At 42.6% G+C, this 115,875-nt stretch overlaps 3 protein-coding genes across 9 annotated transcripts; all 3 read left to right on the plus strand.

Annotated features, from left to right (window-relative positions):
- Positions 1–14,290: 14,290 nt before the first annotated feature.
- On the plus strand, positions 14,291–69,896 carry LOC139376780 (SH3-containing GRB2-like protein 3-interacting protein 1). Its single transcript, XM_071119707.1, has 26 exons — positions 14,291–14,757; positions 24,454–24,517; positions 25,297–25,318; positions 26,821–26,877; positions 28,460–28,517; positions 30,308–30,480; positions 31,174–31,185; positions 45,269–45,280; positions 45,643–45,667; positions 45,929–45,992; positions 46,214–46,314; positions 52,628–52,691; positions 52,906–53,006; positions 53,159–53,262; positions 56,132–56,195; positions 60,177–60,245; positions 60,443–61,186; positions 61,443–61,564; positions 62,296–62,437; positions 63,829–63,940; positions 64,404–64,559; positions 65,266–65,398; positions 67,907–68,112; positions 68,252–68,316; positions 68,986–69,150; positions 69,414–69,896. Exons 1-26 carry the CDS (start codon positions 14,748–14,750, stop codon positions 69,434–69,436), a joined length of 2,868 nt encoding a protein of 955 aa, XP_070975808.1. The 5' UTR covers positions 14,291–14,747; the 3' UTR covers positions 69,437–69,896.
- A 2,231-nt stretch (positions 69,897–72,127) lies between these two features.
- LOC139377245 (dynein light chain Tctex-type family member 5) lies at positions 72,128–76,382 on the plus strand. Its single transcript, XM_071120251.1, has 5 exons — positions 72,128–72,226; positions 73,345–73,476; positions 73,814–73,905; positions 74,236–74,360; positions 75,066–76,382. The coding sequence occupies exons 2-5, from the start codon at positions 73,364–73,366 to the stop codon at positions 75,267–75,269; spliced, it is 534 nt and encodes a 177-aa protein (XP_070976352.1). The 5' UTR covers positions 72,128–72,226; positions 73,345–73,363; the 3' UTR covers positions 75,270–76,382.
- Positions 76,383–78,163: 1,781 nt separating this feature from the next.
- Positions 78,164–111,813, plus strand: LOC139375855 (mesoderm induction early response protein 1-like). 7 transcript variants are annotated; one of them, XM_071117781.1, is made up of 13 exons: positions 78,164–78,197; positions 79,076–79,100; positions 79,289–79,428; positions 85,381–85,578; positions 89,150–89,282; positions 92,384–92,448; positions 98,867–98,939; positions 99,082–99,233; positions 102,462–102,543; positions 102,793–102,887; positions 106,907–107,034; positions 107,890–108,020; positions 108,269–111,813. In XM_071117781.1, exons 1-13 carry the CDS (start codon positions 78,189–78,191, stop codon positions 109,096–109,098), a joined length of 2,061 nt encoding a protein of 686 aa, XP_070973882.1. In that variant the 5' UTR covers positions 78,164–78,188; the 3' UTR covers positions 109,099–111,813. The 7 variants fall into 7 exon arrangements, with proteins under 7 accessions (XP_070973882.1, XP_070973886.1, XP_070973883.1 ...); XM_071117785.1 differs by having other exon boundaries at positions 78,173–78,197; positions 106,988–107,034; XM_071117782.1 differs by having other exon boundaries at positions 78,173–78,197; positions 102,796–102,887.
- Positions 111,814–115,875: the final 4,062 nt, after the last annotated feature.

Below are 115,875 nucleotides of genomic sequence, written 5' to 3' on the forward strand. Positions count from 1 at the left end.
TTCCCAATACAACTTCCTTCACATCTTTTTTTATGTCTTTTTTTTTTTGGAAAACAAAAGTTGAATGAAAACACACATACACCTACACATTAACACACAGACACAGTAAACCCTACATATAGTTCATATAATAGACCTAAAGGTACTGTAGAGCTCTTCTTACTTGCACACAATATAGCTGGGTTGCCCCATCCTGTCTCTAGGGGTCCACAGCCCTGTATCGCCCCAACCCAACACACCCCACTCAGCTTTAGTATCTTAGAGAAACATTCATTATTGGTTTCAGGTGTGTTAGGTTAAGTCCAGAGTAACAACAGTACAGCAGACCCCCAGGGCCAGGCCTTAGCAAGCCCAGCGGCTAGGGTTTGCCAAATAGGTATCTCCCCTGACGTGGGCTTGTTTTCAATACTGACTCCTTTTATCGTACAGTATTCCATATAAGGCATCCAAACCTTATGAAAGTTGCACAGTATACCCTTAATCTTAAAACAAATCTAGTGATGCTGTACATACACTACCGTTCAAAAGTGTGGGGTCACTTAGAAATGTCCTTGTTTTTGAAAGAAAAGCTAATTTTTTGTCAGTTAAAATAACATCTAATTGATCAGAAATACAGTGTAGATATTGGTCATGTTGTAAATGACTATTGTAGCTGGAAACGGCAGATTTCTAATGGAATATCTACATAGGTGTACAGAGGCCCATTATCAGCAACCATCACTCCAGTGTTCCAATGGCACGTTGTGTTTGCTAATCCAAGTTTATCATTTTAAAAGGCTAATTGATCATTAGAAAACACTTTTGCAATCATGTTAGCACAGCTGAAAACTATTGTTCTGATTAAAGAAGTAATGAAACTGGCCTTCTTTAGACTAGTTGAGTATCTGGAGTCACAACAAGACCACAACATAATGCAAATACATCTCCTTTTGTGTTTTACACCTCCAGCAGAATAATACCATTTCTGAGTGAATTATATTCAGTTTCACAGGCATATAGTACATTCTATGGGTGGTCTTAAACTACAGTAATTTATGCCTGAGATTATATGAACCTGGCTGGGCATTCTAACATATCTGTATCCATTCATCATCATCAATAGCGTTTCCCAGGTCTTCCTCACATTTTTGTTTTCATGTTTTGTGTCATTGGGAAAAGCCTCTATCAACCCTTGATACAGTTTGGAAATCAACTTTGGAGGTTTGTCAGACTGCCTTAAAATAAATAAAATCAAATCAAATCAAATTTATTTATATAGCCCTTCGTACATCAGCTGATATCTCAAAGTGCTGTACAGAAACCCAGCCTAAAACCCCAAACAGCAAGCAATGCAGGTGTAGAAGCACGGTGGCTAGGAAAAACTCCCTAGAAAGGCCAAAACCTAGGAAGAAACCTAGAGAGGAACCAGGCTATGTGGGGTGGCCAGTCCTCTTCTGGCTGTGCCGGGTGGAGATTATAACAGAACATGGTCAAGATGTTCAAATGTTCATAAATGACCAGCATGGTCAAATAATAATAAGGCAGAACAGTTGAAACTGGAGCAGCAGCACAGTCAGGTGGACTGGGGACAGCAAGGAGTCATCATGTCAGGTATTCCTGGGGCATGGTCCTAGGGCTCAGGTCCTCCGAGAGAGAGAAAGAAAGAGAGAATTAGAGAGAGCATATGTGGGATGGCCAGTCCTCTTCTGGCTGTGCCGGGTGGAGATTATAACAGAACATGGCCAAGATGTTCAAATGTTCATAAATGACCAGCATGGTCGAATAATAATAAGGCAGAACAGTTGAAAGAAACTGGAGCAGCAGCACGGCCAGGTGGACTGGTGACAGCAAGGAGTCATCATGTCAGGTAGTCCTGGGGCATGGTCCTAGGGCTCAGGTCCTCCGAGAGAGAGAAAGAGAGAATTAGAGAACGCACACTTAAATTCACACAGGACACCGAATAGGACAGGAGAAGTACTCCAGATATAACAAACTGACCCTAGCCCCCCGACACATAAACTACTGCAGCATAAATACTGGAGGCTGAGACAGGAGGGGTCAGGAGACACTGTGGCCCCATCCGAGGACACCCCCGGACAGGGCCAAACAGGAAGGATATAACCCCACCCACTTTGCCAAAGCACAGCCCCCACACCACTAGAGGGATATCTTCAACCACCAACTTACCATCCTGAGACAAGGCTGAGTATAGCCCACAAAGACTTCCGCCACGGCACAACCCAAGGGGGGGGGGGGGGGGGGGCCAACCCAGACAGGATGACCACATCAGTGAATCAGCCCACTCAGGTGACGCACCCCCTCCAGGGACAGCATGAGAGAGCCCCAGTAAGCCAGTGACTCAGCCCCTGTAATAGGGTTAGAGGCAGAGAATCCCAGTGGAAAGAGGGGAACCGGCCAGGCAGAGACAGCAAGGGCGGTTCGTTGCTCCAGAGCCTTTCCGTTCACCTTCCCACTCCTGGGCCAGACTACACTCAATCATATGACCCACTGAAGAGATGAGTCTTCAGTAGAGACTTAAAGGTTGAGACCGAGTTTGCGTCTCTGACATGGGTAGGCAGACAGTTCCAGAAAAATGGAGCTCTATAGGAGAAAGCCCTGCCTCCAGCTGTTTGCTTAGAAATTCTGGGGACAATTAGGAGGCCTGCGTCTTGTGACCGTAGCGTACGTGTAGGTACAGTGCCTTGCGAAAGTATTCGGCCCCCTTGAACTTTGCGACCTTTTGCCACATTTCAGGCTTCAAACATAAAGATATAAAACTGTATTTTTTTGTGAAGAATCAACAACAAGTGGGACACAATCATGAAGTGGAACAACATTTATTGGATATTTCAAACTTTTTTAACAAATCAAAAACTGAAAAATTGTGCGTGCAAAATTATTCAGCCCCCTTAAGTTAATACTTTGTAGCGCCACCTTTTGCTGCGATTACAGCTGTAAGTCGCTTGGGGTATGTCTCTATCAGTTTTGCACATCGAGAGACTGACATTTTTTCCCATTCCTCCTTGCAAAACAGCTCGAGCTCAGTGAGGTTGGATGGAGAGCATTTGTGAACAGCACAGAACTTGGCCATTCTAACACCTGAATATGTTTATTTTTGAACCATTCCATTGTAGATTTTGCTTTATGTTTTGGATCATTGTCTTGTTGGAAGACAAATCTCCATCCCAGTCTCAGGTCTTTTGCAGACTCCATCAGGTTTTCTTCCAGAATGGTCCTGTATTTGGCTCCATCCATCTTCCCATCAATTTTAACCATCTTTCCTGTCCCTGCTGAAGAAAAGCAGGCCCAAACCATGATGCTGCCACCACCATGTTTGACAGTGGGGATGGTGTGTTCAGCTGTATTGCTTTTACGCCAAACATAACGTTTTGCATTTTTGCCAAAAAGTTCGATTTTGGTTTCATCTGACCAGAGCACCTTCTTCCACATGTTTGGTGTGTCTCCCAGGTGGCTTGTGGCAAACTTTAAACAACACTTTTTATGGATATCTTTAAGAAATGGCTTTCTTCTTGCCACTCTTCCATAAAGGCCAGATTTGTGCAATATACGACTGATTGTTGCCCTATGGACAGAGTCTCCCACCTCAGCTGTAGATCTCTGCAGTACATCCAGAGTGATCATGGGCCTCTTGGCTGCATCTCTGATCAGTCTTCTCCTTGTATGAGCTGAAAGATTAGAGGGATGGCCAGGTCTTGGTAGATTTGCAGTGGTCTGATACTCCTTCCATTTCAATATTATTGCTTGCACAGTGCTCCTTGGGATGTTTAAAGCTTGGTAAATATTTTTGTATCCAAATCCGGGATAAACTTCTTCACAACAGTATCTCGGACCTGCCTGGTGTGTTCCTTGTTCTTCATGATGCTCTCTGCGCTTTTAACGGACCTCTGAGACTATCACAGTGCAGGTGCATTTATACGGAGACTTGATTACACACAGGTGGATTGTATTTATCATCATTAGTAATTTAGGTCAACATTGGATCATTCAGAGATCCTCACTGAACTTCTGGAGAGAGTTTGCTGCACTGAAAGTAAAGGGGCTGAATAATTTTGCACGCCCAATTTTTCAGTTTTTGATTTGTTAAAAAAGTTTGAAATATTCAATAAATGTCGTTCCACTTCATGATTGTGTCCCACTTGTTGTTGATTCTTCACAAAAAAATACAGTTTTATATCTTTATGTTTGAAGCCTGAAATGTGGCAAAAGGTCGCAAAGTTCAAGGGGGCCGAATACTTTCGCAAGGCACTGTATGTACGGCAGGACCAAATCAGAGAGATAGGTAAGAGCAAGCCCATGTAATGCTTTGTAGGTTAGCAGTAAAACCTTGAAATCAGCCCTTGCTTTGACAGGAAGCCAGTGTAGAGAGGCTAGCACTGGAGTAATATGATCAAATTTTTTGGTTCTAGTCAGGATTCTAGCAGCCGTATTTAGCACTAACTGAAGTTTATTTAGTGCTTTATCCGGGTAGCCGGAAAGTAGAGCATTGCAGTAGTCTAACCTAGAAGTGACAAAAGCATGGATTAATTTTTCTGCATCATTTTTTAGCATCTGTCTTGTCCAGTGTTTGTTGCACAGAGAGATTAAAGTGTTGTATCTACAAAAATTCACCTCACCTCTGTCACAGACTGGTCTTCCCTGGCTGTCTGACACTGCTGAGACCCCAGTCACCATCAGACCCTCCAAAAATGAGGCATGACAAATAATTATCTTGGTGTACATTGATACATATATTATAATATTATATTATGATATATTATATCATAATATTATTAAAGAATATAATAAATGGTTCCATAATTGAAATGACCATTATTCCCAGATCCCAGACTGCAAATGACCATTATTCCCAGATCCCAGACTGCAAATGACCATTATTCCCAGATCCCAGACTGCAAATGACCATTATTCCCAGATCCCAGACTGCAAATGACCATTATTCCCAGATCCCAGACTGCAAATGACCATTATTCCCAGATCCCAGACTGCAAATGACCATTATTCCCAGATCCCAGACTGCAAATGACCATTATTCCCAGATCCCAGACTGAAAATGACCATTATTCCCAGATCCCAGACTGCAAATGACCATTATTCCCAGATCCCAGACTGCAAATGACCATTATTCCCAGATCCCAGACTGCAAATGACCATTATTCCCAGATCCCAGACTGCAAATGACCATTATTCCCAGATCCCAGACTGCAAATGACCATTATTCCCAGATCCCAGACTGACACTTTAAGCTTAAGCTGCTGTCTTGTAGCTACTGTAGGTCTAGCCATCAACTCAAGATCATTGTGTCATTCACTGAATCTACTGCAAAATTCACCTGAGCTCCGTAGACTGGTCTTCCCTGGCTGTCTGGCCCTGCTGGAAATGTTCCCACTCCTAAAAGGTAAACAATGCCATTTTATATGTTTACATACCCTACATTACTCATCTCATATGTATATACTGTACTCTATACCATCTACTGCATCTTGCCTATGCCGTTCTGTACCATCACTCATTCATATATCTTTATGTACATATTCTTCATCCCTTTACACTTGTGTGTGTATAAGGTAGTTGTTGTGAAATTGTTAGGTTAGATTAATCGTTGGTTATTACTGCATTGTCAGAACTAGAAGCACAAGCATTTCGCTACACTCGCATTAACATCTGCTAACCATGTGTGTGACAAATAAAATTGTATTTTATTTTATTTGTTGCTCTAGGACCCCTATAGCCTGCTAATCCTAGCAGATACGACCTATGACCCCAACTTGGACTCATGGATAGACGTAACATAGTAAACTTAAATCCGGGACACTCCAATTAGTATGATATGTTATGTTTTGTATGGTATGTAATTCATTTGTGGATGTCCATCCTCCATTTTGTAAGATGTTACGAATTTGCTAAACGTGTGATACGTTACAAATTCCAATTTGTTGTGGCTAATGTCAGCTAGGTGGCTAGGTGGCTAACGCTAACATTAACTAGGTGGCTAACATTAGCTAGGGGTTAAGGTTAAGGTTAGGGGTTGGGTTAGCTAGCATGATATGTAGTTAAAAAGTACGAAGTAGTTGGTAATTAACTGAAACGTTAAAGTTGGCCTTTAGGAGATTCGAACGCACAACCTTTACTACTAGGCTACTAGACGTTAAAACCTGTTATACACCTCCCCATCCACCCTGACCAACGACCCAACTTTCCTTTTTGCCTTTAGTAACCTTCTGTCTTATGTAACCATACCAAACGTAACATATCATACTAATTTGAGTCTATGAGCCCAGGCTGGTGACCCAAGGATAGTCTGAGATTATAGCCTGGTCTTCCTTATGTAACCAGGTGGTTATTAACAGAGCAGAACCAGTGGCTCGTTGCCAGTCTGTGATGTCGTACGGCAAATTGAATAATCCCTTTAACATGTTACTGAGAGGCTCAGCTATATCATTGTTTATGACCTGGCGGTGGTTGAGAGGTGAGTGCTGGGTTATATTATTTATTAAGGCACACTGTTTTAAAATGTTTCTTAATGGAAAGTGAAAACAATCTGTTCATATTGGACAGGTCCAGGTAGTCACTTCCTGCTTCAGGTCATTTTCTTCAATTTGGTGCCTAATGAATACCATCTTGGTGATAGTGAGAGAGAGAGAAATGAGAAATGTCCAGTCCCATCCCAGCAGTTTCTCCCCTAGGGTTCCTCATGGGGTCATCCCGCTGAGGGGTGGGATAGAGTCTCCTGCGCGGGAGGTGGGGTGAGGAGGAAGGTCCGCGGATGGGGTCCTCCTATGGCATACATCTATACAAGTGGAGGCTCCACCTCAGAGTAAAGGGAGTGCATTTCCTCAGTGAAGTGAATTTCATAAAAGTTAAAATAGTGAAACATTAAAAACTACATTTACTCACTTCACCAAATAATTGATTAAAATACAAATAAAATTGCAATGAATGTCTACAGTAGTCACAACAGCACGCCTGGGGTAGAACCGTGGTGTAGCCAGAGGACAACTAGTTTCTGTCCTCCTCTGAGTACATTGACTTCAATACAAAACCTAGGAGGCTCCTGGTTCTCATCCCCTTCCATAGACTTACACAGTAATTATGCGAATGCAGCAAGCTAGTTTAGCCTACTCAAACACCCAGCTCAAACAGAGAGGGATGCTATGTTAGCTAGCTGGCTAAGGCTATCCAAACCTGGAACCCTTCCAAGTCAAGGTATTCATTTATTGCCACCAGGGCCCATCGGTGTAACTGTTAAACACCTTGCTGTACACTGTACTGCATGATTGTAGTGGGGTTTGCTAACTAGTAGCTATGTTGATTATGACATTAGCTAATATGGTGAAAACGATGTAGACTGTGTGTAGTAGTTAGCGGTTATTATAATTTGTATGTTTTTATTTTACCTTTATTTAACTAGGCGAGTCAGTTAAGAACAAATTATTATTTACAATGACGGCCTAGGAACAGTGGGTTAACTGCCTTGTTCAGGGGCAGAACGACAGATGGTAGGTTTTGGTTTGGTGATGGCTTGGTTATGATTTGGTTATGGTGGGGTTTGGCTTGGTTATGGCTTGGTTATGGTGGGGTTTGGCTTGGTTATGGCTTGGTTATGATTTGGTTATGGTGGGGTTTGGCTTGGTTATGATTTGGTTATGGTGGGGTTTGGCTTGGTTATGGCTTGGTTATGATTTGGTTATAGTGGGGTTTGGCTTGGTTATGGCTTGGTTATGGCTTGGTTATGGCTTGGTTATGGCTTGGTTATGGTGGGGTTTGGCTTGGAAAGGTTTATTCGCCTGGTCACAGACAGCTGTTGTGTTCACAAGTGAAGTTCACAAGTGAAGGGAAAAGGTGAGAGGAGGAGAGCGCAAGGAGAGCGCGTAGATGCGAGACGGAATCATGCAATGAGGCAGAGGGAGAAAGAAATAGGGTCAGTGAGGGAGTGACTGGCAGAGGGAGAAAGAAAGATTAAAATGCAAGGTGGACCTGTTAGAAGGAAAACTGTTCTGTTTGTCAGTCATTGAATACCCCTTGACCTATGACCTCTCTACTCCAGATACCCAACCCCCCAGATGACCTCCTCCATCTGTCTCCTTAACACCGCAGAACAATAAGGGTCCCCCCACTCCCCACTCCGCACCTGTCATATAGTAGTTGTCTGCTAGGACCCAGTCAACTGAAGATTAGTAAGGTGGGTCTTGGTTAGTAGGGCAGGTCTTGGTTAGTAGGGCGGGTCTTCGTTAATAGGGCGGGGCTCTTGGTTAGTAGGACAGGTCTTGGTTAATAGGGCAGGTCTTGGTTAGTAGGACAGGTATTGGTTAATAGGGCAGGTCTTGGTTAGTAGGACAGGTCTTGGTTAGTAGGGCAGGTCTTGGTTAGTAGGGCAGGTATTGGTTAATAGGGCAGGTCTTGGTTAGTAGGGTGGGTCTTGGTTAGTAGGGCAGGTCTTGGTTAATAGGGCAGGTCTTGGTTAGTAGGGTGGGTCTTGGTTAGTAGGGCAGTTCTTGGTTAGTAGGGCAGGTCTTGGTTAATAGGGAGGATCTTGCTTAATAGGGCAGGTCTTGGTTGGTAGGGAGGGTCTTGGTTGGTAGGGAGGGTCTTGGTTGGTAGGGAGGGTCTTGGTTAATAGGGCGGGTCTTGGTTAATAGGGTGGGTCTTGGTTAGTAGGGTGGGTCTTGGTTAGTAGGGCAGGTCTTGGTTAATAGGGAGGATCTTGCTTAATAGGGCAGGTCTTGGTTGGTAGGGAGGGTCTTGGTTGGTAGGGAGGGTCTTGGTTGGTAGGGAGGGTCTTGGTTAATAGGGCGGGTCTTGGTTAATAGGGTGGGTCTTGGTTAGTAGGGTGGGTCTTGGTTAGTAGGGCAGGTCTTGGTTAGTAGGGCAGGTCTTGGTTAGTAGGGCGGGTCTTGGGTAATAGGGCAGGTCTTGGTTAGTAGGGCGGGTCTTGGTTAATAGGGCGGGGCTCTTGGTTAGTAGGACAGGTCTTGGTTAATAGGGCAGGTCTTGGTTAGTAGGGCAGGTCTTGGTTAATAGGGCAGGTCTTGGTTAGTAGGGCAGGTCTTGGTTAGTAGGGTGGGTCTTGGTTAGTAGGGCAGGTCTTGGTTAGTAGGGTGGGTCTTGGTTAGTAGGGCAGGTCTTGGTTAGTAGGGTGGGTCTTGGTTAGTAGGGCAGGTCTTGGTTAGTAGGGTGGGTCTTGGTTAGTAGGGCAGTTATTGGTTAGTAGGGCAGGTCTTGGTTAGTAGGGCGGGTCTTGGTTAATAGGGCGGGGCTCTTGGTTAGTAGGACAGGTCTTGGTTAATAGGGCAGGTCTTGGTTAGTAGGGCAGGTCTTGGTTAGTAGGGCGGGTCTTGGTTAATAGGGAGGATCTTGGTTAATAGGGCGGGTCTTGGTTGGTAGCGAGGGTCTTGGTTAGTAGGGCAGGTCTTGGTTAGTGGGGCGGGGCTCTTGGTTAGTAGGGCAGGGCTTTTGGTTAGTAGGGCGGGGCTCTTGGTTAGTAGGGCGGGGCTCTTGGTTAGTAGGGAGGGTCTTGTTTAGTAACATCATTCTTTGGGGCTGTTTTTCTGCAAAGGGACCAGGACGACTGATCCGTGTAAAGGAAAGAATGAATGGGGCCATGTATCGTGAGATTTTGAGTGAAAACCTCCTTCCATCAGCAAGGGCATTGAAGATGAAACATGGCTGGGTCTTTCAGCATGACAATGATCCCAAACACACCGCCCGGGCAACGAAGGAGTGGCTTCGTAAGTAGCATTTCAAGGTCCTGGAGTGGCCTAGCCAGTCTCCAGATCTCAACCCCATAGAAAATCTTTGGAGGGAGTTGAAAGTCCGTGTTGCCCAGCAACAGCCCCAAAGCATTACTGCTCTAGAGGAGATCTGCATGGAGGAATGGGCCAAAATACCAGCAACAATGTGTGAAAACCTTGTGAAGACTTACAGAAAACGTTTGACCTCTGTCATTGCCAACAAAGGATATATAACAAAGTATTGAGATAAACTTTTGTTATTGACCAAATACTTATTTTCCACCATAATTTGCACTTGAATTCATTAAAAATCCTACGATGTGATTTTATGGATTTTTTTTCCTCATTTTGTCTGTCATAGTTGAAGTGTACCTATGATGAAAATGACAGGCCTCTCTCATCTTTTTAAGTGGGAGAACTTGCACAATTGGTGCAAGTTCTCCCACTTACCCCATCTTTCTGGTAAAAAGAGGGGCGGGGGCGTATGCCTTATGACTAACGTGACATGGTGCGATGAAAGAAACATACAGGAACTCAAATCCTTCTGTTCACCTGATTTAGAATTCCTCACAATCAAATGTAGACCGCATTATCTACCAAGAGAATTCTCTTCGATTATAATCACAGCCGTATATATCCCCCCCCAAGCAGACACATCGATGGCTCTGAACGAACTTTATTTAACTCTCTGCAAACTGGAAACAATTTATCCGGAGGCTGCATTCATTGTAGCTGGGGATTTTAACAAGGCTAATCTGAAAACAAGACTCCCCAAATTTTATCAGCATATCGATTGCGCAACCAGGGGAGGAAAGACCTTGGACCATTGTTACTCTAACTTCCGTGACGCATATAAGGCCCTGCCCCGCCCCCCTTTCGGAAAAGCTGACCACGACTCCATTTTGTTGATCCCTGCCTACAGACAGAAACTAAAACAAGAGGCTCCCACGCTGAGGTCTGTCCAACGCTGGTCCGACCAAGCTGACTCCACACTCCAAGACTGCTTCCATCACGTGGACTGGGAGATGTTTCGTATTGCGTCAGATAACAACATTGACGAATACGCTGATTCGGTGTGCGAGTTCATTAGAACGTGCGTTGAAGATGTCGTTCCCATAGCAACGATTAAAACATTCCCTAACCAGAAACCGTGGATTGATGGCAGCATTCGTGTGAAACTGAAAGCGCGAACCACTGCTTTTAATCAGGGCAAGGTGTCTGGTAACATGACCGAATACAAACAGTGCAGCTATTCCCTCCGCAAGGCTATCAAACAAGCTAAGCGCCAGTACAGAGACAAAGTAGAATCTCAATTCAACGGCTCAGACACAAGAGGCATGTGGCAGGGTCTACAGTCAATCACGGACTACAGGAAGAAACCCAGCCCAGTCACGGACCAGGATGTCTTGCTCCCAGGCAGACTAAATAACTTTTTTGCCCGCTTTGAGGACAATACAGTGCCACTGACACGGCCTGCAACGAAAACATGCGGTCTCTCCTTCACTGCAGCCGAGGTGAGTAAGACATTTAAACGTGTTAACCCTCGCAAGGCTGCAGGCCCAGATGGCATCCCCAGCCGCGCCCTCAGAGCATGCGCAGACCAGCTGGCCGGTGTGTTTACGGACATATTCAATCAATCCCTATACCAGTCTGCTGTTCCCACATGCTTCAAGAGGGCCACCATTGTTCCTGTTCCCAAGAAAGCTAAGGTAACTGAGCTAAATGACTACCGCCCCGTAGCACTCACATCCGTCATCATGAAGTGCTTTGAGAGACTAGTCAAGGACCATATCACCTCCACCCTACCTGACACCCTAGACCCACTCCAATTTGCTTACCGCCCAAATAGGTCCACAGACGATGCAATCTCAACCACACTGCACACTGCCCTAACCCATCTGGACAAGAGGAATACCTATGTGAGAATGCTGTTCATCGACTACAGCTCGGCATTCAACACCATAGTACCCTCCAAGCTCGTCATCAAGCTCGAGACCCTGGGTCTCGACCCCGCCCTGTGCAACTGGGTACTGGACTTCCTGACGGGCCGCCCCCAGGTGGTGAGGGTAGGCAACAACATCTCCTCCCCGCTGATCCTCAACACTGGGGCCCCACAAGGTTGCGTTCTGAGCCCTCTCCTGTACTCCCTGTTCACCCACGACTGCGTGGCCACGCACGCCTCCAACTCAATCATCAAGTTTGCGGACGACACAACAGTGGTAGGCTTGATTACCAACAACGATGAGACGGCCTACAGGGAGGAGGTGAGGGCCCTCGGAGTGTGGTGTCAGGAAAACAACCTCACACTCAACGTCAACAAAACTAAGGAGATGATTGTGGACTTCAGGAAACAGCAGAGGGAACACCCCCCTATCCACATCGATGGAACAGTAGTGGAGAGGGTAGCAAGTTTTAAGTTCCTCGGCATACACATCACAGACAAACTGAATTGGTCCACTCACACAGACAGCATCGTGAAGAAGGCGCAGCAGCGCCTCTTCAACCTCAGGAGGCTGAAGAAATTCGGCTTGTCACCAAAAGCACTCACAAACTTCTACAGATGCACAATCGAGAGCATCCTGGCGGGCTGTATCACCGCCTGGTATGGCAACTGCACCGCCCTCAACCGTAAGGCTCTCCAGAGGGTAGTGAGGTCTGCACAACGCATCACCGGGGGCAAACTACCTGCCCTCCAGGACACCTACACCACCCGATGTCACAGGAAGGCCATAAAGATCATCAAGGACATCAACCACCCGAGCCACTGCCTGTTCACCCCGCTATCATCCAGAAGGCGAGGTCAGTACAGGTGCATCAAAGCTGGGACCGAGAGACTGAAAAACAGCTTCTATCTCAAGGCCATCAGACTGTTAAACAGCCACCACTAACACTGAGTGGCTGCTGCCAACACACTGACACTGACTCAACTCCAGCCACTTTAATAATGGGAATTGATGGGAAATGATGTAAATATATCACTAGCCACTTTAAACAATGCTACCTTATATAAATGTTACTTACCCTACATTATTCATCTCATATGCATACGTATATACTGTACTCTATATCATCGACGGTATCCTTATGTAATACATGTATCACTAGCCACTTTATACTATACTATGCCACTTTGTTTACATACTCATCTCATTTGTACATACTGTACCCGATACCATCTACTGTATCTTGCCTATGCTGCTCTGTACCATCACTCATTCATATATCCTTATGTACATATTCTTTATCCCCTTACACTGTGTACAAGACAGTAGTTTTGGAATTGTTAGTTAGATTACTTGTTATTACTGCATTGTCGGAACTAGAAGCACAAGCATTTCGCTACACTCGCATTAACATCTGCTAACCATGTGTATGTGACAAATAAAATTTGATTTGATTTGATTTGATTTGATTTGACTAAATGCTTTTTTGCCCCACTGTATCGAATCCCCGAGCTGACAAGGTAAAAATGTGTCATTTTGCCCCTGAACAAGGCAGTTAACCCACTATCCCCCAGTAGGCCGTCATTGTAAATAAAAATGTGTTCTTAACTGACTTGCCTGGTTAAATAAAATAACAAATTCTTATTTACAACAGCGGCCTACACTGGCCAAATCCGGACGATGTGCCCCGCCCTTGGTAAACTGGTTGGTAAACTGGTTGGTAAACTGGTTCCCAACGTAATTATGTTTTGTTATACCCGTGGCATACGGTCTGATATACCATGGCTTTCAGCCAATCAGCATTTAGGGCTCAAACCACCCAGTTTATAATTAAGCAATAAGGTCCGAGGAGGTGTCGTTTATGGCCATTATACCACAGTATATTGGCCATATATCGCAAACCCCTGAGGTGCCTAATTGCTATTATAAACGTAATTAGAGACGTAAAAATAAATGGTTTGTCATACCCGTGGTCTGATATACCACGGCTGTCAGCCAATCAGCATTCAGGGCTCGAACCACCCAGTTTATAATTGTGTGTTTAGTACAGTGTGTCTGCTAACGGACCAATCTGTGTGCACAGAGTTTCTAAACCCAGATGCGCAACTTCACGAAACTTCCGGGAACCCGTGCGAAACGGACCAGGCCAGGTTTTGACAAGTCAATGGGAGAACAATTATTCCTTAGTTGTTCATTTTCTTGAAATCTAGATGCACGACCTAGATTCGAACCAATGTCTTATGTTGTGGAACACGTTATTACTCCAACCTCGTGAAAGTGACAAACTGACAAGGTTTTCAATTTAATATCGAAGGAGTGCCTTTCTGCACATGCGCAGGTCGGCGCCAGACGACTGTTAGACCCGATGACGTATTTATAAGCATGAGCTTAGCAAGCCAAAGTCGCCATGACATCGCCAGAAGTGTGATCGGGGATTTCTATTGGAGAAGCAGTTTTAGCCTACCTTCATACTGTACTTTATTTGGTAAGACTAAGGCATCAGGGTACAGAAGCGATAGGACAAAGCAGATGATTACTGGAGTGCCGGGATTGGCTCTGCTCAGGTGTGACATCAGCAAGCTTCCGACTCCCTCCTCCCTTGCGCGCTCTCTCTCTCTCTCCCTCTCTCTCTCTATTCAACGGGCTGTATTGGCATGGAAAACATATGTTTACATTGCCAAAGCAAGTCTGCCTCTCTCTCTCGCTCTCAGTTTTTTTCTCCTTTGCCTTTCCTTCTCAGCATCCACTTCTGATGCCGTGTGTCTGTGCTGTTGGGGCGACCGGAGCCTAACGCGCAGGGCCCTTCACCCGATTAACTGCACCTTCCCTGGGTTTCTGTCTCTTCCACTTCCCCCTGCCTGTCAGCCTGCTTGGATACCTCCCCCACCCCCTGTAGGGAGAAACGACAGTCTGCTTCACTGGGGAGCCGTTCGGGAATTAGCAATGCCCAATCCCAGCATCCTTTAGCCACTTGGAATATCTCGGATTTCTACATCCGTCCGTCTGTCTCGCTATCCATCTGTCGCCGGTCTCCCTCCATCCTTGGTGGGGGACAGAGGAATGAACATCTGCAGCTATGATACAAGGTAATTATTTGTACCCTCACCCCATCCCCTCCTCTTATCCTCCTTTTTATCCTCTACATCCTCCCTCTCTTCTCCTACCCTCTTATGTCCTTCTGAAAGGCAGTATGTTGGGTGCTAGTGCTTGGTAATACGCTTTTGTGGGTATCAAGGCGGTATGTTGGGTGCTAGTGCTTTGTAATAAGCTATCTGGCACATCTGTGTGTTTGTTGCTTAGGCTAGCATGTGGGGTGGTTATCATGTGTGTGTGTGTGTGGGGGGGGGGGGGGGTATTTGTAAGGGGAGGATAGATGTTCACTTCACAGCTGTCCGTCTTGGCAGGGTTTCTTTTGTGTGTGTGTTGTGTGTCTGGTGATGGTTGTGTGTGTACTCAATAGTCGTGTCTCAAGGTTATGCCCATTGTTGTGTCTCAATACTAAATGTTCTGGAATTCTGTGAGCTCTAGTGTATTCTGTTCTAGTCTAATGTGTTGGCTGAAATAATGCATTCTGTGAGCTCTAGTGTTTTCTGTTCTATTCTAATGTGTTGGCTGAAATAATGCATTCTGTGAGCTCTAGTGTTTTCTGTTCTATTCTAATGTGTTGGCTGAAATAATGCATTCTGTGAGCTCTAGTGTATTTCAGAATGTGTGAATCAGTTACCCATTCACCGATGATCCTACCCATCATATCAAGAGGACATTATCAAACCATTTTTATTTATTCATTTATTCTCCCGAAATTCATGGTATTGAATTGGTAGTTACAGTCTTGTCTCATCGCTGCAACTCCAGTACGAACTCGGGAGAGCCGCACTGCTTCTTGACACAATGCCCTCTTAACCAATGGCTGGCTTCCGGGTTAAAAAACAACGTACAACTGGCGACCGTGTCAGCATGCACTGCGCCCGGCCCACCACAGGAGTCACCAGAGCGTGATGGGACAAGGACATCCCTGCTGGCCAAACCCTCCCCTTACCCGGACGACGCTGGGTCAATTGTGCACCGCCCCATGGGTTTCCCGGTCGCAGCCGGCTGCAACAGAGCCTGGACTCGAACCAGGATCTCTAGTGGCACAGCTAGCAACTGCGATGCAGTGCCTTAGACCACTGCACCACTTGGGAAGCCCCTAAACCATTTTAATTAGTGTTTTCATTGTGACATTGGTTGGTCTATTCTCCATTTGTTAAATTTCTATAACCCAAACCATCATGGTAATAATAATAAATCATAGATATTGAACAATAGAGTTGCATTCATTCACCATCAACTAATACTAATACATCCCTTTCAGATCAGATATAATGTCAACATGGTAGGCTTGCTAACAAAACACATACATGGTCTAACATGGCTTACGTGCAGGTTGCTTAGGCCTGCTGAATGAATGGCCAAGGAGTGTAAAAGGCTTAATTGACAAAGATTATTTGTGAAGCATACCATCGATAACATGACATGTCAGTGACGACTGAACCATTTGTAGACTTGCATGTCAAGCTGGCAGCTCCTAGGCTCTAATACAATTTAGATTTCAGGCTTTCTCGCCATTCATCAATGAGAGCTATGGTAGCGTAAGCCTCGGTGCCCATGTGCAAGGTGCAGGTCTTAGGCACAATGGACAGAAATAGAGATGGCTGTGAGATACTACCCCTAGTAGACAGAGGGAGGGCTCATGGCTGTGAGATACTACCCCTAGTAGACAGAGGGAGGGCTCATATGGCTGTGAGATACTACCCCTAGTAGACAGAGGGAGGGCTCATATGGCTGAGATACTACCCCTAGTAGACAGAGGGAGGGCTCATGGCTGTGAGATACTACCCCTAGTAGACAGAGGGAGGGCTCATGGCTGAGATACTACCCCTAGTAGACTGAGGGAGGGCTCATGGCTGTGAGATACTACCCCTAGTAGGCTCATGGCTGTGAGATACTACCCCTAGTAGACTGAGGGAGGGCTCATGGCTGTGAGATACTACCCCTAGTAGACTGAGGGAGGGCTCATGGCTGTGAGATACTACCCCTAGTAGACAGAGGGGGCTCATGGCTGTGAGATACTACCCCTAGTAGACTGAGGGAGGGCTCATGGCTGTGAGATACTACCCCTAGTAGACAGAGGGAGGGCTCATGGCTGTGAGATACTACCCCTAGTAGACTGGCTGTGAGATACTATCCCTAGTAGACTGAGGGAGGGCTCATGGCTGTGAGATACTACCCCTAGTAGACTGAGACAGAGGGAGGGCTCATGGCTGTGAGATACTACCCCTAGTAGACAGAGGGAGGGCTCATGGCTGTGAGATACTACCCCTAGCTCATGGCTGTGAGATACTACCCCTAGTAGACAGAGGGAGGGCTCATGGCTGTGAGATACTACCCCTAGTAGACTGAGGGAGGGCTCATGGCTGTGAGATACTACTCATGGCTGTGAGATACCCCCTAGTGTGAGATACTAGAGATACTACCCCTAGAGGGAGGGCTCATGGCTGTGAGATACTACCCCCTAGTAGACAGAGGGAGGGCTCATGGCTGTGAGATACTACCCCTAGTCATGGCTGTGAGATACTACCCCTAGTAGATACTACCCCTAGTAGACAGAGGGAGGACTCATGGCTGTGAGATACTACCCCTAGTAGACAGAGAGAGGGCTCATGGCTGTGAGGTAGAGGGCTCATGGCTGTGAGATACTACCCCTAGTAGACAGAGGGAGGGCTCATGGCTGTGAGATACTACCCCTAGTAGACAGAGGGAGGACTCATGGCTGTGAGATACTACCCCTAGTAGACAGAGGGAGGGCTCATGGCTGTGAGATACTACCCCTAGTAGACAGAGGGAGGACTCATGGCTGTGAGATACTACCCCTAGTAGACAGAGGGAGGGCTGTGAGATACTACCCCTAGTAGACTCATGGCTGTGAGATACTACCCCTAGTAGACAGAGGGAGGGCTCATGGCTGTGAGATACTACCCCTAGTAGACAGAGGGAGGACTCATGGCTGTGAGATACTACCCCTAGTAGACAGAGGGAGGACTCATGGCTGTGAGATACTACCCCTAGTAGACTGAGGGAGGACTCATGGCTGTGAGATACTACCCCTAGTAGACTGGGGGGTAAGTCGTCCATTAAAGAGTGGATTGGAGAGGGAAAGTGAAAAACTGGGTGCATCTCAATAGTCTAAAGTAGGTTCATCCCCAATAAGTTCCCTCTGCATTTGTCACTGTCCAGCTGTTTCACATCAGTGCAAATGAAGGAAAAGAGACAAAGCCATGGGAGGCTATTGAGATAAAATTCACCCCAAGAGGTTCCCCAGTAAACATCCGGGGCTGCAGCGCACCATTATTACTACATAGCTAGTTAGTTGGCTAGCTAGCACAAAACATGACAAGTTCCTATTTCTTGATCCAACCAAAGAAACGTAACAAACAAGTTACATACACACATTGCCTTGTTGCTACCAGATCCACAAAACAAAATCATCAGACAACGTTTATTTCCTGTTTATTATCCATTTGCTCTGGTTGTGTTGCTACATTTGGCTAGCACATCAAATAACCACAGAGCTAGCGTGATGTGAAGGTGGAGAAATATCAGCTTACCTTGTTCACCAGCTAGATAGATACATTTTTATCACAACAACCAACCATATAACTAAACGAACTGCCATACGAATCCAGTGTTTGACGGTCACATTGTTTACATGAAAAGTTAGCAGCAGTAATTACCCTGCCATTAACCTTTCTCCTCCCTCACCAATCTGTCTCTCCTAGCTCTTCTACTGTTTCCTCCAAAAGGCAATTATATTTTACCCAGGTGTATTGCCCACTTAGTTTCAATGAAGAAACATACTGTCGTTTTAATGAACCTCCAGCTTGTGCTAGGAATGCATTATGAACCTCACAGTACAAGATCTAGCTAGTGGTTTGTTTATATCTAGTAAAGCTATAATACAAATGCTAGCGTTGACATGTTGAAATGCATATTAATTACAGCAGGATGATACACTGACATTTTTGTCATTTAGCAGACGCTCTAATTCAGAGTGCTTTTTTACCTTTCATACTGGTCGGGAATCGAACCCACAACCCTGGCGTTGCACGTACCGCGCTCTACCAACTGAGCCACACGGGCCAATTCAGAACTTTCAAGCAACATGTATTTTAGAAATGAAATCAAAATAACTGCTACGGTTTTCTTTCGGTGAAGGAGAGTCGGACCAAAATGCAGCGTGGTTATTTAGATACATCTTTAATGAAGATGAAACACGATCAATACAAAAACAATAAACATACCGTGAAAACCGAAACAGCCTAAACTGGTGCAAACTAACACAGAGACAGTAACAATCACCCACGAAACACTCAAAGAATATGGCTGCCTAAATATGGTTCACAATCAGAGACAATGATAAACACCTGCCTCTGATTGAGAACCACTCCAGACAGCCATAGACTATGCTAGAAAACCCCACTAAGCCACAATCCCAAAACCTACGAAAAACCCCAAAACAAAACACACCACATAATAAACCCATGTCACACCCTGGCCTGACCAAATTAATAAAGAAAACACAAAATACTAAGACCAGGGCGTGACAATAACCATAAACTCCTTTCTGCACAGCCTCATGATAGTGATATTTGCTAATGCTATCTGTCTCCTGGGCGTGTCATCCTTAATAAGGCCTACCTTCATTACAAGGGGTAGGGCTAACGAACCAAACTCCACTCCACTCCATGGTGAAGGAAGGTTATGATGAAAGTGGAGTTTAGTCTGCTACGGTAGAGCTTGTACTAATACATTTCATGATGGCATGTAAAGTACTGTAGTGTATCTGTAGAAGGACATCTGGTATCCTTCAACATGTTTAGTGTCATTAATTGTCTAATGAAAAGATAAAAACCCTCACACTGATCCAGTATCAGCTTGTTGTTTTCTTTCAAGTTATTAGCAAATGATTCCCACACACACAAGTTATCCCAGACGTATTAGTGATTTTCCTATTTCTAATAGTGTCATTTCAAATGGAGAAAACATCTCAACCAAATGTAAACAATGTGGGAGGATTTGCTAATCCTGTTTTAGTAGAGAAATGACAGGCCACATGTACAAGTGCATTGAACATGCCCACGAGGCCAATACTAATCCCATCACATGTCTGCATTGGGCATGCATGCCATAAATAGTCTCACATCCACTGTAATCAAGAGGGTAGAGCATGGACACTGGAGGCAAGAGAAAAATATCCTGGAGAGTGACCACAGTGAAAGGTCTCTTTCACAGTATTACTGGGCTGGAATAACAGACTGCACACCCACACACGCCCAATGGGTCCCCAGCCCACCCTATGGGTCCCCAGCCCACCCCATAGGTCCCCAGCCCAACCTATGGGTCCCCAGCCCAACCTATGGGTCCCCAGCCCACCCTATAGGTCCCCAGCCCACCCTATGGGTCCCCAGCCCAACCTATGGGTCCCCAGCCCACCCTATGGGTCCCCAGTACTAGTTTTGTCTACCTCTGCTCCAAAGACACCTCAAACAGGATTGTACCCAACATGGGTGCCCTCTGTGGGACATATGCCCTGAGCTCTGGGCTGTGGCTGTGTCTACACATTAAACTGTTTCAGGGTGTTGGTTTTTCCAGTCACTTTGATTACAACACTGTATGATGCCAACTGCCAACCCTGGAGGGGGCTTGGCCTCAGTTTTGGCACAGAACAGCTAGATTCCCCCACAGCACTGCCTCTATGGGGTGTTTCCATTGATCACTACTGGCCTTTCCATTTTGTCTTTGGTTGTACAAATGTGGTGATTGTGTTCCTGTGTCCCGCACCCTCATATACATCATCCTGACCAACCTGCCCTCTAAATACACCTCTGCTGTCTTCAACCAGGATATCAGCGATCACTGCCTCATTGCCTGCATCCGTAATGGGTCTGTGGTCAAACGACCACCCCTCATCACTGTCAAACGCCCCCGAAAACACTTCAGCGAGCAGGCCTTTCTAATCGACCTGGAAGGACATTGACCTCATTCCGTCAGTAGAGGATGCCTGGTTATTCTTTAAAAGTGCTTTCCTCACCATCTTAAATAAGCATGCCCCATTCAAAAAATGTAGAACCAGGAACAGATATAGCCTTTGGTTCACTCCAGACCTGACTGCCCTTGACCAGCACAAAAACATCCTGTGGTGTTCTGCATTAGCGTTGAATAGCCCCCGCGTTATGCAACTTTTCAGGGAGGTTAGTAACCAATATACACAGGCAGTTAGGAAAGCAAAGGCTAGCTTTTTCAAACAGAAATTTGCATCATGTAACACAAACTTCATAAAGTTCTGGGACACTGTAAAGTCCATGGAGAATAAGAGCACCACCTCCCAGCTGCCCACTGCTCTGAGGCTAGGAAACACTGTCACCACCGATAAATCCACCATAATTGAGAATTTCAGCCGGGCTAGACAATCGGGACCCTCTCTTTCTAAAATTGTCTGCCAAAATGGTTGCAACCCCTATTACTAGCCTGTTCAACCTCTCGTATCGTCTGAGATCCCCAAAGATTGGAAAGCTGCCATGGTCATCCCCCTCTTCAAAGGGGGAGACACTCTAGATCCAAACTGTTACAGACCTATATCTATCATACCCTGCCTTTCTAAGGTCTTCGAAAGCCAAGTTAACAAACAGATCACTGACCATTTCGAATCCCACCGTACCTTCTCCGCTATGCAATCTGGTTTCCGAGCTGGTCATGGGTACACCGCAGCCACGCTCAAGGTCCTAAACGATATCATAACCGCCATCGATAAAAGACAATACTGTGCAGCCGTATTCATCGACCTGGCCAAGGCTTTCGACTCTGTCAATCACCACATTCTTATTGGCAGACTCAACAGCCTTGGTTTCTCTCAAATGACTGCCTCTCCTGGTTCACCAACTACTTCTCAGACAGAGTTCAGTGTGTCAAATCAGAGGGCCTGTTGTTCGGACCTCTGGCAGTCTCTATGGGGGTGCCACAGGGTTCAATTCTTGGGCCGACTCTTTTCTCTTAATACATCAATGATGTTGCTCTTGCTGCTGGTGATTCTCTGATCCACCTCTACGCAGACAACACCATTCTGTATACTTCTGGCCCTTCTTTGATTAACTAACCTCCAGACAAGCTTCAATGCCATACAACTCTCGTTCCGTGGCCTCCAACTGCTCTTAAATGCAATTAAAACTAAATGCATGCCCTTCAACCGATCGCTGCCTGTACCTGTCCGGCTGTCTAACATCACTACTCTGGACGGTTCTGACTTTGAATATGTGGACAATTACAAATAACAAGGTGTCTGGTTAGACTGTAAACTCTCCTTCCAGACTCACATTATTGAGCATCTCCAATCCAAAATTAAAATTGGCTTCCTATTTCGGCTTCCTAGAATCAGCTTCCTATTTCGCAACAAAGCATCCTTCACTCATGCTGCCAAACATACCCTCGTAAATCTGACCATCCTACCGATCCTCGACTTCGGCGATGTCATTTACAAAATAGCCTCCAACACTCTACTCAGCAAATTGGATGCAGTCTATCACAGTGCCATCCGTTTTGTCACCAAAGCCCCATATACTACCCACCACTGCGACCTGTATGCTCTCGTTGGCTGGCCCTCGCTTCATATTCGTCACCAAACCCACTGGCTCCAGGTCATCTATAAGTTTGCTAGGTAAAGCCCCGCCATATCTCAGTTCACTGGTCACCATAGCAGCACCTACCCATAGTACGCGCTCCAGCAGGTATATGGTGGTCACCCCCAAAGCCAATTCCCCCTTTGACCGCCTTTCCTTCCAGTTCTCTGCTGCCAATGACTGGATCGAATTGCAAAAATCACTGCACTTGTACATATCCCATCTGTAAATAGCCCATCCAACTATCTCATCCCCATATTATTGTTATTTTTTTCCTTTGCACCCCAGTATCTCTACTTGCACATTCATTTTCTGCACATCTATCACTCCAGTGTTTAATTGCTAAATTGTAATTACTTTGCCACTACGGCCTATTTATTGCCTTACCTCCCTAATCTTACTTCATTTGAACACACTGTATATAGACTTTTCTATTGTGTTATTAACTGTACTTTTGTTTATTCCATATGCCAATCTGTGTTGTTGTTTGTGTCTCACTGCTTTGCTTTATCTTGGCCAGGTCAAGGCCTACCTGGTTAAATAAATGTGAAATAATTTAATCTTCCTCCTTAGTAATTAATTTTATGCAACTTTGTAATGATTACGTCTGACATGGTTTGTTGTACAACACTCCCTTCCGAATGTATTTGGACAGTGATGCTAAAATTGTAAATAACGGCTCTATACTCCACCATTTTGGATTTGAAATCAAATGTTTCATATGAGGCGACAATCCAGAATGTAACCTTTCATTTGAGGGTATTTTCATACATATCTGTTTTACCGTTTACAAATGAAAGCACTTTATGTATCTAGTCCCCAAATTTAAAGAAGTCATAAGTATTTGGACAAATTCACTTATAGAATGAGCTCCAAAAGTATTGGATCAGTGACACATTTTGTTGTTGTTCTGGCTCTGTACTCCAGCACTTTGCATTGGAAATGAAACTATGACTATGATGTTAAAGTGCAGACTGCCAGCTTTAATTTGAGGGTATTGTCATCAACTGCTTAGAAATTACAGAATTTTTCTACATAGTCCCCCTCAATTTTAGGGGACCAAAAGTATTGGAACAAATTCACTTAAAATAGTAAAAAGTGAGGTATTTGGTCCCATATTTATAGCACACAATGACTATATCAAGCTTGTGTCTGATTGCAAATGGTAAATAATGTATTATGTCCTTATGGAGTCACTGTTATTGTAATTAAGAATAGAATATAGAATCCCCTGTTATTGTCATTAAGAATAGAATATAGAAGCCCCTGTTATTGTCATTAAGAATAGAATATAGAATCCCCTGTTATTGTCATTAAGAATAGAATATAGAAGCCCCTGTTATTGTAATTAAGAATAGAATATAGAAGCCCCTGTTATTGTAATTAAGAATAGAATATAGAATCCCCTGTTATTGTCATTAAGAATAGAATATAGAATCCCCTGTTATTGTCATTAAGAATAGAATATAGAATCCCCTGTTATTGTCATTAAGAATAGAATATAGAATCCCCTGTTATTGTAATTAAGAATAGAATATAGAATCCCCTGTTATTGTCATTAAGAATAGAATATAGAATCCCCTGTTATTGTCATTAAGAATAGAATATAGAATCCCCTGTTATTGTCATTAAGAATAGAATATAGAATCCCCTGTTATTTTAATGATGAGAGGTTAGAATGTCTGGGGGTATGATATTTGTGTGTCTCAATCATTATTATTCACGGTTCATTCAGGATTATCCGTAATCATGGTAACATTCACATTAATGTAGAAGTGTTTAAAAACATATTCTATTGTTATTAACAATAAAAGTGACTCCAAAATGACATAATACATTTATGCAACTCAATATTAGGAAGGTGTTCTTAATGTTTGGTAATACTGAATTTGTCCCAATTCTTTTGGTCCCCTAAAATGCATAATTCTGCCTCAAATTTACCCCCCACCCCCTCCACTGTAAAACATTAGTTAAATCAACTCAAATTGAACTAATGTTTTACAGCACTTAATTAGCCTACTCTCTCCAACTCACTTTCTCTCCTGCTACCCTTCATTCCTTCTCTTTTAGGACTGAAGAAACGCACCAGGAAGGCCTTTGGGTTACGAAAGAAAGAGAAGGACACAGACTCCACGTGAGTGATCTCCTGTAGACAGTTTAACGTGAGTGATCTCCAGTAGACAGTTTAACGTAAGTGATCTCCAGCAGACAGTTTAACGTGAGTGATCTCCTGTAGAGTTTAACGTGAGTGATCTCCAGTAGACAGTTTAACGTAAGTGATCTCCAGCAGACAGTTTAACGTGAGTGATCTCCTGTAGACAGTTTAACGTGAGTGATCTCCAGCAGACAGTTTAACGTGAGTGATCTCCAGCAGACAGTTTAAGGTGAGTGATCCCCAGCAGACAGTTTAACGTGAGTGATCTCCAGCAGACAGTTTAACGTGAGTGATCTCCAGCATACAGTTTAAGGTGAGTGATCTCCAGCAGACAGTTTAACGTGAGTGATCTCCAGCAGACAGTTTAACGTGAGTGATCTCCAGCAGACAGTTTAACGTGAGTGATCCCCAGCAGACAGTTTAACATTGCAGAATTCAGCAGCTACAGCAGGATTTACTTTGTTGACACTTTGGTTGTAAGTCCGTAGACCTGCAGTTGGTATGTTGCTCTATGTAGAACATCAATAGAGAGGACATCTACATTAAGTACATTTATTTTTATTCGATAACTATTTGAGCTGTCCTTCAAAACATATTTTTGAGTTTATCGCCCATATTTTCTAAGTAGTCTGATGATTGTGATCTTTCCTCTCTCGTCTCTCTCTCCCCCTCTCTTCTCTCTCTCCCCTCTCATACTCTCTCCCCTCTTCTCTCTCTCCCCCTCTCTTCTCTCTTTCCTCTCTCGTCTCTCTGTACAGGGGCTCCCCTGACAAAGATGGAGTAAGTAGGAGAAAGGTAGACGATGGGGTAAATAATCCATGTGATGTCATTGATGCTCTTATCCCCTTCTTTGTTTGTTTACTTCACTGTAGTTGAATGTTTCCCATTCGTCAATAGAGCTGTTTTTGTTGTTGATTCAAGCTGTGGATGTGCTGTTGAAGTCGGAAGTTTACACACACCTCAGCCAAGTACATTTAAACTCCGTTTTTCCACAATACCTGACATTTAATACTAGTAAAAATTCCCTGTCTTTGGTCAGTTAGGATCACCACTTTATTTTAAGAATGTGAAATGTCAGAATAATAGTAGAGAGAATGATTTTTTTTCAGCTTTTATTTCTTTCATCACATTCCCGGTGGGTCAGAAGTTTACATACACTCAATTAGTATTGGGTAGCATTGCCTTTAAATTGTTTAACGTGGTTCAAATGTTTTGGGTAGCCTTCCACAAGCTTCCCACAATAAGTTGGGTGAATTTTGGCCCATTCCTCCTGACAGAGCCGGTGTAACTGAGTCAGGTTTGTAGGCCTCCTTGCTCGCACACGCTTTTTCGGTTCTGCCCACACATTTTCTATGGGATTGAGGTCAGGGTTTGTGATGGCCACTCCAATACCTTGACTTTATTGTACTTAAGCCATTTTGCCACAACTTTGGAAGTATGCTTGGGGTCATTGTCCATTTGGAAGACCCATTCTTTAACGACCAAGCTTTAACTTCCTGACTGATGTCTTGAGATGTTGCTTCAATATATCCACATAATTTTCCTGCCTCATGTTGCCATCTATTTTGTGAAGTGCACCAGTCCCTCCTGCAGAAAAGCACCCCCACAACATGATGCTGCCACCCCTGTTCTTCACGGTTGGGATGGTGTTCTTCGGCTTGCAAGCCGCCCCCTTTTTCCTCCAAACATAATGATGGTCATTATGGCCAAACAGTTCTGTTTTTGATTCATCAGACCAGAGGACATTTCTCCAAAAGTACGATCTTTGTCCCCATGTGCAGTTGCAAACCGTAGTCTGGCTTTTTTATGGTGGTTTTGGAGCAGTGGCTTCTTCTTTGCTGAGCGGACTTTCAGGTTATGTCGATATAGGACTCATTTGACTGTGGATATAGATACTGTGGATATAGATACTAGATACTCAAATTATGTCAATTAGCCTATCAGAAGCTTCTAAAGCCATTACATAATTTTCTGGAATTTTCCAAGCTATTTAAAGTCAACTTAGTGTATGTAAACTTCTGACCCCCTGGAATTGTGATAGATTATTTCACTTATAATTCACTCTGTCTGTAAACAATTGTTGGAAAAATGACTTGTGTCATGCACAAAGTAGATGTCCTAACCGACTTGCCGAAACTGTAGTTTGTTTACAAGAAATTTGTAGAGTGGTTGAAAAACAAGTTTTAATGACTCCAACCTAAGTGTATGTAAACTTCCTACTTCAACTGTATAAAATGCTTGATGGTATGAGAGTTTCTCACTGACACGTTCCATTATCACAGAAAAAGACCAACGGGGCTCCAAATGGCTATTATGGGGAGATTGATTTGGACCGATATGTAAGTAGATATATACAGCACAGTGCAGTAAGTGATCCGTCTATAGTGTCAGTAATTAGTAGTAATACAATGGGTTAGGGAATAAACAGCTATAGGGATAAAAGAGGAAGTGCCGCCCTGGTTGTCAAAACTCAAAGTCATGACGTAACTAGTGACTAATGTTTAGTGACTAATAACTAATGAATAGTGACTAATAACTAATGAATAGTGACTAATAACTAATGAATAGTGACTAATGTTTAGTGACTAATAACTAATGAATAGTGACTAATATCTCGTGACTAATAACTAATGAATAGTGACTAATATCTCGTGACTAATAACTAATGAATAGTGACTAATGTCTAGTGACTAATATCTAATGAATAGTGACTAATGACTAGTGACTAATAACTAATGAATAGTGACTAATGTCTAGTGACTAATATCTAATGAATAGTGACTAATGACTAGTGACTAATAACTAATGAATAGTGACTAATGACTAGTGACCAGTGACGACTAACTAATGACTAGTGATTAATAAGTAATGGCGTAACTAATGACGTGACCCCAAACCACTTACCCCAAACCACATTCTACATTCTAACCCCAAACCACATTCTACTTTCTAAACACAAACCACATTCTACTTTCTAAACACAAACCACATTCTACATTCTAACCCCAAACCACATTCTACATTCTAACCCCAAACCACATTCTACATTCTAACCACAAACCACATTCTACATTCTAACCCCAAACCACATTCTACATTCTAACCCCAAACCACATTCTACATTCTAACCACAAACCACATTCTACATTCTAACCCCAAACCACATTCTACATTCTAACCACAAACCACATTCTTCATTCTAACCACAAACCACATTCTTCATTCTAACCACAAACCACATTCTAACCACAAACCACATTCTACATTCTAACCACAAACCACATTCTACATTCTAACCCCAAACCACATTCTACATTCTAACCACAAATCACATTCTACATTCTAACCACAAACCACATTCTAACCCCAAACCACATTCTACATTCTAAACACAAACCACATTCTACATTCTAACCCCAAACCAAATTTCTACATTCTAAACACAAACCACATTCTACATTCTAACCTCAAACCACATTCTACATTCTAACCCCAAACCACATTCTACATTCTAACCACAAACCACATTCTACATTTTAACCACAAACCACATTCTACATTCTAACCACAAACCACATTCTACATTCTAACCACAAACCACATTCTAAACTTTACTTCCCACAACCAGACGTCACTTCCACTTCTGCTCCCTACAACTTTCCTGATTATGGCAATCAATCATCCTCGTGTAACATTGAATTTGGAATCAAAACGTGATGTCTCTTTTCAGAATCGTACATTAAGTTTGTGTGAGTCTTAACAAACAAGCATCTTCAAACCTCTCCAGCTATAAAAACACAGGACTGCAGTTTTTATGTGTGCATTTTTTTACCCACAAGCATGAGAGAAGTGAATGTATTTGTTGTTACACGATGTCACAAACAGTCATTTTACCACTTACATATTTACTTCCTGTTACAGGCCGCTCCAGATGTGGACGCTGATGGCTTCAGTCTCAGACCCGGAGAGGAGAGAGAAAATATCCTTTTAGATGATCAGATGTAGTCCATGTGGAATGGCTAGCCAATTAGCAGTGAGCTAGTAGCAGGCATAGTGCAAGTGACGTCACCTGCCCTGAGACCTAGAGAGGTACTGTTGTCCTGCCCTGAGACCTAGAGAGGTTCTGTTGTCCTGCCTTGAGACCTAGAGAGATACTGTTGTCCTACCCTGAGACCTAGAGAGATACTGTTGTCCTGCCCTGAGACCTAGAGAGATAATGTTGTCCTGCCCTGAGACCTAGAGAGATACTGTTGTCCTGCCCTGAGACCTAGAGAGATACTGTTGTCCTGCTCAGCATTATTGTGCTTCTTTTGGGGATGAGTGTTAATGTGTGCAGAGGGTCCCTGGTTCACGCCCAACTCAGGGCAGACAGGGGTGGAAGCTAAGCTGTTACACAGGCAATAGTCTTGGGACACTGACTGCTAAGCTATTGACCTGTTTAGCTAGCTGAGCGACATATTGGCCCAGTGGATCTCTATGTTAAATAGGCCTACTCAGACACCCTCTCTATCTTTATGCTCTACATGTGAGTGAACCTGACCTGCAGGACCGAAAGAGTGAAAACAGTCTAGCGTCACATAAGAGTGTTTCCCCTCACTATCTCTGTTGCATCCTGCCTAGAACGTTTTTAATACCATTGGTTTCAATTGAACATGTAGGTTTGTGTAACCCCTAGTCACTGGCCTAGGATCAAATCAGCAATTGAGCCTCATGACGAGGTAAGAGGCAGGGTAATATTCAGTGAGATATTCCAGTTTTCAGCAGTGAGATATACTACCGGTCAAATGTTTTAGAATACCTTTCTTTATTTTTTTTATTTTCTACATTGTAGAATAATAGTGAAGACATCAAAACTATGAAATAACACATATGGAATCATGTAGTAACCAAAAAAGTGTTAAACAAATCTAAATATATTTTATATTTGAGATTCTTCGAATAGCCACCCTTTGCCTTGATGACAGCTTTGCACCCTCTTGTCATTCTCTCAACCATCTTCACCTGGAATATTTTTCCAACAGTCTTGAAGGAGTTCCCACATATGCTGAGCATTTGTTGGCTGCTTTTACTTCACTATGCGGTTCGACTCATCCCAAATCATCTCAATTTGGTTGAAGTTGAGGGAGTGTGGAGGCCAGGTCATCTGATGCAGTGCTCCATCACTCTCCTTCTTGGTCAATTATCTCTTACACAGCCTGGAGGTGTGTTGGGTCATTGTCCTGTTGAAAAACAAATAATAGTCCCACTAAGCCCATCCAGATGGGCTGGTGTATTGCTGCAGAATGATGTGGTAGCCATGCTGGTTAAGTGTGCCTTGAATTCTAAATAAATCACAGACAGTGTCACCAGCAAAGCACCCCCACACCATAACACCTCCTCCTCCATGCTTTACGGTGGGAAATACACATGCGAAGATCATCCGTTCACCCACACCACGTCTCACAAAGACACAGCGGTTGGAACCAAAAATCTCAAATTTGGACTCCAGACCAGAGGACAAATTTCCACCGGAAATGCAAACTTGTAATGTATTCAAGATTGAAAAAAGCTTCTAAAGTTTGTAATTTCCACTTTAAAATGTCAGACTTGATTTGTCCTGATGAAAAATGTACAAACCCCTACAACAAATGTAAATGTCCATTAATTATAATCTACATAATAATTCACATTTCCTGTTGCTGCAGGATTATTTTCCTGCTGTAGCAAACTGGCTCAAATTAATATCCTACATCTGTATGTAAAAGATCTTCTTACTTAATGAGTGTTCACCAGCTCCCAAAGGCAAGCAGCACTTCTCCTCCAGCGACACTGAGGATGAGGACGACAACAGGAAGTTCAAGATTAAGATCAAGCCGTTGCCCTCCGACACTGCCAAGTGTGCCATCCCCTCCATGGATGAACTGAAAGCTTCCGTTGGAGGTTTGGCTCTGTCTCCCTCTTTGGTGAGTGCTTGCTGTTCTAACTGTATGTAACCGCAGTAGGGTGAAGTTGTCCCTAGACAGTGATTTTGGGTCAGTTTAGCAATTTTCCCACTAATTGTTAAGCCTTGGATTAAGGGGAGGGAATGCTGACCCTAGACCTGTACCTAGTGAAGTAGGATAAAGTGCAATGTCCCTGACTGAACTTGAACTTAAACTTGGGTCATTGTAACCAAGGGCCACGGCCGTAACTGCTACTCCAAGAAAGCTAGCTCTCTCGGGTGTTATATGAAGTATTATATGAATCGTTTTGTTGAAACTGGAGACAGCTACAGCTAATTCTATCCAGTGATATGATCTGGAATGTACTAAACATCTGAATATCTGTTCCTCCTCTCACTTCCTCCCCCTCTTCATCTCCCCCTCTTCCCTTTCTCTCTCCATCTTCCCTTTCTCTCTCCATCTTCCCTTTATCTCTCCAACTTCCCTTTCTCTCTCCATCTTCCCTTTCTCTCTCCATCTTCCCTTTCTCTCCATCTTCTCTTTCTTTCTCCATCTCCCTCTCTCTCCATCTTCCCTTTCTCTCTGCATCTCCCTCTCTCTCTATCGTCCCTTTCTCTCTCTATCTTCCCTTTCTCTCTCAATCTCCCCTTTCTCTCTCCATCTTCCCTTTCTCTCTCCATATCCCTCTCTCTCCTACATCTGTTATTCTTGTAGAGGAGAAGTCCGGTAAGCCAGTCTTTATTTATTTAATTTCTTAATCTGTTTCAGTATAAAGAAAAGGCATGGATTCACTTGGCTGTGGATTATTTTCTAACTTGGAACTATTTCCCCTGAGGAAGCTAAAAAATCCCCAGCGGGCCAAATTTAAAAAATCAGATTTTTTTTCTTCTGATTGCTAAAAAGATGTTTACAAAATGTCATTTTACAAACCATAATGATGTCAGTGATGTCATTACAACCAGTTTGGCTGCTGGGATAGGCTCTTCTATTTAAGTTGTTTAGATATTCCTCCCTCTGCATGTTATGTATGCTTTATGGTACTAACTCATTCACACTGCACGCCTTGAACACATTTTATTTTGGTTGATAACTTGAATAACTTGCAAAAGCTTGAATGGTATAAAATGCACAATCCTCCGCATAACACCTGTGCCTATTGATTCTGTTTGACCAAAGCTAATTGGCGCTGGCGTAATGCAGCTTCTCTGGACCCCCCGCAAGGTCGCAACCCCCCCCCCCCCCTCTTAAAAAAAAGACAAACGGATGCGTCAGCCAAACAGCCACTCAAAAAGTATAGACTACCGATTTCTGCTCTCGGGTGCTGAAATTGCAACAGGTTGATGTGAATCGATTATAGGCTTTCTGTGGTGCCCGGGCATGTAGCCTATAACTTTGCTTTAGCTAATGGATAAATGTTTATTAGGCCTAATTGATTGTAATTTTCTCATGTTGAGTCAAACATTTCACAAAGCTATACACGGTGTCACAAGGCTGCCATTTAGGCTGCTGTCTGGCAGCGATAATGTCATTATTTGTTCAGTAATTCAAGTTGGAAATTCAAACAGATTATGAAATACATGTTCGATACAACTGAATACTAATAAGAAACCAATTGATTTTAAAATAATAATACAATTGTCCTGTATAGTCTACCTGAACCTGCATGACATGAGCCGTCCTCATGCTCTCTTCCAGCTTGGATAGGAAGTTGTGTGTAAAACCAGTCTATTAATGCCAAATAATAGTCAGCACACCTTCAAAACACTAGCTTACGTTGTTTCATTATGCAGTGTAGCCTACTATCTATACCTACAGTGGGGAGAACAAGTATTTGATACACTGACGATTTTGCAGGGTTTCCCACCTACAAAGCATGTGGAGGTCTGTAATTTTTATCATAGGTACACTTCAACTGTGAGAGATGGAATCTAAAACAAAAATCCAGAAAATCACATTGTGTGATTTTTAAGTAATTCATTTGCATTTTATTGCATGACATAAGTATTTGATCACCTACCAACCAGTAAGAATTCCGGCTCTCACAGACCTGTTAGTTTTTCTTTAAGAACCCCTCCTTTTCTCAACTCATTACCTGTATTATCTGCACCTGTTTGAACTCGTTACCTGTATAAAAGACACCTGTCCACACACTCCATCAAACAGACTCCAACCTCTCCACAATGGCCAAGACTAGAGAGCTGTGTAAGGACATCAGGGATAAAATTGTATACCTGCACAAGGCTGGGATGGGCTACAGGACAATAGGCAAGCAGCTTGGAAAGAAGGCAAAAACTGTTGGCGCAATTATTAGAAAATTGAAGAAGTTCAAGATGACGGTCTATCACCCTCGGTCTGGGGCTCCATGCAAGATCTCACCTCGTGGGGCATCAATGATCATGAGGAAGGTGAGGGATCAGCCCAGAACTACACGGCAGGACCTGGTCAATGACCTGAAGAGAGCTGGGACCACAGTCTCAAAGAAAACCATTAGTTTGCCGTCATGGATTAAAATCCTGCAGCGCACGCAAGGTCCCCCTGCTCAAGCCAGCGCATGTCCAGGCCCGTCTGAAGTTTGCCAATGACCATCTGGATGATCCAGAGGAGGAATGGGAGAAGGTCATGTGGTCTGATGAGACAAAAATAGAGCTTTTTGGTCTAAACTCCACTCGCCGTGTTTGGAGGAAGAAGAAGGATGTGTACAACCCCAAGAACACCATCCCAACCGTGAAGCATGGAGGTGGAAACATCATTCTTTGGGGATGCTTTTCTGCAAAGGGGACAGGACGACTGCACCATATTGAGGGAAGGATGGATGGGGCCATGTATCGCGAGATCTTGGCCAACAACCTCCTTCCCTCAGTAAGAGCATTGAAGATGGGTCGTGGCTGGGTCTTCCAGCATGTCAACGACCCGAAACACACAGCCAGGGCAACTAAGGAGTGGCTCCGTAAGAAGCATCTCAAGGTCCTGGAGTGGCCTAGCCAGTCTCCAAACCTGAACCCAATAGAAAATCTTTGGAGGGAGCTGAAAGTCCGTATTGCCCAGCGACAGCCCCGAAACCTGAAGGATCTGGAGAAGGTCTGTATAGAGGAGTGGGCCAAAATCACTGCTGCAGTGTGTGCAAACCTGGTCAAGAACTACAGGAAACGTATGATCTCTGTAATTGCAAATAAAGGTTTCTGTACCAAATATTAAGTTCTGCTTTTCTGATGTATCAAATACTTATGTCATGCAATACAATGCAAATTAATTACATAAAAATCATACAATGTGATTTTCTGGATTTTTGTTTTAGATTCCGTCTCTCACAGTTGATGTGTACCTATGATAAAAAATTACAGACCTCTACATGCTTTGTAAGTAGGAAAACCTGCAAAATATGAAGACTCCTTGCTGCTTCTCTCTCTGTCTCTTTTCCTCTTACGTTCTCTTAGAAAAAAGTATATATGTCTGTGCTGGCATCTCTCTTTTTCTCTACGTAGAGGCCTCTAGTAGCTAGAGTATGAGCATGGCCTCTAGTAGCTACAGTATGAGCCTGGCCTATAGTAGCTACAGTATGAGCCTGGCCTCTAGTAGCTACAGTATGAGCCTGGCCTCTAGTAGTTACAGAATGAGCCTTGTCTTTAGTAGCTACAGTATGGGCCTGGTCTCTAGTAGCTACAGTATGACCCTGGCCTCTAGTAGCTACAGTATGAGCCTGGCCTCTAGTAGCTACAGTATGAGCCTGGCCTCTAGTAGTTACAGAATGAGCCTTGTCTTTAGTAGCTACAGTATGGGCCTGGTCTCTAGTAGCTACAGTATGACCCTGGCCTCTAGTAGCTACAGTATGAGCCTGGCCTATAGTAGCTACAGTATGATCCTGGCCTCTAGTAGCTACAGTATGAGCCTGGCCTCTAGTAGTTACAGAATGAGCCTTGTCTTTAGTAGCTACAGTATGGGCCTGGTCTCTAGTAGCTACAGTATGACCCTGGTCTCTAGTAGCTACAGTATGAGCCTGGCCTATAGTAGCTACAGTATGATCCTGGCCTCTAGTAGCTACAGTATGAGCCTGGCCTCTAGTAGCTACAGTATGAGCCTGGCCTCTAGTAGCTACAGTATGAGCTTTCCTCTAGTAGCTACAGTATGAGCCTGGCCTCTAGTAGCTACAGTATGTGACTGGACTCTAGTAGCTACAGTATGAGTCTGGCCTCTAGTAGCTACAGTATGAGTCTGAACTCTAATAGCTACAGTATGAGCCTGGCCTCTAGTAGCTACAGTATGAGCTTTCCTCTAGTAGCTACAGTATGAGCCTGGCCTCTAGTTGCTACAGTATGTGTCTGGCCTCTAGTAGCTACAGTATGAGTCTGGACTCTAATAGCTACAGTATGAGCTGGCCTCTAGTAGCTACAGTATGGGCCTGGTCTCTAGTAGCTACAGTATGATCCTGGCCTCTAGTAGCTACAGTATGAGCCTGTCCTCTAGTAGCTACAGTATGAGCCTGGCCTCTAGTAGTTACAGTATGATCCTGGCCTCTAGTAGATACTGTATGATCCTGGCCTCTAGTAGCTATAGTATGAGCCTGGCCTGTAGTAGCTACAGTATGAGCCTGGCCTCTAGTAGCTACAGTATGAGCCTGGCCTCTAGTAGCTACAGTATGAGCCTGGTCTCTAGTAGCTACAGTATGAGCCTGGCCTCTAGTAGCTACAGTATGAGTCTGGCCTCTAGTAGCTACAGTATGAGTCTGGCCTCTAGTAGCTACAGTATGAGCCTGCCCTCTAATAGCTACAGTATGAGGTTGCCCTCTAGTAGCTACAGTATGAGTCTGGCCTCTAGTAGTTACAGTATGAGTCTGGCCTCTAGTAGCTACGATATGAGGCTGCCCTCTAGTAGCTACAGTATGAGTCTGGCCTCTAGTAGCTACAGTATGAGCCTGCCCTCTAATAGCTACAGTATGAGGTTGCCCTCTAGTAGCTACAGTATGAGCCTGGCCTATAGTAGCTACAGTATGATCCTGGCCTCTAGTAGCTACAGTATGAGCCTGGCCTCTAGTAGTTACAGAATGAGCCTTGTCTTTAGTAGCTAGAGTATGGGCATGGCCTCTAGTAGCTACAGTATGACCCTGGACTCTAGTAGCTACAGTATGAGCCTGGCCTATAGTAGCTACAGTATGAGTCTGGCCTCTAATAGCTACAGTATGAGCCTGGCCTCAAGTAGCTACAGTATGAGCCTGGCCTCTAGTAGTTACAGTATGAGCTTTCCTCTAGTAGCTACAGTATGAGCCTGGCCTCTAGTAGCTACAGTATGTGACTGGACTCTAGTAGCTACAGTATGAGTCTGGCCTCTAGTAGCTACAGTATGAGTCTGAACTCTAATAGCTACAGTATGAGCTGGCCTCTAGTAGCTACAGTATGATACTGGCCTCTAGTAACTACAGTATGAGTCTGGCCTCTAGTAACTACAGTATGAGCCTGGCCTATAGTAGCTACAGTATGAGCCTATGCTTTAGCAGCTACAGTATGGGCCTGGCCTCTAGTAGCTACAGTATGATCCTGGCCTCTAGTAGCTACAGTATGAGCCTGGCCTCTAGTAGCTACATTATGTGACTGGACTCTAGTAGCTACAGTATGAGTCTGGCCTCTAGTAGCTACAGTATGAGTCTGGACTCTAATAGCTACAGTATGAGCTGGCCTCTAGTAGCTACAGTATGAAACTGGCCTCTAGTAGCTACAGTATGATCCTGGCCTCTAGTAGCTACAGTATGAGTCTGGCCTCTAGTAGCTACAGTTTGAGTCTGGACTCTAATAGCTACAGTATGAGCTGGCCTCTAGTAGCTACAGTATGAAACTGGCCTCTAGTAGCTACAGTATGAGCCTGGCCTCTAGTAGCTACAGTATGAGCCTGGCCTCTAGTAGCTACAGTATGAGCCTGGTCTCTAGTAGCTACAGTATGAGTCTGGCCTCTAGTAGCTACAGTATGAGTCTGGACTCTAATAGCTACAGTATGAGCTGGCCTCTAGTAGCTACAGTATGAAACTGGCCTCTAGTAGCTACAGTATGAGCCTGGCCTCTAGTAGCTACAGTATGAGCCTGGCCTCTAGTAGCTACAGTATGAGCCTGGTCTCTAGTAGCTACAGTATGAGCCTGGCCTCTAGTAGCTACAGTATGAGTCTGGCCTCTAGTAGCTACAGTATGAGTCTGGCCTCTAGTAGCTACAGTATGAGCCTGCCCTCTAATAGCTACAGTATGAGGTTGCCCTCTAGTAGCTACAGTATGAGTCTGGCCTCTAGTAGTTACAGTATGAGTCTGGCCTCTAGTAGCTACGATATGAGGCTGCCCTCTAGTAGCTACAGTATGAGTCTGGCCTCTAGTAGCTACAGTATGAGCCTGCCCTCTAATAGCTACAGTATGAGGTTGCCCTCTAGTAGCTACAGTATGAGCCTGGCCTATAGTAGCTACAGTATGATCCTGGCCTCTAGTAGCTACAGTATGAGCCTGGCCTATAGTAGCTACAGTATGATCCTGGCCTCTAGTAGCTACAGTATGAGCCTGCCCTCTAATAGCTACAGTATGAGGTTGCCCTCTAGTAGCTACAGTATGAGCCTGGCCTATAGTAGCTACAGTATGATCCTGGCCTCTAGTAGCTACAGTATGAGCCTGGCCTCTAGTAGCTACAGTATGAGCCTGGCCTCTAGTAGTTACAGTATGAGCTTTCCTCTAGTAGCTACAGTATGAGCCTGGCCTCTAGTAGCTACAGTATGTGACTGGACTCTAGTAGCTACAGTATGAGTCTGGCCTCTAGTAGCTACAGTATGAGTCTGAACTCTAATAGCTACAGTATGAGCTGGCCTCTAGTAGCTACAGTATGATACTGGCCTCTAGTAACTACAGTATGAGTCTGGCCTCTAGTAACTACAGTATGAGCCTGGCCTATAGTAGCTACAGTATGAGCCTATGCTTTAGCAGCTACAGTATGGGCCTGGCCTCTAGTAGCTACAGTATGATCCTGGCCTCTAGTAGCTACAGTATGAGCCTGGCCTATAGTAGCTACATTATGTGACTGGACTCTAGTAGCTACAGTATGAGTCTGGCCTCTAGTAGCTACAGTATGAGTCTGGACTCTAATAGCTACAGTATGAGCTGGCCTCTAGTAGCTACAGTATGAAACTGGCCTCTAGTAGCTACAGTATGATCCTGGCCTCTAGTAGCTACAGTATGAGTCTGGCCTCTAGTAGCTACAGTTTGAGTCTGGACTCTAATAGCTACAGTATGAGCTGGCCTCTAGTAGCTACAGTATGATACTGGCCTCTAGTAACTACAGTATGAATCTGGCCTCTAGTAACTACAGTATGAGCCTGGCCTCTAGTAGCTACAGTATGAGCCTATGCTTTAGCAGCTACAGTATGGGCCTGGCCTCTAGTAGCTACAGTATGATCCTGGACTCTAGTAGCTACAGTATGAGCCTGGCCTATAGTAGCTACAGTATGAGCCTGGCCTCTAGTAGCAACAGTATGAGCCTGGACTCTAGTAGTTACAGTATGAGCCTTGTCTTTAGTAGCTACAATATGAGCCTGGTCTCTAGTAGCTACAGTATGATCCTGGCCTCTAGTATCTACAGTATGAGCCTGGCTTCTAGTAGCTACAGTATGAGCCTGGCCTCTAGTAGCTACAGTATGAGCTTTCCTCTAGTAGCTACAGTATGAGTCTGGCCTCTAGTTGCTACAGTATGTGTCTGGCCTCTAGTAGCTACAGTATGAGTCTGGACTCTAATAGCTACAGTATGAGCTGGCCTCTAGTAGCTACAGTATGGGCCTGGTCTCTAGTAGCTACAGTATGATCCTGGCCTCTAGTAGCTACAGTATGAGCCTGTCCTCTAGTAGCTACAGTATGAGCCTGGCCTCTAGTAGTTACAGTATGATCCTGGCCTCTAGTAGCTACAGTATGATCCTGGCCTCTAGTAGCTATAGTATTAGCCTGGCCTATAGTAGCTACAGTATGAGCCTGGCCTCTAGTAGCTACAGTATGAGCCTGTCCTCTAGTAGCTACAGTATGAGCCTGGCCTCTAGTAGCTACAGTATGAGCCTGGCCTCTAGTAGCTACAGTATGAGTCTGGCCTCTAGTAGCTACAGTATGAGTCTGGCCTCTAGTAGCTACAGTTTGAGCCTGGCCTCTAATAGCTACAGTATGAGGTTGCCCTCTAGTAGCTACAGTATGAGTCTGGCCTCTAGTAGCTACAGTATGAGTCTGGCCTCTAGTAGCTACGATATGAGGCTGCCCTCTAGTAGCTACAGTATGAGGTTGCCCTCTACTAGCTACAGTATTAGTCTGGCCTCTAGTAGCTACAGTATGAGCCTGGCCTCTAGTAGCTACAGTATGAGTCTGGCCTCTAGTAGCTACAGTATGAGCCTGGCCTCTAGTAGTTACAGTATGAGCCTTGTCTTTAGTAGCTACAGTATGGGCCTGGCCTCTAGTAGCTACAGTATGATCCTGGCCTCTAGTAGCTACAGTATGAGCCTGGCCTCTAGTAGCTACAGTATGAGCCTGGCCTCTAGTAGCTACAGTATGAGCTTTCCTCTAGTAGCTACAGTATTAGCCTGGCCTCTATTTGCTACAGTATGTGTCTGGCCTCTAGTAGCTACAGTATGAGTCTGGACTCTAATATCTACAGTATGAGCTGGCCTCTAGTAGCTACAGTATGGGCCTGGTCTCTAGTAGCTACAGTATGATCCTGGCCTCTAGTAGCTACAGTATGAGCCTGTCCTTTAGTAGCTACAGTATGAGCCTGGCCTCTAGTAGTTACAGTATGATCCTGGCCTCTAGTAGCTACAGTATGATCCTGGCCTCTAGTAGCGATAGTATGAGCCTGGCCTATAGTAGCTACAGTATGAGCCTGGCCTCTAGTAGCTACAGTATGAGCCTGGCCTCTAGTAGCTACAGTATGAGCCTGGCCTCTAGTAGCTACAGTATGAGCCTGGCCTCTAGTAGTTACAGAATGAGCCTTGTCTTTAGTAGCTACAGTATGAGTCTGGCCTCTAGTAGCTACAGTATGAACCTGCCCTCTAATAGCTACAGTATGAGTCTGGCCTCTAGTAGCTACAGTATGAGCCTGGCCTCTAGTAGCTACAGTATGAGCATGGCCTCTAGTAGCTACAGTATGAGTCTGGCCTCTAGTAGCTACAGTATGATGGTGGTCTCTAGTAGCCACAGTATGAAACTGGCCTCTAGTAGCTACAGTATGATGCTGGCCTCTAATAGCTACAGTGTTTATGCTGGCCTCTAGTAGCTACAGTATGATGCTGGCCTCTAGTAGCCACAGTATGAGACTGGTCGCTAGTAGCTACAGTATGAGACTGCGTCGCCTTGCATGTTTGTGTGCAAATGTTTTCACCACGGCCTGTAGATTCAGGTTGTGGATCCGACTGTTTTCTATGTATTGACAACCCAGTCTTTCCTGAGACATTGTGCATTATATGTCCATTGGGCTGAACACAATTTAAACTTAGTCTTGAATGATGCATGCCAAGTTATACCAGAGATAAGACTTGATATTGCTACCACACAACTCAAACGCCAGTTCACCGGTATGAACAAAATCGCCCAAGAACTGTTAATCTGTTAATCCGCTAAAGATGATAATGAGTTTGAGTTTATTTATTCTTGCTCACAGATGAAACTGAAGAAATGCAGACTTTACATTACTAATAATAAAACACTCATTTAAAATACATAACACATAATACGTGACATAAATAGAATATTGAACAATTGTAAACATTACAGGAAATGTTTTCATGATGGAAAGAAATGTAAATATTGAAATGTAGCTTGGATGAATAAGGTGCCCAGAGGTGCCCAGAGTAAACTGCCTGCTCCTCAGTCCCAGTTGCTAATATATGCATAGTATTAGTATATTGGGATAGAAAACACTATGAAGTTTCTAAAACTGTTTGAATTATGTCTGTGAGTATAACAGAGCTCATATGGCAGGCAAAAACCTGAGAAAAAATCCACCAGGAAGTGGGAAATCTGAGGTAGGTCGATTTCCAACTCAGCCCCTATTGAAGTTACAGTGGGATATTGGTCATGTTGCACTTCCTAAGGCTTCCACTAGATGTCAACCATCTTTAGACACTTGTTTGATGCTTCTACTATGAAGGGGGGCTGAATGAGAGGGGAATGAGTCAGAGGTCTGCCAGCAGTCACGCGCTGGTCACGCGCATTTCACATGAGAGGTATCTCCCGCGCCTTTGCTTTTCTGAAGAGAAAGGAATTCTCTGGTTGGAATATTATTGAAGATTTATGTTAAAAACATCCTAAAGATTGATTCCATACATCGTTTGACAGGTTTCTACGGACTGTAGTGGAACTTTTTGACATTTCGTCTGCAACTAGTGAACGTGCTTCGTGAGTTTTGATTTGTTTACCAAATGCCCTAACAAAAGTAGCTATTTAGACATAAATGATGGACATTATAGAACAAATTAAACATTTATTGTGGAACTGGGATTCCTGGGAGTGCATTCTGATGAAGATCATCAAAGGTAAGTGAATATTTACAATGTTATTTATGTCTTCTGTTGTCTCCAACATGGCGGATATATGTATTTGTTCTCTGAGCGCCGTACTCAGATTATTCATGGTTTGCTTTTTCCGTAAAGCTTTTTTGAAATCTGACACAGCGGTTTCATTAAGGAGAAGTGTATCTAAAGTTCCATGCATAACACTTGTATTTTCATCAACATTTATAATGAGTATTTCTGTAAATTGATGTGGCTCTCTGCAAAATCACTGGATGTTTTTGGAGCTACTGAACATAGCGAGCCAATGTATACTGAGATTTTTTTTATATGAATATGAACTTTATCAAACAAAACATACATGTATTGTGTAACATGAAGTCATATGAGTGTCATCTGATGAAGATCATCAAAGGTTAGTGATTAATTATGTCTCTATTTGTGCTTTTTGTGACTCCTCTCTTTGGCTGGAAAAATGGCTGTGTTTTTGTGTGGCTTGGCTCTGACCTAACATAATCGTTTGTGGTGCTTTCGCTGTAAAGCCTATTTGAAATCGGACACTGTGGTGGGATTAACAACAAGATTACCTTTAAAATGGTATAAGATTTGTATGTTTGAGGAATTTTAATTATGAGATTTCTGTTGTTTTGAATTTGGCGCCCTGCACTTTCACTGGGCCTGCAGCTTTTTTCTGCATCCAACTAACAGCACTCCATCGTATTCCAGACAAGGCTTGACCAGTGTAGTATAGACTGTGACCAGATCTTCAGTGGGTAGGCCTTTTCTGGAGAGAACAGTCAAAAAGTGCAGGTGTTTTGAGGTCTTCCTAACTGACTGCTCCACATGTGTGTTACCACTGAGGTTAGAGTCTAGATGAAAACCAAGATACTTAGTTGTTGTTACCACTCCAAAAAACCAACAATGGTGAGGGTGTTTCTGGCTGATATGTCAAAAGCCTTTGTTCACGCAAAGCTCCTGAAACATCTGTCTGACATTGTGTCCAAGGTTACTAGCCTAGCTCCACAGCTACACCACCAGAAGAAGACAGAGGGGGATGGTTACTAGCCTGGCTCCACAGCTATACCACCAGAAGAAGACAGAGGGTGATGGTTACTAGCCTGGCTCCACAGCTACACCACCAGAAGAAGACAGAGGGTGATGGTTGCTAGCCTGGCTCCACAGCTACACCACCAGAAGAAGACAGAGGGTGATGGTTGCTAGCCTGGCTCCATAGCTACACCACCAGAAGAAGACATAGGGTGATGGTTGCTAGCCTAGCTCCACAGCTACACCACCAGAAGAAGACATAGGGTGATGGTTACTAGCCTGGCTCCACAGCTATACCACCAGAAGAAGACAGAGGGTGATGTTTACTAGCCTGGCTCCACAGCTACACCACAGGAAGAAGACAGAACGGGATGGTTACTAGCCTGTGGCTTTCACAAGGGTGGTAGTAGTGCTGGACTTTGGTAGGTAGGCATACTGATTTGTGCACTGTTGGCATGAGTTGTTTTGTTGTTGATTAAGTTTCCTGGATTTTTCCAAGGCATGAAGTTAGAGAGATGGGCCTCCAGTCATCCGTTGTACATGGGCTTGACACTTTAGCTATGGGGACACACATTGGCAATCTTCCAGGCAGCAGGAACAGTCCCCTGCCACTAGGTGGTGTTAACTATGTGTGTGATGACAGGGGCTAGATCTTCTGCATGCTCTTTTAGTACTGTTGGATTCGGGGTAAACTTTGAAGATTGAGATATTAAAGACATGATAGATCAGAAGCATAGTATATAAAGGAGTGAAAGATACCGATTTTTACGTCAGAAGTTAATGGTCCTCTGTATAAAGACAGATGGCTTTGGAGTGTGTTGGGTGGACGGGAGGAAGTCACAGGATTGCTATAGGGGAAGCGGATGGACATCTGTGGATTAGGCAGACGAAGGAGGGGTTGAGGTCAGGAGGTCAGGTCAGATCCCCTGAAGGGAGTAATACGGGTTTAGTATCCTGTTACCCTCTTCCTGTGGAACCATAAGATGTAAGGATTTGAGAGAAGGAGGTGTGTCTAAAGTGGAGTATATATACTGGTAGTGTTGGAAACATGTCTTTGTTTGAATTACAGCTAGAATGACCCTTTGGGAAGAATTCAACTTGGTTAAGCATCTCTAGTGTCCGTGTGTTATTTACTCTGAAAAATAAGAGCCTAACAGTACCCAGGCTGGAATGACCTCAGGCCCACACACTTTACGGGGGGCTCAGTCTGGTCAGAGCTTGCTTTATCTGGCCAATGCTGCACAGCTCAACCTGCCTTGTAGGCATGGGCATGGGGAAGATGGCAAGAGGTGTGTTGCTTGTCCATGCTTCAGCAAAAAATACATTCAAAACATTGTTGTCTTCAATTCCCTCCACCTGTATTCTCCCTCCTGATGTTTTCTGTCGTCCCAGTCCTTTGTTAATGAAGTCCCATCATTCCTTTGGGCTTCTCTTCTTTAGGTCCTGGTTTTCAGTTTTTATAGTAGTTTGTCTTTGCTTCTTTGATAAGCGTTTGCACCTGTGTTTCTGTATTTTCTCCATTTCATCGTTTTACCCCACCTGTTGAAAATCATCTGTCTTTTCCTGATGGCGGTCTTTATTCGTTCAGTCATCCAGGGCTTGTCCAGTGTTGCTGTTTTCTTATTTCTTATTGGCATGTATACATCAAGTGCAGTTAGAATGCAGGAGTTGAACATCTCCACCTTTGCATCAATGCTCTCAGCCTCATATTTGGCAGACCAGTCAGTGCTGGCCATACATCGTGCCAATGCCTCCTTTCTGTTCTGGGTTACCAGACATCCTTTTTCCCGCTGCACCTGGCTTCTCCCTCCTGATGTTGTGTTTGTGGAGAACAGCAGACATTTGTGATCACTGGATCTGAGAGGAGCAAGTACAGTGGGGGTGTTATAGAGATTCTTCATATTTGTAATGATCAGATCTAGGATGGCGTCCCCTCTGGTCTTGTCTTTGACCACTTGTTTCATGTCTGGATGGGAGTTTGTCAGCATCTTGATAGGCAGGTGATTAAAGTCTCCACACAGGATGAGCCCCATTTGGGGATAGGAAATCCTGATCACATGGACAGTGTTGATGAGATAATCCACAGTATTCTGCTGAAGTGTTTTCTCATTTGCCCATAGTGGATGGTAGAGTACTCCCACTAACAGAGTTGAGACTGAGCTAGGGAGTCGTTTAGGACAGAGCTGAAGCCAGATACACTCAAACTCCTCTTTGTCTAGGTCAGTTATTCTCTTTGCCTGCATACTGTGATTCACATGCATAGTCACGCCCCTTCTCATCCCCTCTGGACCTGTCATTTCTGAACAGCTGATAGTTATATATCAAAAGAGATTCATCTGAGATATTTTTGTTGTCCAAAGTTTCAGTGACACATCCAATGTCTACATTTACTAATTGAAGAAGCAGTTCAAATTCATCCACTTTGTTTATCAATGATCTTAAGTATAATCTCTTTGCATCTGCCAATTTATTGGCTGTCTGGTATACAGACGACCTGTCTCCAGAGCTTCCTATACAGTTAATCTCTTTCCGGAACGTCTTGAGGCCGGCAATTAAGGAGAACGAGAGGCTCAATTAAAGATGTTGCAGAACTGCTGTATTTGAATCACCACTCCCAGTTTCCCTGATGTTACTACGGCAATCAAGCTGTTTTTAACTATCTGCCGATAGTTTGTTTTCTAAACTAAAACTCCTAAAGAACTTCCTAAGAAGCATTAGGCTCTCGGTCTGATCTGAGCTCTAAAACCCCTGAGTACTAGCCATTCATTGTACTGGCACCATCATCGCCTTGCCCACTGCATTTGTTCAAAGTCCCCGATATCTCTTTACTTTACAATCAGTTCAATTCTTTGTTTTTCAAGGCCTGAGGCACTTCGATTAGTCACGTTCTTGAAGCTCAAGAAACAAATACTTAGCTTCCTAGTACATATGGAAATTAAAAATGTTTATGAATTACTTTTTGGAGATTTACTGTCAAAATGCTTAATTAAATGTAAAAAATAAATTAAAAAGGCTGATTAAAAGGCGCATGGGCCCCCATAGCTGTCTTGACAAGCTGAGGTAATGTAACCTGCCAGGTGCTATGTTGTCTTGACAAGCTGAGATAATGTAACCTGCCAGGTGCTATGTCGTATTGCTGCATTACTATATGTAGGCTTTATTGCACAGTGTTGAAGTAGAGGGGTGTTACATTATTTTCGGTTCTATTTGCCTGATTTGTCACTCACTCTCTGACCAGGTCTGTTCTCTCTTCCTTTTTGTTGGTCTCAGAGACGCAGCCCGGTAAGTCGCCACCTGGTGGCTCATTTTAAAAGTGTCTGCACCCAAAGCACTTGCATGGAAATAAATGAATTATGAATATTATTGTTTGGAGTGCTGTTCATTTCATTCTTTATAGACCCAAACACTCTATTTCATTTCAGTGCCTATGACATTTACTGATGGCCTCACAAAATATTGTATTTTTCCAGTTTCTATATATACTTACAGTTTCACTCTATTCTTTCACATTAGCAATTGTACAGGGAGACTAATCCAGGACCTACACTGCAATTATTGGTTGAAGTGTTTACATTCATGTTTTGTATGTTAGGTTACGATTCCTTTTTACTGGTTTACTGAAAAGTACTTTGTTTTCGTTGCAGGGCTCAATAAAGAGACACCTGTCTTGTAAGTACATTGTTTGTGGATGAAGTGTAATGCTATTTGTAATTTGTTCTACAGTCTGTCAGTGTAAACTGAGTACATGTACAGTACAGTATCTTGTCATAGTTCTACACCATCAGTTAAGTTAGTTGTTTGAGGTTGTGATCCATACTGTAGTTTCAATAGTTTGAGTTGTTAAGATGCACATTCAGTGGCTGCCAGTATATGTAATATATTATAGTACATTATGATATACAATCTAATATCACTGGTTATTCTTTCCAGGTGAGGAGATCGCCAGACCCAGACGCTCCACCCCTACGCCAAGCCCCGCCCCCGAGACACAAAGGTCAAAACTCTGCTAATGCTAACATTGCTAACAGGCTAGCATATTTTCTATGTACTGTATTGCTATAATTTGTGTTGGGTCTGCTAAATGTTCTGTTTGGGGGGGAAAAAATAAAGCTTTTATATTCAATTCAATTACAAAGTATAAGTACATCGCTGAAATCTTGATTATCAGAGTTGTAAAATCATATTTACATATCTTGACTTTACCATCTCTTGCAGTGAGAGAGTATCCCAGAATCGCAGAGCATCCCCAGCTTTCTTCGGGCCTCCTCCTGAGACGACCTATGAGACACACAGATACGATAGTAACAGAAACGATGGTAACACTCAGGAGAATAGTCTTTCTGACTGCATGTGTGTGTTGCATGGGTCTTAGCTCTGGGTTAGTACAGTCAGTGGTGTGTTGGTTGGTTGCTCCTAATCACAACAATACTATCTGTAGCTATGGTATCATCACTGCTTGACTGGGACTGAAATATGTACCGGTGCTCATTATGAGTGCCGGTATTGTTTAAATACCCCATAATGACAAAGTGAAAACATATTTTTTAATTTATTGAAAATAAATACAGAAATATCTAATTTACATAAGTATTCAGCTTTGCACACCTGGATTGTACAATATTTGCCCATTTATTATTTTCAAAATTCTTCCAGCTCTGTTAAATTGGTTGTTGATCATTGCTAGACAACCATTTTCAAGTCTTGACATATATTTTCAAGCAGATTTAAGTCAAAACGGTAACTCAGCCACTCAGGAACATTGTGAAAATGTTATGCAACTTCCGGCGTGCGTTTACTGTGAACACTGAGGCTGTACCCGCTTTAAGTTAGTTTTAACAGTGGTCAAGTAGGCTACTATGGCTATTTGATCATAATACAGGCCTTCCAGAGTGGCCTACCATCAAAAACAATGGAGAAAATGCATCCCGTAACATTTTAGCATGGGGGAAATAGCTGTTCTATCATTCAGCCTACAGGAGCAGCCAATGTGTGCTTTTGGAAAGAAAACATGCAGGGCTTGACATGAACTTGTTTATTCACTTGTCCTTCCGACAAGGAGGTGACTGAACATGTTGTTGTGTTTGATGCAAGAAACCACTTTACAAAATCTAATGATTTATTATTCTCATGCCATTATTACAGAGAATCAGACAAATTATGCTACCCTCTGCCTATTGGTTACTTAAAAAAAAAAACTTGTTTTGATTGAATATCTGAAACATACAATATACTTGCAGTGAAGCTGCTCAACAACTACACCATACCAGTCATCCAATAGACTCCCATTCAGAGTGACACACAAAACCATCTATTTTGCAATCTGTATGGCACAGTTGTCAACATCCTGGTCCTCAAATAGTTTTGATCCTTTACTTTGGGCAGACAGACCAGTTCCCTACCTCCTCCCGCAGCAAGCTGCCTTCTCCATTTTTTGGGGTAATGCTGTAATCAATTGGTTGTACTCTTGGATTGAGCAGACCTTCCCGTACAATTATGATAACTCAATGAATGACATAACTCTACCATTCTAATTTACAATATAATTTAAAAACAAAATCCAATTTTCATTAAATACAGGTATTTTATCAACCAGCATATTTGAGTTCAGCCATAATATTTGTTGTAATATTTGTTCTATCTTTTCAGGGGGAATTAATTGAGATTGTAGCCAGCTCTGCAATGCTTGTTTGAAAAAGAGAGATACTTTGAAAAAAGTGTCATTTTCAATTAATCGGAAATTAGACATGGCAATCTGCACAAAGGCAAAAGGCCATTTTTAAACAATGAATGAGCTTTTCTGTCAGGGGTGTATACGGGAGGCGAAGTCAGGTGCAGGAGAGCAGAGTGTAATAAACAGGCGCACTTTAATTCCGGTCCAAAAATGACAGCACATAATAACAATAACGTGCCAAAAACACGGAGCATAGCAAAAGTATTGCGCCTGACAAAAATCCACATAACAATAAACAATTACACACAAAGACATGGTGGGGAACAGAGGACTAAATACATGCAGCAATTTTGGAATGAAAACCAGGTGTGTAATGGAACAAGACAAAACAATTGGATATATGAGAAATGGAGCAGCGATGGCTAGAAAGCCGGTGACGTCGATCGCCGAACGCCGCCAGAACAAGGAGAGGAGCCGACTTCGGTGGAAGTCGTGACACTTTCGTAGCAATCTATTTGAGAACCATTTAGGGTTCAACTTTTAAATAAGTGAAGAGAGAGTTTAGTGCTTTTATATTTAATCATCTCAACCCACCTAATTCATATTCATTATATAGATAGGCACGCTTTATTTTGTCTGGTTTAGCATCCTAGATAAAGCAAAATATTTTTTGTTCATATGATTTGAAAAACCATAAGTAAGTGAGTAAACTGAGATATGACTAAGGAGTTAATCAGGTCAATTTTTCCATAAATAGACAGGTATTTACCTCTCCATGGTTGCAGGATCTTGTCTATTTTTACAAGTTTTCTATTGAAATTCATTGTGGAGAGCTTATTTATATATTTTGTGATATGAATACCAAGTATGTCTACTTCACCATCAGCCCATTTGATTGGTAAACTGCAGGGTAATGTAAATGTTGTATTTTTTTAAAGATCCAATATGTAATATTGTACACGTAGCATAATTATTGTACACCTATCCAGAGAGTCCAGAAAACATATCTAGATCTTCAGTGAGACATTGCAGGGATCTAACTTGCAGACTTAATATAAAACTTGATTCATCGGCATACATGGCCACCTTTGTTTTTACGCCTTGTATTTCTATTCCTCTAATGTTGTTATTGGATCTGATTTTAATAGATAGCAAGCAGTTCAATGGCCATAACGAATAGATATGGTGACAGCGGACACCCTTGTTTAACTCCTCTTGACAATTCAAAGCTCTCTGAGAAGTAGCCGTTATTTACTATTTTACACCTGGGGTTGCTATACGTAATTTTTTTACCATTTTATAAGTGAATCACCGAAACTGAAAAAATCCAGGCATTTATAAAGAAAATCCAGTCTTACTTTATCAAATACCTTTTCAAAATCCGCTATAAATACCAAGCCTGGCTTCTTAGATGTTTCATGATGTTCTATTATTTCTAGTAGTTGTCGTATATTATCTCCAATGTAAAAAACCTGTCTGATCAGGATGAACAATACCTGGTAAAACACTTTCAATTCTGAGTGCTATGCATTTCGCTAGTATTTTTGCATCACAACGTTGAAGTGTAAAGGGCCTCCAGTTTTTTAGATGAACTGGGTCTTTATATTTTCCGTCTGGGTCTTGTTATAGTAATAGAGAAATCAGACCTTCCTGCTGAGTACCTGACAGACTACCATTTCAATAGGAGTAGTTAAAACAATCTAACAATAGAGTTTATAGTATGTCATCAAGCCCTGGGGTTTTTCCAGACTGAAAGGATTGAATAGCCTCAAAAGGTTATTCCTCTGTTATTCCTCTGGCCTTCGCACTGATCTTTCTGTACATTTGTTAACCTTTTTGGGATAGGGGGCAGCATTTTCACTTTTGGATGAATAGCGTGCCCAGAGTGAACTGCCTCCTACTCTGTCCCAGATGCTAATATATGCATATTATTATTAGTATTGGATAGAAAACACTCTGACGTTTCTAAAACTGTTTGAATGATGTCTGTGAGTATAACAGAACTCATATGGCAGGCGAACACCTGAGAAAAATCCAACCAGGAAGTGGGAAATCTGAGGTTTGTAGTTTTTCAAAGCTTGGCCTACGGAATACACAGTGTCTATGGAGTCAAGTTGCACTTCCTACGGCTTCCACTAGATGTCAACCGTCTTTAGAAACTTGTTTCAGGCTTCTGCTATAAAGGAGGGGGGAATGGGAGCTGAATGAGTCAGTGGTCTGGCAGAGTGTCTCAGGCTCGTGACGTGCGCTCCCGACAGAGTTAGCTCTCGTTCCAGTGCTTTTCTTCAGACATAGGAATTCTCCGGATGGAACCTTATTGATGATTTATGTTAACTTCTGATGGTTAGCGCCATCAACAGCTCTTTAAGTCCGTCTGGAATGTCCCTTCATCATTACCATCAGTGTCCCTGTACTACCTGTAGGTGCGTATAACCTTATGTGGACTGTCAATGCCAAACTGCTGCCAGAGAGATTCTATTCTACACCTTCAGCTCCTCTATGAATTGGCTGTTTCCTGTATTGTCCACCGCCCGTCTTCCTTGAGAGAACATTCTAGCCTCCATGTTCCTCGCCAAGCTCTCGAAAAACTCCCTCTGATTAAGGACTCTGTCGCTGGGTTATCCACGATTCAGTTTGACACCTTGGAAAGAGTTTACGGACAATTCCAGCAGATACATTCTCCAGTTCCACAAGATCAAGAAACATGTTTGCTGGTACATCCATATCTGCCAACTGAAGTCTGACGTATACAATCAAGGCACTCTTTTTTTATTCAAACTAGTAGCCTCATCGAGCATTAGGCTGATTTTGGGAGAGCACTGTACTATCCTTTCAAATAGTTTTTGCTTCATTTTAGATTAAATATGTTGCTGTATGTTGGAGCAAGCAATCGAGAATTGGAAATCGAGAATTCTCCCCATGTCAAGTCCCATTTAACTCCTGACAGTCAATTACTTGCTCAAAACCGTGAACGGGCCTGTGACTTTTAGTCTCCTTCTGAAGACTCTGGCTGTAGTGTCTATGTTTTTGTTTTAAGTGTTAACTACAACCTGTGTTAAGGTGTTCGTCTTTAGCCTTGTCTACAATGCTTGCTGCTGCTAAATGGGCCTTGGTTTGGGCATGTTCAGAAACCTTTTTTCTGAGGGCTATTTGTTGCTTTTTTTACGGCACAGGATGTTACTGTAGTTTCCACCTACTCTTTTGCTAGTTTTATCCTTCCAGTCTTTTCTGGGCCCAAACTCTCTACCTTTTTGAATGTTGTACAGCCCAGCTTTGAATTTTGCTTGACAAGCCAGGGGTTATAAGTTTGCTTGGTCTTAAACTGAGCCTCCGTCCAAATTGAACTGGGTACTTCGTCAGTGGATGCTCTGTCCCCCTGCTCCCTGACCTCCTCTCCCGCCGAGTCTGACTCGCTAGTAGGCCTACTAGCTAGTGGAGGTCCCGGTTGTGATGCTGAACTGGTGGGATAAGCAGCGCTGCTAGCTAAGACAACGCCATCAGGAGCAGTTTGCTCCTCACTCCTCTCACCCGACACTGACAGTTCTTTGGCTTGTTTTGGGTTCGATTCATCATATTTTTAAGGATTTTTGGACATTAAAAACTTTATCAAAGTTGATTCCCTTTTCTTATTAATTTCTGATTTGGCTATCCCTCAGTTTACCTAGGGACCTCTTCACTAGCTGACCACCACTGCCAAGACCTGTTTCAAGATCAGTTACTTACCCCGCCAGCCTGCCCCATAACCTATATGTACAAATAAGAGAGCAGGTCTGAAATCAGTGTGGAAGGATTAGAATGATTGCACAGAAGGATCACCGTGCATTTACATTAAGGTTTTTCTGGGAGGCAGGAGAAATACCCAGGAGTCAACTTGATTTAACTCTGGTTGGTGACCACTGCTCTAGAAAGTTGAGGGAAGTTCAATCTCGTGCTTCTCTCTGTGGGCTGATATTTCTGTGAGGCAGTCCTGGGGTGTAAGGACCAACGCTGGAGACGAGAAGCAAGTACAGGGAGGGGGAATAAAACGACATTACGACAATAATGCTGACACGGGGAACAAAACTGAGGAACAGACAGATATAGAGGGGGCAATCAACAACGTGAAGGAGTCCAGGTGAGTCCAATGAGCACAGATGCGCGTAATGATGGTGACAGGTGTGTGTAATGAAGGGCAGCCTGGCCCCCTCGAGCGCCTGAGAGGGGAAGCGGGAGCATGCGTAACATGGGGAGCTACTGCGCTTGCACGCAGCTTGGAGGGAACATTGGTACTCAGTAATGTGTTGTATTGAATTTTCCGCGAACATAACACTTTGTATTCAGGACAAAAAGCGAATTGCTTTGCCTCATCAGTTTTCTCCTATCACAGACATTAAACTATGTAACTGTTAAAGTCCCCATTGGCCTCATGGAGAAATCCCTGAGCGGTTTCTTTCCTTCTTTTTTTTACCCGATAGGTGACCTTCTTTGCGTGGCATTGGAAAACTTCCCTGGTCTTTGTGGTTTAATCTGTTTGAAATTCATTAAAAAAATCATGATAAGCACTATTATTGCACGCAGAGTGAGTCCATCCAACTTATTATGTTACTTGTTTAGCACATTTTTTTGTCTTGAAGATGCCATAACAAAGGGGTTGAATACTTATTGGCTCAAGACATTTCAGATTTACATTTTTAATGAATTTGTAAAAATTTAGAAAAACATAATTATTCCACTTCAACATTATGGGGTATTGTGTGCAGTGACAAAAATCTCAATGTAATCCATTATAATTTCAGGATGTATCACAACAAAATGTGGAAAAAGTCAAGGGGTGTGATTACTTTCTGAAGGCATTATACTTAGATGCAAAAACTCCACTATACTTTTGAGCTATTCTATAATACATATATTAATATATGATACAGTATAATATGATGATATACTGTATATAATCTAATATCACTGGTTGTTCTTTCCAGGTGAGGAGATCGCCAGACCCAGACGCTCCACCCCTACACCAAGACCCGCCCCCGAGACACAAAGGTCAGAGTTCAAAACTGTGCCAACGCTGACACAGCAAACAGGATACCATATTTGCTATGTACTGTATTGATAGAATTTGTGTTGGGTCTGATAAATGTTTTGTTTGGGAAAACAATTAAGCTATTAAATTCAATTAAGTAACAAAATACAAGTACATCGCTGAAATCTTGAGAATCAGAGTTTTAAAATCACATTTACATACCATCTCTTCCAGTGAGAGAGTATCCCAGAATCGCAGAGCATCCCCAGCTTTCTTCGGGCCTTCTCATGAGACGACCTATGAGACACACAGATACGATAGTAACAGAAATGATGGTAACTCTCACAAGAATAGTCTTTCTGACTGTATGTGTGTCTTTGTGTTTTTACATAATGGTATCTAAATGTGTGTCAATTGTTTATTACGTTTGTGCATCGTATCCCACTGAGGTGTGATTAACCATGTTGATATCCTGTGTCTATCATAGTAGTCTGTATAGAGGCTGATGCATGGTGTGACTCCAGACCAGACTCTGACTCCCCTTTGACCAGAAACCTTCCCACAGGAGCCCCCACTATATCATTTATATCAGTCATGATTGTGCTATTATATGACATTTGCTAACACAACGGTGGGCCTCATTTAAATCAGCTTGTTGTCCGCATATGGCCCACAGGCCGCCAGTTTGAGACCAATGTTATAGTCAATAGTGTGTTACTAAGTGTTAAAGGGGCAATCAGCAGTTTATACATCAACTTTTTTGACTTATAAATGATTGATATGTACCCATTGATTATTGAAGAATATAACTTAGAAATGCATCATGAGCTGTAGTTCAACTGTCTAACCACATCACAACCCCAAAATATAAGCTTGTTTTACTCCAATGTTTGTAAACAAAGTAAATGTGAACAAACACTGTATAGACTCAACACATTGCTTAAAACTGCACTTCTGATATCATGGATGGCCAGTCCTTGCATTCATAGCTGTCTTTGAATTTGAGAGGGGTTCCATGTCTCCAGCCTTCGACTGAAACAGTGGTGTGTAGTACGCGTTGTTATTGTTTCAACTGCTGACTGCTGCTTTAAGTAAGTCTATAGACTGACCTAGTGTCGTTTGACCCAAGTCAAATCAAATCGAATTGTATTAGTCACATGCGCCGAAGACAACAGGTGTAGACTTTACCGTGAAATGCTCACTTACAAACCCTTAACCAACAATGAAATAGAGTTAAGAAAATATTTAATAAATAAACAAAAAAAAATCGAAAAGTAACACGGTAGCGAGTCAATGTGCGGGGTTACAGGTTAGTCGAGGTTCATTTGTAAAGTGACTATGCATAGGTAATAAACCGTTAGTAGCAGCAGTGTATAAACAAAGGGGGGGTTCAATGTAAATAGTCCAGGTGGCCATTTTATTAATTGTTCAGCAGTCTTATGGCTTGGGGGTAGAAGCTGATAATTAAGGTGCCTTTTGGTCCTAGACTTGGCACCCCTGTACTGCTTGCCGTGCGGTAGCAGGGAGAACAGTCTATGACTAGGGTGGCTGGAGTCTTTGACAATTTTTTGGGCCTCCCTCTGACACTACCTAGTATATAGGTCCTGGATGGCAGGAAGCTTGGCCCCAGTGATATACTGGGCCGTACGCACTACCCTCTGTAGCGCCTAACGGTCAGATGCCAAGCAGTTGCCATACCAGGCGGTGATGCAACCGGTCAGGATGCTCTTAATGGTGCAGCTATAGATCTTTTTGAGGATCTGGGGACCCATGCCAAATCTTTCAGTCTCCTGAGGGGGAAAAGGTGTTGTCTTGCCCTCTTCACAACTGTCTTGGTGTGTTTGGACCATGATAGTTTGTTGGTGATGTGGACACCAAGGATCTTGAAACGCTCGACCCGCTCCACTTAAGCCCCGTCGATGTTAATGGGGGCCTGTACGGCCCTCCTTTTCCTATAGTCTACGATCAGCACCTTTTGTCTTGCTCACATTGAGGGAAAGGTTGTTGTCCTGGCACCACACGGCCAGGTCTCTGACCTCCTCCCTATAGACTGTCTCATCGTTGTCGGTGATCAGGCCTAGCACTGTTGTGTCATCAGCAAACTTAATAATGGTGTTGGAGTCGTGGGTGAACAGGGAGTACAGGAGGTGACTAGGCACACACCCCTGAGGGGCCCCAGTGTTGAGGATCAGCGTGACAGATGAGTTGTTGCCAGGATCCAGTTGCAGAGGGTGGTGTTTAGTCCCAGGGTCCTTAGCTTAGTGATGTGGGCACTTTGTGGGCACTATGATGGTGAATGCTGAGCTGTAGTCAATGAACAGGGGTGGCAGGGTAGCCTAGTGGTTAAGAGCGCTGGACTAGTAACCGGAAGGTTGCAAGTTCAAACCCCCGAGCTGACAAGGTACAAATCTGTCGTTCTGCCCCTGAACAGGCAGTTAGCCCACTGTTTCTAGGCCGTCATTGAAAATAAGAATTTGTTCTTAACTGACTTGCCTAGTTAAATAAAGGTAAAATAAAAATTTTAAAAAACAGCATTCTCACATAGGTGTTCCTTTTGTCCAAGGGCAGTGTGAAGTGCGATTTAGATTGCGTCATCTGTGGATCTGTTGGGGTGGTATACGAATTGGAGTGGGTCTAGGGTTTCCGGCATGATGGTGTTGATGTGAGCCATGACCATGGCCATGGCCTTTCAAAACACTTCATGGCTACTGACATAAGTGCTACGGGGCGGTAATCATTTAGGCAGGTTACCTTCGCTTTCTTGGGTACAGGGACTATGGTGGTCTGTTTGAACATGTAGGTATTACAGACTCGGTCAGGGAGATGTTGAAAATATCAGTGAAGACACTTGCCAGTTAGTCCGCAAATGCTTTGAGTACACGTCCTGGTAATCCGTTAGGCCCCGCGGCTTTATGAATGTTGACCTGTTTAAAGGTCTTGCTCACATCGTCTACGGAGAGCGTGATCACACAGTCGTCCAGAACAGCTGAAGCTCTCATGCATGCTTCAGTGTTGCTTGCCTCAAAGTAATTATAAAAGGAATTTAGCTCGTCTGGTAGGCTCGCGTCACTGGGCAGCTTGCGGATGGGTTTCCCTTTGTAGTCCGTAAAATTCTTCAGCCCTGCTACATCTGACGAGCGTCAGAGCCGATGTAGTAGGATTCAGTCTTAGTCCTGTATTGACGCTTTGCCTGTTTGATGGTTCGTCTGAGGGCATAGCGGGATTTCTTAATAGTGTCCGGATAGTGTCCGGCTCCTTGAAAGCGGCAGTTCTAGCCTTTAGCTCTGTGCGGATGCTGCCTGTAATCCATGGCTTCTGGTTGGGAAATGTACATACAGTCGTCGTTGATGCACTTATTGATGAAGCCGGTGACTGAGGTGGTATACTCCTCAATGCCATTGGATAAATCCCGGAACATATTATGTGATAGTCCAGTCTGTGATAGTCCTGTCTGTGACAGTCCAGACAGTCCTGTAGCGTAGCATCCGCGTCATCTGATCACTTCCGTATTGAGCGAGTCACTGGTACTGCCTGCTTTAGTTTTTGCTTGTAAGCAGGAATCAGGAGGATAGAATTATGGCCAAATTTGCCAAATGGAGCGCAAGGGAGAGCTTTGTATGTGTCTCTGTGTGTGGAGTAAAGGTGGTCTAGAGTTTTTTTCCTCTGGTTGCACATGTGACGTGGTAGAAAGTCCCCGGCCACTAGGAGTGCCACATCTGGATGAGCATTTACTTGTTTTCTTATGGCCTTATTCAGCTCATTGAGTGCAGTCTTTGTTCCAGCATCGGATTGTGGCGGTAAATAGATGAATAATATAGATGAGAACTCTCTAGGTAGATTGTATGATCTACAGCTTATTATTATTCTACCTCATGCAAGCAATACGTCAAGACTTCTTTAATGTTAGACATCGCGCACCAGCAGTTATTGACAAATAGACACACACCCCACCCTCATCTTACCAGACGTAGCTGCTCTGTTCTGCCGATGCACGGAGAAGCCAGCCAGCTCTATATTATCTGTGTCGTTTTTCAGCCACATCTCGGTTAAACATAAGATATTTCCATTTTTAATGTCCCGTTGGTAGGATAGTCTTAATTGTAGATTGTCCGGTTTGTTTTCCAAGGATTGCACGTTGGCCAATATCAAATCAAAATCAAATCAAATGTATTTATATAGCCCTTCTTACATCAGCTGATATCTCAAAGTGCTGTACAGAAACCCAGCCTAAAACCCCAAACAGCAAGCAATGCAGGTTTAGAAGCACGGTGGCTAGGAAAAACTCTCTAGAAAGGCCAAAATCTAGGAAGAAACCTAAAGAGGAACCAGGCTATGAGGGGTGGCCAGTTCTCTTCTGGCTGTGCCGGGTAGAGATTATAACAGAACATGGCCAAGATGTTCAAATGTTCATAAATGACCAGCATGGTCAAATAATAATAACCACAGTAGTTGTCGAGGGTGCAGCAAGTCAGCACCTCAGGAGTAAATGTCAGTTGGCTTTTCATAGCCGATCATTAAGAGTATCTCTACCGCTCCTGCTGTCTCTAGAGAGTTGAAAACAGCAGGTCTGGGACAGGTAGCACGTCCGGTGAACAGGTCAGGGTTCCATAGCCGCAGGCAGAACAGTTGAAACTGGAGCAGCAGCATGGCCAGGTGGACTGGGGACAGCAAGGAGTCATCATGCCAGGTAGTCCTGAGGCATGGTCCTAGGGCTCAGGTCCTCCAAGAGAGAGAAATAAAGAGAGAGAGATCATTAGAGAGAGCATACTTAAATTCACACAGGACACCGGATAAGACAGGAGAAGTACTCCAGATATAACAAACTGACCATAGCCCCCCGACACAAACTACTGCAGCATAAATACAGGAGGCTGAGACAGGAGGGGTCAGGAGACACTGTGGCCCCATCCGATGATACCCCCAGACAGGGCCAAACAGGAAGGATATAACCCCACCCACTTTTCCAAAGCACAACCCCCACACCACTAGAGGGATATGTTCAACCACCAACTTACCATCCTGAGACATGGCCGAGTATAGCCCACAAAGATCTCCGCCACGGCACAACCCAAGGGGGGGCGCCAACCCAGACAGGAAGATCACGCCAGTGACTCAACCCACTCAAGTGACACACCCCTCCTAGGGACGGCATGAAAGAGCACCAGTAAGCCAGTGACTCAGCCCCTGTAATAGGGTTAGAGGCAGAGAATCCCAGTGGAGAGAGGGGAACCGGCCAGGCAGAGACAGCAACGGTGGTTCGTTGCTCCAGAGCCTTTCCGTTCACCTTCACACTCCTGGGCCAGACTACACTCAATCATATGACCCACTGAAGAGATGAGTCTTCAGTAAAGACTTAAAGGTTGAGACCGAGTCTGCGTCTCTCACATGGGTAGGCAGACCATTCCATAAAAATTGAGCTCTATAGGAAAAAGCCCTGCCTCCAGCTGTTTGCTTAGAAATTCTGTAGGTATGTACGGCAGGACCAAATCAGAGAGATAGGTAGGAGCAAGCCCATGTAATGCTTTGTAGGTTAGCAGTAAAACCTTGAAATCAGCTCTTGCCTTAACAGGAAGCCAGTGTAAGGAGGCTAGCAGTGGAGACTCCCAATTACACATTAAATGTTCCTTTTGTTCCATAGAGATTATTTTTATATCCAAAATTCCTCCATTTGGTTGGAGCGTTTTGTTCAGAAATCCACTGGCTCAAGCGGTCACGGCGGGGCAGACGAAAATTCCAAATTATATCCATAAAGTTCGTAGAAACATGTCAAATGTTTTTTATAATCAATCCTCAGGTTGTATTTACAATAAATGATCTATAATATTTCAATCGGACCGTAGCTTTTTCAATATGAGAGAGAGAGAAAATGTCTGCTCCAAGCTGTTGCGCATGCAAAACTCTGGTGACACCAAGCCATCCACTGACGTGATTTGATCTTTCTCGCTCATTTTTCAGAATAAAAGCCTGAAACTATGTCTAAAGACTATTCACACCATGTGGAAGCCATAGAGAAAGGAATCTGGTTGATATCCCTTTAAATGGAGGGAAGGCATGCAATGGAATAGGGAGATTCGTTTCTCTTAGGCACTTCCTTGTTGGATTTTCCTTAGGTTTTCGGCTGCAATACCAGTTCTGTTATACTCACAGACAATATTTTGACAGTTTTGAAAACTTTAGAACGTTTTCTATCCTAATCTGACAATTATATGCATATTATAGATTCTGAGACTGAGAAATAGGCAGTTTCACTTGGGTACGTTTTTCATCCAACCATCAAAATACTGCCCCCTGAACTCAACAGGTTAACAGATTTTTGTCCTCTGACGTCCTTGGGTAGGCAGAGAGTGTCTGGAAGGGCATCAAGGAATCTTTGTGTTGTCTGAGAATTTATAGCACGACTTTTGATGCTCCTTGGTTGGGGTCTGAGCAGATTATTTGTTGCGATTGCAAACGTAATAAAATGGTGGTCTGATAGTCCGATAGTTCCTCATAGGATTATGAGGAAAAACATTAAGGTCCACAACATTTATTCCATGGGACAAAACTAGGTCCAGAGTATGACTGTGACAGTGAGTAGGTCCAGAGACATGTTGGACAAAACCCACTGAGTCGATGATTGCTCCGAAAGATTTTTGGAGTGGGTCTGTGGACTTTTCCATGTGACTATTAAAATCACAAAAAATTAGAATATTATCTGCTATGACTACAAGGTCCGATAGCAATTCAGGGAACTCAGTGGCCCAGGAGGCCTGTAAACAGTAGCTATAAAAAGTGATTGGGCTGCATAGATTTCATGACTAGAAGCTCAAAAGACAAGAACGTCTTCTTTTTTTTTGTAAATTGAAATTTGAAACTTGACTAGTCTCTCAAAGCACTTCATGATGACGGAAGTGAGTGCTACAGGGCGGTAGTCATTTAGCTCAGTTACCTTAGCTTTCTTGGGAACATGAACAATGGTGGGCCTCTTGAAGCATGTGGGAACAGCAGACTGGGATAAGGATTGATTGAATATGTCCGTAAACACACCAGCCAGCTCGTCTTCGCATGCTCTGAGGGCGCAGAGGGAATAGCTACACTGTTTGTATTCGGTCATGTTTCCAGTCACCTTGCCCTGATTAAAAGCAGTGGTTCGCACTTTCAGTTTTGCGCGAATGCTGCCATCAATCCATGGTTTCTGGTTGGGGAATGTTTTAATAGACGCTGTAGGTACAACATCAAAATCTTCATGCTGATGATGGGGATTTGGGCCTTGTCTTGACAAAGCAACATATCCTTCGTGTCGGACTCATTAAATAAAAAATATTTGTCCAGTTTGAAGTGAGTAATCGCTATTCTGATATCCAGAAGCTCTTTTCGGTCACAAGAGACGGTAGCAGCAACATTATGTACAAAATGAGTTACAAACAATGTGAAAAAACAACAAAATAGCACATTTGGTTAGGAGCCCGTAAAACAGCAGCAATCCCCTCCGGCAACATTATATAACAGTGTCACTCTCTTTGTAGCTCCTCCTCCACTTCCTCCCAAGAACATCCAAGCAGCTAGTCAAGGCTATTCTTCGTCTGATTCTTCCGGTAATATTATTTTGCTAGTAACCACAATTCCCATATGGAAGCAGATTCATGCCAAAACTTCAATGGTTTTATTTGTATTTGTTTTGGCATGAATCATCTTCCATATTCCCATGCCTCGTGCACACTTGCCATTGTTCTTTGGGCAGCATTGATAGAAGTGAACTCAGGAAGATCTCTGAACTTTTATTTTCCGACAGTTGATTTACACAATGGGAGAATAGTCTCAAGCCCCGCCCCCATCTACCTGAACGTCCAATCCCCAGCCTCATACAGAGGTTCCCCCGTGCCTGACCTGGAAGATGTGTTCGGCCCCATGGAATCCTGCCGGATCAATGAGGGCAGGGCCTCGCCCCGATGGGTCAGCTTCAACAGTGAGAGACCACCCCCACCAGAAGAACCGGCCCCGCCTCCGCCCCCTGCCTATCCTCCTCCTGACTCGCCCAACTCCCTCTCTTCCACCCCAGACTCCCCCTGCCTCTCCCCGGGCCCTCCTCCGGATGAGCCTCCCCCCTCCCCGCCGCCCTTTTCCTCTCCCCCCGACTCGCCCATCTCCATCATCTCCATTCCCCCTCCAAATGAACCCGTTCCCCCCCTGCCTCCAGACTTCTTGCCCCCAGACTCCCCGCCGTGCATCGCCATCAATCCTAGTCTGTTTTTGGATGATGATGATGAGATACTGGAGTACTCCCATGCTCCCTCTACCCCTGCTGCTCCACTGGAATACTCCCCTGCCCCTACCAGTCCCATCCCTCCCCCCCTGCCTGCGGAGCGCTCCCTTCGGGCAGGCATCCCTTCCCCTCTGGTGTTCCTCAGGGAGGAGCAGCCTGACTTTATGTCCTGGCCCCTGGTGCTGACCCCGGGCTTCAGGGGCGTGCCGTCCCCCCTCCTCCCACCCGCCTACAGGCCCATGGTGTCTTCCCCCGGACCCTGCCCAGGCAGTGGTGAGTACATAGAAATACAATGGGTAGATTACCACCATAGGAAAACATAGAAATACAAGGGGTAGATTACCACTCTAGGAAACCATAGAAATACAATACAAGTAGAATGGGTAATGCCATCATTGTGAAAATGGAATTTGTTGACATCGCTCTATTACTTTTGCTATTCGCTCTATCACATTTGCTATTGGATATAGAGGTCATGGCTGGTCTTAATCTTAATAGGGGTCATAGGTCCTCCCTTTTCCTTTTACAGGCCCCTCCTCTCCACCTCGCCCTGCCACGCCCCTGTCAGGAGGTAGTCCAGTCCCTCCCCCTCTTCCTACAAGGCCCTCCTCTCGACCCAAACTGCCCCCTGGGAAACCAATGGGAGACCTGGTATGGCACACTTTTACATGTGTTAGACTTGTGATAGACACTATTAGAATGTTAGACTTGTGATAGACACTATTAGAATGTTAGACTTGTGATAGATGCTATTAGAATGTTATACTTGTGATAGACACTATTAGAATGTTAGACTTGTGATAGACACTATTAGAATGTTAGACTTGTGATAGATACTATTAGAATTTTAGACTTGTGATAGATACTATTAGAATTTTAGACTTGTGATAGACACTATTAGAATTTTAAACTTGTGATAGATACTATTAGAATGTTAGACTTGTGATAGATACTATTAGAATGTTAGACTTGTGATAGACACTATTAGAATGTTAGACTTGTGATAGACACTATTAGAATTTTAAACTTGTGATAGATACTATTAGAATGTTAGACTTGTGATAGATACTATTAGAATGTTAGACTTGTGATAGACACTATTAGAATGTTAGACTTGTGATAGACACTATTAGAATGTTAGACTTGTGATAGATACTATTAGAATGTTAGACTTGTGATAGATACTATTAGAATGTTAGACTTGTGATAGAAACTATTAGAATGTTAGACTTGTGACTCTTATTAGTTTTTCTTCAACTGATTTCCACAAAGTTAGAGATACTATTAAACCTAACTGCGGCTGCTCTGCTAACATTACATTGTGTTGGGAAAATGTTTGGTACAGCAACAGGCTACTGATATTTCCCCCCCCCCTCCCCCAGGCTCGGCCCTTCAGCCCCCCAGTCTCCGGCAGCCCCCCTCCCTTCGCCCCCCTGGCCCGAGCCGAGAGTTCCTCCTCCATCACCTTGCTGAGCGCAGCCTCCACCCCCACCCTGGGGAGAGAGCTCAACATATCCACTACAGGTACTACCCTCCTCCATAACACATCCTTCACCTGTGTATGTCTCTGGTGTTAACATATTCAATGGTAGAATGCTCACATTTGAAGCCTATAATTTGACTTTTGTGAAACAGGTTTTTTCACCATTAAATCAAATCAAATGTTATTAGTCACATGCGCCGAATACAACAGGTGTACAGTGAAATGCTGAATACAATAAGTGTAGACCTTACAGTAAAATGCTTACTTACGAGACCCAATGCATTTTAAAGAAATACAGATAAGAGAAATTAAGGAGCAGCAGTAATGGGACAAACTGGTTAGTATGATGATTACACACACCTCCCTCGTCATATTTTAAAGTGTTTTTATTTAACTAGGCAAGTCAGTTAAGAACAAATTCCTTATTTACAATGACGGCCAACTGGGGAACAGTGGGTTAACTGGTCTAGGAACAGTGGGTTAACTGCCTTGTTCAGGGGCAGAACAACATATTTTTACCTTGTCAGCTCGGGATTCGATCCAGCAACCTTTCGGTTACTGGCCCAACGCTCTAACCTCTAGGCTACCTGCCGCCCCGTCATCTTCACTCTGCTAAACATACAGTCATCTACACCTCCGATGTTCCAATCAGACTCCACAAGACTGCATGCTTTCTTTCTTTCTATCCATCCATCATGCTCCCTCTGGCCTTGCCCTCTGTCTTGTGATGGGGTTATACCTCCAATAACTCATCCACCTCTCCTCTCCTCTTCTTCTGTTCCTCTGCTCCTGCCTGCCTCTCATCCCCCTCTCCCTCCCTCCATGTTCTCTACCTCTCTCCACATGAACAGAGGAAAAACAGCCAACCATGGTATGGTTTGACCATGGCCGGTTTTATTTGTCTTTTGAAGGTGAGTCGTATCAGGGTCGTATTCATTAGAACACAATGCGGGGGGAAAACGTTCTGCAATGGAAACGGAAAACTAGCATTTCTTATTGGACAAGTTCAGAGGTAGTCCCTTTCAGTCCGTTTGGTGCCTAATGAACATGACCCAGTACCCGTGCATGGAGGCTATCGTAATGTACTACCCTGGCTGTCCATGTTTCTCTGGTCTCGCTATCTATGATCTCTCCAATCTTCTATCTTGTCATTTCTATGCTCTTCCCTTCTCTCTCCCTTACGCATGTCTGCTCATCTGACCACATGTCTGTAGGCCGTTACAGACACAGGAAGGGATATTACTACTGAGATAGTGCCTTTTATGTGATGATCAACTGTGTGTGTGTGTGTGTGTGTGTGTGTGTATGTGTGTGTGTGTGTGTGTGTGTGTGTGTGTGTGTGTGTGTGTGTGTGTGTGTGTGTGTGTGTGTGTGTGTGTGTGTGTGTGTGTGTGTGTGTGTGTGTGTGTGTGTGTGTGTGTGTGTGTGTCAGGATGCTCCAGAGGACCCAGCCCACTGACCATGGGAGCCCAGGACACTCTGCCCGTGGCGGCTGCCTTCACTGAGACCATCAACGCCTACTTCAAAGGAGCCGACCCCAGCAAGTAAGGCTAGCATTCCTATCAATGCTAGGCTATTCCTCTCAAAGATAGGCTAATGCTAACACAAGTATAAATATTGATACTGATATGAATAACAACATTGATGTCAAATTTATATCAAAGTTAATACTGATGTGAATGCAAATTCATGACAACATGATGTTTCAGCCGGCAAAGTGACCCTCATCAGAATAAATGCAACAAGTAAGATGGCTATGATATTGTTGATATATATCATATTGCAACTACTGTATGCCTATTTCATTTCAATTTCCAACTGTATTGTCTCCTTTTGTTGTCCCCACAGGGAAATGCAATGCGCCTAGGCAATATATTGTTCTGTGGATATTTCTGTGGGAAATGTAGATTGTTTGTGGCACCCCTATGGATTCTTGGTACTGTAGTTTTTCTCTTTTTGACTGACCCGTTTCTGAGCACTGAGCTGGCTCTGTTCTCCATGATCCAGGTGTGTGGTGAAGATCACTGGGGAGATGGTGCTGTCTTTCCCAGCAGGCATCACCAGGCACTTTGCCAGCCATCCGTCTGCCCCTGTGCTCACCTTCAGCATCAGTAACTACTGTCGGCTAGAGCAGGTCCTCCCCAATCCACACCTACTGTGCTGGTAAGGCTTATTATACAGTACACTGACTCAATATTGTGTTTTGGGGCAAGGACTTCATATTTTTAATTTTTGGGGCATGTTCCAAACGATGTCCCATAGTGGCCAGGATTGGAGCTACACATTGACTCTTGCTGGATTCCCCTAAACATAGTAGACATTCACAGGACCAATAGCAACATGTTTTAATGATTACACTTAAGCAATAAGGCCTGTGCTTTATCATGAATGTAGTCACAGGAAAATGTGTTGTTCAGCCTGAAACGCAGATTGGTTAGGGAGAGACACCCCTGTGATTGGTTAGGGAGAGACACCCCTGTGATTGGTTAGGGAGAGGCACCCCTGTGATTGGTTAGGGAGAGACACCCCTGTGATTGGTTAGGGCGAGACATCCCTGTGATTGGTTAGGGAGAGACATCCCTGTGATATGTTAGGGAGAGACACTCATGTGATTTGTTAGGGAGAGACACCCTTGTGATTGGTTAGGGAGAGACACCCCTGTCATTGGTTAGGGAGAGACATCCCTGTCATTGGTTAGGGAGAGACATCCCTGTGATTTGAAACCTGGTTAAACCACTTACCAGGATCACCAAACAAATTCTTGGGAAACTCACACGATATTGTGATAATATACCTGAATCAGATAGAGTCATTGTAATATTGCACCATCAGTAAACCCAAAATGCCCATGTCATGTATTTGTTTTTAGTGACACCACCATATCCAATGTGGACACCAAGGAGTTCTGGGTAAATATGCCAAACCTGATGAGTCACCTGAGGAGAGTGGCTGACCAGAAGCCTCAAGCAACCTACTACAATGTGGACATGATCAAATATCAGGTGAGACCGTCTGAGTAGTACACATTATTACATGTAATTCCATACAGTGTACACTGTAGAGTCACAATGGAATGGAATTCCATACAGTGTACACTGTAGAGTCACAATGGAATGGAATTCCATACAGTGTACACTGTAGAGTCACAATGGAATGTAATTCCATACACTGTAGAGTCACAATGGAATGTAATTCCATACAGTGTACACTGTAGAGTCACAATGGAATGTAATTCCATACAGTGTATACTGTAGAGTCACAATGGAATGTAATTCCATACAGTGTATACTGTAGAGTCACAATGGAATGTAATTCCATACAGTGTATACTGTAGAGTCACAATGGAATGTAATTCCATACAGTGTATACTGTAGAGTCACAATGGAATGTAATTCCATACAGTGTATACTGTAGAGTCACAATGGAATGTAATTCCATACAGTGTATACTGTAGAGTCACAATGGAATGTAATTCCATACAGTGTACACTGTAGAGTCACAATGGAATGTAATTCCATACAGTGTATACTGTAGAGTCACAATGGAATGTAATTCCATACAGTGTATACTGTAGAGTCACAATGGAATGTAATTCCATACAGTGTATACTGTAGAGTCACAATGGAATGTAATTCCATACCGTGTATACTGTAGAGTCACAATTGAATGTAATTCCATACAGTGTATACTGTAGAGTCACAATGGAATGTAATTCCATACCGTGTATACTGTAGAGTCACAATGGAATGTAATTCCATACCGTGTATACTGTAGAGTCACAATGGAATGTAATTCCATACAGTGTAGAGTCACAATGGAATGTAATTCCATACAGTGTACACTGTAGAGTCACAATGGAATGTAATTCCATACAGTGTAGAGTAACAATGGAATGTAATTCCATACAGTGTATACTGTAGAGTCACAATGGAATGTAATTCCATACAGTGTAGAGTCACAATGGAATGTAATTCCATACAGTGTATACTGTAGAGTCACAATGGAATGTAATTCCATACAGTGTAGAGTCACAATGGAATGTAATTCCATACAGTGTAGAGTCACAATGGAATGTAATTCCATACAGTGTATACTGTAGAGTCACAATGGAATGTAATTCCATACCGTGTATACTGTAGAGTCACAATGGAATGTAATTCCATACAGTGTATACTGTAGAGTCACAATGGAATGTAATTCCATACAGTGTATAGTCACAATGGAATGTAATTCCATACAGTGTACACTGTAGAGTCACAATGGAATGTAATTCCATACAGTGTATACTGTAGAGTCACAATGGAATGTAATTCCATACCGTGTATACTGTAGAGTCACAATGGAATGTAATTCCATACCGTGTATACTGTAGAGTCACAATGGAATGTAATTCCATACAGTGTAGAGTCACAATGGAATGTAATTCCATACCGTGTACACTGTAGAGTCACAATGGAATGTAATTCCATACAGTGTATACTGTAGAGTCACAATGGAATGTAATTCCATACCGTGTATACTGTAGAGTCACAATGGAATGTAATTCCATACAGTGTACACTGTAGAGTCACAATGGAATGTAATTCCATACAGTGTATACTGTAGAGTCACAATGGAATGTAATTCCATACAGTGTATACTGTAGAGTCACAATGGAATGTAATTCCATACAGTGTATACTGTAGAGTCACAATGGAATGTAATTCCATACAGTGTATACTGTAGAGTCACAATGGAATGTAATTCCATACAGTGTATACTATAGAGTCACAATGGAATGTAATTCCATACAGTGTATACTGTAGAGTCACAATGGAATGTAATTCCATACAGTGTACACTGTAGAGTCACAATGGAATGTAATTCCATACAGTGTACACTGTAGAGTCACAATGGAATGTAATTCCATACAGTGTATACTGTAGAGTCACAATGGAATGTAATTCCATACAGTGTACACTGTAGAGTCACAATGGAATGTAATTCCATACAGTGTATACTGTAGAGTCACAATGGAATGTAATTCCATACAGTGTATACTGTAGAGTCACAATGGAATGTAATTCCATACAGTGTATACTGTAGAGTCACAATGGAATGTAATTCCATACAGTGTATACTGTAGAGTCACAATGGAATGTAATTCCATACAGTGTACACTGTAGAGTCACAATGGAATGTAATTCCATACAGTGTATACTGTAGAGTCACAATGGAATGTAATTCCATACAGTGTATACTGTAGAGTCACAATGGAATGTAATTCCATACAGTGTATACTGTAGAGTCACAATGGAATGTAATTCCATACACTGTAGAGTCACAATGGAATGTAATTCCATACAGTGTACACTGTAGAGTCACAATGGAATGTAATTCCATACAGTGTACACTGTAGAGTCACAATGGCATGTAATTTTTAAACAAATGCAATGAAGTGCGTGCTTACGTATGTGTGTGTGTATGCTTATGCGTGTTTACATGTGTGTGTGCTTGTGTGTGTGTCTTAGGTAGCAGCTGAGGGGATCCAGTCTACTCCCCTGAACCTGGCGCTGAGTTGGCGTGGCGACACCACCAGCACGGACCTCAGAATAGACTACAAATACAACATGGAGGCCATGGCCGCAGCCCCCTCCCCCCTCCACAACATCCACTTCCTGGTCCCTGTGGACGGGGGCGTGGCCAAACTCCAAGCCATGATCCCCACTGCCACCTGGTGAGGATAATGAATTGCTGACTGAGATTGTTTTTAAATGTATTTAGTCTTAGAATTGTACATTTACAGTGTATTTATCCAGGTTAGTGTCACTAAAATAATCAAGGCAACTATAACTTTATTTAATTTTCTCTGGAAGGAACCCAGAACAGCAGAACATTCTATGGAAGATATCAAGCCTTTCCCAAAGGTCTGAAAATGGAGGTAGGTGATCTTTCTTTTCCTCTTTCACTTTTCCTGTGACGTCTTCCTCCTCTTTCTCCTCTCCTTCCTCCTCCACCTGTCTTCCTCCTATTTCTCCTCTCCTTCCTCCTCTTTCTCTTCTCATTCTTCCTCTTTCTCCTCATCTTCCTCCTCTCATGTCTTCCTCTTTCTCCTGTCCTGTCTTCCTCCTCTTTCTCCTCTCCTTCATCCTCTTTCTCCTCCTCCACCTGTCTTCCTCCTATTTCTCCTCTCCTCCCTCCTCTTTCTCTTCTCATTCTTCCTCTTTCTCCTCATCTTCCTCCTTCTCCTGTCCTGTCTTCCTCCTCTTTCTCCTGTCTTTCTTTCTCATCTTTCTCCTTCTCTTTCTCCTCTTTATCCTCTCCTGTCTTCCTCCACTTCCTCCTCTCATTCTTCCTCTTTCTCCTCATCTTCCTACTCTCCTGTCTTCCTCTTCCTCCTCTCCTGTCTTCCTCCTCTTCCTCCTCTCCTGTCTTCCTCCTCTTTCTCCTTCTCTTTCTCCTCCTCTCCTGTCTTCCTCCTCTTCCTCCTCTCCTGTCTTCCTCCTTTTCCTCCTCTTCCTCCTCATCATCTTTGCTATCATCTGCCTCAACTTTGTCGTAATCTTCATCACCGTCAACATCACCATCATCATTATTCTCTCTCCTATAGGAGTGGGGGCTCTACTGGGTAGGTTCCAGTTGACAGAGGGTCCCAGTAAGCCGTCCCAGTTGGCGGTGCAGTTCACCAGCGAGGGCAGCACTCTGTCAGGCTGTGACATCCAGCTGGTGGGGACTGGCTACAGGCTCTCGCTGGTCAAAAAGAGATTTGCAGCAGGTCAGTGTCTGTGTGTGAGGGAAGCATGAAAATACTAGCCTGGACCCAGATCGGTTTGTTCTGTCTTGCCTACTTCCATGGTCATTGTCACACGTTCTGGGATCATGGGCCCCGTTTGAAACTGAACTGAAATTGTATTGATTCTAACCCTGAATGTGACGTTGTTGCCTGACCATGAAAACAAAGCAAGACGACAACACTTTGGCAATAGCAAACAGTTGGAATTCCCCTGACTGAATACTCTGCTTGTGTTTCCGTTACAGGGAAATATCTGGCGGACAACTAGTCATCACTGTTGTAAAATTGAACCCTTTCAACCATACGATGGCTTTTGCCTGTGAGGATGATGAGAGACTTTTTATGGATTCTTCATCCGAGTTACTAACTGAGAAACGTCTGAAACCTAACGCTTGAGCAGGGAGGGGTAACTGATGACATAGCAGCAACAACAGGATGTGATGTAATACGCACTGTCCACCACGGTTCACCAGGGTATTGCTTTATGTTTTAATACACTCAAATACAGTAGTCGCACTGTTGGAGTTTATGCAAGTAGTCTCCCTTTTTTCTTCTCGTTTTGTGCACCTTGAGGGTTGTTGAGGTCAATTGTAAAATCTTTTGTCTGTAATGTTTCCGTTATGTGTCGGACCCCAGTAAGACTAGCTGTCACCATTGGCGTCGGCTATTGGGCATCCTAATCAATAAAACATTTAGAAATCATAATGAAAGATAATGGATTCGACACATTTACTTATTTACTTATCTGTGAGAAGAATTCTATGTGAATGGGTGATGGATGGAAGATGCACTGGACATATTTGTGTGAATAGATAGACACTGTTGTCATTCATTGATAATTCAATTGATTATGAAAAGAACAATTGATTATGACATAACAATTGATGATGACAAGAACAATTGATTATGACCAGAACTCCACGTGCAGGGTTAGGATGACATTTTGATGTTTTTATTTTATTTATTGGGTTGATTCAACTGATATGGTACCAGCTTGTACTGCACCAGCACGTTGAGGCCCACAACTTGGAGTTAACGTACAGACAGCGTTATTATGTATGTGGTGGTTGTGTGTTTTGCTGGGAGGTCAAGTGGTTCATGTAATGTAATGGTTCATATTGTTTTCCTGATTTGTGGATGACAAAAACAAAGCAGTTGACCTTACAGGCTGAATAGCAGAGTTGCCTTGGACCAGATTACATTTATTTCTGAATTCTGTTTGTCCCTTAGAGTTGTTGTGTCCAGGAGTCCTAATCAAGAATAACTGGTTGAAATGACATCATTACAACTGGTTAGGGTGGCAGGTAGCTTAGCGGTTAAGAGTGTTGGGCCAGTAACTGAAAGGTCACTGGTTTGAATCCCAAGTCAACTAGGTGGAAAATCTGCAGATGTGCCCTTGAGCAAGGCACTTAACCCTAATTGCTCCTGTAAATTGCTCTGGATAAGAGCATCTGCTAAATGACTCAAATGTAAATGCTAGAATTACATCAATTACTGGTTAGAAGTAGGTCTTTATGAGGTAATTTCAACCAGTTTTGCCCGCTGGGAAGTATAACTGGGGGACATCAAAGAAGATGGAAAAGTGCTTCAAGAATGATTTATCTAAAATAGAATAACAATGAATATTCAACGGAAGCCCCTAATGTTATGTTTCTTGTTTTTCCACCATGTGGAGTTAATAGATGTTTTATCATTTTCTAATTGCAGTATATTGAAAATCTATTTGTAAAAAAAAGTGTAAATATGAAAGAAGCTTCTTCATATATCCCTTTGGATATATGGGTGATTCTGTGTTTGTCAAATCAGATATATGTTATATGGTTGGTGATAGCCTTTACAATACATTACAGAACACTGTTTTGTTTTGTTTTATTTCTAACGCGGATTTCTTGTAAAATACTGACTGTCCCAATCTGCGTTACTCAAAAGTGTTTGTTTTTTTTAAACCTTTTTTTACTCTACAATGCTAGTTCATTTATTTCAAGACATTTAGGATGTCCAGCAGCACACAAAAGAGTCCCCCCTCCCCTCCTAATCCAATGCTATTCTGACCTAGACTGGGTAAAGAAAACAGTAGTGAGTGTAGCGTTCAGTCTAATGTAACCAGGTTCATTCAGACCTGGTTACATCTGTTATAGTACGTGTACTATGTGATTGTTTTTACTGTAACTTCTAGTCATGTCATCGTGTTTGACCTTTCACCTGAAGATTTAACCTTTAAACCTTTGACCTTTGGCATGAATCCACAACAACATTATCAAACTTCCACGATACTATTGCAAGTAACGTCCTCCTAGGTTTCCTCCCGACTTGCACACCAACAACAAATACATTTGTGTAATTGTTTTGCTCCTGCCCATCTCAAGGAGAAATAATGTTAGTGTATTATTTTCACTTTATGACAATGGTAATAGAATTACCTCACATTATTGTTACTTATTTCCAAATCAGTATACTCAAAATGAGTCGCGACCAATGACAAAAGAGCCTTTTTAATCCTTGATATTATCAATAACTATGGTAAATGTATTTCAACTTTTTGTTTTTTTGTCCTGGTTGCAATATTTAATTTATTTGTTTGAGCCTTACTGGCCCTTTAAAAAGTATTCACAAATAAACGTTTTTTCTGTCAGTATTTTATTCACTGCATAGGACACTGAATATGCAAACATACCATGTACATTTCCCATCCAAAGATTTTAAGAGTAAATATATAAAAAGTTAATATAATGTAATACCTGTTTTACTTGGTAATAAAGAATTGGAGAATATTGGAAATGAAAATGGATGTCTTTATTATTATTTTGTACATGTTCCAATGTTACAGGCGCAGATGAATATACACTACTCTTTTGGATAGTCTATTGAATGTGCATTGCGTTGTTGTTGTTGTTGTCAGTTGTATTGCGCGCGCCAAACGGTACAGAGTCCTTTTAAAAACCCGATGAATGCAGTTGGTGCAGGATAGGAAACCCCTCCTCCAAAACGGACGGTTGTCAGGACAACACAATGCGCTGGATCGCTGATGTTTCTGCTTTGACTCGTGAATTCTGAATAGGTAAGAGTGTTGTTATTTTCAGCTGAACAAAAATGTTTCAATGTTTCTGCTTGTAGAACTTTGGAATACACAGGTTGCAACATTCTGCTGCTGTCTGTGTAGCTGGGCTAAAGGGGGAACTGTTGCACTTGGGGTGTATTCATAACGCAGATTCTGTTGCAAAAAATACATTATGTTCAAAACGTTTTGTAACAAAAACCGTTTACGCCAAAACGGAAAACGTTTTGCAACAAAAACGAGAGTTTATATTGGACAAATTCGGGTAGGTCCCTCCCTGTTTCGGTTCGTTTGTTCTCCTTGCTTCCATTTGGTTTATAACTGTGTTTGTAAAATCACTCTGGCTATCTACTCCGATTTCAGAGCACCCTCGTCTGAGTGTGCCAGAGCGCTGACGAATTTACGACCCCCTGTTGAATATGGCCGGTGTTAAACGTCGGCAAAAAAAAGCGTAACTAATCATTGTTGCAAGCAGCACAGTTACAGTCACCGGCGCTCTGGATAACATGAAAACAGCCTAACCAGCTCTGTTAGGGCAAGTAAAATGGTCAGAGTTAGGTGTACTTTCATTCGTGTCTGGAAGTAATTCGGATCAAGCGTCCAGTGTGCGCTCTGAACACTCCGAGAGAGAAACGCTCTTAAATTACAAACGGACAATATGAAAACACTCTGAATTTACGAACGCCCAGAGCACACTCTGAGTGCATTCTGGCACTCCAGATTTAATTTACGAACACACCCTGAATGGTTAGACAGTAAACGGTTTCCTTTGCAAGTCATAATGAATACACTCCTTGATCAGTTGTCTTACAACTGAGCAAGTTTGCCCATTTTGGGAGAAACCATTTTCCAAGTCGGCACAACAGTAGGTCTGCATTGCCCTGTTCAGTGCATTCTGCATTACACACATTCTATCAGGAGACTGAATTCTCCTAATGGCTAATTTAAGCCTATAGCTACTATAATGTTTACTTAGTTGGAACTGATAAATGTCTTGTATGTGTTATTATTTATCTGTTTGTGTTGAAATGGTTACCATCAACCACACTATATGATACACAAATAATTTTAGCCTTGAATGTGCTTAGGTGCCTAATACAAAGCTTCCCCCTTATGAGTAGCTAGACAACAGGCAGAGTAATGTCTGATTTAGCTAAAGAAAAGGCAGCTCGTCTTCTGAAGAAGAGAGGTAGTGTGTCATCCCTTGGCAGCCATGATGTCAGAGCCAAGGAAACAGGGGGCAAGATCAAGGAGTGAGTACTCTTTTGAAGTTAAGCATTTAGCACAAACTATTGAAGAATTTTCTACTTATTTTATTTATCCAGATCAATTAGTTATTCTATTTTCTCTGACGGGAGATTTTTCCTCATGATATTAAAGTTGCATTCAAATTTATAAGGTAGAAGTTGCCCTAGCCACAGATCTAGGATCAGATCAGTAGATGCCCTACTCCCAATCCTAAACTAATACAACCGTTAGGGAGAGGGAAAACTATCTGACCCTCTATCAGTGGTTGAGGAGAACTTCTCAAACACAGACCTTTTGATGTTCTTCCACTGTATCTGAATACGTATCTATCTTGACTTGCAGTTCTATAAGCACCGTATCCTATATCGATGAGCCTGGTCACCATGACGATAACCCTCGACCCGCAGTACAGATGGAGAACACCTTCCAATTGGGTGAGGCCTTTATTTTCACCACATGTTAACCAGTGCTAGCCTGGTCCCAGATCTGTCTCTGTTCGGCATGACAATGACCATAGGAGTTGGCAAGATAGCACAAACAGACCTGGGATCAGGCTAATAATGACATTCCCATTTGAAGGAGTGGTTAGTTGGGTTACTATACCCTTACGTTACCATAATTTGATGTCTCGTTCATCACTCGGTGAGGAAGCCTGGAAGCTACTTGGATTATAAGTGACTAATTCCATTGTGGTTATTACTCAGTAACTACATGGAATTAGTGTAACAGTGTATGAAACATTATGCCCCCCCCCTTTTGAATAGCACCACATAGACGCTTCCCTGTTCTCACGGTCAATGACATCCTGAAGGATGTGCTCGACAGTTACCTGCAAGAAGAGAAGTATGAAGCTGAGCTCTGTCGGCAGATGACAAAGACCATATCTGAGGTAATATTGATTGTCATTAAATAATGCCTTTGCTTATGCAGAGGAACTCATTAAATTATTAGTGAGTTTTTATTTTGTTATTATTTCAGACAAGAGTGGTATTGGTACAATTTGGGGTAACTGGTAGCCTAGATGCTAGACTGCTTCTACATTCACCAACCATATCATTGCCCTAGCCAGATCTGCTATCTTGCCAACTCCTATGGTCATATCGTAGCAAAAGCTAAAATCGTTGCCCTACCGTTGCCCTACCATGGGGCGGCAGGTTGCCTAGTGGATAGAGCGTTGGGCCAGTAACCGAAAGGTTGCTAGATCGAATCCCCGACAAGGTCAAAATCTGTCGTTCTGCCCCTGAACAAGGTAGTTAACCCACTGTTCCTAGGCCGTCATTGTAAATAGGAATTTGTTGTTAACTGACTTGCCTGGTAAAATAAAACAATTATGACAAGTTGTCTTAACAAATTGTCAGGCACCAGTCGTGCATCTTTTGGCTTGAATTTCCATGGAGTTTTTTTTATTGTCATGTATGGTTGATCTTAACATAGAAATAGCTTAATCAACAGCTCTCTGATACACCTTACAGTGTATATGGCCACAGTCATGCCACAAAAAACACCCGCTTGCCAAAAATAGTCCGGCTGAGATTTAAATAGCTGCTAGAGTTCCCTTTTCCCTTTCAGTCTGTGACTCTTCCTTGTCCTGTAGGTGATCAAAGCCAGGGTGAAGGATCTGATGGTTCCCCGTTATAAGATCATTGTTCTGATCAGCATCGGACAGCTCAGTGACCAGAACATGCGCATCGGGAGCCGCTGCCTGTGGGACTCCTCCAACGATACCTTCTCCTCACACTCCTTCAAAAACAGCTCTCTCTTCGCCGTGGCCAACGTCTACGCTGTTTACTTTGAGTGAGTCATCACCCATGGTCACAGATGACTGTCTTGGACTGTGGGTAATCAAGTCCTATATAGTCTTATGTAGTCTGTCATAAGGGCTACATAACAGTGTTATAAGCATGACATAATAGATTTGATTTAAAAAAATCACGACTGTTGGTGTCTGTTTATGACAACTGTGATGACTCAAATAATGTTTCGATCAGCTAATTGGGCAAGCTTAAAGCTAGCCAACTGGCTTGTGTCGTGACAGTGTTAAGTCGATTGCCATAAAGTGACACCGACTGTAATGTCATTGTCACGACTGTCGTATGTAATCCCTATGACCGAGCTTTGAAGTAAAGTGTACCAAATGATCTATGTTCTATATCTGTGTTCGTACCATAGACTGTGGGTATTCTAAATGGTCTATCATGTGTATGATGTTCATTTGCATATCGTGGAGAATGGTTGTGTGGAAGTGCTGGGAAACCTTTAAATGAAGGTCATGTCTAGAGCATTGTGGTTTTATCAAACAGACTGTACGTAATCAAGGAAGTATCAGAGGCAATAACAATATAGTCTCAGGAAAAAGGAAATAAGTTCATACCATAGTCTGAATATCTTTCTGGAAATGTACATATGTTACATATGTTCTTGTCTGTGTAATAATGTACAAATACTGTATAATACAGCATTTCTTGATCATTTAAATCTCAAATAGCTTTTGCAATCACTGTGGCACATCGTCACACACTGTCTTGTCTTCTAGCATATTTTAAATATTGTTCTCAGATTTTGTAGAGCATGTTTTATATTTTTAAGAAACTTAAGACAAAAAAAATAGTCTAAGTTTCATCCTGAGAGGCAAAGTCTGTTCAATTCTCATATAGACCTCATTCAGTGGAAGTGTTATTGAACTGATGACTCATATGGGTTTTCAGTGTCATAACTTGTTGAAATAATTTGCTGGTCTTGTCATAACTTTCTGAATAGATTATTGATTTTGTACAGTTGTCCAGTCAAATGTCTACTTGCTGAATGTAACCCATTCGCTTTGGTTAGCTAAAATGGCCCATTGTACAACATGTATTGCCTCTTGTTGAATGAATAAAAGTCAGGTCAACCATAATAAAGAAATCTGAGGAGATATCACAATGGTTACAAGTCCAGTTTTTATTGCTGATAAGATCAATGGGGGAATTTCATTGAAAGTCATGATAAAAGTAAATGAAAGTAATTGGAAGTAATGATATCTTTAGCTGACATCCATTGAAGCCAAACAACTATATTGAATAAGGACTATTTTCCAACAAACATTAACGCCAAGTCGCCAATGCCTGCGCATTGGCCCCTAGCACATGATTGTAAGGTCGCTCTTCCGACAGCCCAGTTGACAGCACACGGTGGTCAGGGCTTCGTTCAAGTCTCGTCGTCTCTGGTCCATCACAGGCTCAGCCCCCCATGGTTTCAGACCATTCTGGTCCACCCTTCCTGGACAACCAGAACGAACACCAACTGTTATTAATGTTTCATAATATTCTAAACTGTTAATGTACACACTGCAATGGGCAACCAGTGTCTGTTCTTGCTTCATTCTCTGGCAAACTATTATAAAACTTCACAAACATTTAGCACACATCATAGCTGCAGGTTGAGTGATGATTATCATTCAAGTTTACATTATGGCATATAGCAAAAGACTTGAGTTATATTTCTAATTTTGTAACAGATGCTACTACTATGCCACTGATTTTCAAATAATGAGTACGACCATAGAGATAGAATATCATGCAGTTCTATATAATTATGTGATACTGACCATTTATGTCCTCTACTGTAAGCCTTCTCCACCTTGACCCTCCACAGGTGTACACCACGGCCCTCAGGAACTCCCGTCCACAGAGCCGCACAGCTCTCACAGTCGCAGCGTCCTCCAATCGAACCTCCCTTACACACAGCACACACAGCAGCAGCAGAGAGAACAACTGGGACTTCATGGTGGCTCCGTGGATCAAGATGCTGTAGATTGTTGATTCAATACACACCGTTTCTTTCTCTCTGAAGACACCTGTGTGGTCTCCCTTTTTATATAGGCTCTCTAGTCATGCTTTCCTACAGTCTTTTCAGATGTGTCATACGTACTATGATGGTGATGTGCCTCCTATCTGGTAATCATCATCTGCAGATGAGATTTTGTTTTTTGATAGTGAGAGACAGTTTATTGCCATGCTCTGGTAAAGTGTTCCTTAATGAGGGTATCTTGATATAGATACAGATATAGATATCCGGCCATCGTAAAAACAGATTCAGGCAATGGCCTTCCACATAGCAACATAGTGGTATTTGTGGCAATTTTCTCATCACAATGTCAACAATTCCAAGAAAGGACTTGACATCATTTTTGGATCTCACAATATTTGGTCTGTTTTCTGAGTTACTCATGTTTGCTCCTCAATTATTACCTCAATTAGATGCAGGTAATTGTAGGCAATTACATTTTCATAGCAATATGAAACATAGGTAGAACTATAATCCCTTGAAATTATGACAACCACACTTCTGTGAAAAACGGTCCCCTTTGCCACTATTTCACAGTTTTAGTTAAATCAAGTTTCAATAAAAACAAAAGCAATAAACTTGTATTTCTCCTCCAAAAAGGTAACAGTCTATGTGAAGCCCTATCAGTATAACATCAAGTTATGGTCTGCTAATTTTGGTGATAGCTAAATTACACCAACGTTTGTAGCTACATTATTTTTCTTATACTCTCTCGGGAAGAAGATTGTAAATCAAGATAGTAACTCTAACTCCTACATTTACACTAACCTTAACCATTTTAAATTCCAACTTCAATGGGGGAGGGACGTCCCAAGGATCCCAGATAGCACGGCCTGCAGCACAAGTCTATCCGGGAAATCGCTGACCCCCAGTGTGACCCTACAGGATTTCAAACATGGCGGAGGTAGGACGCAAAGTCCAATAAATATTCGGGAAAATTATAATGTTTTTAGGTTTATAGAGTTGATTCTGTCGGGTGCACAGGCCCCAAATGAGAAGCGATAAATATGTACTAAAATACGGAGAAGCGATACACATTTTAAAATATTAAACTTGTCTCATTTCCATAAATTCTATTTTGCAAACTTCAGTTTTAGCGATGATGCCTGGCTAGTTAGCGCGATGGCTATGCTAAGTTAGCTACGTAGCTATTGTTGGGAAAGCTTGGCTGACTACGAGCGTTAACGTTACTCACTCGAAAATGATCAAAGTTCATATTCTCGAATGCTATTGCATTTGTTGTTGTTGACCTGGTGGTATTCTGCGTACTGAAAGCGACACTATGCAGCTAAGTAATTATGTGATTAGTTAACTGAGGCAGTGGGTTAGCAAATAGCTATCTATCATTCAAAGTGTCCACATTGTGAGAGAACAATCCATTTGATTATCGCTCACTTGAAATGTCTGATTTGACTTGTTTCAATGCTGGCCTGATCATCAGAGGTCTCCTTGTTTACAACCACCAAAAAAACTACTGTCACTGATATAAATGTTTACGTCGGCGTTAGCCAACGAGGAGCCAGTAGTAAGTTTCAGGCGCGCTTTTACTTTGCCTTCCATCCACTACCCTACTAACGTTAGCAGACGGATGATCCGTTTACTGTATCGTGGTTCCTATTTATGTTTTTGTTCAGGCCTTTTGTCTGTAGACGACATTGGCCTCGTCCAGAAAACCGCATCGTTTACTGAAAGTATCTCTGAACCGAAAAGTTACAGCAAAGTTACAGCTACGTGTGTTGTACTTGTGTATGTGGTTCTGACTAATCTTGAGTTTTGTTTTAGCCCTCCGTTGGGAGTACGAGCCCAGGTAAATATTATTGTGTGTTTTCTAATGAATGTGCCATTTAAAAAAAATCCCCATTAGAACATTAACACTTATGAAGTAAAATTGGTCGGAACAAATCCCACTGTCATAATAATATTTTTGTCATAAACCATGAAGCACTATTTCAACGACTATCTCCTCTTAAAATTTCCTGGTGTGTTTTTTCTCAGGAGGTTCAGCAGAGGACCATGAGTTTGATCTTTCAGCAGATATGCTCGTCCACGACTTTGACGACGAACGCACACTGGAAGAGGAGGAGAGGCTCGAGGGAGAGACCAACTTTAGCAATGAGATCGACGACCTTGCCCGGGTGCGTCTCAAAATCATTTAATTTAGTGGTTTGAAAGTTATCCTGGGTTGTATTCATGCACTGGAAGAAGATGAACTGAAACAAGGAGAGACTACCTGAATGTGTCCAAGATGAAACACTTGTTTTTGTTTTATGTTGCAAACCTTTTTGCTACAGTATTCATGCTCTAATGCAGGGGTGTCAAAGTCAAATGGACGGAGGGCCAAATAAAAAAATCAGCTACAAGACGAGGGCCGGACTGTTCGAATGTTCATTGAAAATTTTTTAAATGACGCATATAGTCTAGTGAACCTAATTGAACCTACTGAAAACCTAACAAATATATTACAATATGATCAGATAAATAAAGCAATATTTTCTTATGGCTCTGTCAGTAATCTTTAATTTTCAACAGACACAAAAGACAAATTTCCTTTATATAAATATCCCCATAACATGAACATTAAATGAAAGAAACCGGTATTCAAGGCACCATCAGTAGACTATATTTTCTATTTTAGCAAAAGTGGGCTAAATTTACTTCAAAGAAAAAACAATAATAGCAATTTTCTATCATCCACTCAACTGAAATATTTTTAAAATATAATTGGATTGAAATACAAAAAAATAAAGTGCAAAAATCTATTAATCAAAAACAACACTTTGTTTAAGGAGAAGTAACATGCAGTGAAAACAAATATTAAATTTTAACTTTTAAACTTGAACTGAGTAAAAACTCTAAATATGTGATTGCACAGTAATGTTCACTTGTTTGAGGTTGAGGGTGATACTTGGTGGTGTCCCATCTTTTCCACAAGTTCATCAATGTTCGGGGTAAGGCTCTGAGCTGAAGAAATCCTCAGAATTGAGTGGAGGTGTTCAGCAGTAAGTCGACTTCTGTGTGATGTTTTGTTCAGGTTCATCAAAGAAAACAGTTGTTCACACAGGTATGTGCTGCCAAACATAGACAACGTTTGAGCAGCCTGGATGCGCAGCTGGGGCATTGTGCCGGGGAGGAAACGGGCGAACTCCGCAGCACCCACTGCCGCATATTTTGCCCTCAGTGCATCATTGCATTGGAGGTCAATCAACTCCATTTGGAGGTTTGGTGGTGAGCTTTCCACGTCAACAGCAAATGGGTTACCGAGCAGTTCCAACCTGCTTTTTTGTGCTTCAAAGTCAGCAAATCGGCGTCGAAAGTCAGCGGCAAGCATACCTATTTTATCAGCCAACTGTGTGCTCGGGAACGCACTGGTAGAGAGCTTCTCTTTCATGGTCTGGCAGCTGGGAAAGTGGCTCAAATTTTCTTTCCGCATCTGCGTCTCCCACAGAGTCAGTTTGGTTTTAAATGCCTTCACTGTACTGTACATATCAGAGATGACACGATCCCGACCCTGCAGCTGCAAGTTTATTGCATTCAGATGACTCGTAATGTCACACAGAAAAGCCATTTCACACAGAAACATTTCGTCTCGGAGTTGTGTTGTGTCTTTCCCTTTGCTGTCCAAGAACAGACAAATCTCCTCACGAAGCTCGAAACATCTTTGAAGCACCTTTCCCTGGCTTAGCCATCGCACCTCTGTGTGATAAGGCAAATCACCATGCTCCGTTTCTAACTCCGTCAGAAATGCCTTGAACTGGCGGTGATTCAAACCTTTGGCTCTGATAAAGTTAACTGTGCGCGTGATGATGCTCATTACATGCTCCATTTTCAAGGCTTTACCGCACAACGCTTCCTGGTGTATGATACAATGATAAGCTGTCAGCTCACCTGTCGCGTTTTCCTCTTGCATCTTTTCCCGTATCTTCGCCACCAGTCCGCTCCTGTGTCCACACATCGCAGGTGCTCCGTCGGTTGTCAAACCCACGAGTTTTTCCCAAGGCAGCTCCATCTCATTTACACATCTTGACACCTCTTCATACAAATCATGCCCCGTAGTTGTGCCATGCATAGGACGTAAAGCCAAAAACTCCTCTGTCACGCTTAGGTTGGAGTCCACTCCGCGGATGAAAATTGACAACTGGGCAATGTCAGAAATGTCGGTGCTCTCATCCACAGCCAAGGAATATGCAATAAAATCTTTTCCCTTTTTCACAAGCTGCTCTTTTAGATTGATGGACAACTGGTCTACTCTCTCGGCAATGGTGTTTCTGCTCAGACTCACATTTAAAAAGAGTTGCCTTTTTTCTGGGCAAACTTCGTCACAAACTTTAATCATGCAGTTTTTGATGAAATCCCCCTCCGTAAATGGCCGGGCTGATTTAGCGATCTCTTCTGCCAAAATAAAACTGGCCTTGACAGTTGCGTCCGCGTGTGTGTCCGCGTGTTTCGTTTCATAATGTCGTCTCAGATTATACTCTTTCAGTACCGCCACACTTTCTCCACACAGAAGACACACAGGTTTTCCAGCTACCTTCGTGAACATATACTCCGACTCCCACCTTGTTTGAAACCCCCGGTTCTCAGTATCCACCTTCCGTTTTGCCATTTTTGATGGGTATCTGAAAGTTAATTTTACTGTGATGCTGACGACTGCTGTGCCAATAAATATTGAAATGAAGCAGCCTACTGCTCGGTGCGTCACCTTTGCATTGTGGGAAATGTAGTATTGGTGCGTGTAAAAGATCTGCGGGCTGCCGGCTTGCTGCGGGCCGGTTCTAATAATAAATCAAGATCATCCCAGGGGCCGTAAAAAACCTTCTTGCGGGCCGGATGTGGCCCGCGGGCCTTGACTCTGACATATGTGCTCTAATGAATATGGCCCTGTGGACAGTAACGTGTTAGTTATATACAGTACCAGTCAAAAGTTTGGACACACCTACTCATTCAAGGGTTTGTCTTTATTTGTGCTATGTTTTACATTGTAGAATAATAGTGACGACACACAACTATGAAACAACACGTGGACTCATGTAGTAACCCAAAAAAGTGTTAAACAAATCAAAAATATTTTTGATTCTTCAAAGTAGACACCCTTTGCCTTGATGACAGTTTTGCACACTCTTTGCATTCTCTCAACCAGCTTCATGAGATAGTCGCTTGGAATGCTTTTCCAACAGTCTTGACGGAATTCCCACATAGGTTGAGCACTTGTTGGCTGCTTTTTCTTCACTCTGCGGTCCAACTCATCCCAAACCATCTCATTTGGGTTGAGGTCGGGTAATTGTGGAGGCCAGGTCATCTGATGCAGCACTTCATCACTCTCCTTGGTCAAATAGCCCTTACACAGCCTGGAGGTGTGTTTTGGGTCATTGTCCTATAGAAAAACAAAGCAAATAGTCCGGGTAGCCATTTTGATTACCTGTTCAGGAGTCTTATGGCTTGGGGGTAAAAACAGTTGAGAAGCCTTTTTGTCCTAGACTTGGCACTCCGGTACCGCTTGCCATGCGGTAATAGAGAGAACAGTCTATGACTAGGGTGGCTGGGGTCTGCCTGTTAGGAAGTGCAGGATCCAGTTGCAGAGGGAGGTGTTTAGTCCCAGGATCCTTAGCTTAGTGATGAGCTTTGAGGGTGCTATGCTGTTGAACGCTGAGCTGTAGTCAATGAATAGCATTCTCACATAAGTGTTCCTTTTGTCCAGGTGGGAAAGGGCAGTGTGGAGTGCAATAGAGATTGCATCATCTGTGGATCTGTTTGGGCGGTATGCAAATAGGAGTGGGTCTAGGGTTTCTGGGATAATGGTGTTGATGTCAACCATTACCAACCTTTCAAAGCACTTCATGGCTACGGACTTGAGTGCTACGTAGTAATTTAGGCAGGTTGCCTTTGTGCTCTTGGGTACAGGGACTATGGTGGTCTGCTTGAAACATGTTGGTATTACAGACTCAATCAGGGACATGTTGAAAATGTCAGTGAAGACACCTGCCAGTTGTCCTGGTTATCTGTCAGGCCCCGCAGACTTGTGTGTGTTGACCTGTTTCTTGCTCACGTCGGCCAACTTAACTGATCATATCATTTAGTTTATGGTGTGAAAGTTAGCTGGCTAATAAAGACACACAGCTAACGTTATAGCATCAGATGCGCTAATGTTAGTAACCCAACCAATTCGCTATAGTATTCACTGGTATACGACTCCTTGCCGTTCCTCAAGTTATAACGCGTTAGTTGCTTACTGGACCCTGGGAGTCTGTGTGAAATGTTAACTAGCCAATGAACTAACTCCTATCTGTGAACTAATGGTTTCCCTCTACACTATGTGGTTAATTTTCGTAATGAGAGAATTAGGTGAAGAGGAGGCGTTGCTGGAATCAGGGATGAAGTGTAGCTGGAGATGGGCTTGGTTTAAGATGGATGCTACCATGTACTCTCTGCCTGAAAGAGATCAATTATGCCAACAAAGGGTATCATGCTCTGCTGGCACATTGTAGAACAGATGTCCACAGGCAGGAAGTGTGATAATGTGCAGTGTAGCCCAAAGATATTGCTTTAGTTGCGTTGAACTTGACAGTAACACGTGTGAGTGAGTTGGGATTATTTAATTTTTTACACGTTGAACGTTTTTGCACACATGTAGCCTTGTGCACTTGATCGACGTCTACTTTAGTGGCCACTATAATAGAGCAAAAATAGAATGCCTGTGTTTCATTATATTTCTACTTTAAGAATTTGTTTTCCCAGAGTGCAATAGTTAGATGTGTGATGTCACAAGCATTCTATTATCAACATTCTATTATAAAGGCTGTCATGGTAACTGCAATATTACTGTATTGTTTTTTTTTCTCAGGACTTTTGCAGTAAAGTTTAGGCAACAAATAACATTGGATTGCTTTTTTAAACATTTTTTTAGCTGTGAGTTAGGTTCACATTAACCACTTTTTATTTTACACACAGAGACTGATCATGTAGATCATATTCTTTGTTGTTTAATTAGTTAAAACCTGCATTTCCCCCTAGCAGGGATTTTTTGTTGTTGCATGTTTCAGTGCAACCAAAAAAAAGTCACATTTTTGGGCCCTCATCCCTGCTACTCTGCGTCTCACAACACAGCGGCTGGTGTAACCAAAAATCTCACATTTGGACTCATCAGGCCAAAGGACATATTTCCACAGGTTTAATGTCCATTGTATGTGTTTCTTGGCCCAAGCAAGTCTCTTCTTCTTATTGGTGTCCTTTAGTAGTGGTTTCTTTGCAACAATTCGACCATGAAGGCCTGATTCACGCAGTCTCATCCGAACAGTTAATGTTGAGATGTGTCTGTTAGTTAAACTCCGTGAAGTGTTTATTTGGGCTGCAATCTGAGGTGGAGTTATTTGCTAATTTCTGAGGCTGGCAACTCTGATGAACTTATCCTCTGCAGCAGAGGTAACTCTGGGTCTTCCTTTCCTGTGGCGGTCCTCATGAGAGCCAGTTTCATCATAGTGCTTGATGTTTTTTGCCACTGCACTTGAAGATACTTTCAATGTTCTTGACATGTTCCTTGTTGACTGACCTTCATGTCTTAAAGTAATGATGGACTGTCATTTCTTTTTGCTTATTTGAGCTGTTCTTGCCATAATATGGACTTGGTCTTTTACCAAATAGGGCCATCTTCTGTATACCAACCGTTCCTTGTCACAACACAGCTGATTGGCTCAAACGCTTAATAAGGCAACCTGTTAATTGAAATGCATTCCAGGTGACGACCTCATGAAGCTGCAAAACTGTCGAGGCAAAGGGTTGCTACTTTGAAGAATATATATAAAATATATTTTGATTTGTTTTAACATTTTTTGGTTACTACATGATTCCATGTGTGTTATTTCATAGTTGTGATGTTTTCACTATTATTCTACAATGTAGAAAATAGTAAAAATAATGAAAAACCCTTGAATGAGTATGTGTCCAAACTTTTGACTGGTACTGTATATATAGACTATTTGATCCCTATTATTGCAACGTTTTGCCAGTGATTTATGTTTGTCTGTTTTAAGGGTAATCCACTAAATTCAGTGTGTAACAAAAGGGATTTTTTTGTTGTTCCATTTGTGCCATAGGAGGGAGAGATGCCCATTCATGAGTTGTTGAGTATGTACGGATGTGGCGGCGGTTCACCTGCAGATGGAGAGGATGAAGAAGAGGAGGAGGAAGACTTTGAGGATGAAGAGGAGTTGGAGGATGAGGAAGAGGAGGAAGAGGAGGATGTGGACAATGATGAAAGCAGTAGAAACATTGGCGAGCTGAAGAGGAATAAGGTGGGTGCCATGAATCTCCTGAAGTAACAGGATATCAACCAACACAGTCATAAAGAAGGAATGCTTGTTTGCACCTTACTGTTCTAATTTGATTGTTATAAAGCATCACTGCATATTTTACAGCCAACATGGTTGACACATTCAGTCAGAAATGTATAGTTGTTACAAATTTGCTGATGATAGATACATCTAGTCAGCGTTGATGCTGATGCCTCTATTTCATACATGAGTAATGAATGTTGATTTTGTTGTTTCAAAGGGTAGGATGTCCAATCAAAAACATATTTTGACCAATGGGTAATATGTTAGTTATACACATAATCTAAAAAAAACAATGGTCCAAACCTCATGTCATAATCTGTTCAAAAGTGGAGTTTTTAGCCTTGTAGGATGGCTAAAATCGGGGTGACTAAATCAATGGAGGCAATACATTTTTGGGGGTCAAAAATCTGGACAATAGCATTGTCAGGTAGGCTGGATGCTGTGCTACAATTAAGGCTAACTGACAGGCTCACCGTTGAACTCCTCTTTCTTCTCAAATCCAGAGGATATAAAACATTTGAGGTAAGATAGATATCGATTTTGAGACATGACCTAGTATTTTATATTTTAGTATACACTTCATATTAATGGTATTTTTTTGTGTGTAAAATTTATCACAAAAACAAGCATACAGTGGGGCAAAAATGTATTTAGTCAGCCACCAATTGTGCAAGTTCTCCCACTTAAAAAGATGAGAGGCCTGTAATTTTCATCATAGGTACACTTCAACTATGACAGACAAAATGAGGAAGAAAATCACATTGTAGGATATTTAATGAATTTATGTGCAAATTATGGTGGAAAATAAGTATTTGGTCAATAACAAAAATGTATCTCAATACTTTGTTATATACCCTTTGTTGGCAATGACAGAGGTCAAACGTTTTCTGTAAGTCTTCACAAGGTTTTCACACACTGTTGCTGGTATTTTGGCCCATTCCTACATGCAGATCTCCTCTAGAGCAGTGATGTTTTGGGGCTGTTGCTGGGCAACACGGACTTTAAACTCCCTCCAAAGATTTTCTATGGGGTTGAGATCTGGAGACTGGCTAGGCCACTCCAGGACCTTGAGGACCTCTTACGAAGCCACTCCTTCGTTGCCCGGGCGGTGCGTTTGGGATCATTGTCATGCTGAAAGACCCAGCCACGTTTCATCTTCAATGCCCTTGCTGATGGAAGGAGGTTTTCACTCAAAATCTCATGATACATGGCCCCATTCATTCTTTCCTTTATCAGTCGTCCTGGTCCCTTTGCAGAAAAACAGCCCCAAAGCATGATGTTTCCACCCCCATGCTTCACAGTAGGTATGGTGTTCTTTGGATGCAACTCGGCATTCTTTGTCCTCCAAACACAAAGAGTTGAGTTTTTACCAAAAAGTTATATTTTGGTTTCATCTGACCATATGACATTCTCGCAATCTTCTTCTGGATCATCCAAATGCTCTCTAGCAAACTTCAGACGTGCCTGGACATGTACTGGCTTAAGCAGGGGGACACATCTGGCACTGCAGGATTTGAGTCCCTGGCGGCGTAGTGTGTTACTGATGGTAGGCTTTGTTACTTTGGTCCCAGCTCTCTGCAGGTCATTCACTAGGTCCCCCCGTGTGGTTCTGGGATTTTTGCTCACCGTTCTTGTGATCATTTTGACCCCACAGGGTGAGATCTTGCGTGGAGCCCCAGATCGAGGGAGATTATCAGTGGTCTTGTATGTCTTCCATTTCCTAATAATTGCTCTCACAGTTGATTTCTTCAAACCAAGCTGCTTACCTATTGCAGATTCAGTCTTCCCAGCCTGGTGTAGGTCTACAATTTTGTTTCTGGTGTCCTTTGACAGCTCTTTGGTCTTGGCCATAGTGGAGTTTGGAGTGTGACAGTTTGAGGTTGTGGACAGGTGTCTTTTATACTGATAACAAGTTCAAACAGGTGCCATTAATACAGGTAACGAGTGGAGGACAGAGGAGCCTCTTAAATAAGAAGTTACAGGTCTGTGAGAGCCAGAAATATTGCTTGTTTGTAGGTGACCAAATACTTAATTTCCACCATAATTTGCAAATAAATTCATTAAAAATCCTACAATGTGATTTTCTGGATTTTTTTTCTTCTCATTTTGTCTGTCATAGTTGAAGTGTACCTATGATGAAAATTACAGGCCTCATCTTTTTAAGTGGGAGAACTTGCACAATTGGTGGCTGACTAAATACTTTTTTGCCCCACTGTATCTCTGTCAACAGAGCTTGGTGCTTATTATCGGATGTAAACTCAGCAAAAAAAGAAACGACCTCTCACTGTCAACTGTGTTTATTTTCAGCAAATATTTGTATGAACATAAGATTCAACAACTGAGACATAAATTGAAGAAGTTCCACAGACGTGATTAACAGAAATTGAATAATGTGTAACAGTCAGCATCTGGTGTGGCCACCAGCCTCATTGAGTACTGCAGTGCATCTCCTCCTCATGGACTGCACCAGATTTGCCAGTTCTTGCTGTGAGATGTTACCCCACTCTTCCTCCAAGGCACCTGCAAGTTCCCGGACATTTCTGGGGGTAATGGCCCTAGCCCTCACCCTCCGGTCCAACAGGTCCCAGACATGCTCAGTGGGATTGAGATCCGGGCTCTTCGCTGGCCATGGCGATTAGCTGTCCGTCCTTTCTCCCTGTAGCGCTGTCTTAGGTGTTTCACAGTACGGACATTGCAATTTATTGCCCTGGCCACATCTGCAGTCCTCAATGTTTCCTTGCAGCATGCCTAAGGCATGTTCACGCAGATGAGCAGGGACTCTGGGCATCTTCCATTTGTGTTTTTCAGAATCAGTAGAAAGGCCTCTTTTTAGTGTCCTAAGTTTTCATAACTGTGACCTTATTTGCCTACTGTCTGTAAGCTGTTAGTGTCTTAACGAGCGTTCCACAGGTGCATGTTCATGAATTGTTTATGGTTCAGTGAACAAGCTTGGGAAACAGTGTTTAAACCCTTTACAATGAACATCTGTGAAGTTGTTGGGAGTTTTATGAATTATCTTTGAAAGACAGGGTCTTGTTTTTGCTGAGTTTATTAGGTTATGAAATCAGACTTTTTGGATATACTGTTAGTGATATGTTAGAGATTTAGATAATTTAGAATCATATTTGTCTTGGTAAAATGTATTTTATAACATAAGGATAAAAAAACAAGCTGGCGCCCACCCAGAAAATTATTTTGCGTGGAGTTGCTGACTAACGGCGAATAAACTATAAAAATTGTCGAAAAGAGTGCAACAATTTATTTATATATATATATATATATATATATATATATATATATATATATATATTATTTAAAAAAACTCTGTCATTTATTGGGTAAATCACCAACGTTTCGGCATCACTGCCTTCTTCAGTGCCCTTTTTATAGTTTATAACATAAGGAAGGGAAAGTGTTTTCTCCCACTCTGGGCAGAGTGGGGGGACACCCTTGCAAAGGGGCTTCTTTGAATGTACCATTGGAGGGGGGGAATTGTGTGTAATGCTTTGGGGTGTGTGTGTTTGTTCAGACCGAGAGGGTGAAGATCTCGTCAGGAATGGGGAACGAGAACCAGTTATCCAGCGAGGGTCGCACGCGCTCCGTCAAATCCCACGGCACGGCAGAGCTGATACGCGGATCACAGACCCTCAAGTACTTCGAAAGTATGCACCTTTGCTTCCATCACCGAGACACGCTTTTTATATTGGATAGTTTGTGAGATCTTGTTCTACAGAGCCTTCAAAAAGTATTCATACCCTTTGAATTATTCCACATTTTGTTACAGCCTGAATTCAAAATGGACTAAATATATTTTCACCCATCTACACACAATACCCCATAATGACAAAGTGAAAACATGTTTCTAGAAATGTTGGTAAATGTATTGAAAATGAAGTACATACAGTACCAGTCAAAAGTTTGGACACACCTACTCATTCAAGGGTTTTTCTTTATTTTTTTATTATTTTCTACATTGTACAATAGTAGTGAAGACATCAGAACTATGAAATTACACACATAGAATCATGTAGTAACCAAAAAAGTGTTTTACAAATCAAAATATATATTTTTTTTTTATTTTAGATTCTTCAAAGTAGCCACCCTTTGCCTTGATGACAGTTTTACACACTTGGCATTCTCTCAACCAGCTTCATGAGGTAGTCACCTGGAATGCATTTCAATTAACAGGTGTGCCTTTTTAAGTTCATTTGTGGGACTTCTTTCCTTAATGTGTTTGAGACATTTTCAGTTGTGTTGTCACAAGGTAGGGTTGGTATACAGAAGATAGCCCTAGTTGACAAAAGACCAAGTCCATATTATGGCAAGAACAGCTAAAATAAGCAAAGCTAAATGACAGTCCATCATTACTTTAAGACATGAAGGTCAGTCAACAAGGAAAGTGTCAAGCACTTTGAAAGTATCTTCAAGTGCAGTCTCAAGAACCATCAAGCACTATGATGAAACTGTCTCTCATGAGGACTGCCACAGGAAAGGAAGACCCAGAGTTACCAGCCTCAGAAATCAGCAATTAACTCCACCTCAGATTGCACCTCAGAGTTCAAGTGAAGCACATCTCAACATCAATTGTTCAGAAGAGACCGCATGAATCAGGCCTTCATGGTTGAATTGCTGCAAAGAAACCACTACTAAAGGACACAAATAATAAGAAAATGCTTGATGGGACGAAGACACATGAGCAATTGACATTAGACCGGTGGAAATCTGTCATTTGGTCTGAGTCCAAATTTGCGATTTTTGGTTTCTACCGCCGTGTCTTTGTGAGATGCAGAGTAGGTGAACGGATGATCTCCGCATGTGTGGTTCCCACCGTGAAGCATGGAGGAGGAGGTGTGGGGGTACTTTGCTGATGACACTGTCTGTAATTTTATTTAAAATTCAAGGCAAACTTAACCAGCATATGGCTACCACAGCATTCTGCAACAATACGCCTTCCTGTCTGGTTTGGGCTTAGTGGGACTATCATTTGTTTTTCAACAGGACAATGACCCAAAACACACCTTCGGGCTGTATAAGAGCTATTTGACCAAGAAAGAGAGTGATGGAGTGCTGCATCAAATGACTTGGCCTCGACAATCACCTGACCTCAAACCAATTGAGACAGTTTGGGATGAGTTGGACCGTAGAGTGAAGGAAAAGCAGCCAACATGTGCTTAGCAGATGTTGGAACTCCTTCAAGACTGTTGAAAATGCATTCCAGGTGATTACCTCATGAAGCTGGTTGAGAGAATGTCGAGTGAGCAAGGCTGTCATCAAGGCAAAGGGTGGCTTCTTTTGAAGAATCTAAAATATATTTGGATTTGTTTAACTTTTTTGGGGGGGTTACTACATTATTCCATGTGTTATTTCATAGTTTTGATGACTTCACTATTATAATACAATGTAGAAAATAGTACAAATAAAGAAAAACCCTTGAATGAGTAGGTGTGTACAAACTTTTGACTGGTACCATAAGTATTCACTCCCCTTACTCTGTACATGTTAGAATCACCTTTGGCAGCGATTGCAGCTAAGAGTTTTTTTTTTGTCTCTAAGAGCTTTGCACACCTGGATTGTACAATATTCAATGTCATCTTGGTAAGCAACTTTTAGGTTATTGACCTGCTGAAAGGTGTATTTTTCTACCAGAGTCTGTTGGAAAGCAGACTGAAACAGGTTCTCCTCTAGGATTTTGCCTGTGCTTAGCTCTGTTCCATTTATTTTTATCCTAGAAAACTCCCTAGTCCTTGCTGATGACAAGCATACCTATAACATGATGCAGCCACCACTATGCTTGAAAATATGGAGAATGGTACTCTGTGATGTTAGATTTTCCCCAAACATGACCCTTTGTATTCAGGACATAAACTACATTTTTGTGCCACATTTTTTGCAGTTTTACTGTAGTGCCTTATTGCAAACAGGATGTATGTTTTGGAATATTTTTATTCTGTACAATATTCCTTTTCACTGTCATGTAGGTTAGTATTGTGGAGTTACTATAATGTTGCTGATCCATCCTCAGTTTTCTCCTATCACAGCCATTAAACTATGTAACATGTTTTAAAGTCACTATTGGCCTCATGGTGAAATCCCTGAGCGATTTCCTTCCTCTTCGGCAACCGAGTTAGGATGGACGTCTATCTTTGTATTGACTGGGTGTATTGATACTCCATCCAAAGTGTAATCAATAACTTCACCATGCTCAAAGGGATATTCAATGTCTGCTTTATTATTTTTTTTACTCATCTCCCTGGTCTTTGTAGTTCAATTTGTGTTTGAAATTCACTGCTTGACTGGGGGACCTTGAGATTATTTAATGTGTCCGGTACAGGGATGAGGTAGTCATTAAAAAAAATATGTTAGACACTATTATTGCGCACAGTGAGTCCATGCAACTTATGTGAATTGTTAAGCCAATTTTTTTTTTTTTTTCACTCCTGAACTTATTTAAGATGGCCGTAACAAAGGGCTTGAATACTTATTGACTCCAGACATTTCATCTTTTAATTTGTTATTAATTTGTATGAAAAAAAACATCTAAACATAATTCCACTTTGACATTATGGGTATTGTGTGTAGGCCAGTGACACAATTTCAATTTAATCCATTTAAAATTCAGGCTGTAAGACAACAAAATTTGGGATAAGTCAAGGAGTGTGAATACTTTCTGAATGCACTTTATGCATTTTAACCCAGTGGTTCAAAATGAGAACTGATGTGTGGAAACGGTGAGACAGAGTCAAACTGCCAAATGTTATTTCAGATAAGGATGCAGAGGAAGAGTCGGAAGAAGATGAAAATTATGTCCCTTCTGAGGATTGGAAAAAGGTAAATATATTGTTTAATCATTCGTTAGATATGGTAGTTCCAGTGGCGATTTTAGCATGTAAATCTCGATGTGGCGAACTCAACTTTTTGTTTTTAGATGCCAGCAAAGCCACTACACCAATGTTCCCACCTAATTATTTGGGGGCACTGAGCAAATTTCAGATCTTCTGAGGGCAAACATGAACGTTGTGAAAATCCTGTTGAACTTCAAGTGCGCGTTTACTGTGGACACTGAGGCTGTAACTGCTTTTAACAGCGGCCGAGTAGGCTACTGTGGTTATTTGATCATAATGTAGGTCTACCAGAGTGGCCTACTATTAAAAAAAAATCATTTTAAACTATGTCTGGATGCCGCATATGAAATACAGTTCGACAAAAGTAGTCTGTATTGAAAACATTACGGCGTCAAACCCTAGCCGCTGGGCTTGCTAAGGCCTGGCCCTGGGGGTCTGCTGTACTCTTGTTACTCTGGACTTAACCTAACACACCTGAAACCAATAATGAATGTTTCTCTAAGATACTAAAGCTGAGTGGGGTGTGTTGGGTTGGGGCGATACAGGGCTGTGGACCCCTAGAGACGGGATGGGGCAACCCAGCTATATTGTGTGCGAAGAGTAAGAAGAGCTCTACAGTACCTTTAGGTCTATGAGATTAATTATATGGAGGATTTGCTTTTTGTCTGTTAATATATATTTGAGGTGTATGTGTTATTTTTTTATGTTATTTGTACTTTTGTTTCCAAGCCTTTCCCTTGGGGGCTTGTTGGGAGAGTTAAGTTATGTACTAGACTGGTGGGGTTCGGGCGTGCAGGCGGCTTGGGCTGGCTGGGCGTCCTGGCTGAAATTTGATATCGAGGATGACTTAATAAAAACTATCAAAAGTCTCTTTTTTTAAATTCTGTGTTTTTTTAAGAGTTCATTTGTTAGGCTATTGGTTCAAGGTGAGACACCATATTGATTATTGAATTATCATGGATCTAGTTCAGTCTTATCAATCACTTAAACATATTTAATCATCTCTTTCCTAGCTTTATGACTGTGGGCATTTTTACTTACTTTTTGTTGTTCTAAATAGAGATGGCATATTGGATTGTGTAGAAATGCAGAAAATTAGCTTTAGATGGCCAAAACAATTCTGGGGGGGAGCACTCCCAGACCCACCGCCAGGTTATGTCCCCCCCACTTCTAAAACCAAAGTTGCACCCCTGCTGCATGGTCAGTCAGCATCCCTCCACTCTTCTTTTCCTCCACTGACACTGACAATAGAGGGACACCGTCTTCCAGTTGTGGTGAAACTTTCTGCCTCATGCAAAAGTCATGGTTTTAAACCTCAAGTATCACATTTGCTGTAGCCGCCTTTTATGCCTGCTACGTTACTGCAGACACGGTAATCTGAGCCATCCGATTGGCAAGCGTTAGTCCTATAGTGCACTTGATTTCTCGGCCGGCCCGGAGACACGTGAAATGGTTCAAAATGGCAATAGTTGCTTACCTGGTGCGCAGGGCAGCTGAATCGGATGCACCTACCGAAAACAGCCGAGACACATATAAATAGGAACACAAGGCTGTATCATTGTTTGTTTTTTACAGAAATGTTTGGTTATCGGCTAGGAATGCCTTGGAGATCCAACGGTTGGTGTCCACTGCTCTAGAAAGTTGAGTGAAGTTCAATCTCGTGCTTCTCTCTATGGGCTAATACAGTTGAAGTCGGAAGTTTACATACACCATAGCCAAATACATTTAAACTCAGTTTTTCACAATTCCTGTCATTTAATCCTAGTAATAATTCCCTGTTTTAGGTCAGTTAGGATCACAACTTTATTTTAAGAATGTGAAATGTCAGAATAATAGTAGAGTGATTTATTTCAGCTTTTATTTCTTTCATCACATTCCCAGTGGGTCGGAAGTTTACATACACACAATTAGTATTTGGTAGCATTGCCTTCAAATTGTTTAACTTTGGTCCAACGTTTATGGTAGCCTTCCACAAGCTTCCCACAATAAGTGGGGTGAACTTTGGCCCATTCCTCCTGACAGAGCTGGTGTAACTGAGTCAGGTTTGTAGCCCTCCTTGCTCGCACAAGCTTTCTCAGTTCTGCCTACAAATTTTCTATAGGATTGAGGTCAGGGCTTTGTGATGGCCACTCCAATACCTTGACTTTGTTGTCCTTAAGCCATTTTGAAGCAACTTTGTAAGTATGCTTGGGGTCATTGTCCATTTGGAAGACCCATTTGCGACCAAGCTTTAACTTGCTGACTGATGTCTTGAGAGGTTGCTTCAATATATCCACATAATTGTCCTGCCTCATGATGCCGTGTATTTTGTGAAGTGCACCAGACCCTCCTGCAGCAAAGCACCCCCACAACATGATGCTGCCACCTCCGTGCTTCAAGGTTGGGATGGGTGTTCTTCGGCTTGCAAGCCTCCCCCTTTTTCCTCCAAACATGGCAATGGTCATTATGGCCAAACAGTTCTGTTTTTATTTCATCAGACCAGAGGACATTTCTCTAAAAAAGTACGATCTTTGTCCCCATGTGTAGTTGTCTGACTTTTTTATGGTGGTTTTGGAGCAGTGTCTTCTTCCTTGCTGAGCAGCCTTTCTGGTTATGTCAATATAGGACTCATTTTACTGTGGATATAGATACTTCTGTACCTGTTTCCTCCAGCATCTTCACAAGGTCCCTTGCTGCTGTTCTGGGATTTCGCACCAATGTAAGTTCATCTCTAGGAGACAGAACGCGCCCCCTTCCTGAGTGGTATGACGGCTGCGTGGTCCCATGGTGTTTATACTTGCGTACTATTGTTTGTACAGATGAACGTGGTACCTTCAGGCGTTTGGAAATTGCTCCCAAGGATGAACCAGACTTGTGGAGGTCTACAATTGTTTTTCTGAGATCTTGGCTGATTTCTTTGGATTTTTTTCCCATGGTGTCAAGCAAAGAGTGTCTGAGTTGGAAGGTAGGCCTTGAAATATATCCACAGGTACACCTCCAATTGACTCAAATAATGTGAATTAGCTTATCAGAAGCTCCATGCCATCATTTTCTGGAATTTTCCTAGCTGTTTAAAGGCACAGTCAACTTAGTGTATGTAAACCACTGCCCCCCTGGAATTGTGATAGATTATTTCACTTATAATTCACTCTGTCTGTAAACAATTGTTGGAAAAATTACTTGTGTCATGCACAAAGTCGATTTCCTAACTGACTTGCCAAATCTATAGTTTGCTAACAAGAAATGTGTGGAGTGGTTTAAAAACAAGTTTTAATGACTTCCAACCTAAGTGTATGTAAACTTCCTACTTCAACTGTATTTCTTCTGCGTGGGAGTCTCGCGGCTGCTGCCCTTGTGCAGATTAGAGGGAACATTGCATGATACAACACTAAACAATACATTATTTGCACTATAACGGTGACAAACGTTGCCCACAAACTGTTAGGGCCTACATAAAGCCGTCCCAACAGCAGAGCTTTCTTTTCAGCACTGTGGAGTGAATCCTTACCACCGCTACACCTGGCTATCAGCGGAGCCTTGTCTGGCAGAGAAACAGTTAATTCACTGTGGAGTGAATCCTTACCTCCGCTACACCTGGCTATCAGCGGAGCCTTGTCTGGCAGCCAAACAGTTCATTCAGCCTCATTTACTGCCTTTAAAAATATATATATAACTGATTTGGCTGAATGGCTTATTGATATATGGTTTCTGCTGACTCCTTGTGGATTTGTGTAACACGGTAAAAAACGCATTGTCCTTCAATAATAATAATGAATGTCGACATGAGTTTTGATTTTTGAACAATACACAAACATTACATTTATTTTTCAGTAGATTCATAATGTTTGTTCTTGTCATAAACAGTTACAGTACCAGTCAAAAATAAAGGGGACACCTACTCACTCCAGGTGTTTTCTTTATTTTTACAATTTTCTACATTGAAATAACACATGGAATCATGTGGTAAGCAAAAAAGTGTTAAACAAATTATTCTAAGTAGCCACCCTTTGCCTTGATGACAGCTTTACACACGCTTAGCATTCTCTCAACCTGCTTCATGAGGTAGTCACCTGGAACGCATTTAAATTTTTGAAGAATCTCAAATCTATTTATTTTGCACTTTTATTAGTTTTTGATGTCTTCACTATTATTCTACAATGTAAAATTTAAAAAAAAAACATTGAATGAGGTAGGTGTGTCCTAACGTTTGACTGGTGCTGTAGCTCCTAATTATAAGCAAGTGCAAGCAAACGAGCTGCGACGAGGTAGGCCATCGTTCAGCACTTTCAAAATGGACACCGACCAGAGATTCAGATGGGTGTTCAGATACATTCAGCAAGATGGTGAAACCTAAACTTTACTCTGTTAAGACACCACAGAGGAAGAGCACAAGAAAGATGCGGATAGCCTTACCATTAACTATTTTATTAGGGCTATGTTGTTTTAAAAAATAAGGAAAATACAATCACGACGATACACTTTAATAGACAGAATACCAAACGCACAGACAGCGTATTGCGCAAACAAAACAACCCTTGTCAACTGGAATTACACGGGTCTACTAAACTTTTTGTAGACAAATAATTACAAGAAAATGAATGTGAAGAGACTGTCGCATTATTATGGTATCCCCTCGTGGAGAAAAGCACACGAGCAAATTTAGAAACAATGAAATGCATCATTCCAACATCACCTAAAAAGATAACTAAGATACTGATTAAGACATTAATGAGCGAGTGAAGCCGGACATAGTCGATATGCCTATTTATTCAGCCCTTTTGAAATGGACAGCGACAGAATTCAGAACATGGGCCGTTCTTAGTGTTCTCCCTGTACACCAAGTCAGAACTGTAGGATAAATAACGGAGGCATATAAGCAGACAATGAAAGCTCTTACACTATTCGATGATGACATTTCTCCAAAACAGGCTATAGGGCTACATGTGCAACCACCAAGTCAGAACAGTAAGCTAAGGTCTGAGGGGGTGCGGGACCAAATTCTTAGGGTGAAACACATGGTCTACTAACAGCTTACTACACAACATACACTTAGTATTACTTTCTTAGCTGCAGAATACATATCTCCCTGGCATATTACATCATTGTTGGAAGAAGTATACAAGACATATTTTTGGACTCACTGTTTATGGCCCATGGTGTGAATGTTTGTTCTTTTAAGGTTGGACAAGAGATCGTTTCAGACCTATTTTTTAAATCCTTCAACCCAGACTTGGACCACACACCCTCTCCACCAAATAGCAGGCAGGGGAAGCACAATAGCTTGCTGATTCCTTGCAAACCACTAATTGTTGAATTTGCTATTTCCGACTCGTTTTATGTTTATGGTCGATGAGCACCGGGCTGTTTTATCTATAATGAACAAAAATATAAATGCAAAGTATTGGTCCCGTGCTTCATGAGCTGAAATGAAAGATCCCCGAAATGTTCCATATGCACAAAAAGCATATTTCTCTCAAATTTTGTGCAAAAATTTGTTTACATCCCTGTTAGTGATATTTTCTCTCTTGCCAAAATAATCCATCCACCTGAACGGTGTGGCATATCAAGAAGCTGATTAAACAGAATGATCATTACACAGGTGCACCTTGTGCTGGGGACAATAAAATGGCGCTCTAAAATGTGCAGTTGTGTGACACAAAAAATGCTACAGATGTCTCAAGTTTTGGGGGAGCGTGCAATTGGCGTGCTGACTGCATGAATGTCCACCTGAGCTGTTGCCAGAGAATTTAATGTTCCTTTCTCTACCATAAGCCACCCCCAACATAATTTTAGAGAATTTGGCAGTACGTCCAACTGGCATCACAACCGCAGACCACGTGTAACCACAACAACCCAATATATCATTTCACTAAGGATTTGCCAGTATATTGTCGACGTGATTCATGAGGATGACTGCTTGTTTAACTTTCTAGCTATCAAAACTACGGTAGATATTACGTGACTTTATATCATTTTATCTGTGGCCAATGACGGTGAGCCACCTTGGACGGGCATGTAATGTAAATCTATGGCAGCACCCAAAGGGTCTTGAACTGCCTAGCTCTCCCTGTCGATTCTGCAGTGATGTAGTGTCCCCATGGGTGACAGAACATTGAGCCAATCACGGTGCAACTAGAGAAGATTACCAACGCCTACGCTATGTGTTTTCGCTGGTTGCCCCTCCACCACAGAAAGCACTGAGCTAGGCTGAAACACCTGCATTTTGGTGCTGCTTTACTCAAGAGACCATGTTTGTATGCGGCTTTATTAACTCAAGGGATTATTTCATTTTTAGCTAAACAGGTTGGGCTCTGCCCTGAATGATGGGTCGCAACTGGGTAGTTCTAACCTTAAAGACATGCTATTCATTTGAAGCACACTTTTGATTTGTGAAACTAAATAAAGTGTGTGTTTGATCTGGACAGGAAATCATGGTTGGGTCCATGTATCAGGCTGAAACACCGCCTGGCCTTTGTAAATATAAAGACTATGAGAAAGGTAAGGCATTCTGTTTGCAATTGTGATGCACTAAATTAAGTTGAAGTGAAATATCTTCCAATCACAGAGGTAAATAGGAAATAAAATGACTTTCTCTCTCTGCTTTCCCCCCCTCTCGCTCCTTTTTCCTCTCTCCTTCCAGTATATGAAAACGATGACCAGCTTTTATGGGACCCCGAGTTCCTTCCCGAAGGCAAGGTTGTGGAGTTTTTATCTCAGGCGTCAAAACGAACAGGAGAGGAGAAAGGAGTGGATGCCATCCCTGAGGGATCCCATATCAAAGACAATGAGCAGGTATGAAGACCAGTCGAGCAGATCAGTGTTCAAACAGACTGGCGTCCAGAGTTGTGTTCAGTTAGCCTGGAGGCAGTTTGTTAATGCAATATTCGCTCAGAAATTGTGCGACGGGTTTGATTGGTTCTCTCAAAGGTTTATTTTTTTCCTTGGGGGTTGAGAACACGTTGTTTTGGATTTGAAAACCATTGTAATGGAAGAGGGTGGCGCTGTGTGGCTGTAGGTGTTCGAGACAGACAGAGGAGAGTCAACCAGTAAAAGCACAGCACCCTTCATTGTTGACGCATTGTGCCGCATGATCAAAGAGCCATTCCAGACTCTGAAGTCAGGATGACTTTGAGAGTTAGGTACAGTGCCTTGCGAAAGTATTCGGCCCCCTTGAACTTTGCGACCTTTTGCCACATTTCAGGCTTCAAACATAAAGATATAAAACTGTATTTTTTTGTGAAGAATCAACACCAAGTGGGACACAATCATGAAGTGGAACGACATTTATTGGATATTTCAAACTTTTTTAGCAAATCAAAAACTGAAAAATTGGGCGTGCAAAATTATTCAGCCCCTTTACTTTCAGTGCAGCAAACTCTCTCCAGAAGTTCAGTGAGGATCTCTGAATGATCCAATGTTGACCTAAATGACTAATGATGATAAATACAATCCACCTGTGTGTAATCAAGTCTCCGTATAAATGCACCTGCACTGTGATAGTCTCAGAGGTCCGTTAAAAGCGCAGAGAGCATCATGAAGAACAAGGAACACACCAGGCAGGCCTGAGATACTGTTGTGAAGAAGTTTAAAGCCGGATTTGGATACAAAAAGATTTCCCAAGCTTTAAACATCCCAAGGAGCACTGTGCAAGCGATAATATTGAAATGGAAGGAGTATCAGACCACTGAAAATCTACCAAGACCTGGCCGTCCCTCTAAACTTTCAGCTCATACAAGGAGAAGACTGATCAGAGATGCAGCCAAGAGGCCCATGATCACTCTGGATGAACTGCAGAGATCTACAGCTGAGGTGGGAGACTCTGTCCATAGGACAACAATCAGTCGTATATTGCACAAATCTGGCCTTTATGGAAGAGTGGCCATTTCTTAAAGATATCCATAAAAAGTGTCGTTTAAAGTTTGCCACAAGCCACCTGGGAGACACACCAAACATGTGGAAGAAGGTGCTCTGGTCAGATGAAACCAAAATTGAACTTTTTGGCAACAATGCAAAACGTTATGTTTGGCGTAAAAGCAACACAGCTGAACACACCATCCCCACTGTCAAACATGGTGGTGGCAGCATCATGGTTTGGGCCTGCTTTTCTTCAGCAGGGACAGGGAAGATGGTTAAAATTGATGGGAAGATGGATGGAGCCAAATACAGGACCATTCTGGAAGAGAACCTGATGGAGTCTGCAAAAGACCTGAGACTGGGACGGAGATTTGTCTTCCAACAAGACAATGATCCAAAACATAAAGCAAAATCTACAATTGAATGGTTCAAAAATAAACATATTCAGGTGTTAGAATGGCCAAGTCAAAGTCCAGACCTGAATCCAATCGAGAATCTGTGGAAAGAACTGAAAACTGCTGTTCACAAATGCTCTCCATCCAACCTCACTGAGCTCGAGCTGTTTTGCAAGGAGGAATGGGAAAAAATTTCAGTCTCTCGATGTGCAAAACTGATAGAGACATACCCCAAGCGACTTACAGCTGTAATCGCAGCAAAAGGTGGCGCTACAAAGTATTAACTTAAAACCTCTTACTTCTACCCCCTCCTTTTTCGAAAATTCTGTTAAAAATCGCGCAACTTTTCAGCGTCCTGCTACTCATGCCAGGAATATAGTATATGCATATGATTAGTATGTGTGGATAGAAAACACTCTGAAGTTTATAAAACTGGTTAAATCACGGCTGTGACTATAACAGATCGTGTGTTTCATTGAAAAACGCAAGAAAAACTGCTCTCTGAAAGCTAAAAATAATTTCCATAAGTCACTTCCACGAATTGTTAAAAGAGAACAGAATTTAATATCGAACTGCCTGCAATTCATACAAATTCCGCACGATGGCGCCATTGTCCTCATTTTCAATTGAATTAATTGTTGGAAAATCCATCTATCTGACCTCCATTTTCCCAGTCTTCACCCGGATGTAGTTGATGAAGATATTAGAAGCCATTGTTTTGCAAGTGAAGACCTATTGAAAAGACATCGCCCTGTAATCATTTTGATAGATTATAAACGTTTACTAATACCTAAAGTTGGATTACAAAAGGATTTCGAAGTGTTTTGTGAAAGTTTATCGTCGACTTTTTTAATTTTAAAAAATTACGCAGCGTTTAAAAACGATGATTTTTTCTGAATGACACAGCTTCCATACAAAGCTATTTTGGGTATATATGGACCGATTTAAACGAAAAAAAGACCCAATAGTGATGTTTATGGGGCATATAGGAGTGCCAAGAAAGAAGCTTGTCAAAGGTAATGAATGTTTTATATTTTATTTCTGCGTTTTGGGTAGCGCCGGCTACCGCAAAATCTGTTGTTTACGTGTCGTGCTGGCATTTTGGGGGGTGCATGCTATCAGATAATAGCTTCTGATGCTTTCGCCGAAAAGCATTTTAAAAATCTGAGTTGCTGGCTAGGTTCACAACGAGTGTAGCTTTAATTCAATACCCTGCTTGTGAATTTTGATCAAAGATTGAGTTGTAACGAGTACATTTAGCATTTAGCGTAGCGCATTTGCATTTCCAGGGGCATACTTGAGACGTCTGCGTCTCAAGTATGGTCAAGAATTAAGGGGGCTGAATAATTTTGCACACCCAATTTTTCAGTTTTTGATTTGTTAAAAAAGTTTGAAATATCCAATAAATGTCGTTACACTTCATGATTGTGTCCCACTTGTTGTTGATTCTTCAAAAAAAAATACAGTTTAATATCTTTATGTTTGAAGCCTGAAATGTGGCAAAAGGTCGCAAAGTTCAAGGGGGCCGAATACTTTCGCAAGGCACTGTATTACTTGTTTTCATATGCTCAAGTAGTACCTCCACATTTCACTGTTTCAAAATGCCACCTACTGAACACAAGCCATTACCGTAAAGACTGTAGTATAGTACCTCCACATTTCACTGTTTCAAAATGCCACCTACTGAACACAAGCCATTACCGGAAAGACTGTAGTATGCACTTTTGTCTGTAACCGTCTTCTTCACAATCTCAATGTTGTCTTTCCACAGGCACTTTATGAGTTGGTCAGGTGTGAATTTGACACAGAGGAAGCTTTAAGAAGACTGAAGTTTAATGTGAAGGCAGCTAGAGGTAACACCTGCAGTGAACTAGTGTTGACTTTCGCTCTTGATTTCACTCATATCTGGCATATTTTCTCTCAATATCTAACTAGTCATGTTTTGTGTATTTTGATGATAAAAACTGTCCTTGACTTATATGGGTCCTGGCTTGTGTCTGTGTTGTTGGTGGTGTCTGGGACCTGTAATACGGTCATAGTTGTATTATATTTGAATGGAGTAGTGGTTGTGGAACTTAATAACCCTTTGCCCTCTGTCACAGAAGAGCTGTCTGTGTGGACAGAAGACGAATGTAGATATTTTGAGCAAGGACTAAAAGGTTATGGGAAAGACTTTCATTCAATACAAGCCAACAAGGTAAGCTATGTCTATCTTATACAGTGCTTACCCTGTATTAATTTAGCAGCGGCAGGCCTCCGCAGCTAAATCATTGCCGCCACTCTAAAATATATGTAAAACCAACAGTGCATTCGGAAAGTATTCAGACCCCTTGACTTTTTCTCAATTTTGTTACGTTACAGCCTTATTCTAAAACTAATTAAATCAATGTTTTCCCTCATCAATCTACACACACTACCCCATAATGATGAATAAAAAACAGAAACACCTTATTTACATAAGTATTCAGACATTTTGCTATGAGACGCGTAATTGAGCTCAGGTGCCTCCTGTTTCCGTTGATCATCCTTGAGATGTTTCTACAACTTGATTGGAGTCTATGATTTGGAAAGGCACACACCTGTCTATATAAGGTCCCACAGTTGACAGTGCATGTCAGAGCAAAAACCAAGCCATGAGGTTGAAGAAATTGAGCTCTGAGACAGGATTGTGTCGAGGAAAAGATCTGGGGAAGGTTACCAAAACATGTCTGCAGCATTGAAGGTCCCCAAGAACACAGTGGCCTCCATCATTCTTAAATGGAAGAAGTTTGGAACCACTGAGACTCTTCATAGAGCTGGCTGCCCTGCCAAACTGAGCTATCGGGGGAGAAGGGCCTTGGTCAGGGAGGTGACCAAGAACCCGATGGTCACTCTGACAGAGTTCCAGAGTTCCTCTGTGGAGATGGGAGAACCTTCCAGAAGGACAACCATCTCTGCAGCACTCTACCAATCAGGTGGCCAGACGGAAGACACTCCTCAGTAAAAGGCACATGACAGCCCGCTTGGAGTTTTGCTAAAAGGCACCTAAATGTTTCTGACTATGAGAAACAAGATTCTCTGGTCTGATGAAACCTAGATTGAACTCCTAGGCTTGAAAGCCAAGTGTCAAGTTTGGAGGAAACCTTGCACCATCCCTACAGTGAAGCATAGTGGTGGCAGCATCATGCTGTGGGGATGTTTTTCAGTGGCAGGGACTGGGAGACTAGTCAGGCTCGAGGGAAAGATGAATGGAGCAAAGTACAGACAGATCCTTGATGAAAACCTGCTCCAGAGCGCTCATGACCTCAGACTGGAGCAAGGTTCACCTTCCAACAGGACAACAACCCTAAGCACACAACCAAGACAACACAGGAGTGGCTATGGGGAATGTCCTTGAGTGGCCCAGCCAGAGCCCGGACTTGAACCTGATCCAACATCTCTGGAGAGACCTGAAAATAGCTGTGCAGCGACGCTCCCCATCCAACCTGACAGAGCTTGAGAGGATCTGCAGAGAAGAATGGGAGAAACTCCCCAAGTACAGGTGTGCCAAGTAGAGGACCTTTATGGTTTTTCAACGCCGATACCGATTCTTTTTTTTTGGAGGACCAAAATAAGCCGATAACAATTAATCGGACAATTAAAAAAAATATATATATATATTTTTTTTTAATTGGCCGATTAATTGTTATCGGATTATTTAACATCTCTATATATATATATATATATATATATATATATTTATTTATTTGTAATAATGACAATTACAATACTGCATGAACAATGAACACTTATTTTAACTTACTATAATACATAAATAAATTTAGTCTCAAATAGTGAAACATGTTCAATTTGGTTTAAATAATGCAAAACCTTTGGGAATGTAATACATATGGGAAAAATGCTATGCAATACCTCCAATAGAAGTCCAATGTTTTACAAAATATGTCAGCCGATACTGGATAAATGGCCTAGTCCCGCTTCATAACTGGGTTGACGATCTGCTGCTACTCTGTGCTGTACTCCACTCAATATTTATTTTAGGCTGAACTACACTGCTTGTAATGACTATATGCTGCCTTCTTATACATGTACCACCTAATAGGATTTAGTTTTATTTTGTGTATGTGTGAGCTAAGTTTTGTTTTGTCCTCTAAATCGGCCATCCCATTCAACAGTGCAGTGAATGTCAATGTTTGTATCGCTGTCTTTTTAAAATTTTATTGGAAAATAATGAACATATTATAAACAAACAAACAAATAAATAGTGCAAAAACAAAGTGTTAGAGAAGAAAGTAAAAGTGCAATATGTGCCATGTAAAAAAGCTAAAGTTTAAGTTCCTTGCTCAGAACATGAGAACATATGAAAGCTGGTGGTTCCTTTTAACATGAGCCTTCAATATTCCCAGTTAACAAGTTTTAGGTTGTAGTTATAGGAAATATGACGCGTCGACTATCTCTATACCATTTGTATTTCATATACCTTTGACTATTGGATGTTCTTATAGGCACTTTAGTATTGCCAGACTAACCTCGGGAGTTGATAGGCTTGAAGTCATAAACAGTGCTGTGCTTCAACCATTGCTAAGAGTTGCTGGAAAACGCAGTAAAGTGCTGTTTGAATGAATGCTTACAAGCCTGCTGCTGCCTACCACCACTCAGTCAGACTGCTGTATGAAATATCAAATCATAGACTTAATTATAATAAACACACAGAAATACGAGCCTTTGGTCATTTAATATGGTCAAATCCAGAAACAAAACGTTTATTCTTTCAGTGAAATACGGAACCGTTCCGTATTTGATCGAACGGGTGGCATCCCTAAGTCTAAATATTGCTGTTACATTGCAAAACCTTCAATGTTATGTCATAATTATGTAAAATTCTGGCAAATTAATTAGGATCTTTGTTAGGAAGAAATGGTCTTCACACAGTTCGCAACGAGCCAGGCGGCCCAAACTGCTGCATATACCCTGACTCTGCTTGCACTGAACACAAGAGAAGTGACACAATTTCCCTAGTTAATATTACCTGCTAACATTAATTTATTTTAACTAAATATGCAGGTTTAAAAATATATACTTCTGTGTATTGATTTTAAGAAAGGCATTGATGTTCATGGTTAGGTACATTTGTGCAACGATTGTGCTTTTTTCGTGAATGTGCCATCAGGCTGTGATTTGATGATAAATTAACTGGCCCCGCATTGATTATATGCAACGCAGGACAAGCTAGTTAACCTAGTAATATCATCAACCATGTGTAGTTAACTAGTGATAATGTGAAGATTGGTTGTTTTTTATAAGAAGTTTAATGTTAGCTAGCAACTTACCTTGGCTCCTTGCCGTCTCCTCGTGAATTGCAATGTAATCGGCATCCAAAAAGGCCGATTACCGATTTATGAAAACTTGAAATCAGCCATAATTAATCGGCCATAATTAATTGCCATTGACCTCTAGTGCCAGGCTTGTAGCGTCATACCTAAGAAGACTCGAGGCTGTAATCGCTGCCAAAGATGCTTCAACAAAGTACTGAGTAAAGGGTCTGAATACTTATGTAAATGTGACATTTCAGGATTTTTTTTTTCAAGATTTACAAAGAATTCTAAACCTGTTTTTGCTTTGTCATTATGGGGTATTGTGTGTAGATTGATGAGTTAAATTATTTATTTATTTTATCCATTTTCGAAGGCTGTAACGTAACAGAATGTGGAAGTTATAGGGTCTGGATGCTTACGGATGCATTGTATATATTTATTTATTTTTTGAAAATGTCTTTCTGCCCATGGCAAAATGTGTAGAATTGCAGGAAATTAGCTTTAAAATGACAAGACCACGACATTGGCCATGCCCACTACCAAGTCCCTCCCACACTAACCTTTCCACCGCTGCTGAAAATAATCCTAGGGGAAACACTGTATTATATATCAGATTGTATTAAATAGTATGGTATCTGATTTAAAAAGTATGTTTTATTTTCTGAATATTTATGTTGATTTAGCATGTGTTTTGAAGCGATCAGGGTTGGGGTCAGTTCCATTTTAACCTCCAAATCTCATGAGGATTTGAAATTCAGTTCATGAATTGAAAAGCAAAAAATATATATATTTTTCAATTCACAAATTGCATTTTGTCTCATCCCTCGTAGACTTGACTGGGGAGTTCAAATTGAATTGAGTTCAACTCTGGAAGGCGATGGTAATAATGTCTCTCGTTGTCTGCTGATATTACATTTTTCAGGTGAGAACTAGGTCAGTAGGAGAATGTGTGGCCTTTTATTACATGTGGAAGAAGTCTGAGCGTTATGATTTCTTTGCACAGCAAACCAGGCTGGGGAAAAGGAAATATAGCCTTCACCCTGGGGTCACGTAAGTCTCTCACAAGACCAAGCTTATTGTTTTGAATATTGAATTCCGTCAACAAATATGTTATGTTATACAATTTTTTTTTTATATATATAAAAATTATATATATATATTCTAGATATTTGCTTACCTGATTTTGAAATGTATTTTAAAATGGCAATCAGCAGTAGACAAAATTAAGCGTAGTCCCCGCCCCGTTTCGGTAAAGAGCTGAGGGATGGGGCTGGAGAAATGTAACCCTTCTCAAATTCATAGAAAGAGCTATGCATGCAAACTGACCATCCATGATACCAGATGTATAGTTCTAACCATGTTTTGAGGCCATACAGTGTTTGGTTACGTTGTTTACAAACACTGGAGTAAAACAAGCTTATATTTGGGGTTCTGGTGGGGTACGACTGTTGAACATCGGTTTTATTCTTCAAAAAATCATTGTGTACATATCATTAATTTATAAGTCCCAAAAAAACGATGTAGCAACTCTGATTGTCCCTTTTTTTTAAACGAATAACAAATATTATTTAAATGAAATGTAACTTGTCATGAGCGTGTATTCCATGTGACCAATACACACTCAGTATGTGTGATCATCTTTGTTCTGGGAACCATAGCTACTGTTGACACTATGTTCCAGGGGTGTGAATCTAGTACCCTGTTATCACCATCTTGCCAAGCTGATCTGTACTATGCGGTCTTTCTTTTCACAAGGTCGTAACCAGACCAGCCCAGTATGGCTCAGTAGTGTGAACAGGGTATACATGTGCTGTGATTAGTGTACGGGCTAAACTGGCAGGCTGTAGTTAGTGCTGACTGAATTGTTTAAAATAATGTTATTTATCTTATCCCTGTGTGTCTCAGGGACTACATGGACCGGCTGCTGGACGAGACGGAGAGCGCCACATCCAGCCGGGCGGCCTCGCCCCCTCCCACCACCTCCAACAGCAGCACCAGCCACTCTGAGAGGGAGGACGGCAGTAGCAGCCACAATGGTAAGGGAACACACACAATCCCTGAGCGATTGTGGAAGGGAGAAATACACTCAGGAAACATCAATTTGAGTAGCTACATGAAGTGCTGTTAGAATGACTAATGAACATTTCTCATGTGAATTCTAGTGGAGACCCTTGTGTGCCTCTATTGACAGTGCCTTACATGATTCATGACGTCTCAGCTCACTCGGTTTATCTTTCCTCCAACAGGTTGAGTGAGTCACAGCTCTTTATCTTTCCTCCAACAGGTTTAGTGAGTCACAACTTGGGCTCGGGAGAAGCTTCCCAGTCATCCACGGTGGCGAACGAAGTCAAAGCAGAATCCGTCCAGTTCAACGGTCTCACCTCCCCCCACCCCTCTCTGGATGTTCTCCCTCCTCCCACTGCCCCCCACCCCTCTCTGGATGTTCTCCCTCCTCCCACTGCCCCCCACCCCTCTCTGGATGTTCTCCCTCCTCCCACTGCCCCCCACCCCTCTCTGGATGTTCTCCCTCCTTCCACTGCCCCCAACCCCTCTCTGGATGTTCTCCCTCCTCCCACTGCCCCCCACCCCTCTCTGGATGTTCTCCCTCCTTCCACTGCCCCCTACCCCTCTCTGGATGTTCTCCCTCCTCCCACTGCCCCCCACCCCTCTCTGGATGTTCTCCTTCCTGCCCCCCACCCCTCTCTGGATGTTCTCCCTCCTGCCCCCCACCCCTCTCTGGATGTTCTCCCTCCTGCTCCCCACCCCTCTCTGGAGGCTCTCCCTCCTGCCCTCCACCCGTCTCTGGACGCTCTCCCTCCTGCCCCCCACCCCTCTCTGGACGCTCTCCCTCCTGCTCCCCACCCCTCTCTGGAGGCTCTCCCTCCTGCCCTCCACCCGTCTCTGGACGCTTTCCCTCCTCCCACCACCTCGGACAATGAGTCCAGTGGCTGCGAGGCAGTGGCCGCCACTCCCAGCCATAACAGGAACGGCTCCCTGGAGCCCCATTGTGGCAACAGTCACTACGATGACAGGCCGGCCAAGAGGTGCCGGACAGAAGCGGAGCCACCAGAACCCTCCAGAACATTGACAACCCTCCAGCAAGAGGACAAATGATAATGATGACCCCTTCTCAGAGAGGTCAAAGCGCACAGAACCAAACCTAAAAAAAATAACATGGTTGTATTCATTAGTGCACACCGCAGCAAAACGTTTTGCAACAGAAAAATAAAACTAGATTTTCTTATTGGACAAGTTCAGGTAGTCCATCCCTGTTGGTCTGTTTTTTTTCTCGTTTCGGGCCTAGTGAATACGACCTATACCAACCAACCAAACACGGCTGGGCCACACCAGCAAACGGAGGGAAGGCAGCGGCCTGATTGTAAAGGGGCACAACATACAGCCCTGCCTCATCCCCCATCCAGCAAAACCTCGTCCCCCATCCAGCATAACCTCCAACGCTCCACACATCCAAAGTACCACAGTTCCTGAACCCCCTCCCTTCCCCCCTACCTGCTACCACCTCATTATAATTCATGCTGATTATTCTACTTATTCTCCTTATTCACTTTTTTGGAGACCGATCTCGAAGATTTCTACGGAAAGAAAATGTTTTTTCCCCTATTTGTATTAGAATTTAAAAAATCTCCTGTGGTATTTTTTTACTTGAAAAATATGTATATATTTTTTCAATAAATGTACTATTATTGATGGGTATTTTGCTTTCCAAGCCATTTGAAACAAAGACATGAAAGGGGCGATGTTGAGGGTCTCGGTCTTCGACGGGACGATCGATATGCAGGCAGACTGGCGCTGTTGCAGGCACACTGAAGCCTTGTTTTTACCTGGCGCTAACATACATTCTTTATTCTAATCTTGTCCACATTCTGATTGTGGCCAGATTTTCAGATATGCATCTACACATAGTATTAAAATGGGATAATAATTTAAACGTTTTCACTGTCCAGATCTGTCTACACTTTAAGATATCCAAACACAATGGGTGCCTGACTCTCTCCGGAGGTGGTCAGGAAGATCTGTTCACAATCTGTCTTTTAATCATCTACAGCTGTCCAAAAAATGTTGGCACAATCAGAATGTGGACAAGATCACAGCATACCACCCTGCATCCCACTGCTGGCTTACCTCTGAAGCTAAGCAGTGTTGGTCCTGGTTGGGAGACCAGATGCTGCTGGAAGTGGTGTTGGAGGGCACTCTTTCCTCTGGTCTAAAATATACCAACGCCCCAGGACAGTGATTGGGGACATTGCCCTGTGAAGGGTGCAGTCTTTCGGAAGGGACGTTAAACGGGTGTCCTGTCTGTGGTCACTAAAGATCCCATGCCACTTATCGTAAAAGTAGGGGTGTTAACCCTGGTGTCCTGGCTAAATTCCCAATCAGACCCACATACCATCATGGCCACCTAATCACCCCCAGCTTCCAATAGGCTCATTTGTCCCCCCTCTCCCCTGTAACTATTCCCCAGATCGTTGCTGTAAATGAGAATGTGTTCAGTCAACTTACCTGGTAAAATAAGGGTTAAAATAAAAAATCCGGACAAAGGACTGATTGTGATCTGATAACCAGGTATAAACGGGGCTTATGTTGCGCTTTCACCCTTTGTTTTCTTTCTTTGGTGATCGAGTGGAGAGAAAGCAACACTGCTGCATGACATCATTGCTTATTTGAAACCTGTGGTGTGTTCAGTTCGATTGAAGTTTGCTATGTTGCGTAACGGTTTGTACTGAACGACACGTTTCCCCAAAAACATTCCAATGTTCTTTGAATGGACTTTGAGGTACGTTTGCTCCGTTTGGTGGGTGTGGCTTGAAGCAATGGGGGGACATATTTAACGAGCAGCGGCCATGCTGATCCCCAAAGTCTTGTTTTTTTTTTTGAGCTGGCCGTTCAGAACAGCACCGTTTCTGTTTAATTGAATGTTGCACTGTTTTTTTTTTTTTCGTACTGAACGTAGCCCTGACCATGGAAACATTTTAATTACAAGAAATGAACTAATGGGGAGTGTCTGTCCCTGAGGTTTGTGTAAAGTGTCTGACATCAGTGATGTCTTGTATTATAACTCATTGGTTAGAACGCTGTATTTTTAATAGCCAGCGTTTTCCTATTGTTTCTCTTCTTTTTGCTAGACAGTACTTCTGTGACTTTGTGTAAAGTTTGTAAAGATTTTCTTGTTCACTTCTTACACTTTTTTGATAAGTCTCTTTAATCTGTGTATTTTACCATCTTTCTTGTGAGCTTTTGTTAAAGGATTTATTTCCTAGGTGTTCCCGAGTGGAGCTGTTCTGAAAGTAGTCCTATTTCTCTGCATTTCCCTGACCCATTTGGAAATGTATTTTTTAGCAAAAATATGTTTGATTACTTGATACTGATTCCATCTAAAAGAGAGACGCGGTGTAGTGACACTTGGTCTTTTAGGTTGAAAACTCTTTTTTTCAAAATTTGGAGACAATGTGGTACCAGTACAGTTTCTTGGCACCTGCGAGCTCTCATTATTAGGAATGAAAGAACTTGACTGTAAGCTTCAATGTGAAGAACCTTCATTAGTTCCAGTGGAGGCTTTTTGACAATTGTGTTACTTTATCTTTTTTCTTTTTTTTCAATGTCTCAACGTTTTACTTTTTGTAAGCTACTCCTGCTTTGGTCTACATTCACAAATGGTTTGTAAAACAAAAAAGCAGTTTTATTTTTTTTTGTTCTTTAAAAGCACAGCCTCAAAAAATTTTGATTTCAAGTAGTTTATTTTTATTATTTTATTATGTGCTGTAAGTAGTCATCTGAAAATGACAACATTTAATAAAAGTGAAGCGTATACCAAGACTGGCTGTGAATAAATAATGCTGACTATATTTAATACATTTATTCACACTGATGTTCTGTGTTCTATTATGTCATGTTTTAGTGTGCCTTAACTGCAAAATATGCACTTTATCAATGATTTGAGGGCGGGTTAATGATTTTAAATGGTTTTACTGTCCAGATCTGTCTACACTTGTAAGATATCCAGACACGTGTGCCTGACTACTGTCTAAGAGAACTGATCAAGATCAGAATCCGTATTTTAATTGCCACCTGTCTAAACATGGGGCACAATCAGAATGTGGACAAGATCACGACACATTAGGCATATTAACACCAGGTATAAACAGGTATTTTGACACAATGTACTGACATTGTTTTACACAATTTATGTGAGGACAAATCTGTCATTCTTATATTGATAAGGTAACAGTGGTGGAATTTTCATACATTTTTCATCAGTATGGCAGGAAATGGAACCTAGACCGTATTTCAACTTACATTTGAGGTTGAAATATTGGACCTTACAAAATGTTGAACAAACTATTACATTTTTTTTTTAAAGAACTTAGAAATTAGATTCCCAAAATAAACAAAAATAATGCATAAAACAAATATCTAATGACTCATTTCCATTGAAGGATTCAAATATGTGAAAACATAAGGTCGGGAATCAGAGGCACATCCGACAATGCGCCTTTTAAAGGCAATTTCCACAACATTTGCAGAGATTGCATAGTAAGCGCTGCAGATGTTGCCTCAAGCGGAAATAACCTTTACAGAGCTACAACACCCCTTTGATTTAATTGCCATTTCCTTTTCAACAGTTTAATGAACTTACTACTAAAAACTTTGCAATGGTAACAGACTGAACCTGCTGGGCGAGACACGTGCTTAGAGCCTGACACGTTGTGACCCTTGGTGTTTGTTCCATCAATCACAGTGTATTCAGTAACCTGGCCTAGACCCCAAAAGACCAAGTAAGGAAAAAATACCTTGCAGCTACAAAAAGTGCTCCAAAGATCATGGCAAACCTGGTTGCCTCGACAGGCCCAGAGAACGGATTTCTGTGGGGAATGAACGTTATCCACAAAATGAGACATCTAATGTAATCAATTTTTTAAAAATTATTATATTGGTTTCTGACATTTGAAGAAAACTTACTTCGGTAGGATTCCCTCAGCCAAAATGGTTAACAAAATAGAGAATCTTCTTAAAAGTGTAAGCATGGGATAGACTGGAAGAGAATAGAGGACGCACCTTACACTGGACATAATAGCCAGGACATGACATACAATCATTCCACTGTGATCTCTATGCTTCACAGGCATTGATCATAGAAATAAAATGGTGAATGCTCAATATCGCGGTCAATGAACAAGAAAGAGGTCATACTTGAGTCGTTTGGTTCCTAGAAGTCCTGATACCTGATTCCAAACGTACAGAAGAGGTAGTGGAAGCATCTGCAAAGACTGTAGACATATATTATCATGTTGAAACAGGAACACTGTTTTCATTGCTGGTGAAAACAACTTGGGGCTCCCCACTTCCATTTTCACTAGAGGTCTCTCTACCATTCTCTAAATTGCACGTTAACGTTTCTGAAATTCGATGTCGGAGGGGTTGTCTTCCAATGATTTGCTACAATGTCTCCACCTTGTGGGATGCAGAAGTACACTACATGACCAAAAGTATGTGGACACCTGTTTGTTGAACATCTAATTCCAAAATTATGGGCATTAAGACAGAGTTGGTCCCCCCCTTTGCTGCTATAACAGCCTCCACTCTTCTGGGAAGGCTTTCCACTAGATGCTGGAACATTGCTGCTATAACAGCCTCCTCTCTTCTGGGAAGGCTTTCCACTAGATGTTGGAACATTGCTGCCATAACAGCCTCCACTCTTCTGGGAAGGCTTTCCACTAGATGCTGGAACATTGCTGCTATAACAGCCTCCACTCTTCTGGGAAGGCTTTCCACTAGATGCTGGAACATTGCTGCTATAACAGCCTCCACTCTTCTGGGAAGGCTTTCCACTAGATGCTGGAACATTGCTGCTATAACAGCCTCCACTCTTCTGGGAAGGCTTTCCACTAGATGTTGGAACATTGCTGCTATAACAGCCTCCACTCTTCTGGGAAGGCTTTCCATTAGATGTTGGAACGTTGCTGCTATAACAGCCTCCACTCTTCTGGGAAGCCTTTCCACTAGATGCTGGAACATTGCTGCTATAACAGCCTCCACTCTTCTGGGAAGGCTTTCCACTAGATGCTGGAACATTGCTGCTATAACAGCCTCCACTCTTCTGGGAAGGCTTTCCACTAGATGCTGGAACATTGCTGCTATAACAGCCTCCACTCTTCTGGGAAGGCTTTCCACTAGATGTTGAAACATTGCTGCTATAACAGCCTCCACTCTTCTGGGAAGGCTTTCCACTAGATGCTGGAACATTGCTGCTATAACAGCCTCCACTCTTCTGGGAAGGCTTTCCACTAGATGCTGGAACATTGCTGCCATAACAGCCTCCACTCTTCTGGGAAGGCGTTCCACTAGATGTTGGAACATTGCTGCTATAACAGCCTCCACTCTTCTGGGAAGGCTTTCCATTAGATGCTGGAGCATTGCTGCTATAACAGCATCCACTCTTCTGGGAAGGCTTTCCACTAGATGCTGGAACATTGCTGCTATAACAGCCTCCACTCTTCTGGGAAGGCTTTCCACTAGATGCTGGAACATTGCTGCCATAACAGCCTCCACTCTTCTGGGAAGGCTTTCCACTAGATGCTGGAACATTGCTGCTATAACAGCCTCCACTCTTCTGGGAAGGCTTTCCACTAGATGCTGGAACATTGCTGCTATAACAGCCTCCACTCTTCTGGGAAGGCTTTCCACTAGATGTTGAAACATTGCTGCTATAACAGCCTCCACTCTTCTGGGAAGGCTTTCCATTAGATGTTGGAACATTGCTGCTATAACAGCATCCACTCTTCTGGGAAGGCTTTCCATTAGATGCTGGAACATTGCTGCTATAACAGCCTCCACTCTTCTGGGAAGGCTTTCCATTAGATGTTGGAACATTGCTGCTATAACAGCCTCCACTCTTCTGGGAAGGCTTTCCACTAGATGTTGGAACATTGCTGCTATAACAGCCTCCACTCTTCTGGGAAGGCTTTCCATTAGATGTTGGAACATTGCTGCTATAACAGCCTCCACTCTTCTGGGAAGGCTTTCCACTAGATGTTGGAACATTGCTGCTATAACAGCCTCCACTCTTCTGGGAAGGCTTTCCATTAGATGTTGGAACATTGCTGCTATAACAGCCTCCACTCTTCTGGGAAGGCTTTCCACTAGATGTTGGAACATTGCTGCTATAACAGCCTCCACTCTTCTGGGAAGGCTTTCGACTAGATGCTGGAACATTGCTGCTATAACAGCCTCCACTCTTCTGGGAAGGCTTTCCACTAGATGCTGGAACATTGCTGCTATAACAGCCTCCACTCTTCTGGGAAGGCTTTCCATTAGATGTTGGAACATTGCTGCTATAACAGCTTCCACTCTTCTGGGAAGGCTTTCCATTAGATGTTGGAACATTGCTGCTATAACAGCCTCCACTCTTCTGGGAAGGCTTTCCACTAGATGTTGGAACATTGCTGCTATAACAGCCTCCACTCTTCTGGGAAGGCTTTCCACTAGATGTTGGAACATTGCTGCTATAACAGCCTCCACTCTCCTGGGAAGGCTTTCCACTAGATGTTGGAACATTGCTGCTATAACAGCCTCCACTCTCCTGGGAAGGCTTTCCACTAGATGTTGGAACATTGCTGCTATAACAGCCTCCACTCTCCTGGGAAGGCTTTCCATTAGATGTTGGAACATTGCTGCTATAACAGCCTCCACTCTTCTGGGAAGGCTTTCCACTAGATGTTGGAACATTGCTGCTATAACAGCCTCCACTCTTCTGGGAAGGCTTTCCACTAGATGTTGGAACATTGCTGCTATAACAGCCTCCACTCTTCTGGGAAGGCTTTCCATTAGATGTTGGAACATTGCTGCTATAACAGCCTCCACTCTTCTGGGAAG

Source organism: Oncorhynchus clarkii, chromosome 20 (assembly GCF_045791955.1).
Source record: "Oncorhynchus clarkii lewisi isolate Uvic-CL-2024 chromosome 20, UVic_Ocla_1.0, whole genome shotgun sequence".
In the NCBI taxonomy this organism is placed as follows: Eukaryota; Metazoa; Chordata; class Actinopteri; order Salmoniformes; family Salmonidae; genus Oncorhynchus; species Oncorhynchus clarkii.

What these genes read in the sequence shown, in the direction of transcription:
- LOC139377245 (XM_071120251.1), top strand. Translation starts at nt 73,364, where the DNA reads ATGTCTGATTTAGCTAAAGAAAAGGCAGCTCGTCTTCTGAAGAAGAGA. An exon ending in GGAGAACACCTTCCAATTGG is followed by an intron (nt 73,906 to 74,235) that starts GTGAGGCCTTTA and finishes CCTTTTGAATAG; the next exon opens with CACCACATAGACGCTTCCCT. An exon ending in TGACAAAGACCATATCTGAG is followed by an intron (nt 74,361 to 75,065) that starts GTAATATTGATT and finishes CTTGTCCTGTAG; the next exon opens with GTGATCAAAGCCAGGGTGAA.
- LOC139375855 (XM_071117778.1), top strand. Translation starts at nt 78,783, where the DNA reads ATGTTTACGTCGGCGTTAGCCAACGAGGAGCCAGTA. An exon ending in TAGCCAACGAGGAGCCAGTA is followed by an intron (nt 78,819 to 79,075) that starts GTAAGTTTCAGG and finishes GTTTTGTTTTAG; the next exon opens with CCCTCCGTTGGGAGTACGAG. An exon ending in AGCCTTCACCCTGGGGTCAC is followed by an intron (nt 107,035 to 107,889) that starts GTAAGTCTCTCA and finishes TGTGTGTCTCAG; the next exon opens with GGACTACATGGACCGGCTGC.
- LOC139376780 (XM_071119707.1), top strand. An exon ending in CGATAGTAACAGAAACGATG is followed by an intron (nt 46,315 to 52,627) that starts GTAACACTCAGG and finishes TGTTCTTTCCAG; the next exon opens with GTGAGGAGATCGCCAGACCC. An exon ending in CCCGCCCCCGAGACACAAAG is followed by an intron (nt 52,692 to 52,905) that starts GTCAGAGTTCAA and finishes CATCTCTTCCAG; the next exon opens with TGAGAGAGTATCCCAGAATC.